Source organism: Coccinella septempunctata, chromosome 9 (assembly GCF_907165205.1).
Source record: "Coccinella septempunctata chromosome 9, icCocSept1.1, whole genome shotgun sequence".
Classification (NCBI taxonomy): Eukaryota; Metazoa; Arthropoda; class Insecta; order Coleoptera; family Coccinellidae; genus Coccinella; species Coccinella septempunctata.
The window spans coordinates 6,518,275-6,662,453 of NC_058197.1; the positions used below are offsets into that span (position 1 = coordinate 6,518,275).

The window sequence follows — 144,179 nt, forward strand, 5'->3', positions numbered from 1 at the left end:
TATTTTTTTTTCGTCTAATTAGGATCTAAACTATCGAAATTTTATGCTTTGCAGTCAAAGTCAAATTTGGTATTGACCCGTGTTTTCTATGTTCATATCGGAATGTTGATATTTATGCGTCCGATCGAACATAGAGGGCATATTCGAGTTGTGACATTTTGAGTAAATGACATTGATATCGTTTCCTATAATATCTGTTAAAGAATGTGTGTAGCTGGTGGAAGCTGGAGTTGAATATATAGATAGATATATTGATTACTCTAACCATCATAATTTTTCTGCAACCTCCACAATCCATCTCTTCTCAATTCACCCGCTAGGTACTAGGAAAATCAATGCGACATACAAATAAAATAATTATTTGGGAAGCAGCTGAATACTTCTATGTTCGGTTACCCATGACAAAATGCATTAATAGGAAATTAACCAATAAAAGGGTTCATTAACAGCTAATTTCGTGTACGTTAAACAATGCTGTTATTAAGAGGTCGGCGGAAAATTATATTTTGCATATATTTGTGTTTAATTGCGTCGAGCTCAAAACCCGATTATACGATTTTCACAAAATGTTGTGAAACTTGGTGAAAATTATATAATCTGTTTCAAGTTTTCCGTCTTTATTGAAGTGTTAAAATGCCCTCTTTTCTCTACTGGTTTTAACTTCATATGATTCAAATAGTTGTGTTTCGATATATGGATTTCTTATTCTACCTGATTTCTGATTGTTGAGTGAACCTAGCATAAGAAGAATTCTCGCAAAAATAATTCGATTTTTCAACTATAACTAGGAGTTCTTGTAGATTCAATGTCAGCATATTTTCTCAGGAAAGTTTCGAGTCGTGTTTTCCTTGATGTGATTTGATTATGACACCCAATTTGTCGACCCTGATAAATTTTTCTGAGCGGTTTTTCCAGAATAATATTATTCAAACAGGGGAATGACGAACGAATGTTTTGCGGAACGAGAATTAGGTACCTACATGAAAACACTTTTTTGACAATGATTGGGTGTTAATATAATGCAAAATCGACAATGACTAGACTTAATGATTAAAGAGATGTGCAATGTAAATTAATGACGGAATTTTTCAGACCATACTGAAATTGTTACGTTACTAATTCGAGTTAATTTTGTTTTCATTAGCCCTACCCCAAAATTTTTCCACTATAATAGGTTGCACAACGAGCACAACGCTTTTAGCAAAGTTTACTTTGAGTGAATGAATATTGAACACCACTCTCAATATTCTGTTCCCATAAAGTCTCAGGTGAATAGTTCGATTTAGATTGAATGGTATATAAGTGCTCTTTGCAAGGAAAAATAATTATCGGTTTAAATAAGGCAACCAGAAGTATTGGAATTCACATCATGTGATGGTTCTTTTAGTTTCCATTATCAAGATTTTTGTCTACCTATTCTCTCATTTTTACCCATTTTTACACCGATAATTCGAAAAATTCTTGACCGGAAAATCGAACATAATTATGGAATACAGAAATTGAATCAAATTATAGACGATGAAGACTAAGTATTTGCTGGATAATTATTTGGGCTTATTCCGTGATTTCTTTGAAGCTTTTTGCACAAACCAGAGATAATGAAAACAGCCTGTGAATTAATGAAATAATTGCGAATAATTCTTTTTCGTTACCAAATGTGAAATGCAATCTGAATAATCAATATTGAAGAATCCTGTACAGACATAATGTTCAATTTTTCGAAAAACAACTGCGCTTTTTTCGTATATGCAACACATGAAACATAACTTTTTTTTTTAAAGAGGGAGTAATAAGCAGTTATCGCCCTTCTAAATAGTTAATTTCATATAGGAAATTACGACTTACGATTATTTTTCTTAAATTTTTTAATTTGCGTTACTTCCGTTAAGTGTTTCTCGATAGTGCGAGTGAATTAAATTCAAACAATTTTTCCATGAACGAATTGGTCCAAAGAACCACTTGTAGTGTCCCCAGATCTCCAAATGAGCCTTCCATAAATTCTGGATCAATTCGTCTCTTTCCGGCCAGCAAAGACACCGAGTTTTTGAAGTAAAACCCGAAGTTTAATTTTCGAGGATTCACAAAAGGGGGTAAGTTTTACTTTCGATGTTTTATTTGGTTCTTGATCTCATTTAGCCTCCGAATCAGTTCTAAATACAGTCCACTACAATTCTCCTCAACATTTATCGGTCCTATCCTGCCCGAATGTTCACAGAAAAGTGAAATTTTCTCGCAGTCATTTTCAATTCTTCGAAAACGCAATTTCTAGAATTACATTGCGATTATGCGCAGTATTGAAAAAGTTTCCTTGTTGAAAGAAAAAGTTTTCAAGTTCAATAACTTTTCCATCAAAATCAGTTTGTATTATTTTTTCATTTGCCTTATACCCCGAAAAAATGTCTTTGAAGGCAGAAGAAGACTCTGATATTCAAAGAAAAACAAATAGTTAAGTTTCGAAGAGAAGTAACTGCTTTACAACCCTGACAGGCATATTCTACAAGGTAAAATATTTTGTAAATCAGATTCCGAATTATTCGAAAATTTTGAAGATATTCAGAGCAAGATAGAAGTTTTAAATTTTGGTTTGACTGAAAAATCCCAAATCGCTCTTCCTAAACCACAAGCATCCTTCGAAGAAATACTTTAGCATCAATCTACAGTATCTATTCAGTGTGACTCAGCAAAGCCAGCAAATGCAGTTCTAACTAACTTAAATACCGCTCCTAGAAGCTTTCAAGTTTCTCAAATGCTTTCTGTAATTTCCCTTCCTTCTTTCTTTGGTGCACAATAATTCATAAACTGATATTAGGCAAAATTTACTTCTTTAAAAGCTGAAGCCCTTGCTCTCATTAGTGGGTTACCACCTATATCTGAAAATTATGAAATTGTTCATGTTAATGCAACACTCTTATTTTAATTTTCTTTAATTTCTTAATTCAATCAAATATATTTTTCTTTTGTTTCGAAACGATCGTTGAATCAACGCGTCAGTTTCTATAATTAATTTTCCTTTTTCTTTCGTTCGTTCATTTGTCTATTTTTCAATACATTATCGGCAAATACGCTGGGAAATCTCGGACTGCATATGGAGACATATGGGCGAGATTAATATAACTTCTCGATTGACGAAGTACGTATAACACAGTGCAAAGTTACAATCTGAATTTCGTCTATTTTCTAAATTCTGATTCTTTTTCTTAAAGAGTGCTTTCAAAGATAGTGCTTTCAAAGACTTCGAAAGATAGCAGGAAGTGCCAGCTCCCCATTTCTGGTGTTCATCCCAACAAGGTGGGTCCTTCCTTAGTGCTTTCAGCGTATCTTGATATTTTCTATTTTTCTCTCATATTCTCTGAGCTATCGTAACAGTTCATGATACCTTAGTTCAGTGCTACCAAAATCCAAGACGTATAGCATGCACATGTTTTGTAAATGTTTAAAAATGCACCCACTCATGGTTGTTTTCGCTCAAGGAGTATTTACAAATTCATGAAACGGCAGTCAATTCGATAAAATCCTTGAAATTACCGGACTTAGCCGAATTTTTATTGTTTTCAATTGCTTTGAACATTCCTTTCTCTAATGAGGATAAACAATGTCAAAGTTTATTTACACCATGTTTAGATTTCGCCTTCGAATTCGAACTCCACTGCTTCTTTCATAAGTAGGTACTACGTTGATATCAACGTGGTGACAATTTATTTCTCATATGTGGGGATTTTAACAATTGTTTTGCGGTTGAGTGGGTCAGTAACAATATGAATTCTGGCTTGTGTGCTTCTTGGGTAGAAGAAAAGTGTTTTACTATAATTGATGTCGTGTTGGACTTAAACAATGCAATTAAATCCAAAATTGTTATATTCATCAACCGTGTCTCGAGTTCGATTTGATTTCAATATTCAATTTATGTAATCACAGTCACTTGAGGAAGGACAGAACATCTTATCCTAACAATTTTGAAGGAGAAGATTATGATGCTATTAACGAAAAAAATTATGAGGTCGATTGGGAGAATCTGTCACGAAGATATGTATAATATGTTGAGAGCTTTAACAATGTCGAAAAAGATGTCTTAGCCAAGTATGTCCCTCGTCGCAGAAGTTTGGAGAAATTTTCCGCACTTATAATAAAAACAATAAAAGCAAATATCCTCATACCATGCTATTTACCGACAAGGAACCTTCAAACGTAGGGCTCTAACTTGGGACCTTTGTTGTTCCTTATATTTGTCAACGACTTGAGATCTTGTTTTGAGTTTTTTCATATTCTCCTATATGCGGATGATTTGAAAATATTCGTGAAGGTTGCGACCATCCGGAACTGTATAAGAGTTCAGCAAGAGCTCAACGAATTTGCTGATTTTTGCCTGCTCAATATGCTGGAACTCAACGTCGATGAGTGTGTCTGTATTTCTTTTACGCGGAATGATTATCACTTAAACAACTTTAAGTTGACCCGAGAGAATATGTTGGAAGACTTGGGCCTGATGTTCGACTCAAAGCTGTCTTTCAATGCACATGTAGACTATCTGATGGATTCCTGTAGTAAATTATTGGGCTTTTTCTGTAGAACATGTAAACATTTTGATGATGAGTTAGCTTTGAAATCAGTTTTTTATTCTTTAGTGTACAGTAAATTAAATTTAACACTGTTATTTGGAATCCAAAATATAATGTTCATAAGATCAGACTCGAAAGGCTTCAAAACAAGTTCATTAGGTTTTTACATTATAAGATTACGAATGTTTACGTAAACGAGCGAATTTGTGAGCTCCGTATTAAGTATGGTATGCAATCATTAGAAATAAAAAGACTAAACAGTGATTCAATTTTCATTTTCAAAGTTATATGTTGTTTTTATGATTCATCTGATTTAACATCAATGATTTCGTATCATGTTCCTCCTAGGAATACTAGGAATATGTAGCTGCTCGCAACACCCATTTGTAATACAAATCTTGGTAAAAATAAGTATTGTGGAAATCTGGATGTGTTCACAATGGGTTTGTTTAAGTTTAAGGGAATGTTGCGAAATATTTTCAAGAATGCGTAATTTATAGAATAGGGAGATAATTTTTTGAATTGTCTTTAAACAAAGTTTGTATATTTTATATCTATTATTTGTGTATTAGAGGATACTATTGTGGGAGTTATCCTGTTTGTATCCCAAATCGAGAAATAAATAAATAAATATTGCAAACATGTTTGCAGAATGGTTCAGGAGCGTTCTTATACAAGATTTTGATATAGCCAACCATACCTACTATGGCATAGACAATCTCTATATCTTATCTTATAGAATTGAATTTTTCTTTTTTTTTGTGTGTATATGTATGAATAATATTTCCGTTAGTCACTTCTTTTGATATTTTGCGCAATTAATTAATTTAAATTCAATTGATTGTATTCATAACCCACTAAATTCCAATTGAGGGTTCTATTTTGGATCAGTAGATCTGTATGTATATAAATAAATAAATCTTGGGAGAGATTGTCCGTGCTCTTGGGGGCCTTCGGGCTATTGAAGCATCGAAGGGAGCGATTGCAGACAATATTTCACCTTTATTTTTGAAAGAATATGCTAGCACACTTTGTACACTATATTTTCTTATATTCAATGCATCCCTCGTTTCTTACGTCTTTCCTCAGCAGTGAAAGGTTTCCACAATTATTCCTGTTTATAAAATAGTTCAAAAAAATTACGTTGAAAGTTACAGACCAATAAGTGTTTCATCCGCCATTCCGAATCTATTTGAGTCCGTTGAATTTCGAGCGCTGCTATACTTTTTCGATTTATTGCACGTCGTGGTTTGATTTACGAGATCCTTTTCGATCAAGGCCGCAATTTTGTTTGAGCTTCAAGGCGGTTGAAGAAAGCTTGCAATTTTCTATGAAATAACAAGGACACTACTTCAAATTTTTTTATAACTCGTGCAGTGAAGTGGAGATTCAATCCGCCTTATGCTCCCAATTTTAGTGTCCTTCGGGAGGCTGGCATTAAATCTGCCAATTCTCTTATAGTACGATTTGTTGGCAAGCAGACCCATACTTTGGAAGAGTATTGTACTGAGTTTTCACAGGTCGAAGCCTTATTGAATAGCCGTCCCTCATCAGAATTTCTGACTGAAGCTTATAATCTTTCCCCAAGTCATTTCCTCATAGGTAGTACGTTACTATCGTTGCTGGCCACAGCAGAGTATCAGATTTCAGAAAAAATCGCAGTTCGCGACAGGTGAATTCGTCTGCCCTAAATTGTACAAGCTTTTTAGAAGCGTTGGTCGAAGGAGTACCGTCAAGTGGGGTAACTTCGCACGAAATATGAAGTTTTCGTCCGAATACAAAAAAGTGAAATGTAAAAAAATATTGAAAAAATTAATATAGATTCTTTGGTATGTTCTTCAAACATATTTCATATGAAAAATAGTCAAAAAGGTTAGTATTTTTTTCATTGAAATATATAGTGTCCGAAATTCCCCGCACAGGTGGAGTAAATTCGGACAGCATCTAAATTGCACGTAAATTGAAGTAACTCCGAGTGTTTAATGAATTCGAACACCAACACTACTAAAATAAGCATATTTTAGAGGTTTCCACAGGAAATTTTGAAAATTTTAAAAATACTTTCATTGTCCAGATAATAAAAATTCGGTTTATTTCAACATTAAACAAACTTAAAACGAAAGAAATGATTTTAAAACTTGTAAATAATCATAAAAAACTTGTTAAAACATATATGCATATAAAGATTCGTACCTTTGAAAATATATTTATTTCTTCTTAAATTTTTGGGCTCTTCGTCGGATAGTCGGATACACAAAGTATGTTCCTATCTTGAAGCTCATCAAAATATTTATTTATCATGTCGCCCTGGATCACTAGTGTGTCTATCATTAATTTTGTAAAAAACCTAGATTTTGGCACACCATATTTTTCGGCCGCTTTTCGTATACTTATCTTGCGTCTTTTAACGTTTTTAACATTTTCGGCATTATAATACTTATATGGCCCCCCTCCCAATACTTCTTTGTAGGTTCTGACCATTTTCTAGATGTCCGAATTTACCCTACAAAAGAACCATTTTTTATAAAAATCTATATATCATTACCGGCAAAAGAAGTAGGTATTAACGTCACATTTGGCCAGAACGTAGTTTATACCTCAGTTAGAACGGCAAATGGTTATTTAAATCTATTTCATCAGTACTGAAGGTTTGTACTAGTTATAAATGGTGATTTGCATGAATGTTTAATAGTTATTTAATCAACTGGGTTATTAATGAAAGCGATTAATGATTGAGATATTTTAACGTGTGAGCGAAGCGATAAACTACAGAGACTGTTGTTTCACACCATCAGGCTACCCACGCGCCTGGTAGATAGAGAGTATTTTGTAGTGAATACATCTATAATGAGTTAATGACCATTTGAACCAGTGGCGGCTCGAGCATATTTATCGTGGGTCGGCAGATATATATCCTTATCTATTTTTTTTTCAAATATTTTCTATACCTATGTATAAGGCTGTTTCTGTTTCAATAATCTCTGAAGATTATCAGGAAAATAAAAAATGATTGAGAAATTACTATTTTAACCCTGCATACCACTTGAAAAATAAACATAATTTCGGAACAAATATGAAAATATGAACCGAAAATATATATAACAAATAAAAATACTCTAAAAATGCTCATCCATAAAATAAAATTGGTAAAACAAACAAAAGTGCATTCTAACGAGATTGAGAATTGCGAGAAATTAACATCACCTCGAGCGCAAACGATAGAATCGAGATATCCCGAACGATCATTCTTCGAGTTACCGAAAAGAGGCAATCTAGGGTCGGCAGGGTCGCTGCCTGCCGGACCTATATGTCTTACACCGTGCTGAGTATTGAGCCAACAATATCAACTTTCATCATAGTTTTGGTCTTTATTCTTTGAAAAGTTCTTAAAAAATTGTCGGAATTTCATTAGTAATATATATTCATCACTCACGTTTATAAAAATTAACAAATACGATAAAAATTCGTTTTAAATAACAGCGATTTCTTGTAATTTGTTATTTGAAACTGAAACTATCGGATATTGGCGGAAAAAACATTAAATAAGAGGCTTATCTAATTTTAATTGTTATCCGAATGAAATTCCAACAAAAATTATTCAAGTTTGAAGCAATTTGACTCATTGATATCAGCGCTCCTTCGATATGTTTACAATGCAGATTCGGCATGCCGTACCTGAATGAACAGAACGAATGGTCGGTCACTCAGTCGCTAGAGAAGGCATCTGCGGCGCTGTCTTCATAGCTCGATTGGAGATGAGCGTATTTTGTCTACGGACCGAGTAGGGATTTAAATTGAAACAGCGTATTTCAAAGAAGTTCCATATTCCATTGATATCAGATATCATATACCAAATATTTTTATGAAATTTATTGAGAGCTATGTGATGTTTGGAGAATTTCTAATACATTATTATTTTACACAAGTGGGAATTCACATTTTTCTGCTCACGAAAAAGTCCCTGACGGGCCGCCACTGATTTGAACAGCACTTTATTCATTACTGAAAAGCCTCAGTTCTCGTGCCTTAACCTGGTGCAGTCCATAAAGGGCGACCAAGATATCGACGTCAAGACGAAACCGAATTATAGAACAAATCGAAATCGTTGAATTAGAAAAATATCGAACAAATTCAAGTCACCTATTTAAGAAATTATAAACATTTAAAATGAAACGAGAAAATCGAAACCCTGTAAGGGTCTCTCATCTCCTGCTGCTACAATTCTTTGTTTTTCTATATTTCATTGTTGTTATATAATCCTGAATTATGGTTTTTCATACATTGGACTGGACTTTCAAGCCAGCTCCTCGAGCTTGGAAAAAATGTTACTTTTTACTATTTCGAATATTTCATATCCAAATCCAGAATAGTGTAGAAAGACAATCTTTTTCACACCACCTCTGAGGTAGATTGCCAGGCGCGTTTTGTTTTACATGGTTTCCCCTGTAGGCCTAAATCCATGGTTTTGGTTTGAGTTCACAATGGCTGTGCCATTTGTGATTATCATCTTCCCCCGAGACATCTCTTCGACCAATCCGACTACGAATGTAGTGGACTAAGTTTTCAGACATGCTCGGCTGGGTTCGAACCCAGTGAGCGCGGGGTGAAACTACAGAGACTGTTGTTTCACACCATCAGGCTACCCACGCGCCTGGTAGATAGTGTGTATTTTGTAGTGAATACGTTTATAATGAGTTTATGACCATTTGAACAGCACTTTATTCATTACTGAGAAGCCTCAGTTCTCGTGCCTAAACCTGATGCACTACATAAAGGGCGACCAAGATATCGATGTCAAGCCGAAACCGAATTATAGAACAAGTCAAAATCGTTGGATTAGAAAAATATCGAACAAATTCAAGTCACCTATTTAAGAAATTATAAACATTTAAAATGAAACGAGAAAATCGAAACCCTGTAAGGGTCTCTCATCTCCTGCTGCTACAATTCTTTGTTTTTCTATATTTCATTGTTATATAATCCTGAATTATGGTTTTTTATACATTGGACTGGAATTTCAAGCCACCTCGAGTTTGAAAGAAAATGTTACTTTTTGCTCAACCAGATATTAAAAATCAGTGAAGCAGGAAATTGTTCGCGACAAAAAATGTTTTTGGCAAGTTATTCGAATATTTTATATCCAAATTTTTTTGGGGTAGTGGGGCTTCGATATATCTAAGCTGTTGGGTTGTCCGGGCTCTCGCGGCTCTGCTTTCTATCACCTTCAGATATTCACTGCATGTGATACTATTGGCGGGATGGTTTCCCTTACAGTTCGCGCATTTAGCTGAAGTGCTCATGTCCTTGGTGCAATTTTTTGTAGGATGCCCTTCGGCGCATTCAAGGCATACAACGGCCCGGTTGCAATTAGATGTCGCGTGACCCCATTGTTGTCAACGGTGACATTGTATCACCTGTTTATTAGAGACGTATCTGTCCCATTTGACTATTATGTGGTTTATAGTGCGCACTTTTTCAATGTTTCTGAGAGTTATTCTTGCATCAGTTATCACTAGAAATATTGGGGATTTCGTTCCCTTCATTTTGTAAACCGCACGCACCGGGATTTCATGTTTTTCTTTCAGCTCCTTTGATATTGCCGTTGTTTCAGGTACATTACCTAAACCGTGGAGTGTGAAGGCATGGGTTTTATTCTCACTCAGTGTATATGTGTGAAATTCCTGATTTCGCTCAGTGAAGAAATTAACCAATTTCTTGTAGTCTTCAATTCTGTCACACAGTATATTTGTGGAATATCTTCGGTATTTTATGTGGAATGGTCCCTTGATCATTATACTGATGTCGTCAACAATTTTATCATGGTTAGTGATAGTGCCTTTCACTACTATCGGAGGAGGTTTTTTCGGCTTAACTATCCTTACGTTGGGGCTTTCTGTGTCTTCCTCTTGCTCGTCGCTGTTTAGGGATGAATATTTGTTGTCGATTTTCACCTCGTATGGGGTGCGGTTTGGTGCATTTTTTATAGCTACCGGGTGGGTGAAGCTAGGGTTATCCGAGTCGTGGATGCGGGATCTTTTTGAATTTCTCGCAGGTTCTTCATCTTCTGTGGGATTTTTTCCTCGTCTTTTCGGTGGGGTGTTTTCTTTAGTTTCACTATTTATTTGTTTCATTATGTTTTTAGTTTTGACACTAATGTTCGATAAAAACTCTACCTCCGAAAGATTCATATTATTTTTCTTTCACTTTTCCACATTTTCGCGGTTTGAGATTTCGTTTAGGCACGATTTCGACAAATCTTAAAGAATTCTACTGAGCACACTCGATGGTCACACTGATTGTCACACTGTTACACTAGAACACGTCTAACCAGCTCGAAGTCTGGGACTCGAATGGGTGAAACTACAGAGACTGTTGTTTCACACCATCAGGCTACCCACGCGCCTGGTAGATAGAGAGTATTTTGTAGTGAATACATTTATTATGAGTTTATGACCATTTGAACAGCACTTTATTCATTACTGAAAAGCCTCAGTTCTCGTGCCTAAACCTGGTGCAGTCCATAAAGGGCGACCAAGATATCGACGTCAAGCCGAAGCCGAATTATAGAAAATGTCAAAATCGTTGGATTAGAAAAATATCGAACAAATTCAGTCACCTATGTAAGAAATTATAAACATTTAAAATGAAACGAGAAAATCGAAACCCTGTAAGGGTCTCTCATCTCCTGCTGCTACAATTCTTTGTTTTTCTATATTTCATTGTTGTTATATAATCCTGAATTATGGTTTTTTATACATTGGACTGGAATTTCAAGCCAGCTCCTCGAGCTTGGAAGAAAATGTTACTTATTGCTCAACCAGATATTAAAAATTAGTGAAGCAGGAAATTGTTTGCGACAAACAAATGAGGGGTTCAGAGCTGAAGTGAACCAAGTCCATTCAGCCTGGTTTCGAGATGAATTACTTAGAAGTTGTTTATCATCCATTAATTCAAAAGTGACTTCTTCAGATTTTAAAAGGTCAGAATGTAAGCATATGCTCACAAGAATAATAATAAATAAAGAAGTAACTTTTGAATTAATTGGTGATAAACAACTTCTAAGTCATTCATCTCGAAACTAGGCTGAATGGACTTGGTTCACTTCAGCTCTGAACCACTCAAATGTTGTTGGCAAGTTATTCGAATATTTTATATCCAAATCCAGAAAAGTGTAAAATGAAGAAAAAATACAATCTTTTCCACACCACCTCTGAGGTAGATTGCCAGGCGCGTTTTGTTTTACATGGTTTCCCCTGTAGGCCTAATCCATGGTTTTGGTTTGAGTTCACAATGGCTGTGCCATTTGTGATTATCATCTTCCCCCGAGACATCTCTTCGACCAATCTGACTACGAATGTAGTGGACTAAGTTTTCAGACATGCTCGGCTGGGTTCGAACCCAGTGAGCGCGGGGTGAAACTACAGAGACTGTTGTTTCACACCATCAGGCTACCCACGCGCCTGGTAGATAGAGAGTATTTTGTAGTGAATACATTTATAATGAGTTTATGACCATTTGAACCAGTTGCGGCTCGAGCATATTTATCGTGGGTCGGCAGATATATATCTATATATATTTTTTTTCCAAATATTTTCTATACCTATGTATAAGGCGGGTTTCCACATCACCATGAGGTACTGCACTGGGTGCGTTAGTTTTTCATAGTGGAGTTTCGCCAAAATTTTTGTTTCTGTTTCAATAATCTCTGAAGATTACCCGGAAAATAAAAAATGATTGAGAAAAAACTATTTTAACCCTGCATACCACTTGAAAAATAAACATAATTTCGGAACAAATATGAAAATATGAACCGAAAATATATATAACAAATGAAAATACTCTAAAAATGCTCATCCATAAAATAAAATTGGAAAAACAAACAAAAGTGCATTCTAACGAGATGGAGAATTGCGAGAAATTAACATCACCTCGAGCGCAAACGATAGAATCGAGATATCCCGAACGATCATTCTTCGAGTTACCGAAGAGAGGCAATCTAGGGTCGGCAGGGTCGCTGCCTGCCGGACCTATATGTCCTACACCGTGCTAAGTATTGAGCCAACAATATCAACTTTCATCATAGTTTTGGTCTTTATTCTTTGAAAAGTTCTTAAAAAATTGTCGGAATTTCATTAGTAATATATATTCATCACTCACGTTTATAAAAATTAACAAATACGATAAAAATTCGTTTTAAATAACAGCGAATTCTTGTAATTTGTTATTTGAAACTGAAACTATCGGATATTGGCGGAAAAAACATTAAATAAGAGGCTTATCTAATTTTAATTGTTATCCGAATGAAATTCCTACAAAAATTATTCAAGTTTGAAGCAATTTGACCCATTGATATTAGCGCTCCTTCGATATGTTTACAATGCAGATTCGGCATGCCGTACCTGAATGAACAGAACGAATGGTCGGTCACTCAGTCGCTAGAGAAGGCATCTGCGGCGCTGTCTTCTTAGCTCGATTAGAGATGAGCGTATTTTGTCTACGGACCGAGTAGGGATTTAAATTGAAACAGCGTATTTCAAAGAAGTTCCATATTCCATTGATATCAGATATCATATACCTAATATTTTTATGAAATTTATTGAGGGATATGTGATGTTTGGAGAATTTCTAATACATTATTATTTTACACAAGTGAGAATTCACATTTTTGCTGCTAGCGAAAAAGTCCCTGACGGGCCGCCACTGATTTGAACAGCACTTTATTCATTACTGAAAAGCCTCAGTTCTCGTGCCTTAACCTGGCGCAGTCCATAAAGGGCGACCAAGATATCGACGTCAAGACGAATTATAGAACAAATCAAAATCGTTGAATTAGAAAAATATCGAACAAATTCATGTCACCTATTTAAGAAATTATAAATATTTAAAATGAAAGGAGAAAATCGAAACCCTCTAAGAGTCTCTCATCTCATGCTGCTACAATTCTTTGTTTTCCTATATTTCGTTGTTGTTATATGATCCTGAATTATGGTTTTTTATACATTGGACTGGACTTTCAAGCAAGCTCCTCGAGCTTGGAAAAAAATGTTACTTTTTGCTATTTCGAATATTTTATATCCAAATCCAGAAAAGTGTAGAAAGAAGAAAAAAAAATACAATCTTTTCCACACCACCTTTGAGGTAGATTGCCAGGCGCGTTTTGTTTTACATGGTTTCCCCTGTAGGCCTAATCCATGGTTTTGGTTTGAGTTCACAATGGCTGTGCCATTTGTGATTATCATCTTCCCCCGAGACATCTCTTCGACCAATTCGACTACGAATGTAGTGGACTAAGTTTTCAGACATGCTCGGCTGGGTTCGAACCCAGTGAGCGCGGGGTGAAACTACAGAGACTGTTGTTTCACACCATCAGGCTACCCACGCGCCTGGTAGATAGTGTGTATTTTGTAGTGAATACGTTTATAATGAGTTTATGACCATTTGAACAGCACTTTATTCATTACTGAGAAGCCTCAGTTCTCGTGCCTAAACCTGATGCACTACATAAAGGGCGACCAAGATATCGATGTCAAGCCGAAACCGAATTATAGAACAAGTCAAAATCGTTGGATTAGAAAAATATCGAACAAATTCAAGTCACCTATTTAAGAAATTATAAACATTTAAAATGAAACGAGAAAATCGAAACCCTGTAAGGGTCTCTCATCTCCTGCTGCTACAATTCTTTGTTTTTCTATATTTCATTGTTATATAATCCTGAATTATGGTTTTTTATACATTGGACTGGAATTTCAAGCCAGCTCCTCGAGTTTGAAAGAAAATGTTACTTTTTGCTCAACCAGATATTAAAAATCAGTGAAGCAGGAAATTGTTCGCGACAAAAAATGTTTTTGGCAAATTATTCGAATATTTTATATCCAAATTTATTTGGGGTAGTGGGGCTTCGATATATCTAAGCTGTTGGGTTGTCCGGGCTCTCGCGGCTCTGCTTTCTATCACCTTCAGATATTCACTGCATGTGATACTATTGGCGGGATGGTTTCCCTTACAGTTCGCGCATTTAGCTGAAGTGCTCATGTCCTTGGTGCAATTTTTTGTAGGATGCCCTTCGGCGCATTCAAGGCATACAACGGCCTGGTTGCAATTAGATGTCGCGTGACCCCATTGTTGTCAACGGTGACATTGTATCACCTGTTTATTAGAGACGTATCTGTCCCATTTGACTATTATGTGGTTTATAGCGCGCACTTTTTCAATGTTTCTGAGAGTTATTCTTGCATCAGTTATCACTAGAAATATTGGGGATTTCGTTCCCTTCATTTTGTAAACCGCACGCACCGGGATTTCATGTTTTTCTTTCAGCTCCTTTGATATTGCCGTTGTTTCAGGTACATTACCTAAACCGTGGAGTGTGAAGGCATGGGTTTTATTCTCACTCAGTGTATATGTGTGAAATTCCTGATTTCGCTCAGTGAAGAAATTAACCAATTTCTTGTAGTCTTCAATTCTGTCACACAGTATATTTGTGGAATATCTTCGGTATTTTATGTGGAATGGTCCCTTGATCATTATACTGATGTCGTCAACAATTTTATCATGGTTAGTGATAGTGCCTTTCACTACTATCGGAGGAGGTTTTTTCGGCTTAACTATCCTTACGTTGGGGCTTTCTGTGTCTTCCTCTTGCTCGTCGCTGTTTAGGGATGAATATTTGTTGTCGATTTTCACCTCGTATGGGGTGCGGTTTGGTGCATTTTTTATAGCTACCGGGTGGGTGAAGCTAGGGTTATCCGAGTCGTGGATGCGGGATCTTTTTGAATTTCTCGCAGGTTCTTCATCTTCTGTGGGATTTTTTCCTCGTCTTTTCGGTGGGGTGTTTTCTTTAGTTTCACTATTTATTTGTTTCATTATGTTTTTAGTTTTGACACTAATGTTCGATAAAAACTCTACCTCCGAAAGATTCATATTATTTTTCTTTCACTTTTCCACATTTTCGCGGTTTGAGATTTCGTTTAGGCACGATTTCGACAAATCTTAAAGAATTCTACTGAGCACACTCGATGGTCACACTGATTGTCACACTGTTACACTAGAACACGTCTAACCAGCTCGAAGTCTGGGACTCGAATGGGTGAAACTACAGAGACTGTTGTTTCACACCATCAGGCTACCCACGCGCCTGGTAGATAGAGAGTATTTTGTAGTGAATACATTTATTATGAGTTTATGACCATTTGAACAGCACTTTATTCATTACTGAAAAGCCTCAGTTCTCGTGCCTAAACCTGGTGCAGTCCATAAAGGGCGACCAAGATATCGACGTCAAGCCGAAGCCGAATTATAGAAAATGTCAAAATCGTTGGATTAGAAAAATATCGAACAAATTCAGTCACCTATGTAAGAAATTATAAACATTTAAAATGAAACGAGAAAATCGAAACCCTGTAAGGGTCTCTCATCTCCTGCTGCTACAATTCTTTGTTTTTCTATATTTCATTGTTGTTATATAATCCTGAATTATGGTTTTTTATACATTGGACTGGAATTTCAAGCCAGCTCCTCGAGCTTGGAAGAAAATGTTACTTATTGCTCAACCAGATATTAAAAATTAGTGAAGCAGGAAATTGTTTGCGACAAACAAATGAGGGGTTCAGAGCTGAAGTGAACCAAGTCCATTCAGCCTGGTTTCGAGATGAATGACTTAGAAGTTGTTTATCATCCATTAATTCAAAAGTGACTTCTTCAGATTTTAAAAGGTCAGAATGTAAGCATATGCTCACAAGAATAATAATAAATAAAGAAGTAACTTTTGAATTAATTGGTGATAAACAACTTCTAAGTCATTCATCTCGAAACTAGGCTGAATGGACTTGGTTCACTTCAGCTCTGAACCACTCAAATGTTGTTGGCAAGTTATTCGAATATTTTATATCCAAATCCAGAAAAGTGTAAAATGAAGAAAAAATACAATCTTTTCCACACCACCTCTGAGGTAGATTGCCAGGCGCGTTTTGTTTTACATGGTTTCCCCTGTAGGCCTAATCCATGGTTTTGGTTTGAGTTCACAATGGCTGTGCCATTTGTGATTATCATCTTCCCCCGAGACATCTCTTCGACCAATCTGACTACGAATGTAGTGGACTAAGTTTTCAGACATGCTCGGCTGGGTTCTAACCCAGTGAGCGCGGGGTGAAACTACAGAGACTGTTGTTTCACACCATCAGGCTACCCACGCGCCTGGTAGATAGAGAGTATTTTGTAGTGAATACATTTATAATGAGTTTATGACCATTTGAACCAGTGGCGGCTCGAGCATATTTATCGTGGGTCGGCAGATATATATCTATATATATTTTTTTTCCAAATATTTTCTATACCTATGTATAAGGCGGGTTTCCACATCACCATGAGGTACTGCACTGGGTGCGTTAGTTTTTCATAGTGGAGTTTCGCCAAAATTTTTGTTTCTGTTTCAATAATCTCTGAAGATTACCCGGAAAATAAAAAATGATTGAGAAAAAACTATTTTAACCCTGCATACCACTTGAAAAATAAACATAATTTCGGAACAAATATGAAAATATGAACCGAAAATATATATAACAAATGAAAATACTCTAAAAATGCTCATCCATAAAATAAAATTGGAAAAACAAACAAAATTGCATTCTAACGAGATGGAGAATTGCGAGAAATTAACATCACCTCGAGCGCAAACGATAGAATCGAGATATCCAGAACGATCATTCTTCGAGTTACCGAAGAGAGGCAATCTAGGGTCGGCAGGGTCGCTGCCTGCCGGACCTATATGTCCTACACCGTGCTAAGTATTGAGCCAACAATATCAACTTTCATCATAGTTTTGGTCTTTATTCTTTGAAAAGTTCTTAAAAAATTGTCGGAATTTCATTAGTAGGGGAGACTAGGGAGCATTGATACATGGGGAGGCTTGATACAGGCTTATATCCGCGATCTGTAGCCGTTTTCAAAAGTATTATACTAGTGAACACTATTCTTTGGCAGAGGGCATTGCGTGACGTTAATCTGTAAGGCTAACATTAGTTTGTTTGGGAAATATTCAACGAAGAGTGTTTCGAGGTGAGAAATTGTAAGTTTTTACTCAAGTTACCTAAGGGTTTTATGATCATGCATTAATTCTTCAGCATAAACAAACATTTCACTGAGAAATATGCATAAAACTACTCAATTTACAAATTTATTCGCTTTTCAAAATATATGAGTATAAGATGAAAACATAAATCATTTTAAAAATTGCCCTCAGGGAGGTTTGAGACATTTTTGTCGTGGGGAGGCCTGATACATGTATCATCTTCACAAAATATTCCGTAGCTAGTCGGATAGGCCTACATGAAGGCGTTTTCACCATCCAACATATCAAAGAGATTTTTAACAACTGGAATTTATCCGTACAATCCCCATGTATTGAACGAGGCCGACTTTTCTTGTGCGGAAGTGACTAACTGACCATTTCTTGATTTTTCTACACCTATGGGACCAAAGCAAGCCAGTATCATTGCTGACCTACCTACTGAGCTAAATAATCCTCTCGATTACTCTCCCAGTACATCGTATCAATCCTCCCATATGTGGGGAGGCTTGAGACAGTTTGCATGTTTTTAGTGTTCAACGTTCTGTACAGAATAAGATGTTTATGATTTGAGACTTCTATATTTATTTTGTTGAACGATTAGTTGAAGAATTATATAATATAAGAAAAGTCCTACTTCTTCATATAATTCAGTTTCCAGAATAAAAATTCCAAAAAACGTATCAACCCTCCCCAGTCTCCCCTAATATATATTCATCACTCACGTTTATAAAAATTAACAAATACGATAAAAATTCGTTTTAAATAACAGCGATTTCTTGTAATTTGTTATTTGAAACTGAAACTATCGGATATTGGCGGAAAAAACATTAAATAAGAGGCTTATCTAATTTTAATTGTTATCCGAATGAAATTCCTACAAAAATTATTCAAGTTTGAAGCAATTTGACTCATTGATATTAGCGCTCCTTCGATATGTTTACAATGCAGATTCGGCATGCCGTACCTGAATGAACAGAACGAATGGTCGGTCACTCAGTCGCTAGAGAAGGCATCTGCGGCGCTGTCTTCTTAGCTCGATTAGAGATGAGCGTATTTTGTCTACGGACCGAGTAGGGATTTAAATTGAAACAGCGTATTTCAAAGAAGTTCCATATTCCATTGATATCAGATATCATATACCTAATATTTTTATGAAATTTATTGAGGGCTATGTGATGTTTGGAGAATTTCTAATACATTATTATTTTACACAAGTGAGAATTCACATTTTTGCTGCTCGCGAAAAAGTCCCTGACGGGCCGCCACTGATTTGAACAGCACTTTATTCATTACTGAAAAGCCTCAGTTCTCGTGCCTTAACCTGGTGCAGTCCATAAAGGGCGACCAAGATATCGACGTCAAGACGAAACCGAATTATAGAACAAATCAAAATCGTTGAATTAATAAAATATCGAACAAATTCATGTCACCTATTTAAGAAATTATAAACATTTAAAATGAAAGGAGAAAATCGAAACCCTTTAAGGGTGTCTCATCTCATGCTGCTACAATTCTTTGTTTTCCTATATTTCGGTGTTGTTATATGATCCTGAATTATGGTTTTTTATACATTGGACTGGACTTTCAAGCAAGCTCCTCGAGCTTGGAAAAAAATGTTACTTTTTGCTATTTCGAATATTTTATATCCAAATCCAGAAAAGTATAGAAAGAAGAAAAAAAAATACAATCTTTTCCACACCACCTTTGAGGTAGATTGCCAGGCGCGTTTTGTTTTACATGGTTTCCCCTGTAGGCCTAATCCATGGTTTTGGTTTGAGTTCACAATGGCTGTGCTATTTGTGATTATCATCTTCCCCCGTGACATCTCTTCGACCAATCCGACTACGAATGTAGTGGACTAAGTTTTCAGACATGCTCGGCTGGGTTCGAACCCAGTGAGCGCGGGGTGAAACTACAGAGACTGTTGTTTCACACCATCAGGCTACCCACGCGCCTGGTAGATAGTGTGTATTTTGTAGTGAATACGTTTATAATGAGTTTATGACCATTTGAACAGCACTTTATTCATTACTGAGAAGCCTCAGTTCTCGTGCCTAAACCTGATGCAGTATATAAAGGGCGGCCAAGATATCGATGTCAAGCCGAAACCGAATTATAGAACAAGTCAAAATCGTTGGATTAGAAAAATATCGAACAAATTCAAGTCACCTATTTAAGAAATTATAAACATTTAAACTGAAACGAGAAAATCGAAACCCTGTAAGGGTCTCTCATCTCCTGCTGCTACAATTCTTTGTTTTTCTATATTTCATTGTTATATAATCCTAAATTATGGTTTTTTATACATTGGACTGGAATTTCAAGCCAGCTCCTCGAGTTTGAAAGAAAATGTTACTTTTTGCTCAACCAGATATTAAAAATCAGTGAAGCAGGAAATTGTTCGCGACAAAAAATGTTTTTGGCAAGTTATTCGAATATTTTATATCCAAATTTTTTTGGGGTAGTGGGGCTTCGATATATCTAAGCTGTTGGGTTGTCCGGGCTCTCGCGGCTCTGCTTTCTATCACCTTCAGATATTCACTGCATGTGATACTATTGGCGGGATGGTTTCCCTTACAGTTCGCGCATTTAGCTGAAGTGCTCATGTCCTTGGTGCAATTTTTTGTAGGATGCCCTTCGGCGCATTCAAGGCATACAACGGCCCGGTTGCAATTAGATGTCGCGTGACCCCATTGTTGTCAACGGTGACATTGTATCACCTGTTTATTAGAGACGTATCTGTCCCATTTGACTAATTTGTGGTTTATAGCGCGCACTTTTTCAATGTTTCTGAGAGTTATTCTTGCATCAGTTATCACTAGAAATATTGGGGATTTCGTTCCCTTCATTTTGTAAACCGCACGCACCGGGATTTCATGTTTTTCTTTCAGCTCCTTTGATATTGCCGTTGTTTCAGGTACATTACCTAAACCGTGGAGTGTGAAGGCATGGGTTTTATTCTCACTCAGTGTATATGTGTGAAATTCCTGATTTCGCTCAGTGAAGAAATTAACCAATTTCTTGTAGTCTTCAATTCTGTCACACAGTATATTTGTGGAATATCTTCGGTATTTTATGTGGAATGGTCCCTTGATCATTATACTGATGTCGTCAACAATTTTATCATGGTTAGTGATAGTGCCTTTCACTACTATCGGAGGAGGTTTTTTCGGCTTAACTATCCTTACGTTGGGGCTTTCTGTGTCTTCCTCTTGCTCGTCGCTGTTTAGGGATGAATATTTGTTGTCGATTTTCACCTCGTATGGGGTGCGGTTTGGTGCATTTTTTATAGCTACCGGGTGGGTGAAGCTAGGGTTATCCGAGTCGTGGATGCGGGATCTTTTTGAATTTCTCGCAGGTTCTTCATCCTCTGTGGGATTTTTTCCTCGTCTTTTCGGTGGGGTGTTTTCTTTATCTCTTCATAAACTTTTTAGGGTTTTCACTCCCAATCTCTGAAACAAAATCAATTATGTAAGTGTCAAAAGAGGTATGATTAAAACACTTTATGATAGAGCTAATTTAATTTCATCTACACCCGAAATAAGAAATAATGAAGTTGACTTCATTAAACATTTTCTTAGGGATAATCAATACCCAAAAAATTTTATTGAAAAAACAATATTAAATTTAGAGAGAAAAATGACTAACCAAAATCGTAATAATGATCAGGAACAACCAACAAACCGTCAAGAACAACCAAATTTGTTGAATGTAATTCCTTATGTTAATGGCCTTTCAGAAAAAATAAGAAGAATCGGTTCGAAGTTCAACATACGAACTGTTTTTAAAACGCAAAATGATTTAAGATCTATATTAACAAAAACTAAACCTTTGAACGAAAAACAAAAATCAAAAAATTGTATATACAACATACCCTCTATTTGTGGTAAAACTTATACAGGTGAAACGTCCAGACCTCTAGAAATAAGAAAACGCGAACATAAAAATAATATTAAAAATAGAGAAATTAATCGATCACAAATCGCAGATCACATTTGTTCTAATACGGGAGACCACATGATGGATTGGGACAACACTAAAATTTTAATGACAGAACCAGACCATTTTAAACGAAAAATTAAAGAGTCTACGTGTATTCTATTAGATCAAGATAATAATTTGGCAAATTGTTCGGTAGGAATAGATCATATTTGGATCAATTTACTAAAGAAGGAACTGTCATCCGGTAATTTCAAAATTAAATGAATCAACGTTTCTGTGCAGTCTCTGTTTCTGTGTGTTGACAATTAATGTCAGACAAAAAGCGACAATTCAGAAGATTTTCAAAAGTAGATTTTTTCGTCTGATGAAGGAGACTGATATAGACTCCGAAACGTTACAAAGAATTATAATTTCAACGTTATTTATTTTGAGTTCATTGTCAGGCAACAATTTTTTCTAATTAATTTGCTCCTGACAAATTAGTGCAAGAATTTACGCAGGAGCAAATCGTTGATTTCATTTTTAATTGATTTTGTTTCAGAGATTGGGAGTGAAAACCCTAAAAAGTTTATGAAGAGATGCAAAATCCTTCCAAAATGAATTTCAATCGATATCTGTGTTTTCTTTAGTTTCACTATTTATTTGTTTCATTATGTTTTTAGTTTTGACACTAATGTTCGATAAAAACTCTACCTCCGAAAGATTCATATTATTTTTCTTTCACTTTTCCACATTTTCGCGGTTTGAGATTTCGTTTAGGCACGATTTCGACAAATCTTAAAGAATTCTACTGAGCACACTCGATGGTCACACTGATTGTCACACTGTTACACTAGAACACGTCTAACCAGCTCGAAGTCTGGGACTCGATTGGGTGAAACTACAGAGACTGTTGTTTCACACCATCAGGCTACCCACGCGCCTGGTAGATAGAGAGTATTTTGTAGTGAATACATTTATTATGAGTTTATGACCATTTGAACAGCACTTTATTCATTACTGAAAAGCCTCAGTTCTCGTGCCTAAACCTGGTGCAGTCCATAAAGGGCGACCAAGATATCGACGTCAAGCCGAAGCCGAATTATAGAAAATGTCAAAATCGTTGGATTAGAAAAATATCGAACAAATTCAGTCACCTATGTAAGAAATTATAAACATTTAAAATGAAACGAGAAAATCGAAACCCTGTAAGGGTCTCTCATCTCCTGCTGCTACAATTCTTTGTTTTTCTATATTTCATTGTTGTTATATAATCCTGAATTATAGTTTTTTATACATTGGACTGGAATTTCAAGCCAGCTCCTCGAGCTTGGAAGAAAATGTTACTTATTGCTCAACCAGATATTAAAAATTAGTGAAGCAGGGAAATTGTTTGGGACAAACAAATGAGGGGTTCAGAGCTGAAGTGAACCAAGTCCATTCAGCCTGGTTTCGAGATGAATGACTTAGAAGTTGTTTATCATCCATTAATTCAAAAGTGACTTCTTCAGATTTTAAAAGGTCAGAATGTAAGCATATGCTCACAAGAATAATAATAAATAAAGAAGTAACTTTTGAATTAATTGGTGATAAACAACTTCTAAGTCATTCATCTCGAAACTAGGCTGAATGGACTTGGTTCACTTCAGCTCTGAACCACTCAAATGTTGTTGGCAAGTTATTCGAATATTTTATATCCAAATCCAGAAAAGTGTAAAATGAAGAAAAAATACAATCTTTTCCACACCACCTCTGAGGTAGATTGCCAGGCGCGTTTTGTTTTACATGGTTTCCCCTGTAGGCCTAATCCATGGTTTTGGTTTGAGTTCACAATGGCTGTGCCATTTGTGATTATCATCTTCCCCCGAGACATCTCTTCGACCAATCTGACTACGAATGTAGTGGACTAAGTTTTCAGACATGCTCGGCTGGGTTCGAACCCAGTGAGCGCGGGGTGAAACTACAGAGACTGTTGTTTCACACCATCAGGCTACCCACGCGCCTGGTAGATAGAGAGTATTTTGTAGTGAATACATTTATTATGAGTTTATGACCATTTGAACAGCACTTTATTCATTACTGAGAAGCCTCAGTTCTCGTGCCTTAATCCGGTGCAGTCCATAAAGGGCGACCAAGATATCGACGTCAAGACGAAACCGAATTATGTAACAAATCAAAATCGTTGAATTAGAAAAATATCAAACGAATTCAAGCCACCTATTTAAGAAATTATAAACATTCAAAATGAAACGAGAAAATCGAAACCCTGTAAGGGTCTCTCATCTCCTGCTGCTACAATTCTTTGTTTTTCTATATTTCATTGTTGTTATATAATCCTGAATTATGGTTTTTTATACATTGGACTGGAATTTCAAGCCAGCTTCTCGAGCTTGGAAAAAAATGTTACTTTTTCCTATTTCGAATATACTATATCCAAATTCAGAAAAGTGTAGAATGAAGAAAAAAAATACAATCTTTTCCACACCACCTCTGAGGTAGATTGCCATTCGCGTTTTGTTTTACATGGTTTCCCCTGTAGGCCTAATCCATGGTTTTGGTTTGAGTTCACAATGGCTGTGCCATTTGTGATTATCATCTTCCCCCGAGACATCTCTTCGACCAATCCGACTACGAATGTAGTCACTTGACTACATTCGCGCGACACTGGTGTTCGAAGAAGTTGTTCGAAACACTGTCTATGTATTCGCGAATGGTTGGGATTTCGCTTATTTCATGCAATTCTGATACTCGGGTATATCTGTTTCTATTTGTTATGAGTCGGAGGCAATTGTTTTGGAAAGTTTGCAGCTTGCGAAGGGGCCAAGGACGGAGGTGACAAAAAACTGGGGCTGCATATGTTATTAGGGGTCTAATGATTGTTTTATATAAAAGGGTTTTGTTTTTTAGATTTAGTTTGCTTTTTCTAGATATTAGGGGGTGTAAGGTTCTTTTAACTGCATAACCCCGGGCGAGGGCATTATTTATGTGGGTGTGAAAATTCAGCCTTTGGTCGAGTTCGACACCAAGGTATTTCACCGATTTTTTTGGTACTATTTGATGGCCGTTGATTTTTAATTTATTTAGTATTCTTGTATCGTTGTACCTTCTACTGAAAACTACCAGTTCTGTTTTCGTTTCGTTTATTGAAATTTTCCACTTCTTGTAATATTCTAACAGGAGGTTAGTGTGATATTGTATTTTACAGTTTGCCGCGGTTGCCGAACCTGAGTGTGCGTATATTGCGGTGTCATCTGCGAATAGTGCACGGTTCGTACCTGGAAAGGTAGGGAGGTCGTGTATATACACATTGAAAAGTTTTGGCCCTAGTACGGAGCCTTGGACTACACCGGCTTCTATATCATTAGGGTCTGATAGTGTGTTACCGACTTTAACTCTAATTTTGCGGCCTGTTAGATATAAATGTATAGATTTAATGATGAAAGTGGGGAAGTTGCTTTTGATCATTTTGTCAATTAGACCATCAATCCATATTTTATCAAACGCTTTCTCAAGATCTAGGAATATCATAACGGTGTGATTCTGTTTATTGAAATTTTTAATGATATCCGTGACAATTCGACATATTTGCTGAACGGCGCTGTGCTTTTCCTTGAATCCAAACCGATCGTTGTCATGCAAACCTACTTTTCTGATGGCTTTTTTAATTCTATTGATCAGGACTTTTTCTGCTAGTTTACTGATGGTTGATAACAGACTGATCGGTCTATTACTTTTTGGGTCGGTTTTCTTTTTACCTGGTTTGGAAATTGGGATGACAATAGCTGTTTTCCAGGAGTCTGGCCAGTGTTGAAGGATAAGGATACTATTAATTATGTATGTTAGTTGTATTATCGCTTTCTGAGAGAGGTTTTTGATTAGTCTGTTATCAATTTCATCGACTCCAGGGGCTTTATTATTTGGCAGGGTTTTTATTATTGTTTTGAGTTCGGTTGGGTTAGTAAGGAATTTACTAACTGGAATATTTTCCTTTTCTTTTTTAAAAAATTTTCTAACGGTATTTTCAACTGTCTTCTGATGAACACTATCGGTTTGGGGTAGTGAATGGTTATTTTTGAAGACTTGTGTGGATTTGTTGGATTTTTCCTCGTTTGTTGTATAAAAGGTGTTGTTTCCGCTAAGAGTTGGGATGGCGTTGGATTTCTTTCTGAGTATACGTGCGGTTTTCCAAAGAGAATTATCCTTGGGGTTTAGCTTGCTCAATTTTTCACTCCATTTTTCATTTCTGAATGAATTAATATGGTGGTTGACGTCTCTCGTTACGTAGTTCATCAAGTCTCTATCTGTGTTAATTCTATGTGTTTGCCAACGTTTTCTTATTTTATTTCTATAGCGAATTAGTTGAATAATGTGCTCCGGGAGTTTGTCTTCAAAAGGTTTTTTATTATTTGCGGTACTACTTCAAGTTTAGTGGTTTTAACCGCTTCGGTGAATTTTTCGACCTCCGATTCAATGATAGCAGCGCTAGTTATTTTGTTGTTTATTTTGATTTTTGTATCTAATATTTGTCGGAAAGTATTCCAGTTAGTGTTTATATAATCAAATGTAAATTGTTGGGGGCTGCGTTCAATATTATTCAAGTGTACTGTGAAAATAACGGGATTGTGATCTGAGGGTAGTGCGGGAATGGATTCGGGTTCGGATATATTGTTAAAATTCTTAGATATTAGGAGGTCGATTGTTGAAGGAGTGGTATTTTTAGAGGGATAATGTGAGGGTTCTTCTGTGGAGTGTAAATTACAATCGTGGTTAGATTCAAGGAATCGCAATAGTGTATTTCCATTTGTGTTTCGCTCGCGACATTTCCAACTTTCGTGCCGGGCGTTGAAATCGCCTATAAGGAGGGTTTTATTTCTCCTGAGAAGCCGACAAAGGCAAGATTCGCTGAAGTTATTGTCTGGATTGTTATAGACGCCAATAATAGAAAGTTGGTTATTTATGTGGGCACCGATATTTCCTAAAGAACAGGTAGTTTTCGATAGGGGTACAAAGGGTATACTGTTTTTAATCAGAATTGCTACACCCCCGTATCCAGTGTCGCCCGGATGATCTCTACTCAGTCCCTGGAATCCATTTAAGTAAAGGGATTGTGACGATTTTATCCGCAATTCATTAAGGATCACTATGTCTATTTGGTGGGTTTTAACGAAGTGGGATAGTTCCGAGTGTTTCCGAGAAACACCTTTGGCATTCCAGGTACAGATTTTGATCTTAGAATCCATTACGTTCCAAGTTGAACAGAAATCAAAGAAGATTTTGGAATTTAGTGGCACTATTTGTTGCTTTTTCTAGAAGGCTATTAAGTTCCTTCATTGTTTCAATAAACTTTTTAATATCAATGTGCTCGTTGAGTATCCTAAATTCTTTTTGCATTTCTGCGAATAGATTTACAGGGGAATCATTGTTGGTCTCACGATAGGCGGCGTGGTTCGTCGTTGGGGTGTTCACATTCGCGGTATTACTGCTCTTATTCGCACTTTCACTCGCTACACTCATACGGTTAACACTCTCGGCGCTTTTCTTCCTCAACTCCCAAATGTTTGTTTTTGGTGCAGGTGCTTCTTGGTATCTCCTTTGGGGTAACGGTTGGGTATTTGCTGTTCTCCTTTCTATTATTTTAATGTACGTTTCACATTGTACACTGTTAGCTGGATGATCCCCTTTGCAATTGGCACATTTTGCAGGAGATGTTGTAGGTTTGGGGCAGTCTTTAGTAAGGTGCCCTTCAGCGCATTTGAGGCACACTATGGATCTGTGACAATTAGAGGTAGCGTGTCCCCACAATTGGCATCGATGGCATTGTATAACTTGTTTGTTTGAGGTATATCTATACCACCTAACGACTGTATGGTCTATTACCCTAACTTTCTCGATGGTTTTCATCGTTATGGTGGAGTCTGTAATCACGAGGAATGTTGGGGATCTGGTTCCTTTCATCTTATATACCGTCCGCACTGGTATTTTGTTTGTGTTTTTCAATTCGGATATTATTTCTTCCGGTTCCGGATTGTTTTCGAGTCCAACCAGGACGAATGCGTGAGTCTTCTCTTCTTTTGATGTGTATGTGTGGAACTCTTGTCCGCGGTCTGCGAAGTATTTGACTAGCTTTTTGTGGTCCTCTAGTCGTTCGCATTGTAGGTCTGTTGAATATCTCCTGTATTTAATTTCGAAATTTCTGGTCACATGATTATTTATTTGCTCAATTAGCTCCTTTTGTTTCGTAAAATGGCCTCTCACAACAATCGGAGGTGGCCTTTTTGGTTTTCTGAAAGTTGTTCTTTGCTCATTGTCTTGCTCCTCGTCTGTTTCTTCATTGTTAAGCGTTGCAAAGTCGTTTTTGATTCGTACTTCGTGTGGTTCGAGTTGTTTTTGTTTTTTGCTCGTGATAGGGTGCGAGAAACTTGGGTTTTCACTGTCGCGTACGCGGGTACGTTTAACACTTCGTGGCGTTACTTCGGCGGTTTCGCTATTTGGTTCTTCCATGGCACTGTTTATTGGTCTTTTATTCACTTTCTGTTGCGTGTTGTCGTGCATTTCTTCGTTTATAACGTTCATGATTATTTTCGCTTTCGCGTTCACGGTTTTTATGAATTCCTCCTCTGAGGAATTCATTTTGTTTAGTTCGTTCACTACTAGGTTCACTTTTAGGTCCACTATGTTTCGCTTGTTCTTTCTTTCGGCGAAGTTCCGGAAACACTTCACTCTTAGTCACTACTGCACTCACAGGTACCTGGCTCAGGTCGGAGCATAAGGGCACGTCTAACCAGTTCGGAGTCTGGAACTCGGTGAAACTACAGAGACTGTTGTTTCACACCATCAGGCTACCCACGCGCCTGGTAGATAGAGAGTTTTTTGTAGTGAATACGTTTATAATGAGTTTATGACCATTTGAACAGCACTTTATTCATTACTGAGAAGCCTCAGTTCTCGTGCCTAAACCTGGTGCAGTCCATAAAGGGCGACCAAGATATCGACGTCAAGCCGAAACCGAATTATAGAACAAGTCAAAATCGTTGGATTAGAAAAATATCGAACAAATTCAAGTCACCTATTTAAGAAATTATAAACATTTAAAATGAAACGAGAAAATCGAAACCCTGTAAGGGTCTCTCATCTCCTGCTGCTACAATTCTTTGTTTTTCTATATTTCATTGTTATATAATCCTGAATTATGGTTTTTTATACATTGGACTGGAATTTCAAGCCAGCTCCTCGAGTTTGAATGAAAATGTTACTTTTTGCTCAACCAGATATTAAAAATCAGTGAAGCAGGAAATTGTTCGCGACAAAAAAATGTTTTTGGCAAATTATTCGAATATTTTATATCCAAATCCAGAAAAGTGTAAAATAAAGAAAAAAATACAATCTTTTCCACACCACCTCTGAGGTAGATTGCCAGGCGCGTTTTGTTTTACATGGTTTCCCCTGTAGGAATTACCAGTTGTACTATTTTGAGAAATGGCGCCATTAATGATGGTTCATGGGGCACTAATATCCTCTTGTTGTTGGGGAATTGTCCTTCCAGGGGTAGATGTTGGGGATTTCGTTGGTAATCTGTTTCCTTCGTTTTGCTGTTTCCTTATTTCCCAAAGTTTTTTTGGGGTAGTGGGGCTTCGATATATCTAAGCTGTTGGGTTGTCCGGGCTCTCGCGGCTCTGCTTTCTATCACCTTCAGATATTCACTGCATGTGATACTATTGGCGGGATGGTTTCCCTTACAGTTCGCGCATTTAGCTGGAGTGCTCATGTCCTTGGTGCAATTTTTTGTAGGGTGCCCTTCGGCGCATTTAAGGCATACAACGGCCCGGTTGCAATTAGATGTCGCGTGACCCCATTGTTGTCAACGGTGACATTGTATCACCTGTTTATTAGAGACGTATCTGTCCCATTTGACTATTATGTGGTTTATAGCGCGCACTTTTTCAATGTTTCTGAGAGTTATTCTTGCATCAGTTATCACTAGAAATATTGGGGATTTCGTCCCCTCCATTTTGTAAACCGCACGCACCGGGATTTCATGTTTTTCTTTCAGCTCCTTTGATATTGCCGTTGTTTCAGGTACATTACCTAAACCGTGGAGTGTGAAGGCATGGGTTTTATTCTCACTCAGTGTATATGTGTGAAATTCCTGATTTCGCTCAGTGAAGAAATTAACCAATTTTTTGTAGTCTTCAATTCTGTCACACAGTATATTTGTGGAATATCTTCGGTATTTTATGTGGAATGGTCCCTTGATCATTATACTGATGTCGTCAACAATTTTATCATGGTTAGTGATAGTGCCTTTCACTACTATCGGAGGAGGTTTTTTCGGCTTAACTATCCTTACGTTGGGGCTTTCTGTGGCTTCCTCTTGCTCGTCGCTGTTTATGGATGAATATTTATTGTCGATTTTCACCTCGTATGGGGTGCGGTTTGGTGCATTTTTTATAGCTACCGGTTGGGTGAAGCTAGGGTTATCCGAGTCGTGGATGCGGGATCTTTTTGAATTTCTCGCAGGTTCTTCATCCTCTGTGGGATTTTTTCCTCGTCTTTTCGGTTGGGTGTTTTCTTTAGTTTCACTATTTATTTGTTTCATTATGTTTTTAGTTTTGACACTAATGTTCGATAAAAACTCTACCTCCGAAAGATTCATATTGTTTTTCTTTCACTTTTAAACTTTTTCGCGGTTTGAGATTTCGTTTAGGCACGATTTCGACAAATCTTAAAGAATTCTACTGAGCACACTCGATGGTCACACTGATTGTCACACTGTAACACTAGAACACGTCTAACCAGCTCGAAGTCTGGGACTCGAATAGGTGAAACTACAGAGACTGTTGTTTCACACCATCAGGCTACCAACGGGCCTGGTAGATAGTGTGTATTTTGTAGTGAATACGTTTATTATGAGTTTATGACCATTTGAACAGCACTTTATTCATTACTGAAAAGCCTCAGTTCTCGTGCCTAAACCTGGTGCAGTCCATAAAGGGCGACCAAGATATCGACGTCAAGCCGAAGCCGAATTATAGAACATGTCAAAATCGTTGGATTAGAAAAATATCGAACAAATTCAGTCACCTATTTAAGAAATTATAAACATTTAAAATGAAACGAGAAAATCGAAACCCTGTAAGGGTCTCTCATCTCCTGCTGCTACAATTCTTAGTTTTTCTATATTTCATTGTCGTTATATAATCCTGAATTATGGATTTTTATTCATTGGACTGGAATTTCAAGCCAGCTCCTCGAGCTTGGAAGAAAATGTTACTTATTGCACAACCAGATATTAAAAATTAGTGAAGCAGGAAATTGTTTGCGACAAACAAATGAGGGGTTCAGAGCTGAAGTGAACCAAGTCCATTCAGCCTGGTTTCGAGATGAATGACTTAGAAATTGTTTATCATCCATTAATTCAAAAGTGACTTCTTCAGATTTTAAAAGGTCAGAATGTAAGCATATGCTCACAAGAATAATAATAAATAAAGAAGTAACTTTTGAATTAATTGGTGATAAACAACTTCTAAGTCATTCATCTCGAAACTAGGCTGAATGGACATGGTTCACTTCAGCTCTGAACCACTCAAATGTTGTTGGCAAGTTATTCGAATATTTTATATCCAAATCCAGAAAAGTGTAAAATGAAGAAAAAATACAATCTTTTCCACACCACCTCTGAGGTAGATTGCCAGGCGCGTTTTGTTTTACATGGTTTCCCCTGTAGGCCTAATCCATGGTTCTGGTTTGAGTTCACAATGGCTGTGCCATTTGTGATTATCATCTTCCCCCGAGACACCTCTTCTACCAATCCGACTACAATGTAGTGGACTAAGTTTTCAGACATGCTCGGCTGGGTTCGAACCCAGTGAGCGCGGGGTGAAACTACAGAGACTGTTGTTTCGCACCATCAGGCTACCCACGCGCCTGGTAGATAGTGAGTATTTTGTACTCAATACGTTCATAATGAGTTTATGACCATTTGAACAGCACTTTATTCATTACTGAAAAGCCTCAGTTCTCGTGTCTAAACCTGGTGCAGTCCATAAACGGCGACCAAGATAATAATAATAATATATTTATTGATCCTCTGAGACATATAAACAAACATGTATAGGACAGGTCAAAAAACAAAAAGAAAACAGAAAAATTACTCGACTTGAAATACAAATGGTTGTCGATAATAATCAGCAACACTATAAAAACATTCCTTAATCAGTTTAGCCTTAACCTTCTCTTTAAATTCCTCGAGTTCGAGAGACTTAACACATTTTGGTAAATGATTAAATAATTTGATACACTGATATCTTGATGAATATTCAAATCTAGTTGTTTTATGTTTGGGAATGTGGAATAGTTCCCCATTTCTAGTACTATAGCTGTGAAAGCTGGAAAGTTTTATGAAGTCCCTCTCATTCTCCTTAAAATACACCAGGCACTTAAAAATGTATACACACGCCACTGTTAGAATCCCACTCTCTACAAATGTCGGACGACAAGAGGTTCTGGGATGGATATTGAACATCATTCGCAAGATTCTTTTCTGAGTTAAGAATACCCTATCAACATCAGTGGAGTTTCCCCAGAGCATAATATTATAGGAAAGATGGCTGTAAACAAGACTATAATATATGTTGACAATAGCGCTTATAGGAAGTGAGTCTCTGACCCTGCTTATTGCATAGTAATAGAACTATTTGGTTTCTTACAAATGGAATCGACACGTGCATCCCATCTTAGATTGGAATCGATGTAAATACCAAGAAATTTTGAGTGCTGCGCCGACGAAATGATGTCATCCATATGACGTATAACTAGAACTCGCTCACGACCCCTCAGAGTGAAATGAACACATTGTGTTTTCTCAATGTTTATTATGAGTGAATTTGAACGACACCACTCAACAAAGCATTTCACCAACTTACAACACAGTTCCTGAAGGTCATCAAAAGTACGAGCAGTTACCAACATAGAGGTATCGTTAGCAAACAAAAGTATTCTGATGAACTTGATTAGCGGAAGTAGATCTGAGAAATTAGATGAATTAGCCATCATCTTTCTCAGATAGTCAGGTAAGTCATTAATGAATAGTAGGAAAAGGAGTGGTCCCAGAACGGAATCTTGTGGGACTCCAAGGTTTAACTCTCGTTCGGTTGAAATGAAATCAGCCACCTTGACGAACATTGTTCGACCCTTAAGATAACTTGATAGCCAATTAAGAAACACACCTCTAAAACCCAAATTGTAGCACTTGTCAAGAAGAACTTGAAAAGAAAGACTGTCGAATGCCCTCGAGAGGTCAAAAAATAACCCCGCGACGAACTGGCCATCATCGAGATACTCATACACGAATTCAACAAAATAAAGTGCTCCTGACTGAGTTGAGCGACCTGATCGAAACCCATGCTGAGAGGTATCAAGTATATGGTATTTGTCCAAGTAGTTCATCATTCTATTGAACACAATTCGCTCAAAAACCTTAGAAAAAACACTTAGGATGGAAATTGGTCTGTAGTTTGCTACATCATATGCAGAGTTATTTTTGTAAATGGGAACGACTACAGCCCTTTTGAGGAGGTGAGGGAAAACGCCACAGCTTATAGAAAGATTAATCAGATGGACTAAATGTGGAGCAATATCCACACTAATCAGCTTCAAGATACGAGAAGAAATAGAATCAACTCCACTACTCATTTTGCTCTTAAGTGATTTTATAGTGTCCAGTACTTCACACTCTACAACAGGATAGAAAAAAAATTTGAATCGAGTATTTTGGATTGGGTACCGGGAAAAGAAGATAAATTTTTGTAAAAGGAGTTGAGTTTTCTCTCAGTTATGGTAGAAAAATAATCAACAAAGAACGTCGCAACATCTTCAGCCTTAGTGTACGAAACATTATCAACCAGAAGCTCAAAAGGTCGTATTATTCTGTTGGATCTTCCAGTCATAGCATTCACCAAACTCCAAATAGTTTTGTTTTTATTTTCAGAATTCTGTATGAGTTGGTTATTATATCTTAATTTATAGTATCCCTAATTGGTGTGCTGTAAGATTTTTTCGCTCGCTTATATGGTTCTTGAGCTCTTGCTTGGCTGTGACAATCTCTGCATTAATCCACTTTTTGTTGTTGTTTTTGGAAAAATGTTTACATTCTGTCAGTGGGCAGCAAGTCTCGAACATTTCCCGAACTGAGGAGATAAATGACCCGAAACGTTCATCCACATCCATACTATCATAGATTTGTCGGAACTCACAATTCTAAATACTAAGAGCAAAATCATTCAAATTGTTCTGATTAAGTTTTCTGGTCAAGTTTGACATATTCTTGGTCCCAGAATTATTTGTAATGAAATTGTAACGTGCGTTTCTCGGAGAAGCCTTAATCTCGAGCGCCAGCTATTCTTTTCAATAGGAAGAATAGCAAACCTACCAGGGTAGCTGCTAGCCAGAGACAGAGCTCGGTGTTGTCTAGGGTAGTAGCGACAACGAAGAAGTCAAAATCGAACTAGGTAAACGTTTATTCACAACTTCGGAAACTAATCACATGTCAAAGGGAGATATGTGTGATATAAAATATGAGTGATTCTATCAGTGAAAATACATTCGGGAAATCTTATCCGGTCACGAGCACTTTATGAAATTTATACCGGGTGTAGTGAAAAATTAACGGTTCAATAAAAATGCGCCAACCAGAACTGACGAATGCTAAGGACTTGCTATACGGTATCGGTGTGTAGTTGTATTTCTCCGGGAATGAAACACAATAAGGGCGGATCTGTTCGAGACTTTTATTCGCTGCCCCAAGGGTTAACACGCCATGACTGACAGCGAAGAAAATGTCTATTTTTAGCGCAATTACGGGATTTCACTGACTACTTGCGGTATCTCTTATTCTCTGCCCCAAGGGTTATAACACGCCATGACTGACAGAAAAGAAGAGATTTCGGATTTAACACTTATGACGCGGACAGGGGGGTTGACGGAACTTTCCCTTCAGTACCCCAAGGGTTAACACGCCATGACTGATAGCGAAGGGAAAAGTCAGACTCGCGAAACAGGGTAAAGAACGATAAAATACAACAGGAAACGATACAGTACAGCAGTGTCAAAGTTAAAGAAGTAACGGCGTAGGTCTAACAAAGAAACTGAACGGTACAGACGGGGACCTACCTCCTTTGTTTCAAGCACTCGAAACTCAAAGGATTTAAAAAAAGAAAAACTAAAAAAAATTAATTCTAAGCACTGATGCAAATAACACAAAATGATTATTCTCAACGGCGAAAGTACTACGGAAAATCAACTGAATTTATACTAGAAGTTAGAAACCACGTTAGAAAGCGAAATAATACTCAAGCGAAAGGAAAGCACTGAAGTAAAATTCAAAAGTCAGCCGACGAACTGAAGTAACAGTCGAAAAGTCGAAAAGTAAAGTGACCGTCGCGGGGGGAAAATTTGCTTTTATAGGCATATCCCCTCTCACGGTAAAAATCTGAAAATTCCAGAATGCGACAAGAATGAAAAACGTCGTCAGCTCCGGTTTATCGCATATCAACAGATGAAAAACGTCGAAATCTTCAGCGGCGTGTAAGAAAAACAACGTGAAATACAGATAAGCGGTTTTTTACATTTACTCTGCCGGTCGGAATGAACGTACGGAATATTCGAGAATTAAAATATTTTCAAAGACGGAAATTTAAAACGAAAAAATGCACTAAGATGAACTCCAATTTTCCTCAGAAAACTGGGGTTCATTACACCACCTCCACCTCGGAAGAAATTAACTTACGATGAAATAGTGAGCTTAATTTCACGACTCTATCTACCCCTAGTACCTTACTTTCGCGCGCGCCACCTATATACCATAGACAAACTATACTCGTGACCAGTTTACAATAGTTGTATTCGATAGTACCTATCTTCTCTATGGTTGGCAATAGTAGTTCCAATGCGCACGCAGAAACGTCAGCGTCAGTCATTTCGGCGCAGGTCTCCGCCATCTTGTCAAAGCACCTTGTTCAGCGTTCCGTGGACACATGATGTGGGTATCTAATAGTGGAAAATCTTCCTTCTCTATGTGGAAATTCATCTTCATCGCTGGTCGGAAACGTGCCATGCTTCATCCCTCCGGTGAGTACCTAATTTAACTGTGTTTGGCGGGTGTTTGAATTCCATCGTGGTTTTGTAGGTTACCCAGGAATCGTGGGAGCTGCGACAGGTGGAAAGCCTCCAACAGCTCGACGTGGGGCTCAATGGACCGGTTTGACCTGGCTGTACGGACGTTGAGACTTTCGGATCCGGTATGAGACTTGCAGGTGGGTAATTTCTAACAATAAACTCTCCATTCTTCATCGTTCCTCGTGGTCAACTTTTCTTCCTGGAGCGGTTTTTCTCTGCTTTCTGTTTTCAGGTAGACGGTGTTTTCTTCAGGTAGACAGTGTTAAATTGACGGTACAATAATTTCGGTTCGGTTCAGGACAGAAATTGGTTAGATCTATTGGATTAATAGACGGATATACTCAGTTGCAAGGTGAAACAGTATCCTTTATTGGTATTCCTTACATAAATAACAGATTTTTCGGACAGTTTTAACAGGTTTGATTTATAATTGCATGCTGAACGGATGAAAATCTGTAGATACGGTATTTCGGTCAACGGTGGTGCCTGTACGGAATTTGAACGGAATTGTTACGGTGTAATCGGTTATAATTATGCTGAATAACATGCTTCATATTTACGAGATTTCTCCTTGCAGGTGGCCTTGGTTTCTTGGACTGGCACAAAGGGCTAACTCCCTACTGGTTGACAGGCGGAACTCGTTCAACTTCTTCCGGGGTGGTTCTATCCGCTGATTCTTGGAGACAGACTGTCTGGATGCACTGGTGATATCACACTGTACGGTAGCCTCTCGGTGATGAGAATGACAAGGACAATTTCCAGTCAGTGCACCTACAGTTATTCGGATCAACAGGTAAACGGAAAATAATGATATAATCGGTAACGGAAAAAAATAACGGATTTCCTCCTTTTAGAGGTTATTTCTATAGAACGGTTAACGGATCATGACAATAATATTATTATGCATGAAATGGTTTTAAATCTTTAATATGTATATTAGTGATTTTTCTACCCTCTGTATCTTTCAGGTCATAGACGACATGTGAAACAACCTTAACGACGGTAAACGGTCCGGAAAACTTCGGAGCCAACTTGGCGGCGAAACTGTCAACGGCCGAGGATAAAGGACGGTCCCGGCGTAGAACTTTATCTCCCACATGGTATCGGATTTCTCTTCGTCGAAGATTGTAGTGGTGAGCCTGTTGTTGGAACGCACGGTATAATTTAGTACGGACGAACTCATAAGCCTCCTGGAGATGTTTGATCTGTTGAGTACGGTAAGTCATATCTCTATTTTCTTCTTCTGTACGGTTGGATTCTCCGTTCATTTCTTCATTGTGGGGGTTTGTCGAATAAATCGCCCTCGGGACTTCTAGTTCCCTTCCATAATTTAAAAATGCCGGTGTAAATCCAGTAGACTCCTGTTTAGCGGTGTTGATGGCAAACGTTAACTCTCCTATCTTTTCATCCCAGGTTCGTTGATCGGCTTCACAAAACTGTGCTATCATTGTCTTTAGGGTACGGTTAGCTCTTTCTACAGGGTTGCACTGAGGAGTATACGGTGGTGTGAAACGGTGAGCGATGTTCAGCTCTCGGAGACTGTTCTTGAATAGTCTGCTGTCAAATTGTACTCCATTGTCGGATATTACTATTTTTGGGCAACCGTATTTCAGTATGACTTGTTCGTAGAGGGCCGAATAAACAGTTTTGGCGGTGGCTTTCCGCAACGGACGACACTCTACCCACTTTGTGAACCGGTCTTGCATTACCACGATGTAGGAGTTTCCCTTTTTTGACCGTGGCAATGGTCCAACTATGTCCGTGGATACTTCTTGGAACGGCGCATCCGCCATTCGGTGTGGTTGCATCTTACCAGGGGTTTTCTGTTGTGAAACTTTGTACTTTTGGCACGATGTGCAGTTCCTCACGTATTTCGCAATGTCTCTAAACATCCCTGGCCAGTAGTAGTTTCTGGCTATCCGTGCAATCGTTTTGGCAATCCCCATGTGACCTGCTAGTTCTGAGTCGTGGTTTTCCTTCAGTACTTCTGTTCGCTGTTCGGATGGTACACAGAGTTTCCAGGGTTGGCCGGTTCCATCTTCTGTGAAGTCGGATGAGTCCCAGAAATGTCGCAACAGTTTTCCATTTTCAACGGCGTAGTCAGGAAAATTTGTTGGGTCTTTTTCCACCTCCTGTAACTTCTTTTTGTACCATTTGCACCGGGTTGTTTCTATTTCAGCCAGGTATACGGAATCTACGGACGGCAACGGTTTAGGTGACGGGCTGTCCGCAGGTGTTTTCAGGGATTTTCTCCGGCCCTGCACCTCAACAGCTTCTTGAATTTTCGGTGTTGGTTTGGCAATCAGTCGACCTTCCAGGTAGCAGTCCGCGGTACTGAGGTTAATGGAAAAATTGAACCTTCCTAATACGTCCATTCCTAGAATGAGGTCAACCGGTAAATCAGGCACCAACAGAAATTTTACGTCGGTCAAGGAATAATCAGCCAGGTGAACAGCGGTAGTGTAGAGTTTGGGTGTTGTCGTGGGTTGACCATTTGCAACCACCACGAAACCATTCTCAACATGTTGTCCGGTGATTCCCTTGCTTTCGCATTGTTTTGCCACTTTCCGACTTACGAAACTCTTCGTGGCTCCCGTGTCAATTAATGCTTTGTAGTGCTTTCCGGCTATCTTAACTTCAACAAGCGGTCGGTTATCATTCCACGCAGTCGATGTTATGGGAGTCAGTGTGTCGGGAGATATGGTCGACTCCTTCTCCATACCTCCGTCTAGTTTTCCGGACGGCAGGGGCAATCTCGTGAGAGAATGTTCTCCCTCTGACATCGAGAACAGAAGATTTTCGGTGGCCTGCGACATTCTCGACGCATGTGGCCATATCCACCACATCGGAAACACTGTGTCTGGAAGGACACTCTCCTTCCTGATGATGATTGGGTCCGGTCAGCGTGGCTATTTTCGGCTCGACGACGGGGTGGCGGTGTTGAATTTCCGGATCTACCTTCGGAGCTGTCTCCAGAAGTTGGACGGTGTGATTCTTGTTGCCGGACTATTGATTCTCTGGATCTGGGTGGCTTTGGACGGCTTTCCCCCGGCGGAGAAAGTCGTGTCTGGTTGGCTTGCGTCGGCGGTACTGGTTCTCTGTGACCGGTTGTTTGGTGAACCTGTTCTACGGTATCCACAGAAAAACTCGCCTGATATCGGTTCAGCTGACGGGGAGTGTACGTCAGGTGAGGTTCCTCCACGAAACCTGGTTTTGAGGGTGGCCGGGTGTACTGGCTCATCTGCCATTGGACCAGTTCAAAAACTTTTCCCTTACGGAGAAGTTCATCATACGTCTTGGTCTCCTGGAAGGCCAAGGCCTGTTGTAAGGGCGGGATCAACCTTTGTCGGATGAGTCGGATCTGCTCCACCTCGGATGGTTTGGTATAGGTGAGTTTCTGGAATAAGTTCTGCATCCGGGTAACATACAGAAGTAGCTTTTCTTCAGGACCTTGTGTTCGTCTTTTTATTTCCTCCAACAGATTCTCCTCATAGTTGACAGGCAGAAACGTTTCTTTCAGTTGGTTGCTGAAATCTTCCCAGTCCTCGAAAGTACCTCTCCTGGGAATAAACCAATCTCTCGCATCCTTCCGTAGTAATTCATAAACTGATTCGAAAACTTGTTCCAGGGACACTTTACGGGATTCAGCCAGCCTCTCCACTTCTTCAAGGAATCCGGTCACACTTCCAGTGCCATCAAATGAAATGTTCCACTTGTGTACAGGGACAGTCGGTATTGTTGATCGGGACTCCGGTTCTGATCTGGCAGGTGTTGTGATGACTGGTCGGTCAGAACTTATCCAAGGTGCAGGTAAGTGTGGAAAAGACACCCTTCGTGTAGAATTAATCCATCTACCCTGTGTCGGACATTCAGGTGTTGTTGTCCCACAGTCCTGTGACTGTGTGAGAGGTATCGCTGGTAACTGTCGCAGTAATGCTGTACATGTCTGTCTTGTCTCATTCATGACCTGTTCTAATGTTGGATTCCTTACAGGTGTACCAGTACGTGAGACATCCACTGCTACAGGAGGATCGACACCATCTCCCAAGTCGATAAGTGATGTTTCGACCCTTGACATCCTCTCAGGTTGGATCGGTGACACTCCAGGTGAACTGGGCACCTCCACATCTATAAGAGACCTCTGATCTCGGCCGGATGGCTGCGGTTGTTCACGATTGCTCTTTTTACGTAGCTCCTTCAGTGTTTCCAATGCCTTAGCTGTAGTTGCCTCCATTTGTCCAACCAGTTGTAACTGTGCTGTGTCTGCAGTAACAATAAAGTCCAGCCTTCCTTGAATGTGTATTAATCGGGTGTAAATTCGCGAAAATTCGTTAGCCGCATTCTCATGATTGAAGTTCTGAAGGGATTCCACTAAATCGGTGAGTTTATTTTGGCAAATCTCAATCTCCGAGGCGGGGTTCAATGATGTTGGGGGTAATAGAGGTTCATTAGACTGAAGTACTTGTCGTAGTAGACTCCGTTTAGTCATCACAGTACCCGGTATCGATTGTCCTCTCAGTTGTAATTCGTATGTAAGTTCATCACTGAGTAACCGGTTTACATCCATGTTCGACATATTATTTTCAACTAAGTCCGATTCAGAACGCACCAATCTTTCACACTCGGTATGTCTTTCACAATCTGTTTAAGTTCTAAGTCCAACCCGGTGAGTTAATCGTTAGCTAACCTACTCACTTAAGTTCGAAGTGGGTATCGGTGTAACCCCAAAAAAAAATTAAAGTCTAAGTCCCGTCGTATCAGAAAAAATCTAAGTTCAAGTCCCGGCGCACTAAAATAATCTAAGTCCCGATGTATCACACTAAAAATTTTACAAGTCCGACGTTACTCGAAAAAAAATTTCAATCAGTCCCACTAAAGTCCGAAAATATTCGCGAAATACCGCACACACTCGCAAGTTGTTTCGTATAGTCCGGAAAATGTCCCGAAATTCGAATCGCACCAGAACGCACAGGTTAAATTCCAAACAGTTTTTCAGTTCAATATTCGGAAAATAAATCGCAATAATCGAATTTCAGTTTTCAGAAAAATCAGAAATAATTGGTAAGTTTCAACAGTACAGGTCAAAAGAAAATAAAAGCAGGTAGACAAGTTATCAACAGGGTAATAGGTGATTCACTATTAAACCGATAGGTAAATAAAACCTATTAAATTTTACCAATTGTGACAATAAATTTTCAATGTTCGGAAATTCACTCACCCTCAATACGAAATTTAAAACAGTTCAATTCAATTAATCAGAAATAAGAAGAAATCGGAAATAATTTTCACTGATATAACGGCGCAACAACAGTTCAGTTTTCAATAACTCAATATAAGTAATCGGCAAAAGGAATAATTAAATAATTTCCAATAGGTTTCAACAATAGGAAAATTTTCAGAATATAGTCCAATTCAATTCACAGTATAACAGTTCAATACAGAGTGGCAGGTAATAAAACACAGTTCAAGTTTATTTTTCACAGTTCTCGGTTCAAGAAATAGTTACTCACTGTTCTTAGGTTTTACTCACTGTTTCGGGAATTCACTCACTGTCCGGTTAATGTTTCTCACCTCTGTTGTTTCCTACTGGATTTTGCACGGTCCCTGCTCGGGCGCCATTTTGTAACGTGCGTTTCTCGGAGAAGCCTTAATCTCGAGCGCCAGCTATTCTTTTCAATAGGAAGAATAGCAAACCTACCAGGGTAGCTGCTAGCCAGAGACAGAGCTCGGTGTTGTCTAGGGTAGTAGCGACAACGAAGAAGTCAAAATCGAACTAGGTAAACGTTTATTCACAACTTCGGAAACTAATCACATGTCAAAGGGAGATATGTGTGATATAAAATATGAGTGATTCTATCAGTGAAAATACATTCGGGAAATCTTATCCGGTCACGAGCACTTTATGAAATTTATACCGGGTGTAGTGAAAAATTAACGGTTCAATAAAAATGCGCCAACCAGAACTGACGAATGCTAAGGACTTGCTATACGGTATCGGTGTGTAGTTGTATTTCTCCGGGAATGAAACACAATAAGGGCGGATCTGTTCGAGACTTTTATTCGCTGCCCCAAGGGTTAACACGCCATGACTGACAGCGAAGAAAATGTCTATTTTTAGCGCAATTACGGGATTTCACTGACTACTTGCGGTATCTCTTATTCTCTGCCCCAAGGGTTATAACACGCCATGACTGACAGAAAAGAAGAGATTTCGGATTTAACACTTATGACGCGGACAGGGGGGTTGACGGAACTTTCCCTTCAGTACCCCAAGGGTTAACACGCCATGACTGATAGCGAAGGGAAAAGTCAGACTCGCGAAACAGGGTAAAGAACGATAAAATACAACAGGAAACGATACAGTACAGCAGTGTCAAAGTTAAAGAAGTAACGGCGTAGGTCTAACAAAGAAACTGAACGGTACAGACGGGGACCTACCTCCTTTGTTTCAAGCACTCGAAACTCAAAGGATTTAAAAAAAGAAAAACTAAAAAAAATTAATTCTAAGCACTGATGCAAATAACACAAAATGATTATTCTCAACGGCGAAAGTACTACGGAAAATCAACTGAATTTATACTAGAAGTTAGAAACCACGTTAGAAAGCGAAATAATACTCAAGCGAAAGGAAAGCACTGAAGTAAAATTCAAAAGTCAGCCGACGAACTGAAGTAACAGTCGAAAAGTCGAAAAGTAAAGTGACCGTCGCGGGGGGAAAATTTGCTTTTATAGGCATATCCCCTCTCACGGTAAAAATCTGAAAATTCCAGAATGCGACAAGAATGAAAAACGTCGTCAGCTCCGGTTTATCGCATATCAACAGATGAAAAACGTCGAAATCTTCAGCGGCGTGTAAGAAAAACAACGTGAAATACAGATAAGCGGTTTTTTACATTTACTCTGCCGGTCGGAATGAACGTACGGAATATTCGAGAATTAAAATATTTTCAAAGACGGAAATTTAAAACGAAAAAATGCACTAAGATGAACTCCAATTTTCCTCAGAAAACTGGGGTTCATTACAAAATTCACAAAAAAATCAAGTAACAAAGCACGATGATCACCAATGAAGGCCTCAAATACCTTAGCTGTGTGACAATCTGAATCGTTGTTAGTCAAAATATAATCGACTTTGGATATGGACGTACGCCCCGTTACATCAGTAAAAACTCGAGTAGGATCTTTTGATGATAAGTGCAAATTAAAACAAGCAAGGAAATCCGAAAATAACTTAAGGCTAAGACAGCTATTCTGGAGAAAATTAATGTTCAGGTCACCACAGACAAATATCACATCTCCTTTAATGTAACAATAGTTCAAGGTATGGGACATTCTATCCAAGAACACTTCAAGATCACCTGAGCCGGGTCGGTACACACTGAGAACTATCAGTCGCACTTCATGAGTATGCATTTTAAAACCACATACCTCGAATTGCGTCTCCTCGGAAAACTGAGACACGGATAATTTTTTTACTTGTAGTTCAGTCGTCACATAAACCATCGATCCACCGTGTTCTCTGCTGGGACGGCAGTAGAAATCGAACAGATGGTAACCAGGGATGGTCATTGTCAGTACACTATCAGCAGTGCACCAGTGCTCAGAAATACATACAATATCTGGTTTCTTTTCGTCAAGTAGAACTTCAAGTTTAGCTAATTTGTTGGAGATGCACTGGACATTTAATTGAAGAATTCTTAATTTTTGTCTGGAGATATTGGTGGCAGGCTCATTCCTACTCATTAGGTCAGCACCACCTGTTGACGTCGCCTGGGAAGAAACTTGTTAACTGCGACACCCACTGGCCAAAACTCAGGATTCAACACTGTGTCAAGGAATTCCGCAGGCAGTGTCACCTTGAAAGAGGAATAAACCTCAGGTTGTTTGGAGTTTAATTTTTCGCAGGTGACATCCTGAACGTGTTGTTGGAAATAATTTTGTAATTCGCCAACAGTCGTATCCGGGCCGAGTCTCTTTACATGGAGGTGGGAGAACTTTCTTTTTGGAACCACACTGAGGATATTCGTCTTTTGTGTTCCAACAAGAGGCTTATTGGATTTTCTTGGCAATTTCTTGACTTCAGTAGGCGAAATATTCGGCACCTTTGAAGTTTCAGCAGGTACTTCAACATCCTTTTTTTTCGTTTTTTGTAACGACTTTCCAAGCATAGGATCCCTCGTTGTCCATAGGTGGATTTCCGCTCGATCTCTCGATGTGTCGCGGAGAATCCAAACGTGAATCACCTGAAGTACGGGGCACATGTAACAACATCGATGCGGACGGTGCGTCAGATGGAGGTGAGTCACTGGGATGTTCTGTTCTTTCAGATTTCTTGTCGCACTGATTATCAACTGGTTCTCTGATAAGGTTTTCAACATTCCTTAATGAACGTATTTCTTCCGTGAGTTTTTCTAAGTGTTGACTTTGTGAATTTATTATATTTTTCAAGGAGACAATTTCTTTCATGAATATGCCAGAAATTTCGGCAACAATTTCATCTCTTTTCAATGAGACAATTTCTTTCATGAATATGCCAGAAACTTCGGCAACAATTTCATCTCTGATTCTCACCAAATCCAGCATTGGTTGGAGTTGTTGTGTATTTTGATGTTGGAATTCCAAGACGTTCACGCTGACTTGGCAGTTTTCACACTTCCAATTATTCGCGTTATTTGAACGAATTTCATTAAAACTCTCGATTGATAAGTTGACACACTTGATGCGATGACTATTTTTACAAGAATAACATTGTATCGAATCATCGTAGCGATTTATTTTGCTAGAACACTGGGAACAACAAATTCCACCTTCGTGCGGCATGATGTTTCATGCATGAATGATATCGACGTCAAGCCGAAACCAAATCATAGAACAAGTCGAAATCGTTGGATTAGAAAAATATCAAACAAATTCAAGCCACCTATTTAAGAAATTATAAACATTCAAAATGAAACGAGAAAATCGAAACCCAGTAAGGGTTTCTCATCTCCTGCTGCTACAATTCTTTGTTTTTCTATATTTCATTGTTGTTTTATAATCCTGAATTATGGTTTTTTATACATTGGACTGGAATTTCAAGCCAGCTCCTCGAGCTTGGAAAAAAATGTTACTTTTTCCTATTTCGAATATACTATATCCAAATTCAGAAAAGTGTAGAATGAAGAAAAAAAATACAATCTTTTCCACACCACCTCTGAGGTAGATTGCCAGGCGCGTTTTGTTTTACATGGTTTCCCCTGTAGGCCTAATCCATGGTTTTGGTTTGAGTTCACAATGGCTGTGCCATTTGTGATTATCATTTTCCCCCGAGTCATCTCTTCGACCAATCCGACTACGAATGTAGTGGACTAAGTTTTCAGACATGCTCGGCTGGGTTCGAACCCAGTGAGCGCGGGGTGAAACTACAGAGACTGTTGTTTCACACCATCAGGCTACCCACGCGCCTGGTAGATAGAGAGTATTTTGTAGTGAATACATTTATAATGAGTTTATGACTATTTGAACCAGTGGCGGCTCGAGCATATTTATCGTGGGTCGGCAGATATATATCTATATCTATTTTTTTTTCAAATATTTTCTATACCTATGTAAAAGGCGGGTTTCCACATCACCATGAGGTACTGCACTGGGTGCGTTAGTTTTTCATAGTGGAGTTTCGCCAAAATTTTTGTTTCTGTTTCAATAATCTCTGAAGATTATCCGGAAAATAAAAAATGATTGAGAAATAACTATTTTAACCCTGCATACCACTTGAAAAATAAACATAATTTCGGAACAAATATGAAAATATGAACCGAAAATATATATAACAAATAAAAATACTCTAAAAATGCTCATCCATAAAATAAAATTGGAAAAACAAACAAAAGTGCATTCTAACGAGATTGAGAATTGCGAGAAATTAACATCACCTCGAGCGCAAACGATAGAATCGAGATATCCCGAACGATCCTTCTTCGAGTTACCGAAAAGAGGCAATCTAGGGTCGGCAGGGTCGCTGCCTGCCGGACCTATATGTCCTACACCGTTCGAAGTATTAAGCCAACAATATCAACTTTCATCATAGTTTTGGTCTTTATTCTTTGAAAAGTTCTTAAAAAATTGACGGAATTTCATTAGTAATATATATTCATCACTCACGTTTATAAAAATTAACAAATACGATAAAAATTCGTTTTAAATAACAGCGATTTCTTGTAATTTGTTATTTGAAACTGAAACTATCGGATATTGGCGGAAAAAACATTAAATAAGAGGCTTATCTAATTTTGATTGTTATCCGAATGAAATTCCAACAAAAATTATTCAATTTTGAAGCAATTTGACTCATTGATATTAGCGCTCCTTCGATATGTTTACAATGCAGATTCGGCATGCCGTACCTGAATGAACAGAACGAATGGTCGGTCACTCAGTCGCTAGAGAAGGCATCTGCGGCGCTGTCTTCATAGCTCGATTGGAGATGAGCGTATTTTGTCTACGGACCGAGTAGGGATTTAAATTGAAACAGCGTATTTCAAAGAAGTTCCATATTCCATTGATATCAGATATCATATACCTAATATTTTTATGAAATTTATTGAGAGCTATGTGATGTTTGGAGTATTTCTTATACATTATTATTTTACACAAGTGAGAATTCACATTTTTGCTGCTCGCGAAATTTTGGGTCGGCACTGCCGACCCTGCCGTCCCTGCCGGGCCGCCACTGATTTGAACAGCACTTTATTCATTACTGAAAAGCCTCAGTTCTCGTGCCTTAACCTGGTGCAGTCCATAAAGGGCGACCAAGATATCGACGTCAAGACGAAACCGAATTATAGAACAAATCAAAATCGTTGAATTAAAAAAATGTCGAACAAATTCAAGTCACCTATTTAAGAAATTATAAACATTTAAAATGAAACGAGAAAATCGAAACCCTGTAAGGGTCTCTCATCTCCTGCTCCTACAATTCTTTGTTTTTCTAATTTCATTGTTGTTATATAATCCGGAATTATGGTTTTTTATACATTGGACTGGAATTTCAACCCAGCTCCTCGAGCTTGGAAGAAAATGTTACTTCTTCCTATTTCGAATATACTATATCCAAATCCAGAAAAGTGTAGAATGAAGAACAAAAATACAATCTTTTCCACATCACCTCTGAGGTAGATTGCCAGGCGCGTTTTGTTTCACATGGTTTCCCCTGTAGGCCTAATCCATGGTTTTGGTTTGAGTTCACAATGGCTGTGCCATTTGTGATTATCATCTTCCCCCGAGACATCTCTTCGACCAATCCGACTACGAATGTAGTGGACTAAGTTTTCAGACATGCTCGGCTGGGTTCGAACAAAATGAGCGCGGGATGAAACTACAGAGACTGTTGATTCACACCCTCAGGCTACCCACGCGCCTGGTAGATAGAGAGTATTTTGTAGTGAATACATTTATGATGAGTTTATGACCATTTGAACAGCACTTTATTCATTACTGAGAAGCCTCAGTTCTCGTGCCTTAACCTGGTGCAGTCCATAAAGGGCGACCAAGATATCGACGTCAAGCCGAAACCGAATTATAGAACAAAACAAAATCGTTGAATAAGAAAAATATCGAACAAATTCAAGTCACCTTTTTAAGAAATTATAAACATTTAAAATGAAACGAGAAAATCGAAACCCTGTAAGGGTCTCTCATCTCCTGCTCCTACAATTCTTTGTTTTTCTATATTTCATTGTTGTTATATAATCCCGAATTATGTTTTTCATACATTGGACTGGACTTTCAAGCCAGCTTCTCGAGCTTGGAAAAAATGTTACTTTTTGCTATTTCGAATATTTTATATCCAAATCCAGTAAAGTATAGAAAGAAGAACAAAAATACAATCTTTTCCACACCACTTCTGAGGTAGATTGCCAGGCGCGTTTTGTTTTATATGGTTTCCCCTGTAGGCCTAATCCATGGTTTTGGTTTGAGTTCACAATGGCTGTGCCATTTGTGATTATCATCTTCCCCCGAGACAGATATTAAAAATTCGTGAAGCAGGAAATTGTTTGCGACAAACTAATGTTGTTGGCAAGTATTTCGAATATTTTATATCCAAATCCAGAAAAGTGTAGAATGAAGAAAAAAATACAATCTTTTCCACACCACCTCTGAGGTTGCCAGGCGCGTTTTGTTTTACATGGAATAGAATAGAATAGAAAAGAATAATTTATTCATGCCATTACACAAAAGTGTTTACATACGTCAAATCAAACAAATACATCATAAGATATTATTATTATTCATTATTATCTGACACATCATCTGAAAAAAACTCCATCCAAGGAATAATAACATTTTTTACACAAATAATCTCTAATTGTTTTCTTGAACTTATTAAAAGCCAGACCCCTCACGTTGGCAATTTATTAAACAGTTTGGGACCATAGAATGATACGCCACACTTCATTTTGTTTATACGATGGAAATCAGTGTACACGTTATCATTGTGACGAGTACTGTATTCATGCACATCTCCGTGCGCCGGTATTCATCAATATGAACTCTTACATACAACATGAATTGCAACATGAACAAACAAGGGACAGTTAGTATTTTCTTTTCCCTAAATGCATCTTTGCAATCGTCTCTATATCCAAAATTACTCAATATCCTGATCGATGTTCTTTGCAAACTGAAAAGTCGTTTTGTGTTGGTACCTACCAAAATCCTTAGCGCAAACAAACTAGAAGATACACTTGTACAGATCCTATCAATATGAGGCATCCAGGAGAGTTCAGAATTTACCGTGACGCCATGAAAATTCGCCGAGTCGGACGTATTAAGACCCTTAAGTTCTCTCAAAGAGAAGTACAAAAAGTGAGTTTTCGTATCATTTAGTTCGAGCTGATTACTGAAAAACCATTCAGACATCGACAAGTGAATACTCCCCATCAACTGTTCAATAAGGGTCTTACATGCTGCTCTCTTCAGAGCTGTGGTGTCATCTGCAAAATCCTATCAAATCAAATCAAATAATTTATTGAACAACTCCGACATATACAGTAAATAACATGATTAAGATAAGTTGTTTGATCTTGCACCTAACTCCTGAAGAGTTGTGCTGTGCATGATTAGAAAATAATATAGACAGTCGTACAACCGAACAATTAATTTTAATCCTCTCATCTTCCCTCCCTTTTGATTACAATAGGGGCTTTTTAACTGATATATCGAAAACAATTTATATTCTTAATAATGAATTGCTTCATTCTCTTTGAAAACAGCTTGAAATTTTGGATATGCCTCAAATCCTGTGGAATACTGGACTTTTTTCCGAGACCCTCAAATTCACGAAACAGAAACATCAAATTTTTATGAGATGATATGTCAAGTGAAATTAGTCATATTTTCACCATGCTTCCTAATTCTGCTGTAAAATATAGGGTATCTCATAAGAAAAAACATATATTTGGTTCCTACTATCTTCCTAAGATGCCCTGTATATTCAGAAAAAATTTCAAAATAAAGCCCCAACTGACTTTAATGATTTCACGTAAATAAAAAACTGAAAATATCACTGCATAAGCGTAATCTGGATCCGCGACACCGGTGAAACATCCTGTATTCGTAACTGAGTGCTTAATATTGGTATATCTGGAAATATTTGGAGATCCATGAGTCCTACAGAACTCACTATCGCGATTTCAAATATCTGAGTTATATTCTAGGATTTTAGTTTTTTGAGTTCAAGCTTCGGCTCCAATAAGGCCCGGTGGTTCAGATCAGGATTAAGTCGAGATTTAAGTTAATTCTAGATTAACCTGACAGAATTGAACGGAAATGTCAAAATTAGTTCAGGATTATCTTTAATCTCGAACTGAACTACCGGGCCTAAATAATTATTATTTTAAAAGGTTAAAATTTCGTTCGCTATTTCTTCCTACAGGCTGTTAGTTAAAGAAGATTGTAATATTGGCAGTTTTGAATTATTATTTCTGAACCTTTCACATATATCGCATCTTGAAATTAATATTGCTATATCTCTACTAATTTCAGGCATATAGAAACATTTCTCAGCTGTAGTTACGCATTTATTGATTCCTATGTGACCCTTCAGAAAAAATTTCCGAAATTTCATCTTCAATTTCGCTGAAATTATTAATCGCTGCTATCAGCATGTGCTTGCCTGGTTAATAATACGTTACATTCAGATTATATTTGAACAATCTGAAAAATAGTCCTATACTCTATTGACATTTTTTTAATATATTTACTAGTTGTTTATGATCGGATTTTATTTCGACTATTCTTAGGTAACAGTAATGATTGAATCTTTCGACAGCAAAGACTATTGCTCCTAATTCTTTCTCAATTGTAGCATCAATTGTGGAATCATATTTTTTTTTAATAAAATTCAGTATAAAAAAAAGGAAAGTTGAAGAGAATGCAATAAAAGTAGACCTCGATAGGAACAATGCAATAGTCAGGTTGGAAGATCCTAAAAATAAAAGAGGACTTTAAGACTCTCATAGTGAGTTCATAAGAAATTAATAAAAACTAATACCTAAGAAAGGGGCCAATCTAATGAGCAGATGGCAATCAGGTGAACGCCTTCTGCCAATCAGATGGGTCCCTTTCTTAGGTGTTCGATAAAGAAAATATGGTAACGTTCTCTAGATTTATTGAATTATCTTCTTTTTTATTTACACAACTATTACACTAAATTATGAATGAGGACTAACTCTAATTCAGTTACGCAGTCACTAATTTAATTACACTACTTTGCAGTTTGTAACTCTTCGGGATTCACAGTTTTCTTGACTCTATTCAGAACTCTACTGAACTAACTCGCATTTCGCCGAAAGTACCTTTCATATTGATTTATTCAATGGAATAAACGGGTGACATCCTTTCATACAATAATAATCAAATAATAGAAATAACAGTGTGTAACCCAATAAAAGAGATAAGAATTTCAACATAAGTAGAAGGTTAGAATAAGCATTATGAAATAATATACAAAATTAATCAAATTTGAACTGAACAAAAAGCCTGAACAAAAAAAGAATTGAGAAAAGTAAAGTGTCTCAGACTCAAAAACTTTTTTTTAAGTATTCAGACACGTTTTTTATGCTTTCTCAATATTGATAACAGGAATGCTCAATCCTTCCTCTATGTATATGGTGTAGGCAAATGTTCATTCTATTTTCGTATTATAAATAGTACAGCGCGAGTCTCCAGCTTTAAATGAATTTAGTACTTAAATCCAAGATATTGTTTATAGTGAATATGCTTGATAGATCGATAAGTATTTCAAATTGCGCTCATTTTGAATTAAAAAAATTTGGTGTCCCAAATTTGAGATATGCCGTCGTAGATAATTTTCTCAATGACAATCCTATTCAACATCTAGTGGTAACACTACGTGCCCTGAACTGTGTTGAAATCTAGGAGGTCGATTTGAAGAAATAGTCCACTCAATGAGAAATACATTGAGATTGTTGTTGTTGATTTCGAAGACGAATATTGTTCTTGAGTAAAATTCAAAATCTCGAAATTTTTCTGAATTTCCCGCAACAGTTAGCATTGATATTGATTTCTATGTTATACAGGGTCTTTATAAATTATTGTACTCACCATCGGAGTTGGTTTTGTGGTACTAAAAGCTACTTCGTATCAAGGCGCCTCGACCTTAATATAAAATTGACGCCACTACCATGTTACAATTATGTATTTATGAAGACCCTGTATAAAAAGAAAGTGTCTTTCGATTCCGCCATTTTCATATAACGTTGGTGTTGCGTATTTTGACATAACTAAATATTTACAGGTAGAAAACAATGGAAACTGTGAAGGTAGATGCAGGCTCCATCTTTAGTAGTACCCAATGGCTAATATTGGGAACCCTTCTTACTATAACAGTTTTTATTGGCAGACACATCTGGAAAATGCGTCATTTCATCGAAAAAGCATCAAGACTACCTGGAATAAAAGGGGTGGGATTCTTTGGGATCGCTCTGGAGCTTCTGCTTTGCCCTGCTGAAGGTAAGTATCGTAGTTGATTATTTATTTTTATACTAGCTGATCCGGCAAACGCTGTCCTACTTTAGTGAGGAAATATTAAGTAATTATGTAATTGTCAAAGGGGAGATAGAAATCAAGTAAGAATAGTATAAACAGAGCAAAACGTTTTAGTTTCGAACCTTATATTAAAAAAAAATCGATTGGGCAGGTACATATCTATACATACATATACTATTATTACGTAACTAATTTTTTTTAAATCGTCTTTTTCATTGAAGTGCCGTTTTTCGTGAACAACATTCTTTGTCTTGTCTGTCGCATATACAAATAAAGTTGAGAGTTTGTAAGCAGGGGATCAGACTACGTACAATTGATTGGGTGAAAAGCATGGATTTTCGAGATTAATGCCACGACAGCCACGAACACCTAAAGGTGATTTATTTATTGTCATTAGGAGTGCAAGTCACTTTGAAAATTGTAGAAGTTTGAAATCGGAGAATCATGGTCGGTTGAAATCATGGGGATGCGAGGTGTTGAAATGTCTTTTCTTTTGTACGGTGTATTTCACGTAAGCGTATAACGGGTTTTTCACGAGGAACCTCACCCATATTTATACGGGAAACTACTGAACGTATTTTCATGAAATTCAGCACTTATGAGTATTTCACGATGCTGATGAAATCTAAAATATTTTCAAGGCATGAGCACCTCCGGTTTTTCCGGAAATGACGTCAACTTCCGTTTTTCAAATTAGAACACCATTTTTTTATTGCAGAAATAGATTCCTTAGAAAACTTCAAGTTATTTTGATGTAACATTTTTCAGTTTTGGTTGGAAAATTCTCTCTGAGCGGGAAAATTCGAAAAAAAAATCGAAAATAGAGCTCCGCTGAAACAAGAATAACTTGGAGGTTTTTGGATTGAAAATTCTCATTTTTGGAATTTTTCAAGATGTAAGATTGATGTATCCACTTTAAAAATCGAAATCGCGATTCATGATACAGGGGGTGAAAAAATCGCTTTCAAATTTAGGGATGACAAAATCGTGAAAAATCAATTTTTTCAAATTAGAACCCCATTTTTTTATGGCAGATATTGAATCTACGTTAAAAAATGATGTGAGTGTATGCATCACACCCTTGCCCTAAAATGGATATTTTCTGAGTTATTCACAAAAAACTGTTTTTCGTCTTGAATTTTCAGCTATTTCTTTTCCCTTAACGCCAAAAAGATGAAATTTTCAGGAACTGTTATTTGAACCATGCTGCCACATCATTTTTTAACGTAGATTCAATATCTGCCATAAAAAAATTAATTCGAAAAAATTGATTTTTCACGATTTTGTCATCCCTAACTTTGAAAGCGATTTTTTCACCCCCTGTATCGTGAATCGCGATTTCGATTTTTAAAGTGGATACATCAATCTTACATCTTGAAAAATCCCAAAAATGAAAATTTTCCATCCAAAAACCTCGAAGTTATTCTTGTTTCAGCGGAGCTCTATTTTCGATTTTTTTCGAATTTTCCCGCTCAGAGAGAATTTTCCAACCAAAACTGAAAAATGTTACATCAAAATAACTTGAAATTTTCTAAGGAATCTATTTCTGCAATAAAAAAATGGTGTTCTAATTTGAAAAACGGAAGTTGACGTCATTTCCGGAAAAACCGGAGGTGCTCATGCCTTGAAAATATTTTAGATTTCATCAGCATCGTGAAATACTTATAAGTGCTGAATTTCATGAAAATACGTTCAGTAGTTTCCCGTATAAATATGGGTGAGGTTCCTCGTGAGAGACCCTGTATAAGCGGTTCCTTTCAGTTTATGACTTATTCATTGAGCAAAAATAAAAAGTGAACCATCAGTACCGAAAAACAATCCAAGATATGCACAGAAAGTCATTATAGAAAACTGTATTTAAAAAAATGTGCTTTGCAGATTTTTCTGGTTTTATAATTGAATGTAATAGGGGAAATTTCTGATTATAAACCTCTTAATGCGCAACTTTTTATTTTTTTATATATACAAGATTCAGAAATGGTTCCAGATATCGATAAAAATAAGGAGAAATAAGCTCCAAATTTTGTGTAGATATGTAGTATATATGCTACAATTCACTGTCAGTGATCCCCGCTGTGGCTACTCGACGAAGTTGTCAGCACAAAACCGAAGGACCTGAGTTCGACTTCGATGAAAATATGTGTGTTTGTTTGTATCTGTTGGTGAAACATATCGTGCATATAATTAAAAATGCTAAGCCAACCATAAAAATATAATGAGAATCTGGTCACATGAAAGAGTGAATACTGAACTCATAAAAAAGAAAAAAACTCAAAGAAATTCTTCGCAGAGACAAAATTATATATCTATTTTTAACGATTTTCATTAGTGGGATAGCAGCAATCTTCAATTAAATCGTGAACTCTTTTTTCTTCCATATATTTATACACTATTCCATCTCCAATTTATATATTCTCAATTTCTTTTCCTGATGAAGAGATAATAAATAATCTCGAAATCTCGAGCAAAAAAAAACAAGTTCCCGATTTAATTGAAGATTGCTGCTATCCCACTAACAAAAATCGTTATAATTCATAAAAGAGCAACGAATTACAAATCATATCCATTTTTATTTATTGATTCTTTTATTTCCATAATTTTTTTATATTATTTATTTGGATATAATATTTTACGTATTAGTCTACATGAAACATTCGAGATTTCTGAAACACAATGAAACTATACAGAATGTAACTGAACCGAGCAAAATATTTGGAACACACTGTTGAGTCATTGTAGTTTGAAATGACGATTACTGTAAAATTGACCGACATTCATGAATTTTACTTTTACATGAAAATAATTAAAAACAGAAATAGGACTTGGCACGCACAAACATGAATACATTATAAAACATCGCTCGACAAACCTTCTTTATACAGGGTGAATCTTTGATTCCTACAAATAATTTCACAATAGATTCTTGAGGTAAAAAGAAACACTTTTTTTATACTTTTTTTTTCGATTCGGTCCTGATAAAATATAAAGCTATTTTAAGTTATATATGAGAGGTGCCGACTCTGGGAAAAAAATTTCCTTCAAAATAACAACCTGAATCCGTAACACTACACATCTGTGGATATTAAATAGAGTTGTATTCAGCCAAAGTACCCAATTTTTCAAACTCCACACATAGTTTTGCAATAGGTTCAAGTCTCTTTACTTTAAAACGTGATCACCTACAATGAATGGTTCTTACAGCGGGTTAAATAAAACTTTGATTGTTCGATGAACGATTTGACAGTCACTTGATTTCTAAAACGAATTCACTGAAACCTTTTCATTGCTGAATATATTGAACAAGTAGCAATTGAGAATGATTTAATGGACGTATAAACATCATTATTTGATTGGAGAATGATAGTCTGGCTGATCATGACTAAATTTTCGATTGAAAACAAATTGACGTCTGTGGGTCAATCAAGCGTTGATTCACTGATCAAGCTTTATGAAACCCGAGGTTACTCTATCTGTTCCTTATCAATATCAAAAGACCTGCGCCAATATCACATCTGTTCATTATAATTTATTTAGGGGTACACTAAATAGGTATCCTATATCATTCCTTCAAGCTTTCGAGAAAAGTCTTATATCTACATACAGAATATAAGATTATTATACATAAAATAGGTACATGTTTCTTTGACAATGAACTAATTGATTGATTTCATTGTAAACTAGTCTATTCGGTTCTTTGTTCTTTTATAAGAGTTGTTGTTGTTGTTGTTTTTCATTTTCTTCAACGATATTTTCACTATAGTTACATTCCAATCATCATTCAACTTATCTATCAAAAAATGTTGTCTATTTTATTTCTGTCATCTATTATAAGTATAGTAGTATCTTGGCTGAGTGGCTTTACAATACATTAGGGAGTTGAAGTGCGCACAGAACGTTAGCCTGAACGTAAACGTTAACGTGACAAATAACGTGAAATATAACGTTCACGCGTTGTAATTAAATTTGAGTTGAAGTGATGCCATCATGAAACGTCAGACGTTAAACATAACCTATCAATTTGGATTTTGATTTCGTTTTGCTGGAACTCTTTTTTATCTAATATTGAGCCTCGACAGCTGGAATAATATTTGGAATATTGATGTTCTAATGATTATATGAATAATGAAGATAATTTTCAACTTGGAAGTATTTTATTATCAATGAAATGTTTAAGTGTTAGAGACATGAGAATCGCAGTGGAGTTTCAGCCATTTCCTTACTGAATGTATTCTGATAACGAAGTTCCATAACTTAATCTTTCTGATAACTATAAAATCAATGCTGATTTCCTATAACTTTCATTCATTATGAGAAAATACATGGGAAATGTAAACAATGACTGTTATGAAAATTGCATTCAACAGCCAAATTCGGCCATTCGCATCGGTGCTACTCGTTTAACGTTCGGTTAACGTACCTCGATGTGTGGGAGACCGCTAGTTTACGTAGGCCGTAAAGCTGACGCTAACGTTAACGTTAAAAACTGACGAATGAGCATGCGTAGATCTCAATTATAACGTTAACGTTTACGTTCATGGCAACACTTCAACTCTCTATTATCTCTTTTTTCGAACAATTTTTAAGTTTGAAACAAATTATATCATTAGGTTCTCTTCTCATCATATGTTTTGTATGTTTGTTATAGTATTATTAAGACTGCTTCTGTTGCTATTCTTCAAGAATTTTGTTCAATTTAATTGGAACAACGATCACAGATTAATAATATGACTCTGATGAAGCATATCATCCTTCCTTCAATTTTACTGCCTTTTCTGCCAACCCATTATTTCTAGGATAGGAAAAGGATGAAAAAATTGATAATTTTTATGACTTCGGTCGAAGTTTTATTTCCAATTGATATCATTTCAATCCACTTGGAATAGTAATCCATTACAGCAAGATGTATTTTACCTACCTTTTGAATTCTAAAATGTATGTCGCGATTTTAGACTACGTTAATTCTGTTAATTGTGATATATCTTTTTTTGCTATTTCAGGTTGAATGTTTTTTATTGAGATGGACTCCAAATTGAATTCATCTGAAGGACTTTGATGTACCTTTACATTATTCAAACTAAAATTTTCGTTACGCCTATGTTTAGATGATATTTTCTTAATACAATTTTGCTGTTTATTCGACTTTTTATAAAGCAACCAGATACGAAGTGATTCGTGTTTTTTACAATAGTAACATGTTTTACCATGTGCCAGACATTTTTTTGCTATAAGAAATTGACGACCTTCGAAACACTTATATGAATTATTGTTTGTATATTATTTTCATGAGAAAAATTGTGATAAGATTTCGAAATTTGAATTTTACTCACCTTTTTCTGAGTAGGTCGTTTAACATTGTCCACATCCAGCGATTTGATCGAACTTGCTGCTCCTTTTACTTCGTCATTCCTCACTTCTGATATTTGACAAATATCCGTTCTTCTAAGATTTAAATTTTCTATTTGTAGAAGTCTTTTCCTCAGGTTGGAATATTGGATGTCCATGGTTATTTTATCACGTAGCATGTTATCTGATGCATCATATTCACATGAATTGAACAATATCTTCAATTTTGTGATTTAGTTATTTAGGGATTGTCCTTCTTGATGGTAGGTGAGGAATTTGTACCTTTCGTACACCACGTTTTTCTTCGGTTCGCAGAATTTATCGAAGGCCGCTATCACTTCATTCAACTTCGCCTTTTCTGGTCTTGAATTGAAATTGTTGAAGATCTCGATTTCTTTATTCCCAATCAATTTCAGAAGGGTAGCCACTTTCAGTTGATCAGAGGATTCTTGTTTTTCAGACGCTATCAGAAACATCTCGAACATCCAGTTTTTCGCCATATTCTAGTGAAATCTATAACAGTTCGTAGTCTTAGTACTTCCATTTTATTATTTTATCAAGAATACAGTTTTTCATAACTATTTTTACTCGATTCACACCTGACACCATGTAATAGGTTCAAGTCACTTTATTTTACAACGTGATCATCTACAATGAATGGTTCTTACAATCTATCTGTTTCTTATCAATATCAAAAGTCCTGCGCCAATATTAGAATCTGTTCAATATAATTCACTTACATACAGGAATACGCTAAATAAAGCAAACCTTATAGTTTTGAATTTTTCAACATCAAATTACGGTCTGAGAAACGGTGCATTTTACGAAAAAATATGAAGAATACTTTTATTTCACAAAACGCTCAAATATTCAGTAAATAGCGTCCAACTTTGATCTCAATAGTCTACTGTTAAAATATTTGTACGAATTAAAGACTCGCCCTGTATATGTTTTTTGTTAAGATTTATTTCTCATTTCGAACTGTCATTCTTCTAATTACATATATATCAATAAATTCAAGTAGACTAGTCCTAAGCGTCGATCTTCCTCCTTTCCAACATAAGCCGTTAAAGTTACTCTAGTTGAGCACTTGTTTATTCCAACGATTATAAAGTTACTCTAACTCTTTAATCTTTGGTTTATTCATCATCGTCTCACATTGGTCAACTAGCTGACTAGCACTTTCTTTGTTATGCTTTATCCAATAATGCGAAGATTATTATCCAGAACATTGTATCTTGAGAAATTGTAGACTGTAATAGCCTCTGGCGCATAACTAACTGAGTAGCCGTAACAATATACAGATTTCTAATATTTTCAGATACCTTCACCAAAATCTCCGTCTACTTCGAGAAAAATTTCGGTTTATGCAAATTTTGGTTAGGAAATAAATTCATCGTAGCAGTCAACGATCCCAATTATTTGGAAAAACTTATTTCTAACAAAGACTGTTGGGAAAAGGATAATGTTTATGACATACTAAAACCGTACGTTGGTGAAGGGCTGATCACTGCTCCAGGTAAGTTGAAAATTTGAAATCGATAGAAATTGTTTTCAGACAGGAGAATAAATTCACATTCAGTGAAAAATATTTAATAATGGTAATTTTTCTTGAATATTTCCTTCCCTATCTTTATTCATCGTGTGTGATTCTTTCAAATATGTTCACTTGAAAATGGAATATGTATTTTAGTCCTGAAGAAAAACGCAAGTTCAAGGTTCCATTAAGATTTGGCATACACAAGAACCGTCTCGATTCCCTTACCCTTGCAATCCTTGAAAAATCAAGTTTCATAAGGAAAAAAAAACAATTTCAGCTGAAAAATGGAAGAAGAATAGAAGACTGTTGAATCCCAGTTTCAAGCAAAAGATCTTGAATGGTTTCGTTCCAGTGTTCTGCAAACATTCTAACATTTTAATGGATATTCTAGAAAAAGGCGAAGACGATCCAGATTTCAATATTAACGAGAAGTTGATGGCCGCTACCTTAGATACAACATGTGGTAAGATTTAAACTCAACATTTCATTTCTTTTCGGAATGAAGTATGGCCAATAATTCTTTTATCATAACTTTTATGATCACTTTGGATATTTACAACAAACCTGTTGAACCTACATTTCAATCATCGGTCTCCAAGGTTTTTTCTTCTTTCAGTCGAAGCTCTATTTACGAGCATAAAATAATGTTCGAAACCGACAATGTATTTGAAGCAAATTTGATCGAAAGAATTCCTTCCGCGCAAGGTACAGTTATAAACACAATAACAAAAAAGAATTAAAAACATTATCATCTAACGTTCTCCGATTTTGTTATGGTAATTATATGTTACATCGGTTTTTGTTTCTTTCATATGAAACGGACAACGAAATAAAATTTGTCGAAGTGGCCTTTGCCTTACGTTCTTGAACTCTACTCATAACGTATACGTATACGTATACGTATAAAAAAGTACGCTTAAATCAAAAATACAAAACGCGTATTTGAAGCAACTTCGGAGTAGGGTTAAATGAGCCAGATTTCATGTGATGAATAAACTGATGAGTTTTGAGTTTCGAATATCCAATAAACTCTCATATTTTTGTTTTTTGGTATCCTTGTTAATATGTTTTTCTTTTTTGTATCACACTATTTTTTCGTTTTTTTTTTGTACTTTGAAAGTTTATAGGCAATTTTCCTCCTTTCTTATTTAAATAAATAATAATAATAATAAAACATAAACGTTGAAATAGATAAAACAATCCTGAGGAAACACAGAGTTAGAATAATTCAACAATCAATATAAAAACATGAGTTACATTATAGAAGAGTCAAAATAAAGATTCATACTTCTTGATATTAAAAGCGGCTACACACTGCCCAACTCGGTCGGGACGACCAGATTGGGCGTTGCGTACAGACGGCACGACCGCCGTCCAACTTGGTTTCTTGAATTTCACGATGGCTGGAGTATACATCGCTCGGATCAATGGTGAGGGCCATTTTTGCAGCAGCGAATACCTCTCCAGTCGACATCTGAATACACTGAATACAGAATGAGCTCGTTTCCACCCGACAGCGCTCCACACGATCCAATTCGGTCGGTCGTGCGGTTGGATGGCTAGGCCGTACGACAAGACCCGACAAATCCTCTGTCGGCGGTCGTAGCTACACACGGACCGATTTCACATCCAACCCAACCAAGTCGGTTTGTCGGCCCGACCGAGTTGGGTAGTGTGTAGCCGCTTTAAGTACTATGTATTTATCTTCGTCACTACTTGCGTTGAATAATTCCTTACATTTTTCTATGTCTGGACATAGATGAAGATAGAAGTGACAATAACCAACGTTTGAAAGACGTATAGCAAAAACCACGCTGGGGTACTTATTTTTTATTTTATTTCATTCAATAGAATGCAGTCAATGCATAACACAATTGAACTTCCAAATATGTAAAATGAAATTAACAGAATCGGATTCCACAAAAGGAAACTATTGCAAAGTCGAATTTAAATTACAGCGGAGGCATAAGTTTGATTTTACCCTATCTATAACCCTTAAAATTCGGAAGGTCATTGTGCGGGAACTGCAGTGTACAGTGCATCCCATTATGGGTGAGACAGCCAGGTTTCTGGCTTGCTATTTAAGATATAGCCTTGCGGTTTTTACGTTCCTGTCCTACTTTTTTGTGAAACTTAAGTTGTCCTAATCAGATTTTGCACAACTGTTTCCGTTTATGAGATACAGGGCGATTTGATGATATTTTTATCCACTCGTGTTATGTATCTGAATGAATTCGGATCATCACTTCATGCCTTCAGGCGGCTGTTCTCAAAAAGTTGATTTTCGACTTCATCAAAAACAAAATCAGCCAGAATTCTCCATAAATAAGGAATATATGCATAAAAAACCCCAAAATGAATAAAAATTTTGAAATAATCCTACAATTCTCTAGATGCAGTTATGGGTGTGCCTGTGGATGCACAGACTTCTTCAAGTAGTTTTGGTGTTTGGCTGGACAGGTAAATATAATTTAAGGTTCTTATTTTTTGAGAAGAAAAGTTAAAAGCCAGCAATAAAGCGCGAGACTTAATCAGAATGAAAATTAATTTCTTTTTTTTAATTTAATTTCAATGAATCTGAATTGATTTAGTTTATTCAGTTCACGCCAAACAACTCGAAAGCAAAATAAATATTTCAAATTAATAGGTAAGGTTTAACATATGGAGGGTAGAGAGAAGGAGAACAAACTAGTGTAATGAAAAGTGTCTGCGAAAAACTTGAAATAGGCCAGGTGGCGCTGTGAAGTACTTAAAAATTGACAGAGACAAATTGTGTTGGCGCCTTGTTCGAAGAGACGATAATCTTGATTGAATATAATCTTTGAGTATTCCTAATTCTTAATACTCACGGATATAATTCATATTTCACTGATTAATTCAACTTCAGTTATTTTTAACAATGTTGAATTTGTCTTCACCAACATATGGAAAAAAAGGATACAAAATTGTTTTTGGATGAAATTGCAGCTTTCCTTCGTAGAAGTTATATAAAACATTTATTGAAACATTTTTTTTTAACGATATTTTGTAACAAATAATATCGAATGATATACAGTACATTCACCTTATTGTGACACAATTTCTTTCTATTCAAAGTTGAAGTTCATTATTGTTGAAAACTATACCATTCAGAGAGTTACGAGTTCATTCTGAGCATCACTAGAATATGTTCTAACAGTTAGAGAAGTCAAAGTTGCCAGTTTTGAAATTCTAAACTCGCTTATGCTGTCACATTTGCACTACAAAAGGTGTAAATGTGACATCAGCGGATTATAATTGTGACACACTTTCACAAAGACAAGAAAATTGCACTGAAGATGCGTTTCTATACCCAGGTAGAAATTTTAGTCTTCAAGACGTCTTTGGTTGGTCATGTTCGGACGTATGGTGACCAACTTGGTGACGTCAGTGAAACCTTATGGTGACGTTAATATGTCACAGCCTGAAGACGTCTTACGGTGACGTCTTGAAGACGATTATTCGGTACTTTTTACGTCTTTCTTACGTACTGAGGACGTTAGTATTTTCCAGAAAATTTTAGAATTTCATGGATAGAAATGAAACAAAAAACAATATAATGTGAACTAACATTGATTGTTTCTTTTTTCTTCTCATACCCCTTTATCCTTGTGTTCGAGGTATATAAGCCAACATTATTTGAAATCCTATGTACTAGACTAAATATAGCGATTTATCCTCCGTTTCATATCTACATATCTATATTCAAACTATCCGATATATATCGTACCTTGAAAAAATTATAAGTTTAAAGTCTCAGAGTGGTCTAAGAATAACGTTATTCAGACGTCTTTTGTGTGACGTCTTACAAGCCTACTTGAATTGACGTCTCAGAGACGTTATTGTACGACGTCTTACTAGCCTATTTGAATTGACGTTTCAGAGACGTTATTGTACGTCCGAGTGACGTCGAAGACCAATAAAGACCTAATGAAGACGTCTTCGAGACAACACCGTTCTACCTGGGTAGTAGTTTTATTGTGATCGAGTGATAAGGGGTATGTGTGACTGTGGCATTGAGTTTCAACACCAATCATGATAATTTATGTGGACAAAAAATATAAACTCGCAAAAACTAAGTAAATTCAGGATTTCATTGATCTAGTATTAACGGTAATGAGCAGAAAATTCTATTTAGAATTTAGTGTCACAATTACCTACGAGTCACAATTTGGCGAATATAGTGTACATGTAGGTTTTTATAAATGTCTAGGGTCTGATTATATTCTTCTGAACGGTTTGGACACTTTAATCAGGAACACAACTTGATACAACTTTTACGCCTCAATATTCAATCCGTCGTAACTGCTTTCAATTTCTATATAACGGTCGCGTCTCGACCATAGACTTCTAATACATGGACTCACTGTCACGTGACTTTTCAGTAGATCGAGAGGTTGGGTGCATTAAAGAGAGAAGAGCTTATGCGTTCTAATCGAATAAGAAAGAGATGAACTGATTCCGTGTGGGCAATGTCAAAATCATATGATGGATATAAACAAATATGTGACGCAGACGTTGCCCACAAGGTGTTCATACGTTGAGTATTATTCAAATTATATTTATTCTTGAATGAAACTCACATAATTTTTATATTTTCCATTTCGAAGGAATGTTAAGGAATTCCTGTTCGCCTTCTCGGAGGCTTGTTGAACATTTATTATGGAAAATTGTTAGAATTTTCGCAGACTTTGCCCACAAGGTGTTGATTATTATTCTCATTACATCTATTCTTGAATAAAACTCACATATTTTTTGACATAATTCATTTCGAAGGAATGCTATGGAATTCCTGTGTGTCTTCTCGGAAGCTTGTTGAAAATTCATTAAAGAAAATTTTCGCATAAACTTGTGTTCTATAACCTTTTGACAGCTTGGCCACAAACTCTCCATCTTATATTCAACCTACCGACCTCTCTCACAGGCGGAGTCCATGTTATTATAAATCTATGGTCTCGACTAACGTTATTTTTCAATCCTTTTAAACGTCTAAACTGACAATTCTCCTATCCTACCTATTTTCTATCAGTATCACACCTAAACCTAACAATAGGAACAACAATAGAACAACAACAACTATAAAAATAACGTGATAAGAATATAAAAATAGCTTCCTACATACGTCATAACTGCTTTTAATTTCTAGATAACGGTCGCGTCTCGACTAACGTTATTTTTCAACCCTTTTGAACAATTTCTTTCAAACTTCTTTCTCAATTCACGTCTAAATTGACTACTCTCCTAGCCTACCTATTTTCTATCAGTATCACACCTAGCAATAGAAACAACAATAGAACAACAACAAATATAACAATAACGTAATAAGAATAATAAAAATAGCTTCCTACATACATTACGATAATTATGAATTCTATAATTGTGTATAATAGACGGAGAGGTGGCTAGATAAAAATGACCTCATCAGGTACATGGCTTATTTATATTGAAAATAATAGTATCAGTGTAGGCGAATACAAATTTGAATGTCTACCATTGCAAAACAGGGGAATGAAGGGGGGGCACGCAGTTTTAAAGATGTGAATCTTCATCGCCGGCAGACGGCGATGAAAATTCAAAAATTAATCAAAAGCAAGATCATTAGGTAGGTACATGAATTATAATTATTGTATTTCAAACTTAAAACATTCAAAAAGTCATTTACAAAATGGCAGACAGAAAAATGGGGGCTGAGGCCGTGGCAGACGATGTTAAGATGTGCGCTGCACATCATAATTTTCAATCACATTAGCAATCAGTTTATAGTTGCTTTTTCCAATTTTGAAGTTGGTTGTCGAAACTGGATTCAAATGTGTTTTGAATCCGAACTTTTTGGCCCTTTACCCGATCATAGTAGAAGGAAATTGATAATATATGGACAGCCACTACTATGATATCTTGCCTTCTCCATTATATAGAATGGCTAAAATTGCAACATTGATGCTAAGAAAACTTTTCCGAGTTTAACTGGAAATCAGAAATCATTTTCTAAATGAATTTTGTGTGAATGTTATCGAAATTCATATGTTTATCAACTTATTAGGTGGAAAATTCCTCTCTGGGGAAAAAGATTTGTTTTTTGTGTAAATTTTGAGGTTATATATGCAGGTTAGTTAATTCACCTTCTGTTCTTTGTAATCAATTTGAAATTTGAAAACTTTACTGTGCTATAAGAACGAGATACATATGTCCTTGAAAATCGACTAAACGTTCATTTCTTCGTGGAAAATAGTAAAAACTGACATCTTCACAAGAAAGTCGTAATCGGAGATTTGCCCAAAGGATGCAAATTATGAAAACTTCACTAGGCTTTCCCCATTGTCACGAGATAGATTAAAATATTTTCAACAGATTAAGATATATTTATTATTAAAACTCTCATTGAAATACCAAAATATTCCCCGTTCCTCGATGTAAACAAGAAAAAGTTTTATTCCCGGTAACGGGATACAGCAATGAATGAATGAATATTTTTCCACAAAACATATAACTTTTTTTTTATTACTTGTCTTAATCGTGCTCTATAACAGGCAATGAAGACCATAATGCACAAATCGAAGATGAAAAAGACTATTGCGATAGCGAAGGAGATGTCACGTCCGAATCGGATTCTGATTTTTTTAATACATTTTTGCATTTTCAGCGCCGTCTGCCGGCTGATTAGCCCCACGCAAAATGTCTGCCAATTTTTTTACACTTTTTCGAATATATAACCAAATCTTTCCCGTAAATTGAATCCGTGTACCTTATGAGTTTTTTTCGCCCAAAATTCACATCTTTAACTGCGTGTCCCCCCTTCATGACCCAGTTTTGCAATGGCGGACGTTCAAATTTGTATTCGCCTACACTGATACTATTATTTTCAATATAAATTAGCCATGTACCTGATGCGGTCAATTTCATGTAGCCAGTTCTTAGACTATAACGTTTCAAAGCCTCGATCACACAATGACGTGAAATTATTCTCTCGATTTGTACCTAATTTATTGCAAATAATATATTAAATGCAGGTATAATTTGAACAAAAATTTACATTTTTTCTTGTACGAATTCCAAATTTCGAGATAAATACAAGCTCCTCTCGAATTATCCCTCTATCTATAATTGACAAGTGAGTTTTAGTTCTATAACCGAATAAGTATTGACGTGGTAAGAAATCAAAGAGCGCAAACTATAAACATAACAAAACATCCTTGAGTAGTGTAGTGTTTCTGTTCTCAACTCATTTCCCAATACAGTATGGAGAGAAAGAACAAATACAATGTATGTTTTCCAAAAATACATTCCAACATGCATCGTAATTCCAATTTGAAAAAAGGAAAAATGTTTAGTGTAATAATGCACCCCGTATCTTGATCAGTGGAAGAGCGGCTTTCCACTGGTCATGGGGTGATTATATTGATGTTAAATACACAATAAGAAGGCCCTCGAAAGGGAAAAAAAATGTGTGGATCCGGCCCGTCGCACGAAGGACAGGTCTTGAAGTTGATATTATTTCTGGGGAGAAGTTTAAATGAAACTCAGGAAAAACTTTTACAAATAAATCTATTGAAAAAAAATAAAAAAAATTGGAACTTCTCTACAAATACGTTCTCGGTCGAAGACGACCAACAAAAACTTCAATTTCTTAAACCTAAGCAAATGAGCGGAAAACCATAAACATAATTTTTGTAACCAAAATCGTGGGTTAAAATGCAACTTCCCAACTTAGCGCGCAATATTAATCAATACGTAATCAATGAATTATAGAGGAGCTTTCAGGACTCTGGACAAATAAAAATTGGAACTTTCTACCTCTTCTGCGACTGCTATTGGTAGAACTCTGCCGATGAAGAACTTTTCGACACCAGACTTTACCCGCACAAATCGGCGAATTCTTTACACTTAACCGAACTTCCCGCACCTTTCCGTCGAAAACGTTTTTCCGCTGTAAAATTCCCTATCCAAAATTTCAACACAATTTTATATCTGGTCTTACTACGAATCAAAAAAAATAAACGATCACTCCTCGAATGCTACTTTACTGATTTCCGATAAACTGACTTCAACTCCGAATTATTTCCGTTCTCTTTAACTACCCAATTCCCGATATTCCGTTCCTACTTCAAGAAAACCAACAAAAACAAAGGACTGGACTTTTCTTTATACTGAACTTTTCCAAATATTTATGAGCCGACCGAGTCTCCGATTCTATTCCGTGATCTACCTATACTTTTCTCTTACTTCGTGAAAACCTATTTATTCTAAGTCCCTTTTCTCTTTCTTTAATGACTGACTCTACAAAAGACTTTATAATTCCTGTACTTATCCGTACCGACTCGAAGGGGTATATTTTCGATATTTTTCAGATCACGTCCCCGGACCGACTTAAACGGGTATTATTTTTGATCACGCTCCCCGGACCGACTTAAAGGGGTATTAGTTTTGATCACGCTCTTCGGACCGACTGACTAACTTTTTCCGATGTACTTTTTCCCCGGTCTTTCTCTACCACCCTATGGGTGGTACCAAAACGTCCCAAAATCGAAATCATTGGACGATCATTCTTGCTGAGTTGAAAAATCAGCGTTCCCAAGCTCGGCGGTTACAAGAAAATTTCGGCTACTTCGAATTCTGAGAACTGTTTTCCTCTCAGGGTCTCCAGACTAATAAATCTTTCTTAATCTACATGACTAACCATTTTCGCTTGTTCCGAAGTCCCTATCACCGGATATTGAAATCAATTAAAGATCTCCTTACTGAGTGTCATGAAAAACATTTTCAACTCTTATCGGTCAGGTTATTATTTAAATTCCCGCGACTTAATACCGTCTGATCTCAAGCGCCTCAAAGTATCATATTTCCGCATAATAAATGCCTCTGCAGCACGGCTGCAACAATGTATAAAAAATTCTAGCGATACCTCTTTCGAATTATGCCAAATTTATTCGGAATCTCGTATTCCGATTTATTACATTAGGAAGTCTCTTTGTTAATTATAAGTCTGATTGTTTTTTACAATCAGTGAAGCTTGTGGATTTATAATGAAAAAGGTTTGATTTATACGGAGAAAGAAGTGTAGAACTAAATTTTTAGAAACAAATATTTTATTTTCAACAACACAACATTCATTATCAGATTGGCAACTTTGCTTTCATTACTTTTCAGTTAATTTTTGAATTCTCAACATGATTGACATGAAGGATATATGGTCGGTTTCTTTTGCACGTATCAGCCCAAAAGTAACTCCTTTATATTCAATGGACAAACTGAAAGTGTTTTAATACATGAAGATAATGTTATTGAAAACTTTCAATCAATTACCTTTATTTTTGGAATTAGGTGCCAATGAACATTCTCATGCAGACTATCATCTATCTGGCTATCTATTGTTTTTTTTGTTTATTGGGATAGACACCTGTTTGTTAGGTAAATTATTGTTTGTACAATTTTGTACCGAGAATTTCTAATCCTTGTTCTGGGTGCTGCTGCACATTTTCCATTTATTGTAGCAAAATTTCTGGTTTTCGTTGAACTCTTTCAGGTTTCAATAGAGTTTTTAGCAACTCTGTAGCCTATCAGGGGGCCTCTGTTGAGTAAGACGAATAATTATAAAAAAAATTACAGGTGATGAATTAAGCCGATTACAATATTAGAAATGTTGTACTCACATAAGGTTGGAAAAATTATAATTTGCCCGTAGTTTCATGAATGCTTACACAAACTTTCCACAAATATTTACTTAATTCAAATTACACGAAGGTTTATTTACGAAAATTACCAATGTCTAGGTTAATCACTAAATATAATTGTTTTCGACATTCGAAATCAACTAATCCTTTATATTGTTCAATGGTTCATTATTAGTGCTTGCCAGCGCCACCTGGCCTATTTCAAGTTTTTTGCGGATACTTTCTGGCCCAAAAAGCCAACAAGTTTGTTCTCCTTCTCTCTACCCTCCATAGTTTTTCGTCTGATTCTGACGTATACAACCCAAAAGGTAGTTCAGCCCGTAAACGTTATATTCGATGTGGATGATCTTTCATTGAAATCCGCACGACGTTAAATTTTCTTCAATGTACTATTTCCAGACGATAAACTCTATTCTTGCTAAGAAAATCGGTTGGACAAAGAATATCGACCTTTAAAATTTCATAGCCTACTTGACGAAGATTTACTCGAAATTGAAAAATTTTGTGTATCTACCTCTATCGAAATTTTTTTGCAGTTATATGGAATTCTGTAGTTTGAGACTCACAAGGTTCATTTATCGTTCAGACTTCATTTTTTATCTGGTTCACGGAACAGTTTTTTCAAATGTGCTAGCAAACATCGAATCCTTTTCAAAAACTGTAAGTAAGTACAGGAAATATGTAATCACATTGTCCTTCAAATTAAAAATATTTTCAGGTATTTGAAAGGCAAAAGCAAATATTCAATCAGGAGATGAGCGCAATGAAGGAAGGAACTCATTCGGTCGAAGGTATTTTAAATGTATTATTATTCACGGAGCTTCTGAGGAGTACTTCGTTACCTTCGGAGAATCAGGAAAATATAATAATAATAATAATAATAATATCTAGTTTTTCACTGTGCAGCGCTAACGACAGCGAAAACCATGGGGGCAAAAATTCGCCAAACGAACAATGATGGTCCAAAATTACACAAATTACACGCGCCAGCATGGCAGAAACGTCTTCAACACAAAACAGAAAGGCCGAGAAGAGACATTCGACGACTGACGGAGTACGTGAACGGGAATCGAGGAAGAAAGGTTGTGAAAGCTGCCAAAGAGATCATGGATCGAAACAGGACTCACACAGAACGAGAGACGGAGAATGCTACAGCTCACCATTGCCTCGACACTCTGAAGCAAAAATTAAGTCTGTATGCAGAACGCCTGAGGAGATATAAAAGCAATTATAGCCGGAAAAGAGACAATAATTCATTCGAAAAGTCGGAAGAATCTTTCTACCGGTCACTCACATCGTCGGATGGAGAAAATGGAAAGTTACCACCAAAGGAAGCCATTGAACAATTCTGGACCGAACAATTATCAACGAAACCTCACTTCAATGGAGATACCGGATGGATTGAAGATGAAAAATCTGAAGCTATAAAATATGAGCCGATGCAGCATGACATGATCACAATTGAAGAAGTAAAATCAGCTATCAGAGGACTGCACAACTGGAAAGCACCTGGGCTTGATGGATTACAGAACTTCTGGATCAAGAAACTTTGGATCATGCATGACAAATTGACCTCCGCAATAAATGATGTCATTGAAAATCCTGAGAGAATGCCAGTTTTCCTTACACATGGCACAACATACTTGTTACCTAAAGACCAAAGGAATACAGAAGACCCATCCAAGTACCGACCAATCACATGTCTTCCAACGATGTACAAATTAATCACATCGTGCATTTCAAACCGAATTCACAACCATTGCGAAAGGAATAACATAATCGCCATGCAACAGAAAGGATGCACCAAAGACAGCCGAGGGTGCAAAGAACAACTAATAATAGATTCAGTTATCTGCAATCAAGCGTTCTTTAAGCGAGGGAACCTTTACGCTGCGTACATAGAGTACAAAAAAGCATTCGATTTTATACCTCACGAATGGCTCTTGACGATCTTGAAGATTTACAAGGTGGATCCCAATATTGTTAAGTTCCTGAAAAACGCCATGTCAACCTGGCGTACTAGTCTTCAAATGAAAGCAGCAGATTGCTCCATTACAACAGGACCTATTCCAATAAGACGCGGAATTTTCCAAGGAGACTCGCTGAGCCCTCTGTGGTTCTGCATGGCCCTGAATCCCTTGTCTCATAGATTGAATTCTACGGACTACGGATTTTCCATCAAGAGCGGCAGTAGAACTATGATGAAACTGAATCATCTCCTTTACATGGACGACTTGAAACTCTTCGCATCTACCAAAAAACAAATGCAACTGATGCTGAAAATGGTGGAAGAATTCTCGGAAGACATCAAAATGAAGTTTGGACTAGAAAAATGTCGACTGCTTAACATAACGAGAGGAAAAATAGAAGATGGTACGTTCAAACTCAAGGAAGGTGCAGAAATTGAAGCATTGAAGGAAGGAAACACATACAAGTATCTAGGCATAAAACAGGCAAGAAAAATCAATCCAGATGAAGAAAGAATTAACGGAGGAGTTCACCCGAAGATTGAGGAGGATAATGAGAACTGGTCTTAACAGCAAGAATCTCTTAAAAGCGATTAACACCTATGCTTGCTCGGCGCTGAGCTATTCATTTGGTATTATCTCTTGGACGACCACCGATTTAGCAGCTTTACAGAGAAAAATAAGGACGATGCTGACTAAACACAATAAACATCACCCCAAAAGCTCAATAGAACGGACAGAGCTACCACGACATCTTGGGGGTAGAGGAATTGTTGATTTGTCCAACCGTATGTCCCAGGAAATTGAAGGACTTCGAAAATATTTCTTGAGCAAGGCAGCTTCGTCGGAACTCCATCGAGTAGTTTGTGTTGCTGATAGTTCTACACCATTAAAGCTACATCAGGATCATTTGGAAACCGTCGAACACTCTGCAGAAAGTAAAATGCAAAAACTGATGGGAAAACCTTTGCATGGGAGGCACCAGAACGAGGTCAACCATGATTACGTCGACATATCTGCGTCAACTACTGGTTGACTTCCAGAAGGTTGTTTCCTGAGACAGAGGGCTTCATGCTCGCCATCCAGGATCAGGTGATTCCAACAAGAAATTACATGAAGTACATCGCCAAGGATGCCTCAGTGGCGGACGATAGCTGTCGTTATGGCTGTGCGACACATGAAACTATCCAGCACATCACCGGGGGATGTCAGAAGTTCGCGGGCACGGAGTACAAAAATAGACATGATGCTGTTGCCAAGATTCTTCACCAAGAATTGGCACTAAAACACCAACCTCTAACTTCGAAAAAGGTTTCTTATTACAATTACCATCCGGATGCTGTGCTGGAAAACGAACATCACAAGCTCTACTGGGATCGCACGGTTCTCACAGACCGAAAAATAACCCACAATAGACCAGACCTCATATTGCTCAATAAGGATGAGGACAGAGCACTATTCATCGACGTGGCAATTCCAAATAATACCAATCTTCTAGATAGGCACACTGAAAAAATTTGAAAATACAGAGATCTCGAGGAACAGACCAGAAGACAGTGGAAGCTGAAAGATATCAAGACCATCCCTATTGTCATTTCATCTACAGGCCTGATACCGAAGAAACTACTAGAGAACTTGAGGAAACTTCAGTTGGACGAAAATATCTATAGAGTCATGCAGAAGGCGGTACTGCTCGGAACGGCGAGAACTGTACGCAAGTACATGGGGAATGCAGAGGAACACCGTCTGCTCCGACAGGAAGTGCGGGTTGAGCAGGAATCCAACCTACAGCAGGGAGGCGAGGAGCGACCCGGACCCGACCACCACCACGAGCCCGAAAACTTGGAAAGGGCTCCAACAGAGCTTAATCCTTTTGATATCTGAGATATCTGGGATAAGTGAATTTTCCTCTGGAGAGGAGTGTGAAAGCCGCAAGGCCAAAGTCATAATAATAATAATAATAGGGATTAAGAAGGATAATGAGAACTGGTCTTAACAGCAAGAAACTGATAAAAGCAATTAATACCTACGCTTGCTCGGCGCTGAGCTACACATTCGGTATCATCTCTTGGACCACCACCGATCCCCCACATACAGGGGGAAACACCCTGTATGTATATCCAGGGGTTCATTAAAATATCATACCAGAAAAAGTATAAGGAATGTTGAATACTATTATTACTATTGATAAAATTGGTAACTTCCATGATTACATACAGTGAATGAAAATTTTTTTACAGGAATTTGGACTGTTCCCTTGAATCAATAATAATGATTCTTTTCCTTGGAAAACTTGGTAACTATATCGATTCAAATTGTGTCACCTTGAATGGAATAATGATGATATCACTTCTGAAATGTGAATAAACCTTCTAGATATGTTGAGCATATTGATTTGAACAACACATTCAACAACATATGTCAATAAAACTGTCCAAATGCCTGCTAAAGACTTTTCATTCAGCGTTGAAAAGTATGCGCAAAGCCCTCTTTTGGGTGATGCATATTCTCCTGCTGTTCGTTGCGTTGCCGAAATGGATGCTGTTGTACTGTAAATGGCAAGCTTTATAGCTATAGCATTCAGCAGAGCATTGAGTGGCTAAAAATTGTTTCAGCCTAGAAATTGCGTAGCACGCTCTTGAGATTCTCTCTCATAATTCCTCAATCTGACGATCCCATCTCAGAAGATGATCCACATAAATCCTTAAGAATTATATGCGTTCAGTTGATTGGATCCTGATCCAATCGGCATCACGGGCATTCTGGAAGCTACAGGACAGAGTGTTTCAAAATCCTCAATCTGAAGACCAAGACAGCTCTCTACAAAGCAGTGGTCCTCCAAAGACTTCTTTATGGAAGCGAAAGCTGGACTCCCACAGGCGACACATAAAACAGCCTGAACAAACGCAACAACGTCATCTAAGACAGATAATGCACATTAGATGGTTCCACAAAGTTTCAAATGCAGAAGTCTTGCAGCGCGCTAGTTGTATAACAATTGAGACTCAAGGAACGAGGGCCCGACTCAGATGGAGCGGCCACATTCTGATGATGCAAGACACAAGACATAGCTCTGTACGGCGAATTCACAGAGGGAGCTCGGAAACCAGGAGGCCAGTATGAGCGGTTTAAGTATATATATATCAATCCCTAAAAGCAGTTAATGCCAATCATAACTGGGAACAACTAGCGTTAGACAGATTAAAGTGGAGGTCTTTGGTCCACAGCTATAATGGAGACTCGAGAAGAATACAGCTGTGATCAGATCATGAGTGTGGAAGGATCTGTAGGTCACGGTTGGGTCTCTTCAATCACAGGAGTGCACACAGTTGCAAGTAGCCCCAAGAAATTATAAGTTTGATCGCACCGATAGTCCGGCTGTTGAGTCTTTTGTAGATGTATTCTCGGTAACGAGATTCAGCAAATGAATGAATGATGTTATCTTCTTCTTCTTCCAGTGTCATGACCGTTGCGATCGGTGACTATGATGAGACCATGATGATGATGATGTTAAGTTGGCAATAAGATTAGCTACCATCACCTTATCCACAGCAGCTCGAAACAGTTGTGCTGTTGAGATTTTTAAGGCATGGAGTTGTTCTCCTGCCTTTGCTTCTTTTTCCCATTATCTTTCCCAGAATGATCAGATGAAGCAAGCCATATTTTTCTGGATGTCGCATAATGTGCCCGAAGTACTCAAGTTTTCGGCGTTTTATGGTGTTGACAAGTTCCGTCGGCTTATTGAGTCGTTGTAATACCTCTTCATTACTGACTCTGTCTATCCAGCTTATTTTCAGAACCCTTCTGTAGGCCCACATTTCGAAAGATTCTATTTTCTTGAGCAGAGTATCCGTCAATGTCCAGGATTCAACCCCATACAAAAGTACAGGGAAAACATAACATCTCAGCATTCTTATTCTTAAACCAATATTAAGGTCGTGTGTGCAAAACGCTTTCTTAATGTACTGATGAGGGACAATGATCACTCACGTTCGAAAAACTCAGTGGAGTATACAGGATGGTAGAAATTTGAGTTCGCAACTCATTGAAGTATACAGGATGTTTCACAAGTAAATGGACAAACGAAAAGTGTGATTAGAAAACATCGAAATATTTCCATTTCAATTCCCTATGTTAGGAAAATTATTTTTGCAAACTGTTTGTATTGAATTGGTGCGGCCGATACTAGGTAAAAATCCATTATGAGACTTACGATACTTGATTATATGATTTTCACTAGAATCAGTTTTTGGGCCTCTACCCGTGATTTGCTATTACAATAGCATCTTCAAGTGGGTGAAAGTAATGCTACCAAGATGTTCGTGTGAGAAAGGAACCCTTGTAGTGGTCATACAACTGATGAGAATAAAAGTTTTCACTAGGATAAGTGAAAATCATGTACTTCAATTTCTTCAGGTTAAATGTATTCTTACTAGCTAACTGAAGAAGACTAGCGTTAAATGAATTAATAACAAATCTTTTTGAATTCTTTTATAATTTCAGAGAGTTTTTTGGAGTACTTCTTCTTTTTTTCTTTTATTTTTAACTTCTCTTTTTGTGATGAAGTATGGTTAGGTAAGGTGTTTTTCTTGAAATGTTTCAACCTAGAGATATCTTACATCAATTCCTATATGTATATTTTTCAGAGGAAAAAAGAAATCCTACATTTTTGAAACTTCTGCTCGAGGTATCCTACCATGGTGGACTACTCAGTGATCAGGAAATTCAAGAAGAAATAAATACATTCATCGCAGCTGTGAGTAGCGAGTATTTGAATTGATGTTGCCGCTACTTCAAGAAAATCCATAATTGAACTCAAAATAGATTTTCACAAAATAAGTTTTTAAACTACGACACTTGTTTGCCTTTACCACCCGAAGATGCTATTGTGATATCGGAACACGTGTCATGGTTTGAAAATTCATTTCGTAAAAATCGTATTGAGTTTAACGAGTATTAGTTGAAAATACATGGAATTCCTTACTTTAACATATTTATTTTCAGGCAACAGATACCAGTGCATCTGCATTATCGTATTGTTGTCTTCTTCTGGCAATGCATCCGGAATATCAGGTAAGCACAAGTTTATTTATTCATAATTTCATTGTACTCTCCTGGCGTTAAAGAATTGCGCTGATCAGTGAACATTATAGAATTCAGTTTCAATTCAAAAATACCCAATATGAATAGTAGCCCTGACAAACACGTACCTTCTCTATGGTCACTGTCGTGATCGTCTAGTCGCCTGAATAAATGTGGAGAAATTGAAGGTTGCCGTTTGTTGTTCCATCGAGCTAACTTTCTGGGTGGTTTTCAGGATTGAAATTAAACAAATTGGTGTTATGTAGAAATTCTAATTCCACTATAGGAACACCTTTCCAGAACATCATAAGGTAATGCAGAGCATTTTATTGACGGTGTGTTTTATGCATATATTTTTTGCAATCCTCCTGTATCTCTACATTTCAGAACAATATCGCACGATGAAAAATTTGCACCAACAATCTATCACAATTGCAACTTCATTTTTTTGGGAGCGATTAAGTGGCATTCGTGTGCTTCAACAGGTCATTTATATGATGCTCTTATTACAACCTTGTGATCGTCGCTTGGCATGCGTTTCAAAGTAGTTTTGAATAATCGAACCAATACATGATGTTCATGAAGGAGCTTCAGAAAATTTTGGAAAATTGTTCTTCTCAATGGTGCATTAAGTGTTTGACGTTGATAAATTTTACCCTCCATATTACCAGTGAAATGAATTGGAAGGAGTTTATGCTGGTATAAATGCCGTATTTCTGTTATCACCCCACGGAGCAGAAAATGCAATGATTTAGACAGGGGACAGTAGGTATGGCAATTTCGTCTGTCAGCACAATCCTAGTATTTTTCCAGCAAACTGGTCGAAATGTTGAGGGTTACTTTTCAACTTAACTACTTAACATTTCTTGATTTGATTAACGAAATTCCCGAAATATTTCAAGTTTTTCCATAAAATCAATTATACTTCAGTTAGCCTTGCAGTCTCATCAAATTTGACCATATATCTGAAAACTTTTTTTTTTGGTGTAGCAGTGGTAAAATCTGCAAGTCAGACGAACCACCCTCTCCTGAGGGGAAACAAGTGTGGGGATTCTCACTCTCCTGAGCTCGAGACCCACTAAAATCCCTTAACTGCTTCTTGAATATTGATTCCAGGCATTTGCCTATAAACCGTTCATCTCTTAGTCGGTTTTCTTCTCGCACACTATCGTGCTGGGATTTATGTTTTTATCCTCTATTGGATATCACTTTATTGGATTTTTCAATAAGTTTCTGTTCTTATTTTAATCTCTTTTTTATTGATCTCTTGGTCTCCTTCGGTAAATTCTCATTCTCCTTTAGTCTTCCTCTGGGTCGTAGTCCACTAGTCTCCTGAGTTCATGATTCGGATGGTTTTTCGCTGTTTCGAATAATTTCTCTGCTTTTCTGTTCATGAATTCCGTTATGGTTTCCCATTTCAGGTCCCTATAAATATGTCTATTCCTGACAAATCAAGGTGCATCTATTGCACATCGTAGCAGCTTGTTTTAAGTGGCCTGAATTCGTTTGATATGGCTCTTTGCCGCGAAACCCCAGGCAACTGATCCAAAGGTCAGTTGAGGCCTAGCAACAGCTTTGATTATCTTCAATTTGTCCTCTTTCGACATGTGGCTTCTTCTTCCTATCAGAGGGTAAAGTCTATTCATCACTGCTTTCGTTCTGTCGATTGCTTGTTTGATAAGACTTTTCCAAGTAAGTCCTTTGTCAAGCGTTATTCCTAAATATTTGGCTTCATCGTCGATTTCTTCGCCGTCAACTTCTAAATTCGTCGTGGGTGGCAGGTGGCAGTCTCCTCTTCTGCAATAATATTGCTTGGCTCTTCTGTACATTGAGCTTGATTTTCCACTTTATGCACCAGTCATTCGTTTCGTCAATCGTTTCTTGTAGAACTCGTGCTATTACTTCTGGGTTGCGGTGTCGAGTTGCTATGCCTGCGTCGTCAGCATATAACGTTAGCATGGTTCTTGGACTCTTCGGAATATCGCGAATATATATGTTGTACAGAAGTGGCACAAGTACTGACCCTTGGGGTACTCCAGCCTCTATATCTCTTGTTGTGGAGAATTCTCCTTCCACTTTCACGTATTCTTCTATTTTTGAGATAATTCCTGATCAACTTGCATATTTTGATCGAAAATCCAGCACATCTCATCCTATATATTAATCCTTCATGCCATACTCAGTCGAATGCTCTGGCGACATCTAGTAAAACAAGACCTGTAGCTTGTTTATTTTGGAATCCCTCTGTAATGTATTCTGTGAGCCTTAATAATAATTGTTGCTCTGTTGAATTCTCTCTTCTGGATCTGAACTGTTCTGGTGGTATTAGTTTCAGATTTTCGGTTTCCTCATTTAACCTCGTGGCTATAATTCTTTCTACTACTTTTTCTAACGCCGACAGTGGACTTATCGGTCTGCAGTTTTGTGGAAACTTGGTTTATTGAACACTATGACTTCCGCTGTTTTCCATTTTTCTGGGTAGTGTTCTGTCCTCATAATTCCATTCGCGATATTTGTTAGAGCAGCTATAGCTTTTCTAGGTAATTTCTTCAACATAACATTCGTATTTTATCGCTTGCGGGAGCTTTTCTCTTCTTCAAACTTCTAAATATTTCCCTGATTTCATTTGGCGATGTTGGTTTGTCTATTTCAGCAGCTTCTGGTAATTCATCCATTTCTTCATCATTTTCTTCAACCCGTTCTTCCAAATATTCATTATCGTCGTCAATCCTGTAATTTATTCTCGATTCTCGTTCGATCGAGTCCGCCAATGCATCTGCCTTATCAGTATTGGTATAAGCCATTCTCCTTTCTCCGTGTAGGGGTGCAATTTTAGTCTTTTCTCATCGTAGGCTTTTTTGCATTCTCCAAGCAGAATGATCAATTGTATTCAGTTCTTGAACCCTTTGGGTTCAAGAATTTTTCAGAACTTGGCTATGGCGGTTGAGGTTCCATCTGTTCAGATCATTCTTATTCATCCGATATATTCTTCTTCGATTTTCTCGTATAAGATCTTTTACTTCTTTAGGCGTATCGCCATGCGGATGACTTGGTGCTGGTCTCTTCACTCTTCTCGTGCTTTTTTCGTAAGCTTTCAATATAATCTCTTCCAGTTTATCAACCGCACATTCCAGATCCACTGGAGTGCTTATTGTTGGAATTTCTGTTATTTCCGATTGTATTAAATGGCTGTATTTAGCCCAATTGGTATATTCTCTATATTTCCATCAGTTTTTTTCTTGGTTTTTTTCCAATTGTCAATTCCACGGGATTGTGGTTTGAGGTTCTATCTTCCAAAGTTTCAATCGAGAATTCTTGAGTTATAGTTTTCAATATCGCGATATCTATTACATCTGGTATTCCTATACCAAAAGCAAGATATGTCGGTAACTCTGGTCCAATCACTATGGCATTTTGTTTTTCGGCGAAATCCTTGAGTTTTTTGCCATTTCTATTCTCTGTTCTGCTGTTCCATAATGGGGATTTACAGTTGAAATCTCCGATGCAGATTTTCGGTTTTGTCCCGTCCAACATGTTGTTTATCTCTTCTTCCAATAAATTGTTTTGTGGTGACTTGTATGCCGAGGTGATTTCAACTCTTTGACGATTCAATTCGGCAACAATCGTGACTGTTTCTCTCTTTCCTTGTGTTTCGTCGGATCTTCTTTTGAATTAATGTTTCAGATCTGTTCTCACCAGTATTGCTATTCCCCCTCTGGTGTTTGTAATTCTGTCACATCTATATGTTTCATAATTCATGAAATTCAGTCGTCTGTTCCGGTTTATTCTTGTTTCCTGTAGGGCTATATCAGGTGTTGTTTCTCTAATATTATTTCTTCTATCTCGGCTTTCCGAGTGTTGATCTTGTTTATGTTCCACGAGATTATCTTGAGGGATTTCTTCCTAATATCCGTAATGTCCATTAATTCAGTTCACTGAATAATGCTTGGAGTTTTTTCTCCATTTCCCTCTCAATTTTCAAGATTATCTTGTTGAAAATTTTTTCCGTGGCAATATCTAAATAATCGGCTGATTCAGATGTCTTTTTCTTCTCCTGTTGACTGTTCACGGCCTGTTTCATTGAAAGCTTCTTCTGTTCTTCTGTTTTCTGAACCGGTTTTGGAGTCTCCCTCTTCTTTTCCTTTAGTTGGGAGCGCGTTTGGGGCCTTCGCAACCAGCGTTGCATCATTTTTCTTTGTTTCGGGTTGTGAAACAATTCCTTTAAGGGAATTATTTTTGGAACCCGCTTCCGGTTTTGTGATTGCAGCGTAAGTGAGGGATTTCGGCATGTTATTTCGACTCATTTCCTCTCTCAAGAGGCGCATCTCACCGGCCAACTGTGAACCAGTTTCAGTCAGTTTGACAATTTGAGCTTTCAACTGCCCATTTTCTTCTCTGAGCTTTACAAGCTCCTCGGGTTCGCCCTCGCTGAACTCTTCAGCATCGGTCGTTTCCATGTAGGAACCCTCATTATCTGAGGTTTTCGACATGGTTTCATATTCAGATTTCTCAAAATATCAAACAATTTGAAAATAATAAAATATTCAGGAATCTTCATTGAAATAGTATAGTATAACTATAGTGTAAAGCCAAAAGTTTTCTACGCTATGAGAAAAATCAGGAAATAGATACGAAAAATAAGCTCACCTGATGCTTTCTGCGGAACCAACGATCTAGACCTGGACTCTGGCAGATCAACACAGACTTTGAAAATTTTAACGAATTAAAATTCCAAAAACACATACACGTATAGAACCTACACAAACTTCACAAACGGAATCAAAAATTCCGTAGCTTCGCTAGTGTACACTTTCACTTCGGCTTTCTCTTCACTTTCTATTTTACAGCACGTCTGCTCTGGTCGAGTTCTCACTCGACACTCCAATCATATCATAAGGATCGTTTGATATTGAAAAATTTCATGGATACAGAATCTTTATGAATGATTGTAACATAGGGGAGGTTACCATTTCGAAATTATATTATATTCAGCTCGGAGCGATGGTAACAGTTACTTATAAATAACACGTTCTTTCCACTTTTCAGCAAAGAGTCTACGAGGAAGCCGTTGGTATATTGGGAAAAGAGAGGGACGTAACTTTTTCAGATATACCCGAGTTCCAATTCCTGGATATGTGCTTGAAAGAAACTCTCCGTTTATTTCCAGTAATTCCCTTCGTAGTGAGAATTACATCTGCTGATATCGAACTTGGTGAGTGAATATTTTTACTTACTTGTGGGTAAATCTATAGACGATTTACATACTGGCAAGGTGAATGTCATTATAGGCGATTCTACCTATTAGGCGAGAGGCGACTCACCTGGCTTACTATTGTAATCTATCAAAATAATTTGAGATCCCAATTGAAAAAAAAATCTTCTTCACGAACTCAATGTTTTATCAGTCATGCTTTCAACGTGTATTATTATAAAATAGTCAGGAAATACAAACCAATTTCGAATCAAATTAGAACAAAATCACTAAACTCGTCGCTCATCTTGCAGCGGCCATACAAAAGTTATCAACTTGAATGAAAAATTCCTAAGCCACAATAGCACATTGAAATAATACATTTCCTAAAATTAATCAAAAAAACGGTCAACTTTATGGGAATATACGTAAATACCAATTCTGAATCGAATCAGGCTGAGAATGAAACTCTTATGCCGTTTTTTTTTATTTCTGTAACAAAAAAAGCTTCTTACCTTGAATTATAATAAACACCTACCAAAGCTAAGAGGAGTTTATACCACTGGAATTTCCCGCCATCCGTATTAACCGTAGGGGGAAAGTGGGGTGTTGCCACAACACTTGAACGATCAGTAGAATTTGGTAATAGTTTCCATTTTCTTCGAAAAAATTGCAGTACTTTTCGAACGTCTTTTTTAAATTTCAGCAATAGGGAAAGACTTTTCGAACAATTTTTTTAGGTGAAAATACGTGGAAAAATTCAATTCACCTTGAAAAATGAATGACATGAATAAACATGTGTTCTTCAATGAAAAAAATTTCATCTATATCTATCTATCAGTTTGAGCTCAAATTGAATGAGAATTTCGGTTTCACATCTCCTATGAAGGTATTCGTTTCGGAGATATAGGGTGATTTATGAAAAAATGCTAAATCTATAAACTCCCATATCTTCGTTAATATGGTGATTTTTTTGCTGATATTTCACCAGCTTGACTGCATTCACCGTCAGCACAAAAAAAAAATGGAAAAAAAATTGCAGGCCCGCATTCAAAAACTTCAATTTACTTGTCAGATGAGAAATATTACAAGGTATATGAGATAAAATAAATTCAAATAGAAATTTGAAAAGAGCGGAAAAAAATGATGAAACATTTGTTTTTTGTTTGAATTGCACCAATTTTCTATAGTTTTTATGATATGTTGAAGTCAGAATATTACAATATTTTTATATTACCGTCATGAAAAATAATATTCCTGATAAAACAAAAACACTAAATTCGAGTCAAAGATAGTTGATATTTAGGAAGGGATTACATGTCACGGCGCCCTCAAGGTCTATTTTGCCCCCTGACAGAGCTGTTCTCACATCTCGCCTAAGATAAGTTCGACTTACTCCAATTACTCCCAGAACTCCTGTTCATTCTACTAAACTGAAAAATGTGGAACGATAATCCACCTCGTATGTTTCCGATTTAATTTACTCTTCATCAAAATAATTCAAACTTTATAAGGACAAATTTTCTTCTAACAGTTTCTGAGGGGGTTGAAACATTGTTTCATCCAACATATGGAATTTCTTTAATGCAAACAACAGAATACTGAGGAAAATAATGATTTTCAATGATAAAAGATTCATTATTTCGACTTGTTTTTTGTAGATGGGTAGTGAGATATAGAAAAGATCCTCAGCGTATCTTCTTCACTGATGAAGCTCAGTTCACCCGAGATGGAATAAATAAGTTGAGGAACAATCACATTTGGTCTCAAAATAATCCTTATCTCAAAAGAGAAAGAAACCATCAAAGAATTCAGTGTTTGTGCTATTAGGAATATTATTTTTCATGATGTGAATATGCAATATTGTAATATTCGCATATAAATATATCATAAAAACAAGAGAAAATTTGTACCATTCAAACAAGAAACAGATTTTTCATCAGTTTTTCTCGCTCCTCTCAAATTTCTATTTGAATTCATTTTATCTATTATACCGTGTGATATTTCTCACCTGACAAGTAAATTGAAATTTTTTAGTACGGTCCTGCAATGTTTTCAATTTTTTTTTGTGCTGGCGGTGAATGCCTATAGGAACAAACTTGTGAAATATCAGAGAAAAATTTACCATATTAACGAATATATGGGAGTTTATAGATTTACCATTATTTCATAAATCACCATATATCTCCGAAACGACTACTTTTATGGGACATAAAAGCAGTCGTAAAACCTAAATTCTGAATAAGTTTGAGGTCCTCTATCTCCACTTAGCCGTTGTCCCTCACATCACCAGTCACCCTGTATAATGAAAACTTCATATAAATTACTGGTTTTTGATGTAAGATAAACCTTTTCGCTTTTTGACCACTGAAACGGTGAAGACCACCCTTAATAAATGAATGAGGGTTGATTTATAAGAAATTCCAAGAAAGTTGAATTCCTCAACAACAATTCCTCACAAGATCTCTGAAATGGAAACAGCTCTATGAGTCCGAGATATACAGGGTATTCCGAGAGGAAGTGTACATACAGTAGAAGTAGCTGAGTACGGATTGACGGTGAAAATCAATTTCGTCCTTCCCCAGATTGCAGAATACAGGGAAATTTTTCAAATTCATGGAAATACTGAGAACATCGTCGATTAGTTCAGCAATGAGTTCGATCCTGAGCACTTTAATTGATTTTCAATGTACGGATCGATCAGAGATGACGTTATAAATTCAATAATCAGGTCGGGGTTAATTCAGGTGAAACACAATGCAACAGTACAAGCTAAAGCTAGAACTGTACCCTGTAAACAGGGTAATAGACGGGGAGGTTTATTGCGACCGATCTGTGGTAACTGTGGGTATTACACGGCCGAGCGTTACCAGCGAAAAGGCTCCTAGAGCTTGTAGTTGGGGAGCCGACGATGCTAAATCGGGATTTACTAGAGCGTCGTGGAAACCTAGTGGATTTTGAAGATTAGTTGGCAGAAAGAAAAAAAAGGTTCTATGATGTATGCACTTTCGGCGGTGGGGAAAGCTTCTGCAGGGTCTCAAAGATGTAAAAAAAAAAATCGTCAGGTGTACATACTCGAGCGTGTCAGATTAAGATACTGTATATGCCTACGTGTCTCTGATAATGAATTCATGCTTATCTGACAGTTTGCGCAGTGGGACTAGCCGTACGGAAGAGTTGAAAATGGTGAGCAATTGTTTTTTTTTTAGTGTGTTACATTTTTGGAGGATATGTTAATTGGACTCAAAGGAAGCTACTTTTCGAGGGACTGACAATTTGGACGTGACGAAATTTAACAGCGGTCCTTTGAAAATGTAAAAAAAAAATCGTTACTTGTACATACTCGAGCTTGTCAGATTTTCATACAGATGGTTAATCTGGGTGTTATAGACGTGTTGACCCATTAATCTGACACTAATTAGGATTTTTTTTAATCTGACACTTTGAAGATGATAAGGATCCCTTTTTTTTAATATTTCCATCACTGTACCTCTAATCGTTTTTGTATTCATTATGAAAGTTGTGGATAAAAAAAATTTCACACAACTTCTGTCTGAAGAAATTTTACATACTCTTAACCGTTCTCGAGTTAGAGGACGATAAGTGCGAGAAGCTTAGCCACAAATGCGAAAGTGCAAGTTCAATGTAGATTACCAGTCTAATCTTCTTTCATCCAATTGTCAAAATGACAAGGTATTTCTATGAAGACAATTTAGAAATTAGTCACGAAAATTTCAGTGTTGTCTGTGACTCAACCTCAGAATGTACAATACTATTTTCTAACGAGTGAGTTTTCGCTTCAGCATGTATCGCAAACACCTCGTATTAATCGCTATATATCTCAAAAATGTTTGAAAGTCGAAAAAATTGCTTGGGACAAAATTTGTAGAAAATTTTATGCTCTACAACTTTCATAATGAATGCAAAAAGATTTGAAGCGCAGGGGAGGAGATAATTCAAAAAAACTGATTTTTGTGACCCTTAGGGCCAATTTTTATTGTTTCGACTTGTTAAAACTGTCAGATTATATGTTTTCCGTTATTTTTGAATCATTAGCTTGAAAATAAAAAAAAAACATCACCGCGCTCGAGAATGTACACTTGCAACTTTGGCGTCTTTCCACTTATTTTCGACACGCTTGAATTGTCAGATTGAGAGAATATATACTTTTCAATATGTAATTAATTAATTAACGACATATTTTTTGGTAGAGGTACTCTACAGGGTCCAAGGTATGTCCCCTTATATTAATCTGACACGCTCGAGTAAATCCCGAGTTTCCCTCCCGGGTCCCCAACTATTGATCGCCTGGTTCTCTGATAACCCGATACCAATCGCCAGAAGTCTGCTTTAAACAAGGAATAAAGAATAAGGATCATTACAGGTCTAGGACGGGGTAGATTACTGAGGTCTCTCCGTGGCAACCGTGGGTGTTACAGAGCCAAGCGTTAACAGCGGAAAGACTTTTGACGATTGGTCTCGGTTTCCCAAAGTACCAGGCGACGGAAGTCTGCTTCAGGGAAAGGAATAAAACAAGAAATATCAATTGGTACCACAGTTAGAATATAAAACATTGCAATTTTTAATCACTATTCGGTAATAAGGTAAAACGGTTTATTCCGGAAAAGGCAGAACAACTAGATTTGAATAAACGACTTGAATTAACCAATTCAAATGTATCGATTGAAATTTATTTTGGGAGGATTTTGCATCTCTTCATAAACTTTTTAGGGTTTTCACTCCCAATCTCTGAAACAAAATCAATTAAAAATGAAATCAACGATTTGCTCCTGCGTAAATCCTTGCACTAATTTCTCAGGAGCAAATTAACTAGAAAAAATTGTTGCCTGACAATGAACTCAAAATAAATAAAGTTGAAATTATAATTCTTCGTAACGTTTCGGAGTCTATATCAGACTCCTTCATCAGACGAAAAAATCTACTTTTGAAAATCTTCTGAATTGTCGCTACAAATCGTTGATTTCATTTTTAATTGATTTTGTTTCAGAGATTGGGAGTGAAAACCCTAAAAAGTTTATGAAGAGATACAATTCAAATGTGTTTTCTGGACGGAAAAACAACACCGAATGCTGAAAGACACTTTTTCTTCGTTCTGAATAATAACGACGTATTACTGATGGAAATTTCAACTGAACGAATTTTGAATTTGATCCTTCAAGGATTCAGGAAAATATATCTAAAACGAATTGACATTCTACGGAATACCTAAATCAAAACTAAAATCTCTATGAGACTTCATCCGAAGAATTCAAGAAAAGGGATATCAGAAATGAGACTTCATTCTTATTGCAAAAAACAAAAATCGTTTCAGTACATACCTACAGTTACTCCCAGGACTCCAGGACACCCGGTATTTAAGTGATTCTGTAAATGAATAGCATTTTTAGTTATGCAAAAAATTTTCTCAACATTGATTCATTTTTCTCAGATAATTATATCATACCAGAAGGAACGTCGCTGCTTTATTGCATATTCGCAACGCATCGAAGCCCGAAAAATTGGAAGGATCCACTCAAGTTTAACCCCTACAGATTTTCGCCAGAAGAATCAGCCAAAATGCATCCTTATTCTTATATGCCCTTCATGAAAGGTCCAAGGACATGCATAGGTAGGTTTGCAAAATAGTTCTTCCTTATTGAAATATTATAGGATATGGGAGACAAACACCCGATCTCATCTTGAAGTAGAGTTTGAAGAAAATGGTGAATATGATAATTAACTCATTTGTCCGTTCAAAAGGTAGGTTCTAGTTATCGTTATTCGTTAACGAAGAGTGAAATAATATTCATGAACGAGGAGAAAAAGTCCTTTTGTCCCATAACCTTTATTAGGTGTTAATAACGTCTATACTTCATTCACTTTTATTTTAGCAGTCGGTTGGCCATGGAAATTTGACACATTTCACTCACCCCACACATGTGGGGTTATGAAGCTTGTCAAAACATTTTTGGGTTTTAAATCAACGCTATGTTGCCCGTTCTACGTAAAAGTTTCTGTTACTACGTAGTTTATCACAATGTCGAATCTCTTCGGAAAATATGTGACGAACATAATTGAAGTTTATACAAACTGATTGAAGGCATACCAAATCCAGTTATTTGCATGGAAAATACAAGAGATCAGTATAATATCATTATATGCACTAGCTTAAGGAGAGTTAATGTTCGTTATCTTCTTTGGCTAACATCATTTGTAGATTTCAAAAATATTAACCCGAAGATGAAATGCCTATGATGCAGTGGTTGGGAATGGGTATATCCCGAAGGAATTAACAGATAATTACAAAAATGTTAAATTTTTCAACAAAAATCATCTTGCATCAATATAAGTAAAAGGGATTGAAGGAAGTTTCAAGTTAAGATGAACTTCACCTTTGAACAAAAACTTCACATGAATAAGCAATTAACAGGACAACTGGCGCGTATTTGTGGCTATTCATCTGGATACATTGATACAATTATAATAATTAGATATTTATTGGTACCTTAAGACATTTACAATGTATAGGACAAGTCAAATGAAAAATAGAAAAATCCATTTTAAGAAACTTATTCTCCGATGACATTTATCGAAAATCCTGTAATAAACTTTTCGCATTAATTCACACAAACATAAAATTCTCAAATGCCACCACTTTTTTGGGTCTCCCAATAGAAGGAAATTCTTTGTCATCCTCTTCATTCACAATCTTTCTGATTGTGGAAATATCCAGCTGAAATATAAGTCGTTTAGATTCAGATGAAACATTATATAAATTCTCTTACATTGAATATGTTCGCTACCGTCTGACGTATTGTGGGTTTTAGAATATCAGGGAATAACTATTTGAATGAGCGGACCTGAATTCTAAATAGCACTTCCTGAAACTCTGTCTCTTTTTTCAATCACTTTCGGCATTTTCGTAATAAAAAGTGATATTAGTTGTGGCAACGGCGTTATGACATTAACGACATTTCATGAGTGCCAACCTAACTTCGTTCTAGTTACAAAAACTTGAGAAAATTATTTCATGGCCAACCGACTGCTAAAGTAAATTTGAATGAAGTATATACATAGTTTCGAGACTCTTTAAAACAATCTCATTTTCAAGTCATGAAAAGATACAAGCTACAAAGCTGAAATACTGAAAGAATTTTTGTCAGTCAAGAAGACTGTGGTTAATAAGACTTTCTAGATCCTGATGATTCACGCCTTGGACGTCCTTCCACGTCAAAAACAGATGACAACATCGAAAAAATCGGAGTATCAATTATTGGGGTGAACGTACACGATTGGGACGTTGACGTCGTGAGCGTGTAGATTTCTGGAATATGCGATTGTGCAATTCAACGAATGCTGCAATAGAGTGAAGGAAATGCCTGTTTGTAATATTGAAAAAGATATTTACAACAACAATTTATCAATGAAGTATTTTTGAATCAATTGAACTACATAAATTGCTCTGATTTGAAACAATTCTCTTTGCAATAATGAATTTAGTGAAATCACAATGTTCGAAGAACCTAAGAAAGGTACAAATTCGATCGGCGAACAATGAGCACGTGAACAATTTGAAGACTAAGACAGCTGTTTACCAAGCAGTGGTCCTCCCAACGCTTCTTTACGGAAGCGAAAGCTGGACGCCCTACAGGCGACATATTAAACAGCTTGAACAAACGTAACAACGTCATCTAAGACATATAATGCACATCAAGATGGTTCCATACAGTTTCGAATGCAGAAGTCTTGCAACGCGTGAGTTGTACAACAATTGACGCTTAGGCTTAGTACATATGAGGGCGTTAGACGCCGCGTTGAGCGCGCGTTTTCAGATTTTACTTCGACCGTCGCGTTTGCAGCGCGCTTCGAGTTACTAGACTGGGCATTGAAGCGTACACATGTACGCGCGCTCAACGCGGCGTCTAACGCTCTCATGTGTACATTAGGACTCAAGTAACGAGGGCCCGACTCAGATTGAGCGGCCACATTCTGAGGATGCAAGACACAAGACTCCCCAAAATAGGTCTGTATAGCGAGTTCACAGAGGGAGCCCGGAAACCAGGAGGCCAGTATAAGCGGTTTAAGGATACACTACATCAATACCTAAAATCAATTGATGCGAATCATAACTGGGAACAACTAGCGTTAGACAGGTCACAGTGGAGGTCTTTGGTATACAGTTATAATGGAGATTCAAGAAGGATACAGCGGCGGCCAGCCTGGTTGGTGACTATCCATGCCCGGAGTGTGGAAGGATCTTTAGGTCACGGTTGGGTCTCTTCAGTCACAGAAGGGCACACAGTCGCAATTATCCCTAAGAAATTATAAGTTCGACCTCACCGATAGTCTAGTTTTTTGAGTCTTTTTGTAGATTTATTCCCGGTAACGGGATCCAGCAATGAATGAATGAACACCATCTGCGAATGGGATTGTTTCTTTCTAAACCTTTTGTTCTCTGCAAAAACCCTCTATAAATGAGGACTGAAGCTTTCCAGCTGAAAAGGATGTGTATAATGTATGTCGATGATGTGCGCCTGAAAATAATTCTTTGCTTTTGCTGTGTAATTTTCTAACTGAACTATCAATTTAGGGTTTTGTTTGTGATTGTTGTTGTAATATAAAAACTATATTCAACTGTTCAAATACCTTACAGACCTACGTCAGAAATGGGGAGAAAATACATATAAGGCGAGTGGAAAGTTTCTATTGATAAATGATTCAACGGTTTCAGTATCCAGTATCCCAATGTTAAAGTAGATGATCAATGTTTTCGTGATATGTTATCCTTTTGTGCGAAACAGATAGTATTAAAAGAAAAACAGAAAATGGATGATCCAAGAAGACAACACCAGAATTAATATTCAATAATAAAATTTAAAATATGACGATTGAAGCTAGATGACCTTCTCTTCCGGATTCATCTCATATGGACTCTCCGTTGGCATATGTCACACTATTTTGAAAGAAGAAATCATTTTTTATTGAGACATTTCTTCATTCTCAAATAATTAGTGTGATATTGTGAAAACTATGCTTGATTAAGAATATGGTGTGATGAAGATCCATTTTTTTTTATGAAAAATGCACCCTCGTCTTAGAGAAATTCTTTCGTTTTGAATAATTTTCATTTAATTTTAATTCTTGAGAAGAAATTCGGTTTTCAATTCAGGATTCCGACATCGTTCGAAACTGTAAACAGTCCGTACCGTTTTTATTCCGTTTATTCCTTTTATCCCCCGGCCGATATAAAATCAGATGTGCCCCGACTGGTCAATTAGTTGGTATAATTCGTCGATTGAGTTGAATTCGTATGATTCGCCACCTGGGACCGTGTAGAGACTATTCTAGACGTATTTTTTTTTATATATAGCAGGGGGAATCTGCGACCGTGAAAACACGGGGCTCTATCTCTCGCCCAGAGGAACCCATTTCTAGGGAATACTGTGGGGTTACTCACTCTCCTGAGTTCGCGACCCACTAAACCTAACCTGCTTTACATTGGTTCCGGGCATTGCCTAAAAACCATTTATGCCTTGATCGGTTAAGCTCTTCTTGCACATTGTCGTGCTAGGGTGCTCATGTTCGTCCATTTCGGATATATCTTCTTAGTGTAGTTTCAATAAGTTTTCGTACACATTTTAATCTCTCCTCAATTGATCTCGCGGTCTCCTTTTGTAAATTCTCATTCTTCCTCTGTCTTTCTCCGGATCGTAGTCCATTAGTCTCCTGAGTTCTTCGTTTGGATGTTCCTTCGCTGTTTCGAATAACTTTTCAGCTTTCCTCTTCATAAATTCGGTGATGGTTTCCCACTTCAAATCTCGATATATCTGTTTGTTCCTGACAAACCAAGGCGCATCTATGGCACATCGTAGTAGCTTGTATTCTGTGTATTGCGTGAATTCTTTGTATATGGCTCTTTGCCGCGAATCCCCAAAGCACCTGATCATAAGTCAGTTGCGGTCTAGCCACGGCTTTGATTATTTTCAATTTTGTCTCATTTGACATGTGGCTCTTTCTATCTATCAGCGGGTAGAGCATATTCATCGCTGCCTTGGTTTTGTCAACAGCTTGTTTGATATGGCTTCTCCAAGTTAGACCTTTGTCTACGGTAATACCTAAATATTTCGCTTCGTTTTTCTACTCGATTTCTTCTCCATCTACCTCTAGATTTGTTGTAGTTCTCAGTTTCCTCTTCTGCAGTAATATCGCTTGGCTCTTTTGTCCGTTGAGCTTTATTTTCCATTTAATACACCAATCATTTATTTTATCTATAGCTTCTTGTAATTTTCTAGACTTAATTCATGGTTACTTGGGGAACAATGCCACCGAGTATTAGACGAATCGGATCCTCAAATTGCATATAGTACTTTTGTTCCTTTGCTTAGCGAATACTTCTTATACGAGAACTGCCAGACGGAAATCACTTGTGAAAAAGCAACCTTGGATCACTACGGGGTTGATAACATCAATAAAGCGCAGAGACTGGATGAGGTCTACAATGAAAAACCAGCAAAGCTTCACAAGACCGTCAGAGATTTGCTGAATACCGAAATATGTTGAATAAATTGATCAGAGAAACTACAGACCGATAAGTCTGTTGTCGGCACTAGAAACAATAGGTATTCGAAAGAGTTATAGCCAAGAGGCTAGCTGAAGAAACTACTGAAGAACTGAACTGAAGAAACCTCATATCTGCAGAGCAGTTCGGATTCAGAACAGATAATTCAACAAAGCAACAATTACTAAGACTCACAGAATACAAAATAGTGGGGTTCCAAAATAAGCAATCTACAGGTCTCGTTTTAAGAGACGTCGACAGAGTATGGCATGAAGGATTAATACATAAAATGAGATGTGCTGGATATTTGATCAAACTGTGCGAGTTTAGCAGTAATTATCTGAAAACTAAAAGTTTTTATGTGAAAGTGGAAAGAGAATGCTCCACAATAAGAGATAGGGAGGCTGGAGTGCCCCAAGGGTCAGTACTTGGGCCACAGCTCTACAACATATACATTCACGATATACTGAAGAACCGCAACCAAGAAGTCATGGAAGGAATGATAGAAGACGCGGTTGACGAAAAAATTCTTAATGTATAAAGTGGAAAATCAAGTTTAATGTGCAAAAGTGCCAATCTACGAGTAAAATACTTTAGGAGAGCTGAATTGCTACTCACAACTCATCGATTGGAAAATGAAGCTAAATATCTAGGTAAAACGCAAGCTATCGACCAAAGGAAAGCAGCAATGAATAGACTCTACCCCATGATAGGGCGAAGAAGCCGCATGACGAAAGAAACAAACTTAAAAATAATTTAAGCCGTTGCTAGCCCTCAACTGGCTTATGAATCAGTTGCGTAGGGATTAGCGACAAAGAACCATATCAAAAAAAACTCAGGCCACTGGAAACAAGCTGTTACGATGTGCAATAGATGCACCTTGGTTTGTGAGAAATAGACCGATCTATCGGGACTCAAATGGGAAATCATTACCAAATTTATGGAGAGGAAAGCAGAGAAATTATTTGAAACAGCCAAAAATCATACGAATCAAGAACTCAGGAGACTAGTGGACTACAACCCAGAGGAAGACACAATGCGAATATACAGAAGGAGAACAAGACATCAATTGACGAGAGATTGAAATAAAACAGAAACTTATTAACACAATCCAATGAATTGTTAGAGGATAAACACAAATTGTGCGATTATTTAGAGGCGAATGTCCGGTACCAATCAAGAAGCAGTTTCGGGTTTTTAGTGGGTCTCGAGCTCAGGAGAGTGAGAATCCCCACACCACCCTGTCAGAAGAGGTGTGTGAATCCCGATTGAACATCGTAGGCTCCCCAACTATATGCTCTGAATTTGAACATTTACTATTCTCAAATACTTTTTTAGATAATATTCATATATTTCAGTTCTATCATTGGACCCACATACATTTTTGGACCAGCTGCGTTTGGAGTTTCAAGGAGTACTGGGATGTCAATCGTTCTTGAATGGTCTTCACTATTTTCGAGTTAGATTCAATCTTGATTCCGGCGAGGGGCGTAAAAGGCTTGAGAAAGTACTTTTCTTTACATTCCAATTCAGTATAAGAAAGCAATGAAGGAAAAGTTCGTTTTCATTTCAACATCAATTTATTATATCGTTTAATTGAATTTTATTGCTTTTGTAAAGTGTGTTCTAAAGTCACGATTGTTTTTTTTTCTGGGTTGCCTAAAGTTATATGGTATTTCAATTTCAATAAAAGACCTTTATCTGATACATTGCCGAACGCTGGAGCCTTGAACTGGTTATTTTTCTCACTTTGTGTGTTCGATTCCGATAGGTAATGTTGGCCTGCGGTACCTTTTGTCGTTTTTGACTAATTCTGCGTTAGGCGCCATTTTGTAGAGGAATTCGGATGCTGCTGCGAAATTAGGCAATTTTCTTTGGATATTGTATCGCTGAGAATGACAGATAATCACAGATCATTTTGGCTGTTTGGCAGAAAAAATTGTGTTGAGAAAAGTATTCTATTTTTCAAATTCGAATTGAATATCAACAATAATTGTATTTTATACCTTATGTTTGTTCAATTCAGTTTATATTTTATCAGAATTGGCTCATAGATGATAGCTGAATAGGTTCAGGACCTTAATGAAAAAAATAATTACTATTTTACATAATTTAAAGACACGATTCTTTTTTTTTTCAGGTCAGAAATATTCTTTTATGGTAATGAAAGTGATGTTGACCAAAGCTATCAGAAGATTCCAATTCAATACAGAGTACAGAAGCGTAGAAGAGGTAGAACTGAAATTGAATTTGGCGATTAGGCCAAAGCACGGTTTTAAATTAACTTTGAAACGTAGGGTATAAACCACTGGCATTTTTTGTAAAATATGATTTATACAATATCGCAGTTTTTTTATTCAACACCTCATATGATATATCCTGAAATCCTTTTAAGCAGAACATTATTCGGCGTCTACAGAAAATTATACAGAATATTATTTTCAAACAGAATGTTAACAAAAAAATAAGGTAATGCAAAATTTTCGCTAGGTGAGGTCCGCAAAAAAAAATGAAGACAAAAATTGTTGGGCTATTTTCATAATTTGATTGTTCTTTTTCATCTACCGTTTCAGCCACCATATGCAAGCCATCTTAAGAGAGGAGGTATTTCATTTTCTATCGAATAGATGAACTTTTCAGTAAATCAATTTAGAAGTACCTGATTGAAAAATGCATTTGCAGAATATTTTTCAGGTGTTTTTGAGGATCTTTGTAAACCAGTAATTTAAAATGGCAATATAAGTAAAAATAAGGACATTGATATTCTATTAATGAAATCCTCCATTAGTGTGAACAGTATTTAGAAGAGGCAAAGAAAACACACTAAACTAATTTTTATATAATTCTCTTGGCGATCGATTTCGGCATCTATGCCATCATCAGGCCAGCTGAAATACATATAAACATATATTCAAACAGAATTCACATGGATAAGTTGTTAGACATGACATAACAATTTACAAGTTAACAGGGAGAACGTGAGTGACCTCGAACATGGACCTACCGTCAAAATATGAAGAATCGTTGCAATAAGTGTCATACGGGTATTATAAAAAGGTTTTCATCAAAATCCGTTGTCTAATGTTAGTTTATCTATCAAGAAGTACCAGAACCATCAAATTTCCACTTCAAACTCCAACAGAAAAGCATGTGTATCGCTATATGAGGTTAAACGAATGGACCGGAAATACTAGGTGACAATTCGTTGTCAGAGTCATAACACCACAGAGTATGGTCATATCATTGGTATAGGATATGGTGTTATTTTTCTTATGTTGGAAATGTCTCTTATAAATACTTAAATATATGCCTCCCAGAAAATTCTGAGATGTCATTTAGAAGGTGCATATTATCCTTGTTTTTGAGGATCTCATACTGTTCGAGGAGAACTAGTTTATTATAGTTGTTTTCTTTTCGTATCAGTGACAGATTTTCTATTGTGGTCCCATGTTTACATTCGATTAAATGGTTCCCAAAAGCTGATTTAGGCCTGTTTTTTATATGTTCATTGAACCTTACTTTGGCAGCACGAGTTGTCATGCCTATATAAAAGGCTTGACAATCGTTACAAGTTATCTTGTATATACCACTATGATATTCACTACTAAGTTTGGATTTGTTATTAGTTAAGATATTCTCTAGGGTTGGATGACGTTTGTTGACAATTAAATAGTCATGTTTTCTCAGAATGGAATTCAGTCTATCACTGAACTCTTTAAAGAATGGTTGCGACTGTGTGCCCTCCTGTGACTAAAAGTCGCAACTAGCACTAAGAAGTTACAAGTCTGTTCGAATTTTTTTTTTTTCTTCTTCTTTTTGTAGATTTATTCCCGGTAACGGGATACAGCAATGAATGAATGAATAAAGAATGGTATGGAGATGTAATTTTGTCTGATACAAATGTGGGGGTAGATTTTTTTGAGGAGTATTTTCTTCTTTATAGATCTCAAAATATTCTCAACATAATATCTGGGAAAGTCATTAGATTCAGCGATCTTAAATATTGTCGTCAATTCTCTGTCAAAATCATTTTTGGACAGTGGAATACTCAGAAGTCTGTGGAAAAGAAACATAAAAGCGGAGTTTTTTATAGGGGTTGAATGATATGATCTGTAAGGGATGATAACGTCTGTCTCGGTTGACTTACGGAAAATATCGTATGTGAAAGTGTTATGCTCCGTTAAAGTAACTTTCAGATCTAAAAAATTTAATGAATTATTTTGCGCTTTTTCTATGGTGAATTTAATCTTAAATTTTATATTTAATGTGTTGAAGAAAGCTCTTAATTCTTCTTCAGTTCCGGCCCATACGCAAAAAACATCATCGACGTATCTCTTCCATAGTATTATATATTGAGCTAAAGGTAAAAGCATAACCAATTTTTCCACAAAGTTAAGGTAAATTTCTGACATTGGGCCACTAAATGGAGATCCCATTGGTACACCGTCTTTCATTACATACACCTTATCATTAAAAATGAAAAAATTTTGTTCAGAAGCAATTCTGGCTAGAGCCATGATATTTTCTATATCTGTTGCATCTAAATTAAAATCATTGTTGGCTTCAAGATAATCTTTCAGCTGTTTATACAAAATTGCAAGTGTATCCTCAACTGGGATATTATTATATAAATTAACTATATCGAATGAAATCAGAAGGTATCGTTTATGGGGGTTCAGCTTGAGAGAATTCAGATCTTTTATGAGTTCTTGTGAGTTTTTAATGGAGCATTGTGATCTCATCTTAAATACTCCATTAATCAACTTGTTTAGGAATTTGGATACTTTATGAGTGGGCGAGCCTATTGCCGAGGTGATGGGTCTGATACTTCTTTCAGGCTTGTGTAGTTTTATTAAGCTATAAAGTTTAGGTGTTTGTGGATTTCTTTCTTTAATACTGAATATTGTCTCTCCAAATTTATGCAAGGTTGGGAGTGAGGTTTTTATGATGTTATTAACCTTGTTTGAAAATTTTATCAAGGGGTTGTTTTTAATCTCTAAAATGTTATTGTCATTGAAAAAAGTAAGAGTTTTCTCTATATATAGATGTTTCTTCAGAATAACCAATCCTGCGTTTTTATCGGCTTTTGTTATTATTAGATCATTAATTGATACCTTCTCGCGTATGTTTTTTATACTTCCACGTAATTTTTTATTAATGTCAATTTGTTCTCGGTCACTCACCTTTACCCGTTTTTCTCTAAAACACTTTAAAGTATGAAGAACTCCGTCAGCTAAAGTGTCGAAGCTTGGATCTCTTCTAATTTGCAGCTCAATATCAATAGCCATCTCATGGATGTCGAATGATTTAGGGATTGGAGCAAATTTATGTCTGACGTCATCGTCGCAATTTGACATTGCTCTATGACTGCCTGTTTCCAAACAAACCATTATTGGTGTGTATTCTGGCGTAAGGTGATCCGTTTGGCATTATAAAAAGATAAGCAGGAATAAGTTAAATATTTTGCAAGTTTTTGATGAATCTCCTTTGAAGGAACTTCAAATTGAATACAATTTCTTTGAAGTTCTGGTACATATTTCTGCAATAATTCAAACGAAAAAGATTTGAAGGTTAAGTCTCGTGTTTTTGTGAGAGAGATTTTAAAATGGTTATGTGCTTTGCTCCTGACTGCAACCACTATAGTGAGAGGAAAATATGTTCCTTCTTTCGTTTCCCAAAAGATCCAACTTTACACCGAAAATAGGTTTCACTAATCAGGTTTGAAATTTCTTTATTTAATAACTGGTAGTGTTGTTAATGGTTTTATTTATTTCAGACGGGAGGACAGAAGTCCGACACAATGGTCACTGATTTGTTCATGCCATTTTATAAATGGTGACAGAAACAATTTACCAAGCTTATTCAAGCACAACGAGAAAAAGCTCTTCACTTTTCAGTCTCCAGAAAGAAAAAAGAGAAGGTAATGTTCAAGAATATAACTGATAGCCCAAATTATTCAATTTATTTTAATATTACTCACAGAAATCTCTCCGAAACCAAGGAATCTCAAGAAGGGAGTGGAGAAGTAGAAGTTACAGTCACTGAAACAGGTGATCGGAATAAGAAATATTTTACTGATAGTTCACCAGTATGTGTTGACCCTTCCTTACCAGGGCCATCTAATGCAGGTGCAAGTGTTTCTACTGAGACCCAGCATGGAAAAATGCCAACATTTTCAGGACTGCAAGAAGCAGAACTGTATTTTTTGAAAAAAGAAAATGAAACACTTAAAAGACAACTGCAGAATCTCTCAAACAGGTTTTCTTTTGAAGTTATAAAGGATGATAACAAACTTGTGAATATGTACACTGGATTGCCTACAGTGTATATATTTGATTGTCTGTATGATTTGTTCGAAAATTTGACACTGAATTATACCCAAGGGTGGACAGTAAGCATCATACCTAAAAAAGATCAGCTACTATTAACTTTAATGAAACTGAGATTAAACTTACTCCACAATGATTTGGCCTGTAGGTTTAATTGCAGCAAAGCAACTGTTTCAAATATTATATCAACATGGGTTCATGCTCTTCATGAAATTATATTTCTACAACTAATGGGAAGTATACCTTCCAGAATCAAGAACAAGCAGTGTATGCCAGCTTGTTTTAGTACATTTACTAATTGTCGGATTGTACTAGACTGTACCGAAGTCAAGTGCATAAAGCCGTCTTCCTTAGAGAAGCAAAAGTCCACATACAGTTCTTATAAACACCAGAACACTGTAAAGGGTTTAATTGGTGTTGCTCCAAATGGTGTGATAACCTTTGTAAGTGACTTATATGCAGGATCGACGTCAGATAAAAAGATCGTAGAAGATTGTACAATTTAAAAAAAAATGGTGGCTGGTGATCTTATTTTAGCTGATAAGGGCTTTTTAATAGTCGATATTTTGCCAGAAGGAGTCAGCCTAAACATACCACCATTTTTAACAAATGCGCAATTTACCCCAGAACAAATCATACAGACAAGGACTATAGCCAGAGCCAGAATCCATGTTGAAAGGGCCATACAGCGGATTAAGTGTTTTTCCATATTAGACTCAATTCCTCAGACCTTAATGCCATATTCATCAGAAATATTTCAAGTTTGTGCTGCACTCACTAATTTGCAATTTCCATTAATTGCCCAAGTAGGAGAATTATATAAAATTGATTAAAAAAAATTTATTGATTGACATTTCGCAATTTTTTTACATATTGTCATGGGCTCCTAATAAATATTTATTTCTATTATTGTTGCCTTTTTTTAATAAATTTCAATATATTCTTTTGATTTTATATGGTAAAAACTACGAAGTACCCACTTTTCATTTAAGTGAACTTCGATTTACGATCAGTGTAGGAAATCCCATACCTTTAGCATTGTTTTCATCGAACAATTTGACAATAGACCAGCTGTAAGCATATCACAGAAATGTCAACTTGATGAAACATGTACACCACAGGAATAATAATTGAAATAATTTTTTTAAGTAGTATTTATTGGTTCACATATTTTTCCCCTAATATGAACGGAACATAGTGCTCCAAATAAAATTTTTTTAAAATTATCAAATTTTCTTTGAAATCCTCTGCAACAATCACCACAAGTATTGACTCCTTCGGTGTCCATATGACAAGATGTGCCTTCTTTCTTCCGGTGATAGCCAGCTGTCCTTGAATTTGAATAAAGTACTCATGACTTCTATTTATCACTACATTTCCATCTCCATCTGCTTGTATTATGTAGTCATGAGTACTTTTCAATCCTTCTAATACAGTGACATCTCTGAATTTATAGGGGCATTTAACCTCAACAAGTTGATCTTCTCCTATAAATCCATCCGGACTAGCACCTAAGAAGCCACACTTGTCTAACCACAGTCCAGTGGGAATGACTTCAACACCAAGTGCTTCCTCCAGAGCTTCGATGCCTTTTTTTTCATTAAGCTTCCTCCATTGTATGGCTTTTATATTTTCTAGATTATATGCACCTGTAAATAATTTTTCTTATGTAATAATCGCACCCCGTCTCTCGATCAGTAGAAGAGCGGCTTTCCACTGATCATGGGGTGATTATTTTTAGATGTTTAATACACAAAAATTGAAGGCCCTCGAAAGGGGAAAATTAATGAGGATCCGGCCCGTCGCACGAAGGACAGGTCTTGAAGTTGACTATTATTATTTCTGGGGAGATGTTTAAATAAAACTCATGAAAAACTTTAACAATTAAATCTATTGGAAAATAAAATTAGAGCTTCTCTACAAATATGTACTCGGTCCAAGACGACCAACAAAAATCTTCAATTTCTTAAAAACATGCAAATAAGCGCAAAACAATAAAACATACTTTCATCACCAAAATCTTTGGTTAAAATTCAACTTCCCAACTTAGCGATCAATAATAAATCAATACTTTATCAATGAATTTTAGAGGAGCTTTCAAGACTCTGGACGAATAAAATTTGGAACTTTCTACCTTTTTCTGCGACTGCTGTTTGTCTGACGCTGCCGATGAAAACTTTTCGACACCAGACCTTACCCGCACTTATCGGCGAATTCTTTACACTCAACCGAACTTCCCGCACTTTTCCGTCGCAAACGTTTTTCGCTTTAAAATTCCCTATCCAAAATTTCCACACAATTTTATATCTGGTCTTACTACGAATCAAAATAGACGATCACTCCTCGAATGCTACTTTACTGATTTCCGATAAACTGACATTAACTTCAAATTATTTCCAAATTTCTTCAACTACCAAATTCCTGATATTCCGGTTCTACTTGAACGAAATCAACAAAAACAAAAGACTGGACTTTTCTTTATACTCAACTTTTCCAAATATTTATGAGCCGACCGAGTCTCCGATTCTATTCCGTGATCTACCTAGACTTTTCTCTTACTTCTTGAAAACCTGATTATTCTAAGTCCCTATACTTCTTCCTAACTGACTGACTCTACAAAAGATTTATAACTTCTCTACTTATCCGTACCGACTCGAAGGGGTATATTTTCGATATTTTTCAGATCACGTCCCCGGACCGACTTAAAGGGGTATTATTTTTGATCACGCTCCCCGGACCGACTGACTGACTTTTTCCGATGTATTTTTTCCCCGGTCTTTCTCTCCCACCCTATGGGTGGTACCAAAACGTCCCAAAACCGAAATCATTGGACGATCATTCTTGCTGAGTTGAAAAATCAGTGTTCCCAAGCTCGGCGGTTACAAGAAAATTTCGGCTACTTCGAATTCTGAGAACTGTTTTCCTCTCAGGGCCTCCAGACTAATAAATCTTTCTTAATCTACATGACTAACCATTTTCGCTTGTTCCGAAGTCCCTATCACCGGATATTGAAATCAATTAAAGATCTCCTTACTGAGTGTCATGAAAAACATTTTCAACTCTTATCGATCAGGTTATCATTTAAACTCCCGCGACTTAATACCGTCTGATCTCAAGCGCCTCAAAGTATCATATTTCCGCATAATAAATGCCTCTGCAGCACGGCTGCAACAATGTATAAAAAATTCTAGCGATACCTCTTTCGAATTATGCCAAATTTATTTGGAATCTCGTATTCCGATTTATTACACTTAGGCCCGGTACTTTCACCTTCGAATAAATTTTATTCAACGAATAATGACGTACCGACATTCGATCTATGACAAATAAACTCTTCTAATTAATTTTCAATGACAGATTTATTCGATGAATAACACTATCTGAAAGTGAAAAGACTGCATTTTTACTAATCTTACGAATAAGACTTAATAAATGCGAATAAATTTATTTATTCGCACGTGAAAGTACCGGGCCTTAATAATATAGATATCAATTAAAAAAAAAAACTAGCTCTAACTTCAAAATGAACAGAAATTAAAGTACCTGAAAGACGTTTGAAAAGACTGGGAGGATAACGCTGCCTACTACACGCTGCCAATACAACTGCAAAATTGCTTGCCGTTAATCGATTTTTCCGAGCCAACAGCCACTTAGCATTCTCGGACTGTCCAATTGTGAGCTCAGCTATTTTGTTGGCATCGTTTTCCTCTAATTTAATTTTGTCTTCAAAAAACTCGGTTCTGTTCTGTGCTATTAAATACTCTTGGCTGAAAAGAATATCTTCCACATTAATAATGAATGATTCTTCTGATGATATTTCATCCGCTAACAGCCAAGAGAATCCAACAGCACCATCAAAAACAGAAAGCTTGTTCTTGAAAACTTTTATCTCTTCTTCTGTTAAATTCCTGTCAGTTGACCTGTGCGGCTTGGCAGGATACATATCTCTTAACTTTTTAACGTTTTTCTCTTGTGATTGTTTTGATTTGCACACTCCTTATCAGTGACTGAAATGTTGTCTCGAGCAAAAAGCAGCAATGCTGCCATGTGATGACAACGTAATTGTCCACGTGGGCAGTGACACTTTCCTGATTTCACTGACCAATCAATATCAAATTCTATCTGAAAAATAAAAAGAACTACATGTATAAAGGAATAATAATAACATTAAAACAATACAAGAATATAGGTAACAAGGTGCAGCCAGTATCTCCATCCACTAAATCCTATGACAAAACAATAAAATAAGAAGCAATAAATTAGTCTATATTATACCTCAACTAGGGAATGCAATCCCGATCCCGCGGGATCCCGATCTCGCGAGATCTCGTGTGATTTTTCGAGATCAATCCCGCAGCAGAATAATAACGAGATCCCGATCGAGATCGGCGGGATTGGGCCGTAGTAGTAAATGTGTCAACGGCAGACCACGGCAGACGATATTCTTCAAAATTATATTCAACAGGAGTTTGGCAAAACAATTCAACTGGTTCTTGACTGTAAAACTCGTTGGTCTAGCCAGTGCGACATGATAAGTACTTACAATAAAGTAAAGCAGTGTGTAGCTAAGACCCTGATTGACGTTTCACTCAGTTATAATTCGGACTATTTTTTCACAGATGAAGAGCATGCTGTCCTTGTCGATTTAGAAAACACATTTCAGCCAGTGAAATTGACAGTTGAGGTATTGTGCCGTCGAGATACTGACTTAGTGAGTGCCGAACACACATTACGTTTCATGATTCGAAAGTTAGAATGTCTGAAAACTCCACTCTCAGAAAAGTTGGTCGCTTCAATGAAGAGGCGTATCTCCGAGCGTCGAATAAATGCAACCGCAGCGCTGTTATATTTGAAAAATCCAAATAATTATCAAGATAAATTGGATCTATTAAGAGACAATGAAACTCTTCAATTGCCCACCAAATACATTGTCCGGAAAGAAATAAAAAATATAATTGAAAGATTATATCCTAAACAAATTGAAACATCATCAAACCTACCCTCAACTTCTGGCGATGAGAATTTACCGTCATTACCGTCAGGAAACGAAGAATTTTCTTTCTCTGAAAAATTGAATAAAACTCTACAAGAAGAATTAGAAGAGACTCTGAAGGCATCTAAAAATCCTGTTATGAATACAACCAGTAGCAGCTTGGACAGATTAGAGTCTCTTCTAAAGAAAGAGATGTCCCTTTATGAGTGTGGAGGAGCAAGGGGTATATTTTCAGAATTTGCATATAATTGATTTTCCACACTGATGCCAACTAGTGTGGAAGCAGAAAGGGCATTTTCAGCTGCTGGGTACATAGCAACAGATATCAGGTGCAGGTTATCAGACAACACCCTGAGCAATCTTTGTATTTTGAGGAGTTATTTCCAAAATCACTCATGAATTTTTTCATTGATTATGTTATTATTATTGTTTTTGTTTTTATTAAGAAAAGGATAATGAGTTGTTTTTTATGTATTTAAGAATAAAGTTTTTTCTTCTAAGTAATATTTTATTAATCAACCTCATATTCACAACCAAGAAATTTCAACCACTTTTTGAATTTCTTCAGAACTACCGAGATCTCGAAAATACCGGGATCCTGCGAGATCGTAATTTCCTAATCTCGCGGATCCCGCATTCGCGATCTCGCACCGAGATTGCATTCCCTAACCTCAACATTATATTGTCGGTCTCTCATGCTGGCATGCACCTTTCCACGAACTACATGAAGATCACTATCAAACACCATATTAATCACATGCCCTGATTCAACAGCATTTTCCCCTTTCTTCACTAATTTATCTTCGTCTTTAAAGAAGTTTATTACTTCGGACAGCCTGATAACGTGCTTCGATGCCATTTTAAATCTCGAAATAACACTAAGAAGACAACTACAAGACTGAAGAAATAAACACATTTTCGAAAATCTTGTAGTATCTAACAGTGAGTAACTGAAATAAATTCACATTCTTCTTTTTCTTTTCAATCATTCATGGCTGTTAAGAACATTAAAAGAAATTTTTGAAATAAATATGCAAAAATCAAACGAAACAGCTATAACCTATCAATTTACGAACATCTCTGCATAATGTTATAAATATGACGAATACATGGTTTTTTTTTTATAGGTTGGTTAAGAATTAAGTACCAAATTAGAAAACTCACCTAAAATTACTTACATTGTAGTAGATACTTTAGAAATATCATTTCTGAAAATATCGCCTTTGTGAAACCGGTTTGTTTGGAAACGGAAAGTAATGACAGATATATTTTGAAAGGTACCAACCTAAATATGACGTCACGACTTATCGTCCCTATTATCAACGAAACCTCAGTTCAATGGAGATACCGGATGGATTGAAAATGAAAAATGAATGAAAAATATGAGCCGATGCAGCATGACAAGATCACAATTGAAGAAGAAAAATCAGCTATCAGAGGACTACACAACTGGAAAGCACCTGGGCCTGATGGATTACAGAACTTCTGGATCAAGAAACTTTGGATCATGCATGACAAATTGACCTCCGCAATAAATGATGTCATTGAAAATCCTGAAAGAATGCCAATATTCCTTACACATGGCACAACGTACCTGTTACCTAAAGACCAAAGGAATACAGAAGACCCATCCAAATACCGACCAATCACATGTCTTCCAACTATGTCCAAATTGATCACATCGTGCATTTCAAATCGAATTCACAACCATTGCGAAAGGAATAACATCATCGCCATGCAACAGAAAGGATGCACCAAAGACAGCCGAGGGTGCAAAGAACAGCTAATAATTGATTCAGTTATCTGCAATCAAGCGTTCTCCAAGCGGAGGAATCTTTACGCTGCGTACATAGACTACAAAAAAGGATTCGATTCTATACCCCACGAATGGCTCTTGACGATCTTGAAGATTTACAAGGTGGATCCCAATATTGTTAAGTTCCTGAAAAACGCCATGTCAACCTGGCGTACTAGTCTTCAAATGAAAGCAGCAGATTGCTCCATTACAACAGGACCTATTCCAATAAGACGCGGAATTTTCCAAGGAGGCTCGCTGAGCCCTCTGTGGTTCTGCATGGCCCTGAATCCCTTGTCTCATAGATTTAATTCTACGGACTTCGGATTTTCCATCAAGAGCGGTAGTAGAACTGTGATGAAACTGAATCATCTACTTTACATGGACGATTTGAAACTCTTCGTATCTACTAAAAAACAAATGCAACAGATGCTGAAAATGGTGGAAGGATTTTCGGAAGACATCAAAATGAAGTTTGGATTAGAAAAATGTCGACTGCTGAACATAACGAGAGGGAAAATAGAAGATGGTACGTTCAAACTCAAGAAAGGTGCAGAAATTGAAGCATTGAAGGAAGGAGACATATACAAGTATCTAGGCATAAAGCAGGCAAGAAAAATCAATCAGACCCAGATGAAGAAAGAATTAACGGAGGAGTTTACCCGAAGATTGAGAAGGATAATGAGGACTGGTCTTAACAGCAAAAATCTCATAAAAGCGATTAACACCTACGCTTGCTCGGCGCTGAGCTATTCATTCGGTATCATCTCTTGGACGACCACCGATTTAGCAGCCTTACAGAGAAAAATAAGGACGATGCTGATTACACACAATAAACATCACCCCAAAAGCTCAATAGAATGGACAGAGCTGCCACGACATCTTGGGGGTAGAGGAATTGTTGATTTGTCCAACCGTATGTCCCAGGAAATTGAAGGACTTCGAAAATATTTCCTGAGCAAGGCTGAGTCGTCAGAACTCCATCGAGTAGTTTGTGTTGCTGATAGTTCTACACCGTTAAAGCTACAACAGGATCATTTGGAAACCGTCGAACACTCTGCAGAAAGTAAAATGCAGAAACTGATTGGCAAACCTTTGCATGGAGGGCACCACAACGAGGTCAACCATGATAACGTCGACATATCTGCGTCGAACTACTGGTTGACCTCCGGAAGGTTGTTTCCTGAGACAGAGGGCTTCATGCTCGCCATCCAGGATCAGATGATTCCAACAAAATATTACATAAAATATATCGCCAATGATGCCTCAGTGGCGGACGATAGCTGTCGTTATGGCTGTGCGACACATGAAACTATCCAGCACATCACCGGGGGATGTCAGATGTTCGCGGGCACGGAGTACAAAAATATACATGATGCCGTTGCCAAGATTCTCCACAAAGAATTAGCACTGAAACACCAACTTCTAAGTTCGAAAAAGGTTCCTTATTATAATTACCATCCGGATGCTGTATTGAAAAATGAACATCACAAGCTCACAGACCAGAAAATAACCCACAGTAGACCAGACCTCATATTGCTCAATAAAGATGAGGACAGAGCACCACTCATCGATGTGGCGATTCCAAATAATAACAATCTTCTAGATAGGCACACTGAAAAAATTTCAAAGTACAGAGATCTCGAAGGACAAACCAGGAGACAGTGGAAGCTGAAAGATATCAAGACCATCCCTATGGTCATATCATCTACATGCCTGATACCGAAGAAACTTCCAGAGAACTTGAGGAAACTTCAGTTGGACGAAAATATCCATAGTCATGCAGAAGGCGGTACTGCTCGGAACGGCAAGAACTGTACTCAAGTACATGGGGAATGCAGAGGAACACCGTCCGCTCCGACAGGAAGTGCGTGTGGAGCAGGAATCCAACCGACAGCAGGGAGCCGAGGAGCGACCCGAACCCGACCACCACCACGAGCACGAAAAATAGGAAGAGTCAACATAAATAGCATTAAACATTAATTAATTGTCCTCAGAGGAGACAGAAAAAGGAAATCAAAAAATTAAAGGGAAAAAAAATAACAATGATAACGGTTTTCACTCAAGATATCTATAAACTTTCATGAAGTAGCAACATTCGTTTGAACAATTGAAAACTGCAAATGACAAAGTTAACCCGAACATTTTTTAACTGTTTGACAACCTTTTCGAGTTCTGAATATTCGATTCAAAATGTTATCTGCTCTTTCTATACCTGAGTTTCATGCTCTTTATCTTCGGTATTGGATATTTCTGTTTCTTCCTCATACGAGTCTAATTCTAATGGAAAAATTCTTTGAACTGACCGAAGAATTTCTCCTGCCTTTGTACGTAAACGTACCAATCTTACCGAACCATCTTTATCAGGAAATAATTCCGTAACACAAGCTAATGGCCAATCTCCTCCTTTGGAATTATCATTTCCAACCAATACAAACTCTCCAACTTTCAACTGTCTCACGGTTTGTGTTTTGAAACGATGTTTCAATTGACCAAGATACTTTTCCTCAGTTGTTCACCTAACTTTTGCCTGTATTTTGCACGTCTGGTCAATTTACTACACTCGATAACATCACAATCGTTAACACTAATTTCCTTTATATCTTGAATGAACATAGCTGGAGTAGAAGAACATAAATCGTCAACAGAATCAGACAAAAAAGTTATAGGTCTACTATTAATTACTGCTTCACAATCACACAATACTGTAAAGATTTCTTCGAAGTTCAAAGAAGCCTTTCCTAGAGTTCTACGTAATAAATTTTTCAATATACGAATCAACCTTTCCCAAAATCCACCCCACCAAGGAGCAGCTGGAGGATTAAACTTCCATATGATCCTCTCCAAAGAACAAAATTTTGTCACAATGGATCAATCCAAACTCTAGAACATATTATAAGCTCCTACAACATTAGTCCCATTGTCAGAATAAACAATTTTTGGACGACCCCTTCTAGCAATAAAACGACGAAGAGATTGTATGAATATTTCGGTCGAAAGAGATGTTAACAATTCCAGGTGAATTGCTCGATATACGGCACAGGTGAAAACAGCAATCCAAGCTTTCCGGCCGTCTCTCAAATGGACAGGTCCAGTTAGATCAATTCCGATCACCTCAAAAACCGAAACATCCCTAACACGATCTTCAGGTAGTGCACTAGGTAGTGTTTCCAATCTTTTACTCATATAAACCTTTTACATATCACACATTTGGAAATAACCGATCTCACCGTTTTACGTCCACCAATAATGCAATATTTTTCTCTCAGCCGACACAACAATGCTTGAACACCTACGTGGAAAGTTCTTTCATGTTCTTCACGTATCAATCTCACTACTAAGGAATGCTTGGGAAGAACAATTGGATACCGAAAGTCAAAACTATCTTCAAGATTTACCAACTTAGTTCTTATTCTCAAAACACCCGATTCATCCATAAGGAAACAAACTCTTAATAGAATCATTCAAAGTACTAAATGAATCATGCTGAATCAATCTAAAAATAACCAATTTTGCATCATTTATCTCTTCAACTGACAAAAATCCACAATGTTTATCGTTAGGGTACTTACAATTATGAAGGAATTGTCTAATCCACCCCAACATGTAGACTGTTTTGTGGAATACTGAAAAATATTTATAATACCAGTCATCAGTATTGCTATTAACAACGCAAGAAATGGTAAACTTTTTCTTCTCTCGTGCTACTAACTCCTCGTCATAGCAGAAACTATCTGTTGGCCAATAACTTGCTGAATATTTCAACCATTCAGGTCCCTCCCACCATGCAGAATCTAACAATTCTTTAGGTGTGCATCCTCTGGAAGGTAAGTCAGCAGGATTCATAGACCCTGGAACAAATCTCCTTTGTTCCTTTGAAGAAACTTTCAAAATTTTATCGACTTTGTTTCGAACGAATATAGCCCACTGTTGGTCTTGTCTAATCCAACCCAATACTGTAGAAGAATCTGTCCAAAAATAATATTCAGCATCATGGAAAACATTCGATTCATATAAATTTCTAACTAGACGCAATGAGTTCTAAACGCGGTATAGACATCTTTTTCAAAGGAACAACTTTGGACTTAGCTTGAAGCAACTGAACAACGACGCCCGATTCCGTCTGAATTCGCAAGAATTAAACGGCAGCATAAGAAGATTGAGATGCATCACAAAATGTATGAATTTCTAGTTTCAAGCATCTGCTATTCGTGTAAGCTGAAAAGTATCGAGGGATTCTTATTGAAGACAAATATGATATTCCTTCGAACCACTTCAGAAATTCACTCTTGATTGATCCATCCAACTCATCATCCCAACCAATTTTCTCTTTCCATGTGAGCTGTAACAACAATTTGGAGTAAACAGTTACGGGACAAGTAAAACCAATGGGGTCAAATACTCTATGTGCTATCGATAAAATACTTCTTTTAGTTATTTTTTCAAACTTCAGATTGCCCCAGTTACTGGAATTCATGGCTAATGTATCTTCCCCTCTATCCCATAGTAAACCAAGTACATTAGTAGTACTGTCGATTCTATCAGATGGGTAAAAAGAACTATTATGCCCCCACCCTCGCAAATCAAATTTAGTTTTACTCATTATATCTTTAGCTTTCGTAATGAAATTCAAGAGTTCCTCCTCACTATCTGAACTGGTTACACAGTTATCAACGTAGAAACTATTCATGAGTTTTTCTATAACATAACATGAAAAAGAACACTTGTCTCTCAAAGAATTTTCTTCTTCTTTCTGTAAATAGTATTGAATTACAGCACCTAAAAGAAATGGGCTACTTATTACTCCAAACACTAGTCGACGATGCCTGAACACACATAAGTTACCATCAGGTTCCTTCGACAAAAATCTTAAATAATCCCGATCAGTCTCACTCAAACTTATCTGAAGAAATGTCTTTTTAATATCAGCAACAACACCGTATCTTCTAAATCTGAATCGGAATAAAATTGAAGGAATCTGCTCAATTAAATTCATGGCCTTTTCCAAACAACTATTCAAAGAAGCACTGTGTTTCTCATGCGCAGAAGCATCAAAACTGGTCGAACTGGAGTAGTACTATTCATCTTCAATACTGGCCTGTGAGGTAAATAATGACCACTAATACCAGTCTCCGCGTGGAAAACTTTTTCAATGATACCTTCAGACAACCAATCTTTGAACACATCTTCATACTTTGAGTAATACCCATTTTTCATCAGCTAACTAATTGTAAAATTGAGTCTACGAACAGCCAATTTGTAATTTGATGGAAGCGGTGGATGTCCATCGATCCATGGAAGATGAACAACATATCTACCATCAGATTCAACTGCTACAGTTTCTTTAAAATGCCTCAATGCTGCTTGCTCCATCTCTTCTCTAGATTTTGATTCAACTGGATCCCTAATACCTTAAATATCCAAATCCCATAAATCCTTGATTTTCAAATCGTCTACAAGCATTGAAGTAATATACATAACATTACCAGTTGAAGTTCGATCGAAATTTGAAACATTATTTTTTCCCATCAGAGTCCAACCCAAAAACGTTTCAACTACTGCAATTCCTGAAGGTAACTGAATAATTTTACCTGTCAATAATTTACCAGCAACATCTGCGCCTATTAAAATTTCTACTTCGAGTGTCTCATCGTCTCTTATGATCACATCATTATTCAATAAATTTTCTACTAGAGAACTTTGACCAACGGAACAGATTCTACCACAAATTCTCTCCTGGTCTAAAGTAAGGAAATTGCAAAAATATTCTCTATCCAAGTCGCACAAAAATATTTGATATGAATTGTGACTGCTTTCACCTGTATTCAAACCCCCAAATAAATAGTGAATAATTGTTTCCTCACACTGAACTGGTAATCCTAATTCTTTCGCTGTACGTTTCAAGACATAAGATCTTTGAGAACCTGTATCAATTAAAACTCTGCTTCGGCGTTCAAACCCATTACTTCCTCTGAGAATAACTACGAGTGTTTGTGAAAAAACTCTCGACACATCACCAAGTAATGTCTTTTTCGACATTTTTCACATCTCATGTGAACTTTACATTTCTTGGCGGTATGACCACGCCTGAGACATATGAAACAGTATCCCTTTTTTAAAATGAGCTGTTTTTATCAGAAAAAGAAATACCTTGTGAATTCGAACATTCAAAACTCTTATGCTCTGAACGTCCGCAAAAAATACAAGAAACAACTTCGTTATTTGTGGTCACGAGTTCAGAAGCTGTATATGGAGTTGCTTTGTTGATTTCCGTCGTCATCATCTTCTTCTGTTCCTTCGCCCTGGCAGATCTTACTCCTGACTTCGCCATTGAAACTTTCTCTTCATTCTCAACTTCATTCCTTATAAAATCCATAATCTTCTTCACTTTGTCTTGAGATTTCGCTGCCGCTGTATCTGCCGAATACGAACGCTGCCATATCCGCAAGAGCTCCTCAGGAAGACAGGATTCTACCAATGGAAATAACATGGCTGAACATTTTTCTGATGTGATTCCCAGTGATTGAAGAGCTCTCAACTGACATTCCAACTTGTCATATAACATTGACAGGGACTTCGTGTTTGATGTTAGTAATCCTATCAAATCTCTTATATACAATTCAATAAGGAGTTCTTCTCTTCCGAACCGGAACTTCAGAGCCTCAATTGCCTTAGGATAATTCTCGAAGGTGGGTGGAAAACTCTCCATGACAGTTCTTGCTTTTGACCTAGGTATTGTCGATAGAATTAGGTACTGAAATTTCTCCTCATTGTCCATGGTGGGATCTTCATCCAGTTTCTTAAATAATCCCCAAAAATGCAGCCAATCTCGAATATCACCACCAAACTTTTTCAACTCTATCTGTGGAAGCTTAAATTTTCTTTGGAGCGTATAAACTTCACCTTCTGAGGATGATACATGTGCTACTCCAAATATAAGTCAATAATCACACGTCTTAGCACAAAATAGTTCTATTTATTTTCTCCAAATTCAATCCAACACTTCATATCTAAATCTCAAAAACCCCGTAACTATAACAACTACAAAAACTCAAATCTCCTTCATTAACATTCCTGTCGACCATAGAAACTTTGCTGCTGACACGTTCCACTCATACTTCAGCTTGTACAGTGCCACATTCCCTCCATTTTTTTCAACTTCAGGAACGGCAGCTTTCCTGATACTTTAGATATTTCCTTCTCTGGTTCACTTTCGTTGATAAGCTTCGGAGATAAGGGATGTGTAATGGGATTTGGCGATTCTGACCTAAGATCTGGTTTGTTTCTGGAAATATCAGTTTCATCGCACCCCTGTATTGGTTCGGGGAGTTTCTTCAAGTGGCTAACGTGCCTTTTTACTATCTGGCCATCTTCACTTGAAAGGGTTACTTCATTTCCCTTTCTTTCCACTACAGTGAACTCTTCTTTATTGAATCTCGGTATCAGTTTGTTGGGAATTATCATATTCTTCGCCAACACTTTGTCACCTTTTTTTATTTCGATTATTTGTGCTCGTCTTGATGAATCTTCCTTTTCCTTTCCTTTTTGTTTATTCACCATGTCATTTTCTCGCGCTTCTTCGTCTACCGGCTCAACAACTAGATCTGCCATAGATGGGATTTTGTCACGAATGGTTCTGTTGAACATCAGTTCTGATGGTGATTTACCGGTGGTTCCATGTGGCGTTACATTATACATCATTGTAAATTTTTGAAGTTCCGTTTTAAAATTTTGTTTATTTGCCTGAGCTATTTGTAATCTCTTTAATATAGCCCTATTCATGTTTTCTACCTCGCCGTTTGCTTGAGGCCAATATGGTGGTGTGTGGATCAATTCAATATTATTGTGTGAACAATAATCATGTTGACTCTCACTTATAATTTTGCTAATATTCATAGCTGCTGGTGAGTCAATTTCAAGCAGGGCACGGACGTGATATTCGTTTTCCTTGTCGAACGATGACTCTTCATCGAGTTGGCATAGTCTTGATAATGAATCGGCTATATTTAGTTTCCCCGATTGGTAGATAACTTTGAATTTGTAAGCCTGTAGCCTGAGAACCCATCTTTCGATTCGAGCTGGTGGCTTCGACAATGGTTTGAAAATTGCCTCTAAAGGCTTGTGGTCCGTAACTAATTCAAATTCCAAACCCGCTAGATAATAATGGAAACGCTCCACGGCCTAGACGAGAGCTAAGCTTTCTTTTTCCGTTTGCGAATAGCGTTTTTCTGTAGTCGAAAGAGTTTTACTAGGGAACGATATAACTTGTGGTGTTCTTTGTTCATTAAACTGTAAAAGTACAGCTCCCAGTGCCACAGGGCTAGCATCTGCTACTAGACGGGTTCTCAGCTGAGGATCAAAGTATGATAATATCGGTAGAGTCGCCAGCGATTTTTTTAGTTTTTTAAAACTTTCTTGCTGGACTTGACACCATTCAAACTTCTGGTTTTCTCTAATCAGCCTCCGGAGTGGTTCCGTTGTGGTTCCCAGATCTGGTATGAACTTCCCTAGATAGGTGACGAGTCCAAGAAAGCTTCTTGTTTCTTCTTTTGCAGTCGGTGGTCGGAACTGTAATATTGTTTTTATTTTCGCATGGTCTGCTTCGATTCCTTTGTCGGAGAGCTTGTGGCCGAGAAAATAAAGCTCCTTGACCTTTTTTATACATTTCTCTTCGTTTTGGAAAACATTGTTTACCTTGAATACCTCTAGTACGTTATTCAGGCGGTAATCATGTTCTTCTTCTGTTTTTCCATAAATAATTACATCATCAATATAATTTAAACAGTTATTGCACGATGCAAGCATTTCTTCAAAAACTCTCTGAAAATTTTCCGGTGCCGAGTTGACTCCAAACATTAATCGTTTGTAGGGAAACATACCTTTGTGGGTAATGAAAGTAGTAATAGGGCGGCTTTCCTCATCAAGTTCAAGTTGGTGGTATGCATTGGCTAAATCAAGTCGAGAGAAAAACTTTGCTCCCCGGAGTTTAGTCATGAAAGAGTCGAAAGTTGGAATTGGGTAATTCTCCCTCAGAATTGCTTCATTGGCACGGCGCATATCCACACAAATGCGGATGTCATCGTTTGGTTTCAAAACCACTACTATGGGTGAGATCCATGCACTTGGTTCAGTAACTTTCTCTATGATATCAGAAAAAAGTGCTTCTTTTAGTTTTCTCTCTACTTTAGCCTCTAAAGTATTTGGGACTCTTCTGACTGGTTGTTAAAAAGTTTTGATTTGAGAATTGATTGTCAATTTGACTTTGATATTTTTAATCTTAGGGAACGATTTTATTTCCTCGATGTGGTTAATGTTCAAGCCTAATTTCAGGATACCTAATCGTTTTGCGACATATTTACCTAGAATCGAGATGTCTCCCTGTTCTACAACATAAAAGTTTGTAATTATTTCGGGCTTACCCTGTAAACTCACTGTTGTTTCGAACGTGTGACTGACGTCCAGAGGTTCTCCCGCTGCGTATCATCTGAGGGAATGTTGGGATTGAGGGTTGATGTCCCATGTTACAGCTTTCATTTTCTTTAACGATTCCCAGTCACCACCATTTATTATATTCACTTTCGAGCCTGAATCTATCAATACGGTGATAGGTACACCTCCTATGTTGCATTCTATAAGGTCATCATTCTGGTCTTCTGGACATATACCTGACACCTTGAAGCATTGGAAATTTCTAATGCCAACTGTCCCTTCCATTTCTGTTTCTTCTTCCTCTATACGGTTAACCCTAGAACTTGCCCTCCTTCGTTTGTTTTGAGGTTCATGTGAAGAATTTCTGTTATAAGAAAACCTTTTCCTTTGTAGGTCGGTTCTGCATAGAAATGCATAGTGGCCTACAAACCCGCATTTATTACATTTGGAATTTTTAGCAGGGCATTCTTTTGAAGATACAGAATGGTTGCGTTTTCCACATCTTGTACAGTGAGTACCACGTTCGTTGTTGAAGGGTTCAATTTTGTTGACTGACTACCAATTTGTTCGTGAATTTGGCATAGGTTGAGTACTTCATCTAGTGATCTTTCTTTCTCCAGCAGTTTCTTCTTCAAATCTAGAGGTGCCCAACTATCAATTATCTTGTCTTTAATATTTATTTCATTCGATTCTTGTGCCGAATTTCCAAATGAACACTTGCTCGCTTGGTTCCTGATTTTAAGAACAAATTTACTTAAGTTTTCATTTTGTTCAGGTTTGATGTTCCTGAATATGTGCCGTTCGAAAGTTGAGTTCTGTTTTGGTGAAAAATAATCGGTCAATTTTTCAACAAGGGTTTTGAAAACGTCGTTATTTAGGTCTTTATCGAAGATTTCTAATGCTCCTGGAAGATTATATGCTACTTCTTGAAGCTGCGATCCTCCAAGATGTAGAAGTTTGTTCCTTTTCTTAACAATATTTGTTATATCCTCCGAAGCTAGATATAATTCCAAAGAACGTAACCATTTTTCCCATTCTCCCCTGATCAAAGCCTTGTCGAGGTTATCGCAGAGAAAGGGTTTTATAATATTGTCTGTCATGATCAGTAAACTTTTTCGACTCTTCTGAGCTCGTTGTATTGGACTGCCCTGAAATAGGGTAACAGTTTGATTAATACAATGAATATGTTAACGGCGTGCAGACAATTATTGAATTCTGAAAAAGTAGGTGTACTTTTTCAGAATTCAATAATTGTCTGCACGCCGTTAACATATTCATTGTATTTAATTTTCAGACATTAACTCCACTTCTCAGTTTGATTAATTCTGTTATTTTCTTAAACTGCCCTGTAAACCAGGGTAACAGTTATTTATAGACTGCCTGTAGAAACAGGTAACAGTTCACATTTTTTTGCAACTGCCCTGTGATAGGGTAACAGTTTTTTTTCTGAACTGCCCTTCGAAAGGGTAACAGTTATTTCTGTTGAACTGCCCTTCGAAAGGGTAACAGTTATTTCTGTTGAACTGCCCTCCAAGAGGGTAACAGTTATTTCTTTATTTCATGACTAATTTTATAATGCATTATAAAATCGTATCGATAGAATTGTTAGCACTTGGGAAGGATTAAATGCCACGAATGTCAGTATCCGACTCACCTTGTTCAGAAATCAACGTCCTGCGGGTAAAATTACCACTTCTCGTCGCCAATTGTGCTACTCCAAATATAAGTCAATAATCACACGTCTTAGCACAAAATAGTTTTATTTATTTTCTCCAAATTCAATCCAACACTTCATATCTAAATCTCAAAAACCCCGTAACTATAACAACTACAAAAACTCAAATCTCCTTCATTAACATTCCTGTCGACCATAGAAACTTTGCTGCTGACACGTTCCACTCATACTTCAGCTTGTACAGTGCCAAAATACATCGCGAACCTTTTCTGTGGAAGATGAAAATCTTTCTTTTATAACTTTGAGTTTCAATGAATATTCTTCCACACTATCACAGTCTATTTCAATATCGGTGTCACTCATATTTTCTTCTATCATGAAGTTAAACACCTCCTTGTCTAAGGTTCTGATCTCTTCATATTTACTCGCCAGAACTTGAAAAGCCGCTTTAACTTCATCATTATCAAAATTCCCATTGGAAATCCGGCTTTCAATATTATTGTAGATCTTTGTGAAGATTCTTCGGTGAACTGTTCTTGCTTTCTTAGCCCTATCCATAATTCTTACTTGAAAGATGTCTTGAATGTTGTCCTGTCACGGTCGCCAAAAATATACAGTTTCAAGTAATAAAGACTATTTCAATTCTATAAGCAGAACGTTTATTATTCGTAGCTCTACAATTTTATACTCCTCTAGACAAAATATCTTGTCATCTATCTTTTTTTTATTATATCTATAGCAACTGAACTCTTGATACTTTGATCTCGCATTAGAAAACGGAACAATATCGTTGAATTCAGCCAGTACAAAAAAAAAAACATTAAAAACTACCTAGTGTGATATCCACCACTGAATTTAAATATTCGCTTTTACTATAAAAGCACTGGTCCAAAAGATTTTTTTTGATTTCTTTCTTGAAGCTCGAAAACTTCAACGTTTTAAATCTATCAGGCAGATGATTGTGAAATTTTATGCCACTAAACATAGGAGAATACTCAAATTTGCTCGTTCTATGAGCTGGAATACAAATGGTTTCTTTTTGCCTAGTATTATATTCATGAAATTGGCAACACTTTTTTTGAGAATGAATATTCTTCCTCGTGTAAAGCAGGCAGTTCAAGATATAAATACATGGGAAATTTAATATTTTATGTTTTATAAAAAATGGTCTACAGGACTCCAGGGGTTTTAGACCGAAGATAAGGCGAATTATTCTCTTCTGGGCAACAAAAACAGAACCACTCCCAGATGACGCACCCCACAAGACCGTGTTATAATTTAAATAAAAGTAGACAAGTGAATAGTATATACTCAATATTGACTCGAGGGGGAGCAATGCTCTAAGGCGCTTCAAGGCTTAAAATGCGCTACTCAAACGCCCAAAAACATAATCAATATGATTCATCCAGTTTAAATTTTTATCAACTTATAGACCTAAAAATTTTACACAATCTGAGGACTTTAGGCTCCCACGAGGAAGCTCGAGCATGAGCTGGTCGTTGGTGTCGCGCAAGTGGAAGTGTACGAGATCAGTTTTATTCACGTTGAGTATGAGACCATTCCTATAACACCAGTCCGAAAAATATTCAACCAGTATCTCGCATCGCGACTTTAGCTCTGACAAATGGGCAAGTTTCCTAAAACTCCAAAATCGAATTTGAGATTATTTATGGAAACCCTTTCCCATTAGTTATCCAACACCTGAAAGATTCGCTTCAAAATTCTGAAATTTCGGAAATACACCCTTCGAAACTCAGTAAACATTCGAATGTTTGAAAGCTTGTGACGTAGAATGCCTTTACTAAAGTCTAGTAATTTTTGTTAATTCGACAACAGTGGAACCGATCAAGAAGATATCCACAGATTGCATAAAATTGTTTCTATAATCCGTATCTATACCTCTTCTTAAAACCGATGACATTTTGTATCATTGTTTGTTTTTCTTGTCAAATGTGATCACAAAACTTGATATTTGTTACGTCTATGTTGTTCAGAAAACTTTCATGACCATTATTGACTCGATGGGCGTTGCCGGATTGCGAAAATGACGTAGAATGTTCATAAGAGAGCACTTCTGAAATCAGAATTTTCGAAAGTGAATACAGACAAAATGCAATATATCAAAATTCGAAAAAATATAATATATTTCGATATATTTGAGGTGTAAAGATTCTAATAACATATATTTTGGAATTTAGGAAAATACCCCATTGGATGCTGTCACCAGGAATGACACATCGTCAGCAAAAAATACCATCATAATATCGAATGAAAAAAATTATAAGATACGACCTAATGTAATCCGGCAAACCATTAATAAACAGTAAAAACAACAGCGGACCCAATACCGATCTCTGAGTTACACCCATATCTAAAGGATATTCTTCAGAGTCCCGCTGACTCACACTGACGTAAATATGCCGATCAACCAGAAAACTGCGCACCCAGTCGAGGAACACTCCCCTGAAGCCAATATTATAGAGCTTGTCGAGTAAAAAGATTGATTATTAAGGCAGTCAAATGCACGCGACAGATCGAAAAACATCCCTGCCACACATACGCCGTCATCCAAGCATCCATAAACGAACTCCCCAAACCGACACGCCGCAGTCTCCGTCGACCTGCCCACCCGAAATCCGTGTTGACAATTCGTAATTGTTGAAAATTTGTCCAAGTATCCCAACATTCTTTGATACACCAACTTTCGAGAGAGAACTCAATATAGATATTGGTCGATAACTAGCTATATCATCAGATGCGCATTTCTTTTTGGGAACTGGAATTATCTTAGCTCTCTTCGGAATAAGAGGAAACCTTCCAGAAGTGACCGGGGCATTGATGAGATGTGCCAAAATATCTGATATTTGAGGGGCAATAGTTTTCAAGATTTTTACCGAGATCATATCTTTACCACAACTCTTTACATTCTTCAGAAGCTCCACGAACCTCTGTTCGGGTTTTATCTCATTATCTCAAGTGGCTGGAGTATCTGTTGGCATATTTTATGCCACACGATTTTGAATGACATCAGTTTGTTTCCATGAAGATTGACATGTTATCAAAAAATTGAAAAGATTGATTATCTTGTACGCATCAGTCAATGACAAAAAGTGTGAAGTGTCTTTTAGCAGTTTTTAATTTACGTGCCGGATTAGTACAGGAAAGAAAGTAACTTAAAGCAGATACATTTATTTTCTTTCGCATATGTACATTGACTAGTGCAGAGTTGAAAACCGGATTATGATTTTCCCTACAGTAAATTATATTTAGGGAGGGGAGATGCGCAAAGATATTTTCTATATTAAATATATTACAAAGTGAGACCTATTTTCCTTTATGGAACAGTAGAACGTTATGAATAAGGAGAAAGCATCATTCCTTTTCATAGCTAAATTGAATTTCGATAAATTGTCCCATATTTATTTTCATGTAATTCAGTTCTTCAGTTTACGTCATGGTTTTTCAGTAATGACCAAATGAATTCAACATTTATAGACAATTAATAAACATATTGAGATTCTTACTGTGCTTCATTCATATTACTGAAATAGGTAGAATTATTGTTGGAGAGGGGCTGCACCGTGCATGAAGAAGATCGCTTAACACCAAAATGTTCGGTAATGCTGGAAGCAGCGATGCTTGAGAAGTACCTTCCGAAAGTTTCAGCTACCTCTTCAGGATCAGAAAAAACCCGGCTGTCTATATTCAGAACAATTTTATTAGAGGAGACGCCACCTATTTCTACCCTGACTAAATCCCAAATTGTTTTATTTTTATTGGTGGATCGATCAAGAGCAGATGCATAAAAATCATATTTACAAGCCTTTAAGAGTGCAGAATATTCCTTTTTAGCTGTTAAGTGACGATTTCTCGATTCCTCAGTTTTCAAATTTTGAAATACCCAGTGGAGTTTTTTCAATTCTCCACTAGCCTGTCTTATCTCATTCGTGATCCAACCAGGACGTTGGCTTTTGGTAGAACGGATTTGCCTAACAGGACATGTTGAATCAAGTAATGATGTTAATATACCTACTAAAATATGCATCAAAAGCTATGTCAACATCGGCTATGTCGTAGATGGTATCAAATTTAGCGCCTTCCGCCAACAAGGTCAGATTATCGAGATTACTCTCCGATAAGTCGCGAGATGATCTCGGAAAGGTTTCAATCGGAGAATATGATCACTCGTTCGATTTTGACAATGCCAAAATTGTCAATTACTGTAACAACCACCAAAAAAGAATTTTTTTGGAAATATGTTATATTTATGAAGACACTAACTGCATCAACAAGAGAACAGATATACAAGGGCTGAGTAATATATACAGCTTTCTTCTGTTCTTAGACAAAAAAGATATCCCCCGTAGAATATTAAATTTGGATATCACTTCTTAAAAATGAAGAAAAAGAAAATAAGTCAACTCAACACTCTGTGCTCTCCTTGTCTGTGGTTTTCTCCTAACTTAGAACCCTTACAAAATCTGCATGTTCATAAATGTCTAAGTTTCTTTCTAAATGTTATGTCTAGCAGGGCTTTATTAGTTTTGAAATGAAACCATAATTAGTAAGTTGGATGTTTATAGTTCCATGAATCTTTTCTTGCCACTTGTCCACAGCCACTAAAAGTGTAAGTTTCGAATAACGTAGTTTTTGATATTTTTTATGTTGCCCAACTATAAGTTTTACCGCTGCATCTTTTAGCCCTCATGTTTGTATAATTGTGTCTTTTTATGATGAATTTTTTAGCGTCCTGATGAAGAGGCCAAAAATAGCCTCGAAATATAGACGTTTTCAACAATGGTTGTTTGAAGAGAAGAGCTCCCACTTGCCAAGCATCCAAATAATTCTATTAAAATGGTGTCTTCGTCAGCTTTCAAGGTGACATCGGGGGTGCCACAGGGTTCGTATCTGGACCCTGTTTTCTTTATATGTGAGCGATGTGTCTGATTGCTTCTTATTTGTAAATTTCGAACTTTATGCACATGGCTTGAAAATGTATCAGTCAGTCAGTAAACAGGAGGATTTAGTAAAATTTCAGAGATATCTTGACAGATTCTCTGCTTTTTTTTTTGGTGTAGCAGGGGGAAAATCTGCAAGTCAGACGAACCACCCGCTCCTGAGGGGGAACAAGTGTCGGGTTTCTCACTCCCCTGAGCTCGAGACCCACTAAAAACCCTTAACTGCTTCTTGAATATTGGTTTCGGGCATTTGCCTATAAACCGTTCATCTCTTATTATTATTATATTATTTAATATAATAAGAGTTGAGGTAATAGTACCTATAAACTCAATACATGAAAAGTTTGAAAGTAAATTAAAAAAAGAAAAAACAAAATTCAAAGAGAAGAGATCCATCTGTCGTAGCGATTCTTGAAAACATTAACCGATGTAGAGGTCACCACGTCGGTTGGCAGTCGGTTCCAGCGCTCAAATATTCTGTTCGATAGGAAGTTTTGTCGGACGATAGTTTTGAACTTTTCCTTGGCAAGCTTAAAGGGGTGTCTCCGTAGGTGATTAAAGTTCCTCTTGAACATAAACTTTAACTTACCGGAAGTCGTTTGGCCGTTGTCGCCTTCCAGTTTACCTTACCCTTCCTCACCTTCACATAACTTCTGTTCAATGCTGATGCGCTCAAATCTGACGCAGCTGGTGGATAGGCCCACTCGTTATCGTGTTGGCCAGACACCTTCACTTTTGGATTTAATTCTTGTCAACGATGGAGACCTCCTCTCTGAAATACAGTAAAATCCACTTTTTGGTCTCTCTGACCATGTTACCTTATCTTCCACCATACAATTCACCCCATATATACCTGCCTTCAAACAATTGAAATCAAAAAGCGTTATAAATTTCCCCGAACTCAATCGTAAACTCCTTGAGGTCGATTGGGAGGCAGCATTTCGAGATAGGTCGGTTGACGATATGTGGATTTTCATCTCTTCGACTCTGAATTCACTTGTGACCGAACACACTCGCATTGTGAATAATATTGTTTTTCTGAGAAAGCCCTGGATTACACCCGGACTACAAAAGATAATTCGCTCCAAGAAAACTCTATGGCAACGTTTTAAACGCAGTGGACGATACACTGATTGTTTAAAGCATAGAAGATTTTCCAATGATCTCAGAGAAAAGCTCAAGCGGGCAAAGCAGGAATTCGAGGCCAAATTTCTGAGTACTCCAACTTGCAGAAAGACATTTTTCAAGTATGTACGCAACACCCTCAAGACAAAAGTTTCCATACCTACAGTCTGCGATGCATCGGGAAACTTGTGTACTAGTGAGAAACAATCATCCGAAGTTTTAGCGGATGCCTTCGCTACATCTTTCTCCGAGGAATCATCGGGTCCGCTTCCATCTGTGTCGGCACCCAGATCTGGGGTTGAGCTCAAGGAGGTGTATTTTTCTAGGAATGATGTTGAGAGATACCTCAACGACTTGGATATCTCATTTGCTCCTGGGCCGGACAAAATAACACCATACCTCCTTAAGAATTGTTCTTCAGCTGTTGCTCTTCCACTTTCATTGATTTTTAACAGTTCTTTTGAAACATCATCCTTGCCCAGAGAATGGCTCATCGCATCGGTCACTCCGATTTTCAAGAAGGGTTCTAAGACATCGGCCTCTAATTATAGACCAATAAGCCTGGAGTCTGTCGTTGCTAAGGTATGCGAGAGGATGATAGTATCTGAGATTCTCCATTGGAAATAATATAATCCCAGAGAACCAACATGGTTTTTTACCAGGGAGATCTGTAATCACGAACCTCCTCAAGTGTTTGGACGATTGGACTAAAGCGATCGATTCTGGCACACTAATCGATGTTATCTACCTTGATTTTGCACGGGCTTTCGACATAGACGTCTGCTCGCCAAACTGGAAAATCTCGGAATTCGAGGAGGTCTCCTTTCATGGATTGAGGCCTTTCTGTTTGGGCATCAGTATTATGTCCGGGTTGGCAATTCTTTTTCCACCTCTAGGTCTGTTACAAGCGGTGTTCCTCAGGGGTCAGTGTTGAGACCCATTTTGTTCCTCTTATATACAGCCGATCTACCTGGAATGCTCACGTCCTACGTTTCTATGTACGCTGATGAGACTAAGATTCCCTACACCGAGATCTATTCATTATCCAGCAGTGGTGTGAACACTGGCTCTTACAAATTAATCCCAAAAAACGTGTTGTTCAACATATGGGAATGAAGAATCTCCGAGAGCAATACGTCAATTATGGGGCGACTATTTCTGAATGCTCAAGTCATGTTGATTTGGGGGTCGTCGTGACTGAGAGTTTGAGTTGGTCTGACCACATTCATAACACCTGTACCAAGGCTTCTAGAATGCTGTATCTCTCTATAATAATAATAATAAACTGTAGATCAGCAACAGCATAACCGTGCAATACTTGGTAGGCAAGGATGAGGTCACCTCGCTCACGACGCTGTTCGAACCTCGGGATACTGAGAAGCCGGAGTCGTGCATCGTAGCCTGGACGGTCATGACCAAACGGTAGCCGTGTACAAGCGCGCTGAATAGCTTCTAACGCATTCACATCCCTCCTCAGTGAAGACCACCAAGCGGGACCGGCAAACTCCAGCATCGGGCGAACATACGAGGGATACAGAAGCCTACACGTTTGTAAGCTGCACCCATGAAAAGAACGATACAATGAGTGGCATAGATGTTCAGCTCTATTACAAAAAGATGTTACATGGCTGGTCCAGGAAAGATTGGATGTTACTATTAGACCCACATCACAGTGCTCGTCAACATTTTTCAACAGCCGTCGATGAAGTATTCGGTTTTGGGATTTTTCTTGCCCACATGGAGTACGCAGCATTTGTCCAAATTAAGAGGCAGCATCCATTGCCTGCACCACTCATTCAAGGTACTTTGGTCTTTTTTGAAGACATCAGCGCAAGTAAGAGGAAAATTGTATAGCTTCGTATCCTCAGCGAATAATCCACACATTGATCGAAGAGAGGAAGGAAGATCCGACGTAAACAACAACAAAAAAAGAGGACCAAGCACTGTACTCTGTGGGATACCGCTGGTCACTTGATATTCAGATGATTCTCTTTCCCCAACTCTGACACGAAACGTCCGATTATGTAGGAAGGATTCTATCCACGATAAACAACCACCCCGTATACCCAGATGTTCGAGCTTAGAAATGAGCCGACGGTGGGGCACACGGTCAAACGCCTTGGCGAAGTCGAGGTAAATGATGTCCACAGGGATATCAGAGTCCCAAGCCTTAGTCCAATCGTCGATACAGGGTAAAAGATTAGTAAGGATGGACCTCCCAGGTAAAAATCTATGCTGTTCTTTAGGGAAAATCTTCCTCTGAGCCTGAGGTCAAAAAACTCTTAGCTAGAGAACTGAGTCTAGTGACTGGAGCAATGACTGGCCATTTCTTTAATGAACACTTAAATATAATGGGACTGACTAGCTGTTCCCTGTGCCGCTGGTGCAGGAGCACGTTGGAAACGGTTGAACACATTTTGTTCTTCTGTATCAACCTTGAAGACTTAAGGATGACACACCTAGGAAACAGAACACCCACAACTCCTATGGTGAGAGGGACACCTCTCAGTCGACTTGTGGCATTTTTGTCAGCATGTCACTGAGTCTCTCCAACTACAAGCGGACGATCAATGGGTCACGAGGCCTCAGGTCAGCCCGGTAGGGCACCGCACGTAGAAGAAGAAGGAAGGACCTCCCAGGTAAAAATCCATGCTGTTCTTTAGGGAAAATCTTATGACCAACTGCGAAAGTTGAAATGACATTGCAAATAACTCTCTCCATCACCTTACAAGTGGCTGATGTTAAAATAATTTTTTGGATCCAATTTGTCTCCTTTCTTGAAAATAGGTGTGATAGAGGCGGACAACCAAGCAGATGGTAGTTTAGAAGAGGTGAATGATTGTCGGAAAATGATGGACAATGGGACTGCTAGTGCTTCGGAGCACTGTTTCAATTGTAACGAGAAAATGCCATCTGGCCAGGTGCTGAGGAGGGTTTCAGTTCGGAAAGATGTTTCATAACCAGGTCTTCACTAAATAGAATGTTATTTATTTCGGAAGTTTCACGAGATGTCTGCGGAATAGGAATTGGACCTGTAGGTTCATATAAGTGAACGCAGCAGAAAATATTTCCGAAAATATAATACATCAGCAGTTTCCATATTATCTTTGCATAATGAGTTAGAACCATTTCTGACTGAAGGAATGCCCACTTTGCTGGTAGATGAAGATCTCAAGTAGCCTTTTTTTGTCTTTAGAGCATGCTAGTTGGTGTTCATAGGTATTTTTGGAATTTCCTAATTCGTTAGACAGAAAGTTTGAAAAGGACCTATGGTTTAAATGATCATTTCGGAGCGACTTCGGAGATACCTCTGCCACAGCGATTTTTTCCTCCTAATCCTTTCATTGAATCTCCCAGTGATCCACGTTTTAGAGACGTTTGATTTGATGAATTTCTCTTCTGAGCTCAGAGTAACTGCCCTGTTGAAGATCGTGGAGAATGTTGTCCACAACTTATCGACATCAGCACCCTCAGGAAGAACCTCATGCCAATTTTCTCTCGATAGTAGCTCCTTAACTCTTTCGTAGTTCGTTCTCTTCACGGTCCTCTGTGTGGATTGGGGTATATATATATATATATATATATATATATATATATATATATATATATATATATATTCTTTTGAAAAAGAGTGTTACAAACTTTTACAATCTGAAAATAACAATGAAGCGGGTGTAAAGAAATGGAACAAGAGACAGATCCTAAAAACCTGTTTCTCGTTCCAGATCTCAGTGTAAGCAGAGGAAAAATGTCAAAGGGGTACCATACATATCTTCGTATGATACATGAAAAAAACAGAGATAAAAACCTCAGAAAAAACTCTCTGTTTGCCCGTATAAGTGTGATGATGATGTATTTGTGTAAAGAATAAGCTGAAAATAATTGAAATTGAAGGACATCTTCTTCATATGACAAAATCCAAAAATTTCTTCCCATTCTTTCTACTATGATGGTTGACGAAGAATAATCTGAAAACAAAAAAGAAAGAAAAAAAACGAGAGGGGTGTATTGAATTTTATATTAGGTACTCATTAAATAATTTTGAAATTAGTAACCCAACTCAAAAAAGAATCGGTAACCGAATGAATACCTTCGAAACCACCCTGAAAACGATATATTCGACAACTCTTTACCAAGTGGTCTATAGTTTCTTCTTCTGCACCACACTCACATCTTGGACTATCAACAGCATTCCACCTAAAGAGCATGCTATTACACCGACCATGGCCAGTCCTCAGTCGATTTAGTGTACACCAAATTTTTCTTGAAAGATCAAAGCCAGGAACTTTTTTTTGAAGGATCAGTAATCAAATCTTTATTAAAGAGATTACATGAATTCCATTCTGATTGCCAAAATTCTTTATGGTTATTAGTTGAATACAGAAAATCATTAGTCCATAAAGGCTTACGAGATTTTAATCTGGCACTTCTAGAATCTGGTAAATATGATAAAATTGGAAATGAATTTGGGTAGGAATGGAATTTATTCCAAGACTTCGAGACTGCCACCTGTCAGCGAATATGAGGATTGGGGTGAACTTGGTATATTCAATTGTAGTTCAGATAGGAGAACAACGTGCAGAGCCGGAACTAGGATTCTGGCGCCTGTGGCGAATTCTCATAATGCGCCCCTAAGAAATTCTCTTTCTTATGTTGATTTGTATATTGTAAGAAATTAATACAAATAAAATCAAAATAAAAGGGGTACAAAATAACAATAACATGCATTCAAAATGAACTATAATTTGACTTTTTTTGCTTTGGTTTCTGCAAGAATATCAATGGTGTCGTGATTCTTTTTCTTTTCTATTGATGGGACTGCTATGCTGAATAAGTCAGCCTTTCCTGTCCAGTTGAAGACCTTGAATAGGTTTTCACGAATTTCAATTTGTTGAAAGAACGTTAATATGTAGCTGTGGCAGCTGTTGTTACTGATAAAGTCAAAAATATTTTGAGTGGCCACAAATTTGTATGGATCTGAGTCGGAACTATACTTCAATGCTTTCTTGTTTAGTTCGCCAAGTAGAAAGTCTTGCAAACATATTCCCTCGAGAAAGCTGTCTTCAGCAACTTCTGGCAAAACACTGAATCTTTCTTCAAGTTATACTGTAATAGAGTTCAATACTTGAATGAGGTCCTTTTTCAGCTTATTCTTCTAGTCAAAATTAAATGTTTCATCATCAGCTTCTCCTCCAGGCTTTTTTATTTTTCTTCTCTTTTCCTCTTCTGTAATCTTTATCTGTGATAATTTACCAGCTCTCCAGTTCGAATGATTTTCAGGCTCATATTATAATTTCACTCAATAATTAAGTATATATTATAATAAGAAGAAGTAAAACCCTTAGAAACACAAATGCAAGAGCGTTGTCTGAGATAAAAGGAGCTATTGTTGTCTATGTTCTGAAGGAAATACCCCCAATCGGCTAAGGTTTTGCGCCTCAATCGGTCTCCGATAGTTTTTTTGTGAGTAGATCTCGACATGGCCTTTGTTATCGCGTTGGTTGTTATGCGACGTCACAGCCGCCTATAGAGACGTTATTTCGAAGGCTGTGGCGACGCATTCTGTTTTCAGACTGATGGTGTGGACTATATACAATTTATTATTATTAAGTATTTGGTTATTATTCTTCAGTCTATGGTGTGGACTACGCACATTGTTTACAATCCCACATGTATAGTGTTCGTTTACGTTCACATTAATTTAATTCACACTCATATGTATAATGTGTAATGGCATATTTTTATAATATTATGTTTTGTGTTAAATATTAAATGAAAACTATTCAATTGGAGAGAATACCTACTGTTTTTTTTTTAATTTTGCGCCCACAGATCGCTAGCGCCCTTGGCGACCGCCTCTCTCGCCACGCCCTCGTTCCGGCTCTGACAACGTGGTCAGACTTGCCAAGGGGTGGTAGGTATTCTATTGAAGATAGCAAATTGGGGTCGTTTGTGAAAAACAGGTCCAAAGTGGAAGGAGTTTGACCTTCCCTATATCTGGTTGCATTCGAAATTAACTGCTGCAGGCTAGAGTCTTGCAATAATTTGCCATAATGATGTGAAGGGTATCCAACAGCGCACTGTCCCGAAGGTCACTTGATGTCCGGGCAGTTGAAGTCACCAGTAATGAGAAAATTTTTGGAATGGATGATAAAATCAGATAGGTATTCACAAAGCTTGACGTCAGACTCACATGGGCGCAGTCGATAAATGCATCCGATGAACAGACATAGGTTGGGGGAAGAGAGATTGAGGAAGATGTTATCAATTCCAGGCCAGTTATGGGTTGATGATTTAATACTAAAAATTTTGTCTACTTCATCTTTAATATATATACAAACTCCACAGTATCCAAGAGTGTCAACATTGTCGCAGCGATATATGGTGTAGTTGGGTATGGAACAAAGTGAGTCATCGGTCGAAGGTTGCAGCCAAGACTCGGTTATGAAAATAATATATGGATCGTGAAGTTGGACAAAAGCCTGCAATTCGAACAGTTTTGATGAGAGGGATTGAGCATTGGTATAAACGATTGGCCAAACATGTAAATTGTTTAATTTTTAGGTTGGTTGTAAGAACTGCCCGTAGGAACGATCCTAGGTGAACCCTTGAAGTATTTTATTGTTATATGCCTTTAACCATTTCTTTGTCGTCGTTTTAGTTCCTCACGTAAAGCATTCAGCTCCGCAGCCTGCAATTTCGTTTTGTCGTCGTAGATAGCTATATTACGAGTGTCCCAGAAGAGAAGATTTATGTTTGAGGATATTCGACACAATCTCCGTGTTGGAAAAGCGAGGACGACTGCTATCCTTGGACGGAAGTCGTCGAGTACTGATCAGGTAGGCAATGGCATTTTTTTGTATGAGATCTACAATATCCCGTGCTAAAACAGGGTCTACAGATTCATCTCCATTATCCGAAACATTAGCAACAATAATATTATGAGACCTTTTAATCCGATCGAGCAACTCCGGAACAATTGCTGGGTCTTCGGATGCATTAGTCTTTGGGTTCGTGATCTGTGATCTGATATCAGAAATAGCATGAGTGAGTTTCGCTTGAGCTTCAGAAATAGCTTTTATTTGATCTTTGTTTTTATCAATTCATGATCGATGCTCTGATAGCATAGTGGAATGCTTAGTAATAGCGGCATTACAAGTCGAAAGCTGAGTAAGGAAATCGTTTTGACGTTCCTCTATTCCCAAAACACTATTTGCCATTTCATTAATCTTTTCCATAAGTGTATTGAAATGATGGAAAACTTAGTCGGTTTTCTTCTCACACACTATCGTGCTGGGATTTGTGTTTATCCTCTATTGGATAACACTTTATTGGATTTTTCAATAAGTTTCTGTTCTTATTTTGAACTCTTTTTAATTGATCTCTTGGTCTTCTTCGGTAAATTCGCATTCTCCTTTTGTCTTCCTCTGGGTCGTAGTCCACTAGTCTCCTGAGTTCTTGATTCGGATGGTTTTTCGCTGTTTCGAATAATTTCTCTGCTTTTCTGTTCATGAATTCCGTTAAGGTTTCCCATTTTAGGTCTCTATAAATCTGCCTATTCCTGACAAACCAAGGTGCATCGATTGCACATCGTAGCAGCTTGTTTTCAGTGGCCTGAATTCTTTTGATATGGCTCTTTGCCGCGAAACCCCAAGCAACTGATCCGTAAGTCAGTTGAGGCCTAGCAACGGCTTTGATTATCTTCAATTTTGTCTCTTTCGACATGTGGCTTCTTCTTCCTTTCAGAGGGTAGAGTCTATTCATCGCTGCTTTCGTTTTGTCGATTGCTTGTTTGATATGACTTTTCCAAGTAAGTTCTTTGTCAAGCGTTATTCCTAAATATTTGGATTCATTTTTCCAGTCGATATCTTCGCCGTCAACTTCTAGATTTGTTGTGGGTCGCAGTCTTCTCTTCTGTAGTAATATTGCTTGGCTTTTTTGTCCATTCAGCTCGATTTTCCACTTTATGCACCAGTCATTTGTTTCGTCAATTGTTTCTTGTAGAACTCGTTCTATTACTTCTGGGTTGCGGTGTCGAGTTGCTATGCCTGTGTCGTCAGCATATAACGGTAGCATGGTTCTTTATCTCTGCTTTCTGTTGAAGTCGTTACTTGTTTGGAAATGGAAATATAACTTTCACGAAGAACATCAATGCTCTGGCACTTTCTCTGTCAATATCTTTCAATGGATTAGTTCTGAATAAAGTCGAAGAAATTAAAGACCTTGGTAATCTTGGTATACTACTTGATTCGAAGCTTCTTTTGCAAAACATATCTATCAAATAATTGCTAAAAGTTTCAGAATGCTTGGTTTAATACTTCGAATATCTAAACAATTTGAAAACCCGGAAACCATCAAATTATTATACTTCACGTTGATTCGTAGCATTCTAAAATAAGCTACACCTGTGTGGAGTCCTTTTTTTATAAAAACGTTGACAGGATAGAGAGCGTCCAGAGAAGGTTTACAAAGAATCAAAGATTTGGTGATCGTCAGGCTTTTTGTCCGTATAATTTAAGACTGAAATTGTAATGATGAGCTTGGAGCAGAGAAGGGTGATATTCGACGAAGTATTTTTATATCGTATATAGCGTATAGTAAATACTACATTTCAATTTTCCATTGACTGGTAATACTAATTTTAAGGTTCGTTTTGTTGATAATCGTCTGAGAGAGCTATTTTTAGTTCCACAGGTTCGGGCATCACTTTATTATTATATAATTCTGTGTTTTGGAGGATAACACGATTTTATAACCTTAGAACATAAATACATGAAATGGACATTGACGTGCTATGAATGTATTTGTTGTGGTACAAACATTCGATGCCTCTCTGTCTAGCGCGACAATAAGGCAGTGTTGTAAAACATAGTCCATTCAAAAATAATTGACATCCCAGTAGGCATTGAAAGTCCAGACGCAGCTTAAGATCTGATCACAAAATATTTTCAGTACTTTCTGTAGTTTCAATCACAGAACTTGAGTATATAAATATAACCTAGAAAAATATTTGAAAAGAAGAAATAATCAAATTCAGAGCATATTAATCCGCTTTCAATTTGAAACAATTATGTTTTCAATCTGTGTGATTAAATTGAGAACATTAACAGCAGTACAAAATCCAAATTATTGTTGGTCAGTGCATAGATTCACATAGGTCTATAGATCAATGTTTAATCACAATACCAACCTGAATTCCACAACACAAAATCTTAACTCTGGGACTATTACCAACTTAAATTTGATTTTCCATAGCCACTCGAGATGTCAATCATTCCCTTCCCGTGAAGGCTTCATATTGTACGAGGGTGATCGGGAAATATCGGATGCTAAAATATTGTGCGACCTCTTTGGTCGATATTTCAGTTCGGCTGCCCAGAGGCTTATTACCGGTCGTTTCCCTCCAGCTTCTCTTTCGGATGAGTGCTCCACCACGTCCAAAAACATCTCAAATTCTATGTTTTTCCATCCTGTTACTCCAGAGGAAGTTGAACGTATAATAGCATCATTACCAAATCGTTCAACAGCAGGCAGGGACGACATTTCAGCTCGAGTTGTGAAACAATCTGCTCCGTATATCTGCGACATTTTGGCAGATACAATAAACTTTTCCGTTTCAAACGGATCATTTCCTGACACGTTGAATATGGGTTTGAACGTTCCGATCTTTAAAAAGGGTTTGACCGTTCCGATCTTTAAAAAGGGTGATCGCGGCTTAGTCGATAATTATAGACCAATCACTATGCTGAGTGTTTTCTCTAAGATTTTTGAAAAGACAGTTTATACTGTAACGTGGTTACCTCGGAGAAAACTAATCTCGAGCGCCAGCTATTCTTTTCAATAGGAATAATAGCAAACCTACCAGAGTAGCTGCTAGTCGGAGACAGAGTTCGCTGTTATCTAGGGTAGTAGCGATAACGAAGAAGTCAAAATCGAATTATGTAAAAGTTTATTCACACCTTCGGAAACTAATTATATGTACAAGGGAGATATGTGTAGGTATGAAATATGAGTGATTCTATAAGCGAACATACATTCGGGAAATTCTATCCGGTCACGAGCACTTTATGAAGTTTATACCGGGTGCAGTGAAAAAATCAAAGGTTAGTGTGCCAACCAGAACTGACGGAACGAATACTAAGGACTTGCTATACGGTATCGGGATGTAATTGTATCTCTCCGGGAATGAAACACAACCAGGGCGGATCTATTCGAGACTTCTATTCGCTACCCCAAGGGCTATGACGCACCATGACTGATAGCGAAGAAAAGGTCTATTTTTATCTACGGGATTTCACTGACTACGAGCGGTATCTCTTATTCTCTACCCCAAGGGCTATAACGCGCCATGACTGATAGAAAAGAAGAGATTTCGGATTCAACGCTTGTGACGCGGACAGGGGGGGGGGTTGACGGGACTTTCCCTTCAGTACCCCAAGGGCTTGCGCACCATGACTGATAGCGAAGAGAAAAGTCAGACTCGCGAAACAGGGTAAAGGACGATAAAATACAACAGAAAGCGATACAGTACAGCAGTGTCAAAGTTAAAGAAGTAACGGTGTAGGTCTAACAAAGAAACTGAACGGTACAGACGGGAACCTACCTCCTGTGTTTCAGGCACTCGCGAAAAATCAAAGGAAAGAAAAAAAACTAAAAATCAATTCGTAATAGCACTGATGCAACACAAAAATTATTCTCAAACGGCGAAACTCAGAAAATACGGAGAACTAACTGAAGTAAAAGAACCGAATCAAAAGCAGAAGTCACCACGTTAAAGACTGAAGTCAAAGAGCGAAAAGTCAAAAGTAAGTACTGAAGTAAACGAGCAAAAGTAAGTGTCGCGGGGGAGAATTTGCTTTTATATGCAAATCCCCCCTCACGGTAAAAATCTGAAAATTCCAGAATGCGACAAGAATGAAAAACGTCGTCGTCAGCTCCGGTTTATCGCATATCAACATCAGAAAAACGTCGAAATCTCCAACGGCATGCAAGAAAACAACGTTAAACACAGATAAACGGTTTTTTACATTTACTCTGCCTATCGGAATGAACGTACTGAATATTCGAGAATTAAAATATTTTCAAAGACGGAAATGTAAAACGAAAGGAATGCACTAAAATGAATTCCAATTTTCCTCAGAAAGCTGGGGTTCATTACAATACACGATTGGTTGATTTCATTGAGGGTCACGGTTTGTTCACCGAGTGTCAGCATGGTTTCCGCGCTCGCCAATCCACTACATCTGCCATCTGTAGTATGGTGGGGTGTAAGGGGGAAGGATGCGTTTTATAGCCTCTCCTCTCAAATGCCAACCTCACCTACTCGCGGTGCACCCTGTTCTTACGAACGAGGCTCTGGCGACCGAACATGAGCGGTATAACTCTGTTTCCCACAATTACGTAGCCTAAACATTGGCTTGAGCAGGAAATGGCTCTCTGCGTTGCTCAAGTTACGTCTCAGACCTTGTCGTCTCAGGATACCTGTGCCACAAGATAATCTAGTCGTAGCCGCAACCAAAGTTGCACTGACAGCGTTACCAGTGCAGCTTTTGAACACCTTCTAACGCGGCTCCTACAAAAAGATGGATCAGTCGAACAGGACAAAATTCGTATCCGGAGGTAAAATACCCTCCCATTCGGATCTCCGGGGGAGGGTGCCTGAGCGAGTGAATCATCGAACAAACACCAATGAAAAGCACATAGCTTTTGCAGCATGGAACGTCAGAACCTTGCTAGACAACCCCAAGGCCGACCGACCAGAGAGGCGTACTGCCCTAATCGATAAGGAACTGCAACGAACATCCATTGCAATAGTTGCTTTAAGCGAAACACGCTTTTCGGACGAAGGTAGCTTGGTAGAACAAGCGTATACTTTTTTCTGGAAAGGCTTGCCGGAAGGCGAAATCAGACAACATGGCGTAGGCTTTGCCATTAGAAACGACCTGGCCGCCAAACTTACCGAAAATCCAGTTGGTATCTCAGAACGTTTAATGACCCTACGTTTTCCTGCAGCGAATAACACGTTTGTGAACATCATTGCAGTATACGCACCCACTTTGAACTCCTCTGACAACTTAAAGGACACTTTTTACGAAACACTCGTTGCTACATTAAGTAAAATCCCAAAACGGGAACGAATTATTCTCCTTGGAGACTTCAACGCTAGAGTGGGAAGAGGTCAAGACTCAGAACTATGGCCGGGAATAATAGGGAAACACGGCACAGACAGCATCAATTCGAATGGAGAACGTCTGCTGGCTCTTTGTGCAGAACACAATCTGTGTATAACGAACACCTTTTTTATTACGAGACCCAATTCAAGGGGGACCTGGCGCCACCCGCGCTCAGGGCATTGGCATACCCTCGACTATGTGATCGTGAGAAGGAAAGATCTGAAAGAGGTGTTGGTCACTAAACCCAGAGCAGATCTGGAGTGCTGGACTGATCATAGGCTGCTAATCTCGAGAATGAAAATCTCAATGCGCCCAAAGTACCAACGCAAGCCGAAGTATCTAAGAGAGCGCCTTCAAATATCCAAACTACAAAACCCTTCTACAAAGGACAGATTCACAGCTGCCGTCAAAGATAGCCTAACACCACCGGATTATAACGACGACATTGAGACTCATTGGCTCCGTTTCAAGTCATCCCTTACAAATACAGCGAAAGAAATACTGGGCACAGAACGCTCCCGAAAATCCCCAGACTGGTTTGCCGACAGCGAAACTCATATCGCACCCCTTTTGGACGCAAAACACAAAGCGATGAAAACCGCAATTAACAAGCCTGGCGATGTTGCAGCCCAAATAGTTTTCATAAACATAAAACGCGAGGTCCGTCAAGAAATAAGAAAAATCAAGGACAGCTGGTGGAAAGACAAAGCTAGGGAAATACAAGCTTACGCCGATAACCATGCCTACAGGCGTTTTTTCGAAGCTATTAAAACTGTTTACGGTCCAAGCAGAAAAGCTAGCTTTCCTATAAGAGATGCTCATGGAGCTATTCTAACTGATGATAGAAAAATTCTCGAAAGATGGAAGGAGCATTACTCACAGGTCTTGAATCAAAATAACGACTCGGATTTATCCATTTTAGACCTGCTCCCCGCGTATAGTCCGATGACATCGCTTGATGACGAAATCTCAATATCGGAAATCATAAGCGCGATTAAAAATATGAAAAATGATAAGTCACCTGGTCTAGACGGCATTCCGGCGGAGATATTCAAAGCCTTGGATGAGGACATTGTCAATAGTCTCCTAACACTATTCCGCAAGATCTGGGAACAGGGAGATGTGCCACAAGACTTCAGAGACGCTTTAGTTATCAACCTCTATAAGAACAAAGGCGATACGTCGAATTGCAACAATTACAGGGGCATATCGTTGCTTAATGTGGCCGGTAAAATTCTCTCGAAGATTATGGCTAATCGTCTGGTTCCACTCTTAGAGAGGCTTTTACCTGAATCCCAGTGCGGCTTTCGACCAAATCGAGGTACGGTGGACCTAATTTTTACACTGCGACAGCTACAAGAAAAGGCCCGTGAACAACAATCAAGGATTTATACAGCCTTCATCGATTTAAGCAAGGCATTCGACTCGGTGAATCGGAGAGCGCTATGGAAAATCATGGCACGTCTAGGAGTACCCGAAAAATTCCTAGCAGTGTGTAAAAGCCTTCATACCAACAACACCGCTAGAATACAGCATAATGACTCTACAACCGACCATTTCTCAACCAACTCTGGAATAAAACAAGGCTGCGTATTAGCGCCTTTACTGTTCAATATTTTCGCCATAGCTGTATCGATAATTGCTGACATGAGCATGCCCGTAAGAGGTGTTGGGATAAGATTCAGATTTGATGGAGGCCTGTTTAACCTGAAGCGCCTCAGAGCAAAAACCCGTACCAAGTTTATCACGGAACTTCAATATGCAGACGACTGTTCACTCATCGCTAGCAGCTCAGAGGATCTACAGATAATGATGGACACCTATAAACATATATACGAAGCTTTAGGCCTTAGACTCAATATTGACAAGACCAAAATCCTGGTAAGTCCGCCAGAAAGCCTTCAAACAGATATCAGCCTGGACAATGAAACTCTAGAACAGGTCGAGCAGTTCAAATACTTGGGAAGCTTCATAAATACTAGGGCTAACCTTGACACGGAAATACACAACCGTATCAATTCGGCATCACGGGCATTCTGGAAGCTGAAGGACAGAGTATTCCAAAATCACGACCTCAATCTGAAGACCAAGACAGCTGTTTACAGAGCAGTGGTCCTCCCAACGCTTCTTTACGGAAGCGAAAGCTGGACTCCCTACAGGCGACATATTAAACAGCTTGAACAAACGCAGCAACGTCATCTAAGACAGATAATGCACATCAGATGGTTCCACAAAGTTTCGAATGTAGAAGTCTTGCAGCGCGCGAGTTGTACAACAATTGAGACTCAAGTAACGAGGGCCCGACTCAGATGGAGCGGCCACATTCTGAGGATGCAAGACACAAGACTCCCCAAAATAGCTCTATACGGCGAACTCACTGAGGGAGCCCGGAAACCAGGAGGCCAGTATAAGCGGTTTAAGGATACACTACATCAATCCCTAAAATCAGTTAATGCTGATCATAACTGGGAACAACTAGCGTTAGACAGGTCACAGTGGAGGTCTTTGGTTCACAGTTATAATGGAGAATCGAGAAGGATACAGCGGCGGCCAGATCTGGTTGGAGACTATCCATGCCCTGAGTGTGGAAGGATCTGCAGGTCACGGTTGGGTCTCTTTAGTCACAGGAGGGCACACAGTCGCAACTAGCACTAAGAAGTTACAAGTCTGTTCGATTTTTTTTTTTTTTTTTTTTTTTTTTTTCCGTCTTCTTTTTGTAGATTTATTCCCGGTAACGGGATACAGCAATGATGATGATGATGGTGCAGTCCATCTCCAAAAGGCTGGATGACGGTCATTATGTCACAATGATTGGTTCAGACTTGCGTAAGGCGTTCGATTGTGTTGATCCGCTGTTTCTTTCGAGAAAATTGTATCGCTTGGGAAGCTGAATGATTGGCTCATGTCCTTCTTGCGCAATAGGCGATTTGGCGTAAGGGTTGAGGATTCTATTTCAAGAGAATTTGACATCTTATTCGGAGTCCCACAGGGAAGTTCATTGGGACCGTTGCTATTCCTCCTATTCATTAACGATCTACCTGAATACATACTTGATGGAGAGGTATTTCTCTATGCTGATGACAATATTGTTGTGGTAAGTGATCCATCCCCCAAAGTATTGAAGGAGAAGTGCGACGCTGAGCTCTACCAGTTCTCAAAGTGGTGCGATAACAACCATTTGATTATAAATAATGACAAGACTGTTTGTATCGAGTTTCTCAGCCCTTATAGGGAGCCTTGCCAACCTCGTCTTGTTTTCGGAGGTGCTGTTCTAAGGCTGTCAGATCAGGTGATGCTTCTTGGCTGCGCTTTTGACAAACATTTGCGCTGGACATCTGAAATCGACAACGTTTGCGCTAGGTTGAATAGATGTTACTATACCCTATGTCATCTCAAAAGACATGTTGGCTTTCGTTGTGCTCTGACTTTCAGTGCTCAATTTTCAGTAAAAAAATATGTTCGAAAAAGCAGTTACCTTCGTATGAGAAATTAAGTGTGACTACGATCCAAATGATGAAGGAAAGAAGAACATTAAAACGAGGAACAGACGAGTATGGAAATAAAAACAAACAAATGAAGAAAGAGATACACAGAACAAACAAAATTATGAACATAATAGAAAAAAATTGTAACATTAAAGTATTGCGATCTGAACTGGCGAAAAGAAAAGAAATGAAAACTAAACTAAAAAACAAAAGTAACATAGAAGTTACAAGTGCTGAAGAAATTGTCGAAGTCGTTGAGAATTTTTACACCGAACTGTACAGTGCATCCCATTTTGGGTGAGACAGCCAGGTTTCTCGCTTGTTATTCAAGATAGAGCCTTTCGGTTTTCACGTTCCTGTCTACTTTTTTGTGAAACCCAAGTTGGCCTAATCAGATTTTGCATAACTGATTTCGTTGATGAGATACAGGGCGACTTTGGAAATTGATACTTTTCGGACCCTTCCTTTAACTCCGAAGTTATTAGAAATAATGCTGAATCAAAAATTTCGTCTGATACAGAATTCTGCGTAGAATCCAGGTGCGTACTCAATATTTTTTTCAATGGAACACCCTGTATTTTATAACTTTGTTGAATTGGTTATTCTTTTCCCTTCAAAATGACGTATATTATATAGGTAGGATGTTCAGAAATGCTAAAATACACTAAAACATCACATAATGATAATTTTCTGTTAAACTAGACTTTATGTCTATGGTGGCATTTCAAGGATGACACTTCAAGGTATTGTGTGGAATTTTCTCCTAGCAGTGAGAAGGCTTCCTAGCAGATCACTTTGTCGGAACTGTCAAAAATTTATGATAAAATGGGTTCGATAGGTCCGGCGCTAGTATTGGCTAAAATTGTCATTAAAAAACCATGGCAAGAAAAAGTGAGTTGGGACGGAAATTTACCTGAGCAGTTAGCAACAGAATGGGTTGGACTCAGGGTGTCATGTGAACAAAATTGCATCCGAAAATTCGGTATTCTCGAATATTCTCCACAGAAGAAATATTCTTGGTGGTGGTTATCTCCTTATCGGTGAAAGAAACTGTGGTTATCTGCAATACACGTTGTTTTATGCTGAATTCGGTGTGTTTTTGTGGACGGAAAAAACAACGCCGAATGCAGAAAGACACTCTTTCTTTGTTTGTTGGCGGTAGAAACTTGGTTCGGGCAGTATTTACAGCTGCATCAAATGGCAAAACCTATTCGATTGGAGCAAATAATGGGTCAGTTACCAAGGGACCGATTAAATCCTGCACACCTTTTGATGTCAGTGGAGTGGACTATACTGGTCTTCTTGTTGTCAAAGATAGATATGGTAGAAGTTCAAAACGTCTAAATACTACATTTGTGTGTTTATTTGTTCCAGAGCAAAAGCCATACATCTCGAATTGGTGTAAGGTCTTTCATTCATTCTTTAGTTCGTGTTTTAGAAGGTTTTCGGCTAGACGTGGCAAACCAAATGGTTTTCGGATAACGGTTCTAATTTTCTTGGGGATAATGCAGAAGTAAAGGAATAATGCACATTTTACAGAAACATTCAAGGGGATTAGTGGTTAAAGTTCATTGTGAAAGAGATAATTGGTCATTTATCCCATCAAAATAACCAAATTTTGGTGGAATCTGTGAGGTCGAAGTACGCTCGAGTAAATTTCATTTAAAAATAATTTCAGGAAACGCTGTTCTCACCTGTGAAGACCTGATTATGGATTCAACTCAAATTGGAGCAGTTTTGAATTCCCGCCCTCTCACCGCAATCTCCCCAGATCCTAATAACTTTGAAGCCCTCACCCTAGGCCATTTCCTTATTGGTCGTCCACTCACTTCATTGTCGATCCAGATTTGCAAAATGTTGCCATAAAGAGGCTCTCAAGGTATTAGTATCTGCAACTGTTACTGCAGCAATTCTGGTCACGATGGTCCAGGAGTACTTGTCAGAGCTGCAGAAGAGGAGTAAGTGGACAAAAACAGTATAACTTAGACGAAGGTCAGTTGGTTATAGTGGACGATAATCTTCCACACCTAAGGTATAGGTTAGGTCGTGTGATAAAGGTGTACAAAGGACCTGATTCAAAAGTGCGTGTCCCAACAGTGAAGACTTCAGACGGAACTTATAAGAGACCAATAACGAAATTGTGCCCCTTGCCAATACGCATATCTAAATACTAATTCAAGTGTGTTGAAATTATAATTCGAGGTGGGGGCATATCGGATATTTGGACTGAATCGCGATTTTAACCCCGGTCTCATCCGAAGTATGCAGGTAGTGTCCCGAGTTAAAAACATTCCAAAACAGGGCGCGATCGAAAAGTTCGGGAAAGTTCGATAGTGCGAATTTCAAGTGAGCTGGGTCGAACTTGAAACAGTCGTAGACGACAGTCGGGAGTTGTTGTGGGACTAGAATAAAAGACTAATTGCTATCCGTTGTAGTACTATTGGTTCTTAATTTGTTCAAATTGCTGTTGGAAATAAATGAATAATTAAGTTTAGTGCTTTATTGGAAACAAAATAGTAGGTAGTTGCCGGCGCTGGACATGACAAAATGCGGGACGTCGGTGGCAGGATGTTGAGGAAGCGGGCTCCTGCTGCAAAAGAAGCTACAGCTCCAAAGCAACAACAGCAACCAACGAGTCCAATTCAATTGCCGACTCGAACCGCTGAAGGTGCTGCGCAGGATATTCAGCCAGTGCTCACCCAAGCGGGGTTAGTTAGAAAGCGCATGAAGTGGACAACGTCCATGAATGAAACTATTGTGCGCATATATAACTCCATCACGGGACTAGGGCAGAACACGAACAACTATAGGAAAAGGCTCCATGAGGAATTCTGCAACGCCTACCCAAATCTCAATGTCACTGAACAACGAGTGGCAGACCAGTACCGCGTAATTCTGAGAAATGAACTAATACCAACGGCCCGAATCGACGCAATTAAACGAGAACTTCAGCGTCCGCCTGCAATAGAGAATAACACCAACACCTCTGATGAAATTCACATGCCTGGGCAACAACAGGCAGAAGAAACTGATACTGAAAGTCCATCTTGCAACACAAGTGAGCCTGAACACCAGGACGATAGGGAAGAGCTCCACCGACAAGTTGACTCTGACATGAGAAGATACTTTGCCGAACTGGAAGGAACAGATCCTCTTCATCGAGTAGCACCTCCACGACTCAATACATCCAAGAAACTGTCACTTATAATCGACATCTTGAATAGGGACGTTTTACCTGAGTACCTATGTTGTGTTCTGATGTAATCAAATGAAGAAATGAATGAAATGAGAACCACTCGTTTTACAACTTTATTTCTCATAAAAATAAAACTTCGTACAGGTGTTTTTCTATCTTTGCTACAATACTCGAACTGGTTAATTACATTTATAATATCGGCTTGCGCCGGATTCGTATCCCTCCTACTACGCGCTGCGCACATAAATGCGTAAAGAAATAGTATTGAAAATATAAAATATAACAATTCCTCCCTCTCTAAGTTTACAAAGGTTCCATACCTAACCTTGATGGTGCTTTTCGTATGCGTGTGGACCTCCCTAGGGTACAAGGATCATCTGGAGCAGGCAACTGTTTTGGTATTTCCGTTTGAGGAGCTTTAGTTATGTTCAATGTCTGTTCAGAATCTTTATTCTCCTCAGTATTTTCCCTACAGGAATTTTCTAAATTTATCTCAGAATTTTGAGCTGATTCTGTTGAAATCAAAACAGGATCCAGAGTAGGATTGGATGGTGTATGGCTAATCATTAATGGTGTTTCTTGACCTATTGAACGTATCTGGTCAACATGCCGTTTCCAAATTCGTGAATCATCTAGTCGAACTAAATAAGTTAAATTACCTAGGACTCTTTCAATGACACCGAACTCCCATTTATGAGAGTGTAAATATTCTCTGGTCATAACTCTCTCCCCCTCCTTAAATTTTCTCTGACAACCATTGTCTGTGTTAATTGATTTTGAAATATTTCCCGTTGGCAATAATAAATCCAGTTTAGTTCTTATATTTCTACCGAACATTAGGGTGGAGGGACTTACGCCAGTTATAGAATGATGCAATTTTCTGTAGTTCATTAGAAATTTTGATAAGTTTTTCTCAATGTCATTTTCAGTGTGTCCTAATGTTTTTATCACATTTTTGAAAGATTGCACATATCTTTCTGCAAGTCCATTGGTTGCAGGATGATATGGTGGCGATAATTTATGGAAAATGTTGTTTTCCTTCAAGAAATTTTTGAATTGAAAAGACGTAAATGTGGGTGCATTATCACTTACTATGACCGATGGTAAACCGAAGGTACCAAATATTTTTCTCAGTAAAGGAATTAAAGTCTGTACTGTCATATTTTTGACTAAGTGTATTTCTGGCCAACGACTATACGCATCCACTAGAATGAAGAAATAGTGGTTCATAAACGGTCCAGCGAAATCGATATGAACTCTTTCAAAAACAGTTTTAGCCTGTTCCCAAGGATGAAATGGATATTTGGGAGGGTTATTTTTGAATTTATTACATTCTAAACAATTTTTAACCTTCTGCTCAATATCTTCGGAAATTCCTGGCTACCAACAATAACTTCTGGCGATTTGCTTAGTTTTAATTATACCTGAATGTATAGCGTGCAGTTCATCCAAGACTTTTCCGCGTAACGTTTTAGGTATGACAACGGTTTGTCTTTTAAACAAACAATTTTGTTGTAATGAAAATTCTGTTTGATCTATGTTGAAGCGATCTCGTTTATGTACTAGTTTCCCACGTCGCAATGCTTTTATCAGTTTTGAAAGACTTTTATCTCGCAATGTCTCTTTCTCGATTTCTTCGAAAGTAACCGGCAAATTTTGAATTTGAAATATTTCAAAAGAATCTGGTTCATCATAATATGCATTAGTATTAGTCGAATTCATAGGTAATCTAGACATGCAATCCGCATTAGAATGGTCTTTCGTGTTTTTGTATTTTATATCGTATTGAAATGATTGTAGAAATAATGCATAATGTTGCATTCGTGTTGTGGTCAAAGTTGGGAGATGCTTGGATGGAGACAAAATCTGTATCAAAGGTTTATGATCAGTAAAGAGCGTGAAATGTCTACCATAGAGGTAGTAGAAGAATTTTTTAACACCGAAAATGATACTATAAGCTTCCTTGTCTATTTGTGAATACCTTTGTTGAACTGAAGATAAAACTTGTGAAGCAAATTGTATAGGCCTCTCTGTACCATCCGGATATATATGCGACAGCACAGCCCCGACAGCATAGGGACTAGCATCGGTAGCTAATATTAAAGGTAGTTGTGGATCAAAATGAGCAAGTACCCTATCTGACATGATTTCTTTTTTTACCGTATCAAAGGCTTTCTGACATTTTGCGTCCCATTTGAATACTACGCCGTCTTTTAGTAAATTGTATAACGGATATAACTTAGAGCTCAAATTCTTTAGAAATCTGCCATAATAGTTTATTAAACCAGTGAAAGCTCTAACTTCTGTTTTATTTTTAGGTATTTTTGCATTTTGAATAGCCTGAATTTTATTTAGTGCTTTATGTATTCCAGTCTTATCAATAACATAACCACAATATTCTATTTTGTCTTTCATGAATTCAGATTTATCATAATTAATTCGAATATTATGCTTAGCTAATCTAGACAAAACCTCCTCTAGACGTTCGTAATGAGTTTCGTCGTCTGGTGCAGTTATTTTGATATCATCTATGAATACAGATACTCCGGGTATGTCTTTAAGTATGTTTTCTATTTCTCTTTGCCAAATGGCTGGGGCGCTAGCAACTCCATACCATAAACGAGTACATTGATAAAGACCTTTATGCGTACTTAATGTCAAAAGTTTCTGATCTTCCGGATGAACTTCCATTTGTAAGTAAGCTTGCTGTAAATCTAATTTTGTAAATTTATCTCCCCCTGACATTGTTGCAAATAATTCTTCTATTGAAGGTAACGGGTGTTCGTCAATAATTAAATTAGGGTTTAGAGTTACTTTGAAATCTCCGCATATTCTTATATTACCATTTGCTTTAACAACCGGAACTATTGGTGTAGCCCATTCTGATTGATTTACTTTGACTAAAATATTCTCTTTTTCTAACCTACTCAATTCTTCTTCAACTTTATCTTGCAAAGCATACGGAATTTTCCTAGCTTTAACAAAAACCGGATTCGCGTTATCCTTCAACCTTGAGCGAGCTTTGAGATTGAGTATTTTACCCATAGAATTATCTGAAAGAACTGGGTATTTATGTAAAATATTTTGTAAATTTTGTTCATGACCAATTTTATTTAAATTTTCGAGTTTTATGTTTAGTTGACGTATCCACTCCCGACCTAAAATAGGCAATCTATCTGTATTGACAATGTAGACATTCAAATGTTTTAGTTTGCCCTCGTATACGCATTTCACCCTTGAAAAGCCAACAACATCCAAAACTCTCTTGCAATATGTAACCAATTTCAGATCTGTCTTATGGATTTCTAATTTGGGAAATGACTTTTTAAACAATGCATGACTCATTATTGTGACAGCAGCTCCACTGTCCAGTTCAAAATTAATTAATTTATCCTCAATTTTGATTTTTACCATGTATTTATCTCTGTAACTTACATGTTCTGATTCTACCGCAAAAATTTCCTCAATTTGATTGGTATGCTCAGCTTTCCTGGAGATTTGTCTGCCTTTGAAACATACCTTTGCCAGATGACCCTTGACTTTACATTTCGAACAGATAGAAGAGATGTATTTACATGTATTTGCAAAGTGAGAAGGAGAGCCACATCTGTAACAATAAGCAGATTTATTAGAATTTTTATCATTAGAAGAAGGCTTTGAAGAAGCCTTGATTTTCAAAGGTCGATCACCCATTTGTTTTCCACATTTAACACTATTCACAGAAGAACTGGTCAGGTTATTCCGATGAAGTTGTGCTGCATCCCTGGCAGAAGTTTCCATGCTGATCGCTACCTCTAAGGCTCTCTCGATTGTCAAATCCTTCATCTCCAATAGCCTACTTTGAATATTTTGGGTTCGTAGACCAAAAACAAATTGGTTCCTAAGGGCT

At 37.4% G+C, this 144,179-nt stretch overlaps 4 protein-coding genes across 6 annotated transcripts in view; 2 read left to right on the forward strand and 2 right to left on the reverse strand.

Moving 5' to 3' along the window:
* The first annotated feature begins 1,140 nt into the window (after window positions 1-1,140).
* Window positions 1,141-93,474, forward strand: LOC123320752 (cytochrome P450 4C1-like). 3 transcript variants are annotated; one of them, XM_044908160.1, is made up of 13 exons: window positions 1,141-1,268; window positions 1,966-2,090; window positions 51,515-51,729; window positions 58,430-58,627; window positions 58,926-59,111; window positions 61,042-61,108; window positions 68,871-68,994; window positions 69,053-69,125; window positions 74,948-75,057; window positions 75,306-75,374; window positions 80,430-80,595; window positions 86,024-86,203; window positions 93,273-93,474. In XM_044908160.1, exons 3-13 carry the CDS (start codon window positions 51,525-51,527, stop codon window positions 93,434-93,436), a joined length of 1,542 nt encoding a protein of 513 aa, XP_044764095.1. In that variant the 5' UTR covers window positions 1,141-1,268; window positions 1,966-2,090; window positions 51,515-51,524; the 3' UTR covers window positions 93,437-93,474. The 3 variants fall into 3 exon arrangements, with proteins under 3 accessions (XP_044764095.1, XP_044764096.1, XP_044764097.1); XM_044908161.1 differs by having other exon boundaries at window positions 1,180-1,268; window positions 1,954-2,090; XM_044908162.1 differs by lacking the exon at window positions 1,966-2,090 and having other exon boundaries at window positions 1,247-1,268.
* A 3,581-nt stretch (window positions 93,475-97,055) lies between these two features.
* On the forward strand, window positions 97,056-98,576 carry LOC123321053. Its single transcript, XM_044908558.1, has one exon. It carries the CDS (start codon window positions 97,056-97,058, stop codon window positions 97,965-97,967), a length of 912 nt encoding a protein of 303 aa, XP_044764493.1. The 3' UTR covers window positions 97,968-98,576.
* Window positions 98,577-108,476: 9,900 nt separating this feature from the next.
* LOC123320904 lies at window positions 108,477-110,741 on the reverse strand. The gene is made up of 3 exons (XM_044908396.1): window positions 110,400-110,741; window positions 109,475-109,660; window positions 108,477-108,591 (listed from the first exon to the last, which is right to left on the reverse strand). The coding sequence occupies exons 1-3, from the start codon at window positions 110,737-110,739 to the stop codon at window positions 108,560-108,562; spliced, it is 558 nt and encodes a 185-aa protein (XP_044764331.1). The 5' UTR covers window positions 110,740-110,741; the 3' UTR covers window positions 108,477-108,559.
* Window positions 110,742-140,593: 29,852 nt separating this feature from the next.
* The window catches only part of LOC123321054 (uncharacterized protein K02A2.6-like), a 3,978-nt gene continuing 392 nt past the window's right edge, over window positions 140,594-144,179 (reverse strand). The window contains exons 1-2 of the mRNA XM_044908559.1: window positions 142,201-144,179; window positions 140,594-140,802 (exon numbers count right to left, since the gene is read on the reverse strand). The exon at window positions 142,201-144,179 is cut by the window's right edge and continues 392 nt beyond it. Coding sequence (XP_044764494.1) covers window positions 140,594-140,802; window positions 142,201-144,179 — 2,188 coding nt within the window. The remainder of the gene's footprint in view (window positions 140,803-142,200) is intronic.

What these genes read in the sequence shown, in the direction of transcription:
- LOC123320752 (XM_044908160.1), top strand. Translation starts at nt 51,525, where the DNA reads ATGGAAACTGTGAAGGTAGATGCAGGCTCCATCTTTAGTAGTACCCAA. An exon ending in TACCTTAGATACAACATGTG is followed by an intron (nt 59,112 to 61,041) that starts GTAAGATTTAAA and finishes ACAATTCTCTAG; the next exon opens with ATGCAGTTATGGGTGTGCCT. An exon ending in AGGAACTCATTCGGTCGAAG is followed by an intron (nt 69,126 to 74,947) that starts GTATTTTAAATG and finishes TATATTTTTCAG; the next exon opens with AGGAAAAAAGAAATCCTACA.
- LOC123321053 (XM_044908558.1), top strand. Translation starts at nt 97,056, where the DNA reads ATGTTCAAGAATATAACTGATAGCCCAAATTATTCAATTTATTTTAAT.
- LOC123320904 (XM_044908396.1), bottom strand. Translation starts at nt 110,739, where the DNA reads ATGTTATTTCCATTGGTAGAATCCTGTCTTCCTGAGGAGCTCTTGCGG. An exon ending in TGAATGTTCGAATTCACAAG is followed by an intron (nt 109,661 to 110,399) that starts GTATTTCTTTTT and finishes TGGATATTTAAG; the next exon opens with GTATTAGGGATCCAGTTGAA. An exon ending in TAGACTCAATTTTACAATTA is followed by an intron (nt 108,592 to 109,474) that starts GTTAGCTGATGA and finishes TTGTTGTTACAG; the next exon opens with CTCACATGGAAAGAGAAAAT.